Raw genomic sequence first — 144179 nt, 5'->3', positions numbered from 1 at the left:
TTTTCCTGGCCATGGACCCAAAATATCAATGTTTTGTTCCCAGAGCCACTTAGTTATCACTTTTGCCTCACGGCAAGGTGCTCCATCATGCTGGAAAGGGCATTGTTCATCACCAAACTGTTCCTGGATGGTTGGGAGAAGTTGCTCTCGGAGGATGTGTTGGTACCATTCTTTATTCATGGCTGTGTTCTTAGGCAAAATTGTGCGTGAGCCCACTCCCTTGGCGGAGAAGCAACCCCACACATGAATGGTCTCAGGATGCTTTACTGTTGGCTTGACACAGACATGAATGTAGAACTCACCTTGTCTTCTCCGGACAAGCTTTTTTCCAGATGCCTCAAACAATCGGAAAGGGGATTCATCAGAGAAAATGATTACCCCAGTCCTCAGCAGTCCAATCCCTGTACCTTTTGCAGAATATCAGTCTGTCCCTGATGTTTTTCCTGGAGAGAAGTGGCTTCTTTGCTGCCCTTCTTGACACCAGGCCATCCTCCAAAAGTCTTCACCTCACTGTGCGTGCAGATGCACTCACACCTGCCTGCTGCCATTCCTAAGCAAACTCTGTACTGGTGGTGCCCCGATCCCACAGCTGAATCAACATTAGGAGACGGTCCTGACACTTGCTGGACTTTCTTGGGCACCCTGAAGCCTTGACAACAATTGAACCGCTCTCCTTGAAGTTCTTGATGATAAATGGTTGATTTATGTGCAATCTTACTGGCAGCAATATCCTTGCCTGTGAAGCCCCATTTGTGCAAAGCAATGATGCCATCATGTGTTTCCTTAAAGGTTGACAGAGGAAGAACATTGATTCCAAGCACCACTCTCCTTTTGAAGCTTCCAGTCTGTTATTCAAACTCAATCAGCAACACAGAGTGATCTCCAGCCTTATCCTCGTCAACACTCACACCTGTGTTAACGAGAGAATCACTGACATGATGTCAGCTGGTCCTTTTCTGGCAGGGCTGAAATGCAGTAGAAATTATTTTTTGGGATTCAGTTCATTTGCATGGCAAAGAGGGACTTTGCAATGAATTGCAATTCAACTGATCACTCTTCAATAACATTCTGGAGTATTGTCAAATTGCCATCATACAAACTGAGGCAGCAGACTTTGGGAAAATGTATATTTGTGTCATTCTCAAAACTTTTGGCCACGACTGTATTCATTCCGTCAATTCTGTTGAAAGAAAAACTTAAACAGAAGCAAACGGAACGAAACGGGGATAAACATAGCTGAATTAGTCCAATATAAACTGTTGTTTGCAACTGTTGGACTAATGATTACACCCTAGATCAGCTAGATACAGGCAAGAGTGCAAGGAGGTACTGAATGTGTCATTGTCTGTCACCTTGATTACTCAAATTCTTCTCTTGACCTGTAAACTTTCATTCATAGGCTAGGTTGTAGCAACCTCATGATGGGTATAGGGAAATTATCATGTAGTAGCCTAAACCTATCAATGTTACATTGAACTGGGTGAATGGAATATGAATGACAGTCATCCAATATGCTGTAATAGAAATATGGCTATGCTCATAAAATAAAAAATCATCCTCATCATAAACGGCACCGACCGCCTCTGGCCTGGCATGCATTACAATGTCATAGTAATAACGTAACAGATTGATAGTAGCTGACATCAGCTTGTGACAATGGACATAATACAGTCATGACTGAACTGTTGTTTAGCTTAACTAACTGCCTTGCCTGTCATGAATGGCAGTTGCTCAAAATTGGTAACTTAATAAAAAACATTGATGACATTTCTATTGTGGGATAAGTAGATAGGATTGCGTGAGCTAACTTTGACACACAGCATCTCCGATGGGCTATGCAGGACTGTAGCCCTGTCGACCAGCATGGAGAGAAGATCATTGAAGAAGATGGTCTGAAGAGGCTCCGGGTGATCAATACTACTGAGAGCCATGCTGGAATTTACACCTGCCTAGTAGAGTTCTCTCTGCAGGGAAAACCCCCCACCACCGCCCACAGCGCTCAGCTCAAATTTAACAAAGGTAAAGTTGTACCTCCATTTAAATTCAATGAACATATATTCTTTCTCACCACACTTTCTGTGGCTGCAAAGTGTGAAATTGTATAATGTGTATAATTTTTTGACATATTTGGTGATAATTAGGTGATTTGTAAATTTGTACTTTTTGCAGCATTTCCGTTTACCTGATGATATTGGCTTTATCTGACTTTAACGGTGCATTGGCAGAAAAAGTCCTGTTGCAACCACAAGTTAACCGACCCCAGAAAGGAAACCGTTGTGGTTGAACCAAGTGTGAAATTATGACGTCTTGCTTTTTTGTAGATAAGGCTATCACTCATACCTTGAACATTAGTGTTTAATAGAAATCTGGTGTGAAGACTGCTGGGTAATTTAGTCTTTCATCATACATCAGTTTGTAAATAATGTTAAAAAATATATATATCATTGAGTTAATAAAGCCGCATACAAACATGGCCTCTTTTTTGTTTTCTTGATTAAGGCAGTTACAAAATTCAGGTGTTTTAGCCTAGCTCAGTGCTTTCTGTGGTGGTGGGGCAAACCAGCAGAAAATACGAAGCGTTGCGCCGTGATTGGCTCAGTGTTCTGTCACTCATGGGGACACTACGTCACTGCCAAGTCTAAGGGTAGAGCTAGAAAATTCAAGACACTTGGGCGCTGCCATAGAGTTACATTAGAAGTGCCCTTCGAAGAGGCTCAAGATGATTGGCCACAGATAAAATGACGTCAAATCACATTAAATCTACAATAGCTTTGATTGGACTGATCAACATCATACTTTCAAAGTCTAGCTAGCAGTCATCCTCATGAATCAAGTCGATAGTCTACTGGCCAATCCTTTTTAATCCTTATCATATGAAGAGAAATAAGGAAGACAAATGATAGACAAAGTGTATCGGTGCTCATCGGCCATTCAACATAAAGACGCACATTGGATGCAAATTCAATGAGTGGTTTGGAAGGAATCAGTGTGGCTAACTGCAAGCATTGCGAAGCAATCACTAGCCTGCTATTCAGTGGAGTGGCTGTGTGGTCCCAAGTCTAAGATTAAGGCTCTTTTTTCCTAGTTTAAAATTCTAAACAGTCAACATTGGCCATGCTGTCAATGAAGCATGATTTGTGCCGTGCTCAAAACAACTTAACTTGGAACTGCAAAATCTGACTTTAGTGAGTTCAAGACAACTGGGGACTCGGAATTGTACATTCGGAACTCTGGCCTCTTTCTAGATATACGACATGAAGATCACTGATGTGACGTCATCATGATTCCTATTTTTTTTGTTTTGTTCCCAGTAGTCTTGAAAGCACCATGGGTTGTCCAGGGCAGAGACGTTTTCTCTGCAGGTTCTATCTGAGCTGCTGGAGAGACGATACGGATACACACTGTCAGCAGGCCAGGACGACCTCCCTGGAGAAGGTACCCAGACACATACACACACACAAACACATTTCTATTGAAGTTTTGCTAATGCTCTGTCATGTTACTGCTTTGGGCCAGGATACAATCTGATAGCGGGCTGTTGACAATGCAGCTTTTAAAGGCACTTTCTAATTGAGCCAACATATACAGTGTTCAACGTAATTGCGATCTCTGGGATTGCGGGAACATTGCCTTTAAAAGCTGCACTGTTGACAACCCACAATCAGTTTGAATCCCGGCCTTAATCTAGACCAATTAGGCACATCAAATTTGCTTTAGAGAAAACTCAATCGTGGCACTTTGAATCTTAAATCTACTGCATGATCCCCGTTCAACAAATAAGACTAAATTCCCATGTTTATGACGTTTTCGTCTTTTTTTCTAGTCATGAAATCTATGCAGCCTACTCAATCACTTTTTATAGCTACTGTTTACAGGTACTCCTGGGCCATATACAGTGTTCCTCATTGAGTTCCCGGAATTCCTATCGGACCGTGTAGTCATAGCAGATAATATTCAAATTTTTGGTGACTTTAATATTCACATGGAAAAGTCCACAGACCCACTTCAAAAGGCTTTCGGAGCCATCATCGACTCAGTGGGTTTTGTCGAACATGTCTCTGGACCTACTCACTGTCACAGTCATACTCTCGACCTAGTTTTGTCCCATGGAATAAATGTTGTGGATACTAATGTTTTTCCTCATAATCCTGGACTATCGGACCACCATTTTATTACGTTTGAAATTGCAACAAATAATCTGCTCAGACCCCAACCAAGGAGCATCAAAAGTCATGTTATAAATTCATAGACAACACAAAGATTCCTTGATGCCCTTCCAGACTCCCTCTGCTGACCCAAGGATGTCAGAGGACAAAAATCAGTTAACCACATAACTGAGGAACTCAATTTAACCTTGCGCAATACCCTAGATGCAGTTGCACCACTAAAAACTAAAACCATTTCTCATAAGAAACTAGCTCCCTGGTATACAGAAAATACCCGAACTCCTCTTTAAATCTGCGTATTCCTTCAAAGCTCGTTGTCCTGAGTCTGCACAACTCTGCCAGGACCTAGGATCAAGAGAGACACTCAAGTGTTTTAGTACTATATCTCTTGACACAATGATGAAAATAATCATGGCCTCCAAAACTTCAAGCTGCATACTGGACCCTATTCCAACTAAACTACTGAAAGAGCTGCTTTCTGTGCTTGGCCCTCCTATGTTGAACATAATAAACGGGTCTCTATCCACCGGATGTGTACCAAACCCACTAAAAGTGGCAGTAATAAAGCCTCTCTTGAAAAAGCCAAACCTTGACCCAGAAAATATTTAAAAAACTATCGGCCTATATCGAATCTCCCATTCCTCTCAAATATATTAGAACAGGCTGTTGCGCAGCAACTCACTGCCTTCCTGAAGACAAACAATGTATACGAAATGCTTCAGTCTGGTTTTAGAGCCCATCGTAGCACTGAGACTGCAGTTGAGAAGGTGGTAAATGACCTTTTAATGGCATCAGACCAAGGCTCTGCATCTGTCCTCGTGGTCCTAGACCTTAGTGCTGCTTTTGATAAAATCGATCACCACATTCTTTTGGAGAGATTGGAAACCCAATTGGTCTACACGGACAAGTTCTGGCCTGGTTTAGATCTTATCTGTCGGGAAAGTTTGTCTCTGTGAATGGTTTATCCTCTGACAAGTCAACTGTAAATGTAGGGGTTCCTCAAGGTTCCGTTTTAGGACCACTATTGTTTTCACTATATATTTTACCTCTTGGGGATGTCATTCGAAAACATAATGTTAACTGCGGATGACACACAGCTGTACATTTCAATTAAACAATGGTGAATCCCCAAAATTGCCCTCGCTAGAAGCCTGTGTTTCAGACATAAGGAAGTGACAGAGATGCTTGTTCTAGGTCCCAAGAAACAAAGATATCTTCTGTTGAATCTGACAATTAATCTTAATGGTTGTACAGTCGTCTCAAATAAAACTGTGAAGGACCTCGGCATTACTCTGGACCCTGATCTCTCTTTTGACGAACATATCAAGACTGTTTCAAGGACAGCTTTTTTCCATCTACGTAACATTGCAAAAATCAGAAACTTTCTGTCCACAAATGATGCATAAAAATTAATCCATGCTTTTGTTACTTCTAGGTTAGACTACTGCAATGCTCTACTTTCCGGCTACCTGGATAAAGCACTAAATAAACTTCAGTTAGTGCTAAATACGGTTGATAGAATCCTGACAAGAACCACAAAATTTGATCATATTACTCCAGTGCTAGCCTCCCTACACTGGCTTCCTGTCAAGGCAAGGGCTGATTTCAAGGTTGTACTGCTAACCTACAAAGCATTACATGGGCTTGCTCCTACCTATCTCTCTGATTTGGTCCTACCGTACATACCTACACGTACGCTACGGTCACAAGACGCAGGCCTCCTAATTGTCCCTAGAATTTCTAAGCAAACAGCTGGGGGCAGGGCTTTCTCCTATAGAGCTCCATTTTTATGGAATGGTCTGCCTACCCATGTGAGAGACGCAAACTCGGTCTCAACCTTTAAGTCTTTACTGAAGACTCATCTCTTCAGTGGGTCATATGATTGAGTGTAGTCTGGCCCAGGAGTGTGAAGGTGAACGGAAAGGCTCTGGAGCAACGAACTGCCCTTGCTGTCTCTGCCTGGCCGGTTCCCCTCTTTCCACTGGGATTCTCTGCCTCTAACCCTATTACAAGGGCTGAGTCACTGGCTTACTGGTGCTCTTTCATGCCGTCCCTAGGAGGGGTGCGTCACTTGAGTGGGTTGAGTCACTGATGTGATCTTCTGTCTGGATTGGCGCCCCCCTTGGGTTGTGCCGTGGCAGAGATCTTTGTGGGCTATACTCGGCCTTGTTTTTGGATGGTAAGTTGGTGGTTGAAGATATTCCTCTAGTGGTGTGGGGGCTGTGCTTTGGACAAGTGGGTGGGGTTATATCATTCCTGTTTGGCCCTGTCCGGGGATATCATCGGATGTGGCCACAGTGTCTCCTGACCCCTCCTGTCTCAGCCTCCAGTATTTATGCTGCAGTAGTTTATGTGTCGGGGGGCTAGGGTCAGTTTGTTATATCTGGAGTACTTCTCCTGTCTTATCCGGTGTCCTGTGTGAATTTAAGTATGCTCTCTCTAATTCTCCCTTTTTCTCTTTCTTTCTCTCTCTCGGAGGACCTGAGCCATAGGACCATGCCTCAGGACTACCTGGCATGATGACTCCTTGCTGTCCCCAGTCCACCTGGCTGTGCTGCTGCTCCAGTTTCAACTGTTCTGCCTGCGGCTATGGAATCCTGACCTGTTCACCGGATGTGCTACCTGTCCCAGACCTATTATTTGACCATGCTGGTCATTTATGAACATTTGAACATCTTGGCCATGTTCTGTTATAATCTCCACCCGGCACAGCCAGAAGAGGACTGGCCACCCCTCATAGCCTGGTTCCTCTCTAGGTTTTTTCCTAGGTTTTGGCCTTTCTAGGGAGTTTTTCCTAGCCAACGTGCTTCAACACCTGCATTGCTTGCTGTTTGGGTTTTTAGGCTGGGTTCCTGTACAGCACTTTGAGATATCAGCTGATGTACGAAGGGCTATATAAATACATTTGATTTGATACTTTACAGAGAAGCAGATGACTCATAATCCTCCTGTCAGCCCAGAGTGGATCCCCTCTGGACTCCAACATGAATCCTGATTACCAGTTACCACTGCAACAGAAGCTGCAGGACCACCCTGGCTAAGACCAACAGATTGGCCTATACGACGCTTGATTCAACATAGGCTCCGGGTGGTCCTGGTGGAGACAGATGCCAAGGTAGACTACACCTCCCTGCTTGAGTCACTAAGCTACATTAGAAGGAAGCCATGAGGTGGAGGCCCAGCTCTGGAAACAGCAGCTCAACTGCAGCCCCTAATGGCTACTTCTGGAAGTGTATGAGATACCACATGCCCTCTGAGCCAAAAAGGGGGTCTGAATCCTCAGCCAACAACTGCGATGTACCGTAGTATAGAACTTTATCAAACACCTGGGACATACTAGCACAGAACTGTATTAGTTATTTGACAATGTCTATAATGTCTTTATATGGATATTTTGCTCTATGGCTTGGATGGCCAACCTTGGTCCTGGAGCTTATTCCTGGAGACCTTTTGCTGTGTAACTGAACTGTGACCCCAAGTCAAGCCTTGAATTATACTATGACTATCGTCATAATTAGGAGACCAAGGCGCAGCGTGATAAGCGTACATAACTCTTTTAGTGAAAAGAACAAACCGTGACGCTATATGACTAGTGCAAACAGGCAACTAAACATAGAACACAAACCAAAATGGAAAATGGCAACCTAAATAGAATCCCCAATCAGAGACAACGATAAACAACTGCCTCTGATTGGGAACCAATTCAGGCCACCATAGACCTACATTACCTAGACATACGAAAACCCCATAGATATACAAAAAACCTAGACAGGACAAAAACACACATAACCACCCTCGTCACACCCTGACCTAATCAAAATAACACATAAAACATAGATAACTATGGTCAGGGCGTGACAATGACCTGTTTTTTAAACGTTTTTTTTAAATGATTAAGATGGAAAGAAGTGGAGGGCGATCAAGATGAGTCAAGATGCAAACCAAAAAATTTATCATCATTGAAAAGGAAAAGGCACAGCACTCGCTGACCATTAAAAAGAAATGCTTTTATTTAACCAAGTATTTAATCTTTTATAATAAAGAACAACATATGTTTCAATTTATATGATTGAGATACCAGTGTGATCGAGTATCCTCTTAAGAAATGCGTAAATTGTGCAAATTGAGAGGCTTTTTATCAATAACAGAGCTATTAGTGTAATGTGTCAGTGTAGTGGTACTGTATACACTGGTACGACTGGCCTGGTACTATTTACAGTAGTGTCAGTATAAACTGTGGATGGGTTGGAAACTGCATGGTCTCAACCAAGGTCTCCACTGACTTAGTAAGTCTATTTTCAGTCTCTAATGGTACAGGAACCACATCGGCTGTGTATACCTTTTGTACTTATTTATTTTAAAATATGATGAAGTGTGTTGAACTGGACAATGTTCTTCTTATCAATAGCTGTTGAATATAATGGCTGATATGTTAGAGAAGATCATTAGTTATGACAGTGTTTCATTACGGACCCAGATTAAATTCAAACTTGTGTGTGTATTTCTGATAGCTTGTTGTACACTGCATATTTTAATGTATCTATGTTCCAGGAGGAAGGCAGCAGACACCTGCCTCATGTCTGTGACAGAGGTGATAGTGGTCAAAGCCCAACTGTTCAACAACTCAGTCCTGTTCAGCCATATCTCAGAGCTAGCAGACAGCATCGCTATCCCATGTCCTGACCCTTGTGGAACAACTGTGTCAGGATGGGAAAGGAAACTTAACCGGAATACTAACACAAGCGATGTACCATTGGTTCTCAACTCCTGTCCTAAAGCTCCTAAGGGTTGCATGTGTTTTTTTTGTAGCCCAGCACTAACACCCAACTCATCATCAAGCTCTGCTTTAAATGTTGGTCTGCTGTTTTGTCTTTAATTCCAAACGAATGTGAGAGTTATCTGTCAGTTTAGGGCGCTTCCAAAGCAGATGAGGGTATCTACCCATGTGTGTGTGTGTGTGTGTGTGTGTGTGTGTGTGTGTGTGTGTGTGTGTGTGTGTGTGTGTGTGTGTGTGTGTGCCTGTGGGAGCACAGTGGGAAGGTTCTTACCACTTCTGCATCCAGGGGCCTAAAAGTACAAAGTAAGTAGGTTGTGGATTGATGACTGCTCTGTCAGTCTGCTCAGCATTTGATTTAATTGATTAAATCTTTACTGAGATAGAGACCTCGTCCAACATACTGTAGCTGCAGGGTCAGCAATTTTACAAATACAAACTCAAACGGGGAAATACAAGCAACCTGCTTATCTCGAGTGGCACTTGCGGCAGCCACAATCATCAATAACATGTTTGTCATATCACTTTTTAAAAGTATCCAAAAGTATCTTTCTTTTCTGTGTATTAGTCTCCTTCCTCCACCTCCCATCCTCCTCCCTCCAGCTCCCTCCACCTCCCATCCTCCTCCCTCCACCTCCCATCCTCCTCCCTCCAGCTCCCTCCACCTCCCATCCTCCTCCCTCCAGCTCCCTCCACCTCCCATCCTCCTCCCTCCAGCTCCCTCCACCTCCCATCCTCCTCCCTCCAGCTCCCTCCACCTCCCATCCTCCTCCCTCCAGCTCCCTCCACCTCCCATCCTCCTCCCTCCAGCTCCCTCCACCTCCCATCCTCCTCCCTCCAGCTCCCTCCACCTCCCATCCTCCTCCCTCCAGCTCCCTCCACCTCCCATCCTCCTCCCTTCAGCTCCCTCCACCTCCCATCCTCCTCCCTCCAGCTCCCTCCACCTCCCATCCTCCTCCCTCCAGCTCCCTCCACCTCCCATCCTCCTCCCTCCAGCTCCCTCCACCTCCCATCCTCCTCCCTCCAGCTCCCTCCACCTCCCATCCTCCTCCCTCCAGCTCCCTCCACCTCCCATCCTCCTCAGATAACGTGCCTAGAGACCACTGACCTGGGTAGGGAGCACACCTGGCTCAAACACTTTCAAATAATTCTGCTTGATTTGGTTTGCTCGGTATATCTGTCAGTCTTCACAGTATCTCTCGTTCTTTATGGGCACCACTAAGAAGTTGAGTTGTGAAGCGTTTTGTGGACAAAACATCATAGACAATCTTTTAAAAATGAACGGAGAGAAAGTGTGATCGCAGAAGCAAGACTACTCAGTGAACTTGACCATATAGATAGATAGAGGACTCTGTGCCCACAATCTTGTTTTATCAAGGGCAGCACCATTGAGGACTTTCATCATTTTGAAGTAGTCAACTAGGTGGGACTTTCTATGCGTTAAGGAAGGATTCCATAATTCCATATGGGTCATCAGGATGGATCAGCCAATGATTTATACTCCTGAGCAAACGTTCCACACCTGCAGGTGGCAGTAAATCACCAAACCTGGCTTTATACCTGTTGGCAGTATGCACCCTTTCAGTTTGTTTACTAACTCATAGCATAGTAGAAGAAGAAAATTGACTACATGAAAATGGAGATGCCTCAATGGCGCTGCCCATGGGCTCACCAGTAGCAGTAAGTGGGTAAAATCAGCAGGAAAACAAGCCAGGGAAATAAAGCCATATTACAACATATGCGTTGTGATAATTGCTTTGTTTGCCCTATAACCTGTTAGTTATATGCCTTGACACAATGATATGTAGGCCTAAGGCCGAGACAATAAGAAGACACAGTGCCAAAATAAAATCAACCACACCGTTGTTTCATCACAAAACAAGACAGCTACATCTGTCTGAGGAAGTCCACAAAACGTATTGCATGTAATAAACAGTTACATGACCTACAGCATGGTTAAGCAAGTTAAATGTTTTGTGTGTGTGTGTGTAGAAAAAACATGTTGACTCACCCTACTTGTAGAGAAACGCCAATGCCATCCTCCTCTTTCATGTTACCGAAACAGTCATACACACTTTTAATTTTTGTTGTCCTAGGCTACCTGGGTAAAATGCTTGCTCGCTAGCCTAACTTCCTTTCATGGGCAACTATGTGCCAGGCCAGCTAGTTAACATTAGCCTAACGTTTACTACATCTAGCTCCATGTTAAATTTCCATCCTCTCAGGCCAGGAGCACAATGGTCTTTTTCCAGTTTTTTTCAGGAGCACAACATATGAATTTATGGTTGGATCAGAATCACCGTTATAATCATTGGCCAATACGGAGAATTAAGTAAAGCCACAAGTCCAAATCTCATCCATGAATGCATGCCACTGGCACTCACAGACACCATAATGGGACAGATAAAAAGAGTCCTCTATCGTTCTCTATGGTACACACGCATGGATGCACGCATGCATGCAGGCACACACACACCCTTGTTTTTTTTTTAAAGGCAACAGAATGTACACATTTCCTTGAAAACGACACCTCCGATTTGCTATTGATAATTCATTCATGTGTGAATGTTCTGTGTGTATTTGTTACTGTAGAGAGTAGTGAAAATCACCTATACTCACTGAGCTTGTCTGATGCTGTAAGATTACGGTTTGATGAAATAAGACAGCTGCCTCAAGAGGGCACCAGAGATCAAAATAACCAGAAGAAAACCTAACCTGACCCAACTATTCTCCTCCCGCTCCTGCTGGCTTTTGCAAATTCTTCCATTACTCTCCTGAAGTTGCCGGTAATAGGTTACACGAGGAGTCAGCAACCTTTCTCATGTTGAATGCCAATTTATCTTACCGTTTCTAGGGAAACAGTTTAATTTAATTTATAATAACATCTTCATATCTCAAAATCATTGTCATGTGGTTAATCAAAATTCTATCCAAATCTAAATTAAAATGATACAATCCTAAAAAGTAAATTCTATTGCCATTGCCAACTATGTAAAAATAGCCTACATAAAGCCAACAAATAAAAACATTGCAGCCTGCAGGTAGAAATTATCCTGAGAAAAATAAATATCCTATTAATCACATTGGCTACGAACTTGAAATATTGTATAACCTATTAACTTGGGTCCAGCCTGAATCTTGCACTAGCGAACTAAAATATTCCAGGCCCTCAGAGTTTCCTGTGCCAGTGAGCTCGGGAATGTTTAGATTTGTATAATTGTGATTTACTGTAGATAGAATATAGATTAACCAGCAATGATTTTGAGATACAAAGACTTATACAATGAACAAAAATATAAAAGCAACATGTAAAGTGTTGGTACCATGTTTCATGAGCTGAAAAGATCCCAGAAATGTTCCTTAAGCACAAAAATCGTGTTTCTCTCAAATGTTGCACACACATTTGTTTACATCACTGTTAGTGAGATTTTCTTATTTGCCAAGATGATCCACCCACCTGACAGGTCTGGCATATCAAGAATATGATTAAACAGCATGACCATAACATAGGTGCACCTTGTTCTGGGGACAACAAAAGGCCACTCTAAAATGTGCAGTTTTGTCACACAACACAATGCCAAAGATGTCTCAGGTTTTGAGGGAGCGTGCAGGAGCGTGCATTTGGCATGCTGACTGCTGACTGCTGACATGCTGACTGCAGGAATGTCCACCAGAGTTGTTTCCAGATAATTGAATGTTCCTTTCTCTACCATAAGCCACCTCCAACATACTTTTTTTGAATTTGGCAGCAAGTCCAACTGGCCTCACAACCACAGACCACATGTACCCACGTCAGCCCAGGACCTCCACATCCGGCTTCTTCACCTGCGGTATCGTCTGAGGCAGTGTTGAGGAGTATTTCTGTCTGGAATATACGTTGAAAAATGTTTACCAATCAATTGAAGCTATTAATTATGTATCTAGTTCAAAGAATACTCTTGGTGGACCAAGATTTGCTTTAGTCAGGGACAGCCCTAGTAGAAATGCAGGTAATGAGCTTAGATGCCCAAAGAAATTCTGAGGGAGGACCCTCTGCCAGGTTATGCCCCCCCCCCACTTCTAGAACCAAAGTTGAGACCCTGATATATTGTGTCATTTTAATAACATATTTTCTCTACTTATTTTCACCACAACTCCAGTATTTCTCCCTAAAAACTTGTTCTACATCTTCTTTTTAAATAGAGAGCCAATTTATTTTCAGTTTTTTATTTCCATGACTGATCAAAACAGACATATGGTGAGCAATATGTTTGGAACATCGAATCGCAATGAAATCGCTATCAAATCGCAATACGTAAAGAATCAGGATAATCCTGAGAATCGCAATACATATCATATTTGCACCTAAGTATCATGATAATATCGTATCGTGAGGTCATTGGCATTTCCCAGTTCTAGTAGAGGTGTGGAGATATCTTCAAGGCAGAGTATCTTCATGGCTATCCTGACCATAGACACCGTGATTATCAAGGACCTCCAGTCAGAATTCAAGTGTGTGGCTCTCCTCTTCCGTGGAGAGTAATAAACAGTAATAAACAGTTAAAAACATAAACTTCTTCCACTCCTCTGTTGTGTACCCAGACTGGTCGAGGCTGATATATGCAGGAGGCTGATGGTCATTTTCGTGATGTTGTATTGATTAATGTGACGACTGCTGCTCATCGAATGATTAACGGTTCATAATTACGTGATTAAATGAATTAGGTAATTATTAACTCATTAACCTGGGGAACCATGGGAAAGTTTGGTTTTATTGAGTTTCTATTTCCCAAATTAACTCAAAGACTATCAGAATATCGATTTTACAACAGTCGGTAATTAATCAATTTCCTCTACAGTCTCATTCTGAATGTCGCATAATCCGTAGTTCTGCACAAACCCGAGTCCCACCAATGAGTCCGTACCACACCAGTTCAGTTGATTATTTATTTACAAACAAGCTAAAATGATAATATAAGATACACATACACAAACATACAGTCTAGGCTTTTGATTAGAACTTAGTACAACAAAACAGCTCAAAACAGGCCAACACAATATGACACGTGTTACATAACATGGTGATTTAAAAGAGAGAACGAGAGAGAGAGTACACGAGAGAAAAATACACTTGGGTGCATTTGTCAGCTATGCTTATTTTAGCCCTAACCTTGCCCCGAACTGCCACTCTTATGGGTCAGAAAATAATGATGTAATTACATGTTGATGGTCTCCGATGGGGGTCTCTGCATGGACCGTTTCTGCTTCTCTGATGATGCACTTCTCTGGTGTAACTCTCTGGTTGTCCTCACGGTGTCAGTGTCCTTTGTCTTAGTGGTCTGTATTCCTTGCCCTTGATCTGAAAGGGGACTTTTGAGAACAGCCAGCCCTGTAGCTCAGGGCTCACAGCGTAGGGATGAAAGCAGTGTAGGCACACGATTCGATGGAGAGTGGTGACCGGGTGGTCCTGCTTGAATTCACCCTCTACTCATCAGTAAAAATAGATAGATAAAAGGTTCCTTTGTCTTCAACTCACAAGTTTTATACTCTCGGATCAGAAATGGGTATTTTCACCTTTTAGGGCAATTATCTGGGCTTACCAAGCACCAGGCAAGGTCTGGATTTTACTCAGATCCAATTTAGACAACTAGTTTCACATTTCATCTTTACAAAAACATTCTCTTTGATCTGGACATTTTCCACACAACGTACAATATGCAAACATCCAGCATATATTAGGACAACTCTTAAAGTTACAATGTTTTCGCTTTAATGCCATCCTTTAACTTTTAATAACTTAACAAAAACTAAATTAATTTTCATGTTCCATCTATCAATGTGGTTGATGAAACCTATCGTCCCAAAGTCCATTTATAGCATGTTAATGATCTGAGGCTGGTTCTCCATAGTTCTCCCCCCCCCCCCCCCCCCCCCCCATCTCCATACCTCTCGATCTCTTCCCCTCTGCTGGGTGTGAGAGATGTCTCTGTAGGATTGTGGTCCACCGTAACCTGACCCGAGCAGGCCAGTCATGACATCATCCTGACCCCCAGCACAAGCTCAGGTCGGGAGGTTGGGAGGGCAAGGGTCAGCGGAGCCAGTGGGCTACTCATCCTCACTGACCCCTGCAGAAGACTATGACTGTCTGTCAGGTGGGGCTTCACCAGGCTCTGGTCCACAGTGAGATGAGTGTCATCCTCATCCAGCTGGGGTTTATGGGGCAGGGGGATACACACACCTACACCCAGCCTGCATCACCTGTTCCGTAAGAGGGCCTCCTTAAGGTGGCATGAGGGAATGCGGGGTATCATGCTCTAAATCAATGGAAAACTACATTTTTCGGACCTCTGAGAAACCTGCCTGTCTACTTACATAAAAAAGGGTTGACTATTATGAAAATAAAATAAAAGCACAAGATGGTCTACTGTAGGTTGCCTTTGAGTTTGTAAAGAGCTGCCTATCATTTACTCATGACATGCAATAAAGAGAAAAACGATCATGTTTCTGTCCTTTCTGTCAGTATTTATTTAGGTCTGTGTGAATGGTTTGGCTGCACTGATGTTGGTTTGCCAAATGTTGCTGCTACTGCTGTATCTAATCATCTCCCAACCATCTGTTCTCATGACATTTAGACTCTTCCCTGGCACACACCTTCTCATGTTACACAGCTACCCACACACACCTGGGGACAAGGTGAGCACGCAGACACACACACACACCTGGGGACAAGGTGAGCACGCACACACACACACACACACACAGACACACACACACACACACACAAACAGCTTCTAATTAGTTGTTAAACATGTTATTAGGATGTTTCAAGTGTCAAACTCAATCCTGTCCACTGGGAGGCTACAGGCTGCACTTACACTCTGTGACCCCTCAACTACACTAATCGACTGAGTGCAAAGGCAGTTTGTAGTTATATCTACTATAGGCCTACATACAATGTAGATAGTACTGTACCTTTCACTTATGAAAATTATTTATCAACCTTTCAAAAGTCATCATCATTATTCAGTCATTCATAGTCATGCGTTGTTACGGGTGCTTATCTCGAAACAACTATGCTATTTAAATATATGGCTCTGTCTCTCAAACCATGTGAGACATCCATGTTTTTTGTGTTTGTTTATGGATAGCCTGTCTTCGGATAAATAGCATATTATTTTTTTAATTAATATTTTTGGGGGAATGAATGTGACCTATCTGCCCACTGTGAACAGACGTCAGTTAAACGCCTAATTTTGATTTACATTTGGTTAAGTTATCAACTAACGTGAATTCAACGCGAAATCAACAAAACATTTCACCATGTTATTGGATTTTGGTTAAAAGTCTGGTGATAAAAAAGGAGGCAGTAACTTTTTCTAAATCCAATCAGTTTTCCACGTTGATTCAGTGTCATCACATTGATCTTTTTTGTTGAAATAACGAGGAAACAACGTTGATTCAATCAGTTGTTGCCCAGTGTGTAACGGTTTTCGTCGGGTGAAGGAGAAGAGGACCAAGGTGCAGCGTGGTAAGTGTTCATTTTAATAAACTGAACACTGAAATGACAAAAATAATAAAGAGCGAGAACGAAAACGAAACAGTTTTGTAAGGAATACGCACAAAACAGAAAACAATCACCCACAACCAAAATGGGGAAAACGGGCTACCTAAGTATGATTCTCAATCAGAGAACATAGACTACCCACCCCAACTCAAGCCCTGACCAAACTAACACAAAGACATTAAAAAGGAACTAAGGTCAGAACGTGACACAGTGGGTGATGTCCTAAAGATATGAAGGGTTTTCGGGCGGACTACAATATGAAAAGGTGTTTTGCTACCCACTACTGGATGCAGAAAAGAAAAGGGGGGGAATCAAAAAAGGTGAAGGGAAAACTAAAACTTTTAACTCCCTCAACAAAAAAACATCATACAAAACAAAAAAGTAATCCTCAGTCATTCAAATTCACGCAGAGCTCTACACAGATCCGGGAGCCTGAGAGGACTGAACTGCTCCAGCCAGTATTCTGTGCAGCTCCTCTCCTGTGACATCCCCAAGAAGCGTTCAGCTGTAGGTAGGATATCAATCATTTTCATTTTGATTTATTTCACCTTTATTTAAGACACTGATGCCCTTTGCAACCACGTACCTATGTGAGAATGGATTCTCAGCCCTCACTAGCATGAAAACTAAATACAGGCATAGACTGTGTGTGGAAACTTAAGACTGAGACTCTCTCCAATACAACCCAACATTGCAGAGTTATGTGCATCCTTTCAAGCACACCCTTCTCATTAACCTGTGGTGAGTTATTCACAATTTTCAGTGAACAAATAAAGTTGTTTAAGTAAGATGGCTAAATAAAGAGCAAAATGATTGATTGTTATTATTTGTGCCCTGGTCCTATAAGAGCTTGTTGTCACTTCCCACTAGCTGGGTTGTGACAAAAACTCACACTCATTCTTATGTTTAATAAATGTATCGTATAGTGTGTGCGTGGCAGGCTTACAATGATGGCAACATTTTAGAGTGCGCCGACCCTGGTGCTTGGGGGTGAAGGAGCTGGAGGTTGAATGTTTGAAGGGGTACGGCACTATAAAATGTTTGGGAACAACTACTCCTTTCAACCACTCCAGCCAACACTTGACAATGCGCATGGTGATCTTAGGCTTGTGTGCGGCTGCTCGGCCATGAAAACCCCTTTCATGGAGCTCCCGATTAATAGTTATTGTGCTGACTTTTTTTCCAGAGGCAGTTTGGAACTCGGTAATGAGTGTTGCAACCAAGGACAGAGGATTTTTACGAGTTACACATGTCAGCTCTCGGCGATCCCGTTCTGTGAGCTTGTGTGGCCTACCACTTCGCTGTTGCTCCTAGACATTTCCACTTCACAATAATGGCACTTACAGTTGACCGGGGCAGCTCTAGCAGAGCAGAAATTTGACAAACTGACTTGTTGGAAAGGTGGCATCCTATGATGGTGCCACCTTGAATGTCACTGAGCAATTCAATCAGGCCATTCTACTGTCTATGTTTGTCTACGGAGATTGCATGGATGTGTGCTCAATTGTATACGCCTGTCAATAACGGTGTGGTTGAATAAGCCAAATCCACTAATTTGAAGAGGTGTCCACATACTTTTGTGTGTATATAGTGTATATTTAGACCTGTTGTGACACAATATATTGAGTTATTTTATGGCTGGTTATGACCCCTACATTAGAGTGTGAAAACCCACAAAACCTACCACACAAGGTAAACATTATATTACACCATAGCCTAATTGTCAACAGTATGTTTATGTTCTGACTTTTTTTGAAATTGTAATTGCGCACACATTGATGTCAGACATGCACCGACCCCGATGCTCTGTTTCTGATGACTGGTGTCATGACGTTGGCCTGGGGGGTAGGTTTATGACAGTCATAAATACCTCTCCCCCCCCTTTTTTCCTCTCTCTACACTACTGAGGTTACATTTGCAAAACCCTTGGTTAACATAGAGATACTGGGAACATCAGAAGGTGGGGGGAAACTTCTTTGGTTGACCATGGCGAGGCCTGTTCTGAGTGGAACCTGTCCAGTTAAACCGCTGTATGGTCTTGGCCACTGTGCTGCAGCTCAGTTTCAGGGTCTTGGCAATCTTCTTATAGCCCAGGCCATCTTTATGTAGAGCAACAATTATTTTTTTCAGATCCTCAGAGAGTTCTTTGCCATGAGGTGCCATGTTGAACTTCCAGTCAGTATGAGGGAGTGTGAGAGCAATGACACTAAATTTAACACACCTACTCCCCATTCACACCTGAGACCTTGTGACACTAATGAGTCACATGACACCGGGGAGGGGAAATGGCTAACTGGGCCCAATTTGGACATTTTCACTTAGGGGTGTACTCACTTTTGTTGCCAGCAGTTTAGACATTAATGGCTGTGAGTTGAGTTATTTTGAGGGGACAGCAAATTTACACTGTTATACAAGCTGTACAATCACTACTTTACATTGTAGCAAAGTGTCATTTCTTCAGTGTTGTCACATGAAAAGATATACTCAAATATTTACAAAAATGTGAGGGGTGTACTCACTTTTGTGATATACTGTATTTATTGCATTTTCCTTTTCCAAATGGGCGGTAATTTAGAATTCACAAGACACTGTATTTACAATAGCACAGCTTCTTCCCTTTGTTCCTCAGTCTTCCAGCTCTTTTACTCAAACCCAGCCCCTTTTCTTTCGTGTAACAAGCTGTCATATCTGTTCCGCCAGGCTAGGGACGTTTTCCTTTATGACGTCATTTGTAATCAAGTTATGATTTAATTATGTTTATGTGTAATTCTGTGTGATTAGTTAGGTATTTAGTAAATAAATAATTAAACCCAATTTTGTATTGCTGATTCAACTTGTGAGCCAGGGTTCGTGCAGATAACCAAGAATTTACCACTTTCAGATGAGACAGAATTAAGATGACGATTAATATTGACTGCTATTGATGTAAAATATTACTAGGTCTATTCTAGTTTATTAAGAGTTTATTCGGAAGATAACAGCTCTATAAATATTATTTCGTGGTGCCCCGACTCTCTAGTTAATTACATTTACATGATTAGCTCAATCAGGTAATATTAATTACAGAGAAATTATTTTATAGAATAGCATGTCATATCACTTAATCCGGCATAGCCAAAGACACGACACTAGGATGAACACAGAAGATTTCAGGAGCTTGACAAGAAACCCTCTTTTTGTCTAATGACTGACATAAGGGCATGTACGTGATAGGCCTAGCTGGCTTATGTTATTATTGTCACGCCTTGGTCTTAGTATTTTGTGTTTTCTTTAATTATTTGTTCAGGCCAGGGTGTGACATGGGTTATTGTGTTGTCGTATTGGGGTTTTTTGTAGGCATTGGGATTGTGGTTGATTAGGGGTGTGTCGAGTGTAGGCTTGGCTGCCTGAGGCGGTTCTCGATCACGTTCAGGTGCTTCTCGTTGCCTCTGATTGGGAACCGTATTTAGGTAGCCTGAGTTCGCTTTGTCTTTCGTGGGTGATTGTTCCTGTCTCTGTGTAGTTTCACCAGATAGGCTGTAATTAGGTTTCACGTTCCGTTTGTTGTTTTTGTATTTATTAGTTATTTCATGTATCGTCACCATTTCCTCATTAAAGATCATGATTAACCACCACGCTGCATTTCGGTCCGACTCTCTTTCGACAAACGAAGAACGCCGTTACAATTATAATGGTCATAATGCTTCTTGACAGTGTCATAAAATGTATTTTCTTAGTTCACGAAAAGTTACACGGTAGGGTCATATTGCTTTATGACAGTTTCAGAAAGTGTATTTTCTACAAGTTATTTAAAATATGATTTAAAAAAAACATGACTGTAAAGAATGAATTACAACAACAAAGGACTTAAGAAACAAACTTTAAAACGAAAGGAATCTTCCTGGCAGGGAAAAAACACATTTCTAATAAATGTGGGTTTTGACACTAATATGCAGTCATAAAATAATGCAATGGATGTCACAACAGCTGTAAATATATGGGTCATGACAGTGTTATGACCATATTATGACAGGTTATGACAAGTTATGTCAGCCGTTATGACATATTATGACATGGTTATGACCGTGTCATAACTTGTTATTCTGTTGGGTGTCAAGTAAAGTGTTAATGTACACTGTAATTACAAGTAAATACACTTTAATGAACTAAAACCTGTGTAACAACTAGTAATTACATTCGACTTATGAGAATATTGCATGTATTCTATGATGTACTAGTGTGTTTATTCTCCCACTTGGATCACTCTTCCAGAAACTTTAAAATGAGGGCCAGGTTGTCAGGATGGGTAATGTACTGTATAAGTACACATTCATCACATGCAAGTTCCCCTCAAGATGCACTTAATTTTAACTAGCTATATGCTGTGTAACAACTAGTAATTACATTGTACTTAGGCAAACATTACATGTGCTTTGAAATGGTGTGTGATGACACTCGCATTAAATCTGTTTTCGTTAGCTCAACCAAGTTGACCCAGATGGTATGCTTTAGTTTATGGGCAAGTGCTAGCAACAACATTGACTGGAGATATATTTTGAACAATGCACATTAATGTTTAAGTAATTAGTGTCTATTGAGCATAGGGTATAATCTCTCAGACACCCAGTACATCCACAAGGGATCGCAACCTTTGTCAAAGTTGTTCATGAATCAGATGCAGCTCAGATGAAGCAAAACACTAAGTTGGTGAATTAGTATAAACTTGCACATTTGTAATAAGTATGGTACAAGCATTTGTTACAGTTCTGTAATTACAGACCACAATTACAACCAGGTACATGTTTTTATTACATTATAACTATAAGTAGTTACAGTTAACTACAAAAGTTGTTACAGTATAAATGCACATGTAATTAAGCATCCTATACCTAGGACCTAGGATCCTAGACCTAATTATGATGTACTAGTGTGTTTATTCTCCCACATGATTCTTAGTCACACCACACGGGGAACGTCTAAATAGGGCCCACTTATTGTGCAGTGCAGTAGGCCTATAGTCTGCAGTAGGCCTATCTGCTCAAAGTAAAATTATGCTCATTTTGCTCAAATAAAAAAATTGAAGTAATAAATCATTGGCCTTTTAAGATAAAATAACTACATTTCAGTTCAAATAGAATTTAATTTAATCTCTAGAATCCACTCTTCATTTTAAATGTATTTTTTATTGAACCTTTATTTAGCTAGGCAAGCCAGATAAGAACTAATTATTATTTACAATGACGGCCTACATGCAGAGGTTAGACAGAAAACTCTTTTTTATCTGTGTTTTCAGATCGGAAGGTCTAGGATGCTTAAAGTTGTCTACCAGATGGTTGGTGTAGACCAAGGCATGCAGGAGAAACTGTCCTGCAACAGAAGTGAGGCTCAAGACTTTTCATCCACAGCAGAAACAACTTACCTGGAGAAGGTAAATTCTTTTAGACAGTTCCCTTCCCTCTAAGAGGCTAATTTAACAGTAATAAACTGTTAAAAACGTGATGGTCATCCTGACCCCCAGCTCAAGCTCAGGGTCAGGCTCAGGGTCGGGAGGTCAAGGGCCAGGGGGCCAGTGGGCTACTCGGCCTCACTGACCCCTGCAGAAGACTGACTGTCTGTCAGGTGGGGCTCCACCAGGCTCTGGTCCACAGTGAGATGAGTGTCATCCTCATTCAGCTTGGGGATATGGGGGAGGGGGGCTACATGGACCTGCCCCCCAGCCTGCAGCACCTGTTCTGCAAGAGCTCCCCTTTAAGGTGGCATGAGGGAAGGAGGGGTTCAATGTTGCTTAACTCAAATTTTGAGAAGAGGCATTGCGCATGGTGATCTTAGGGTTGTGTGCGGCTGCTCGGCCATGGAAACCCATTTCATGAAGCTCCCAACTAACAGTTATTGTGTTGACATTGCTTCCAAAGGCAGTTTGGAACTCGGTAGTGAGTGTTGCAACCGAGGATAGATGATTTTTACGAATTACGCACGTCAGGATTCGGCGACCCCGTTCTGTGAGCTTGTGTGGTCTACCACTTCGCAGCTGAGCTGTTGTTGCTCCTAGACGTTTCCACTTCACAATAACAACACTTACAGTTGACCGGGCTGCTCTAGCAGTGCAGAAATTGGACAAACTGGCTTGTTGGAAAGGTGGCATCCTATGACGGTGCCACGTTGAAAGTCACTGACATCTTCGGTAAGGCCATTCTACTGCCAATGTTTGTCTATGGAGATTGCATGGCTGTGTGCACCTCTCAGCAACGGGTGTGAATGAAATTGCCAAATCCACTAATTTAAAGGGGTGTCCATTTACTTTTGTATATACTAGTCAAAAGTTTGGACACACCTACTCATTCCATTTTTTTACTATTTTCTACATTGTAGAATAATAGTGAAGACATCCAAACTATGAAATAACACATATGGAATCATGTAGTAACCAAAAAAGTGTTAAACAAGTCAAAATACATTTTATATTTGAGATTCTTCAAAGTAGCCATCCTTTTCCTTGATGATAGCTTTGTACACTCTTGGCATTCTCTCAACCAGCTTCACCTGGAATGCTTTTCCATCAGTCTTGAAGGAGTTCTCACATATGCTGGGCACTTGTTGGCTGCTTTCCTTCACTCTGCGGTCCAACTCATCCCAAACCATCTCAATCGGGTTGAGGTTGGGGGATTGTGGAGGCCAGGTCACCTGATGCAGCACTCCATCACTCTCATTTCTAGCCAAATAGCCCTTACACAGCTTGGAGGTGTGTTGGGTCATTGTTCTGTTGAAAAACAAATGATAGTTCCACTAACTGCAAACTAGATGGGATGGCGAATCGCTGCAGAAATCACTGAGTGTCACCAGCAAATCACCCCCACACCACCTCCTCTTCCATAATTAACGGCGGGAATCACACATGCAGAGATCATTAGTTCACCTACTCTGCGTCTCACAAAGACACGGTGGTTGGAACCAAAAATCTCAAATTTGGACTCATCAGACCAAAGGACAGATCTCCACCGGTCTAATGTCAAACTTGATCTCTTGGATATATTACGAGAGGACATCAATGCATTATTTGACCGTCTAGAATTCAGCCAATGTCAGATTGATGATCTAAGGAAAGAGAACAGAGCTGAAAGGTACTGTTGTCGTGTCTTTGGCATCTTTAAAAGTGAAGACTTATTTTATCCAAATCAATTCTCTGTAATTATTATTACATGAATAAACTAATCATGTAAATGTAGCCATTTTAGCCTTCTAGCCATTTTTCATTGTTCCATTTGTTTTGTCTTGTTCCCCGCACAGCTGGTTTACATTCCCTAATCACACTGCATATATATATTCCTCTGTTCCCCCCATGTCTTTGTGTGAAATTGTTTTGTTTTGTGTTTGTTGTATTGCGCCAGTCTGTTTTTTCACCCTAGGCATCACCTGTACCCTATTTGTGGAATTATTGGTGAACCTTATTGTTATATTATTGACGGTATTTTGTGCTTGTCACTTTTCCCGGTTGGCTTGAGTTGTAGCTGTTTGCGCCCGTCTGTTTCGCCTGATCACCTATTCTCTGCTCTCCTGCATTTGACTCGAATGACCAGCAGCAAAAACCCTGACAGAATCACTATACAGTTGATAATTATATTAATTGAAACGCTAATCCTTTGCACATGAATGCTCACTTATTCGGGAATAATTTCAATCAAAATATATTTACACGACAGTGTGTCGTCATGATTTCTGTTGGAATCAGGTCCATCTGCGGAGAGTCAGTTCATCAGCGTCTCTCTCTCTCTGCTTCCCTGAAGATCAATGGATACTTCAAAGTAACATTCAGAATTGTTCTCATAGAATAGATGTTTCGGCGGATGTCAGTATTCACAATCCCAGGTTTACGTAATTTCTAGCTGCAGACTAGTAATTAGTATCTAAGATTTGGTCTTATTCGGCTCCTCTCGTTGTTCGGACGGCATTCGGCGATCGATGTCACCGGCTTTCTAGCTATCGCTGCTCCATTTTTCATATTTCCATTTGTTTTGTCTTGTTCCATACACACCTCTGTTCCATACAAACCTCTGTTCCCCTCCATGGCTTTGTGTGAAATTGTTTTGTGTTATGTGGTTATCGTTACGCGCCAGACTGAGTTTTCATGTTTCCATGTCTTTTGCACACAGTTTGTTTATTTTGTATTGCAGTGTTGTTGTATTGTACATTTATCGCGCCTTACACTTTTACCTTGTGGGCTGGAGGTTTTCAAGAAGCTGCGTTCTTCTGTTATTTTCTCTACTGCCATAATAAAGTGTGCACTTGTTCAATACTCCCTGCTCTCCTGCACCTGACTTCTCCATTAGCAGTGCACAGCCTTAACAGTCAGGCTCAATGGTCTCAGAGTTTAACCATTTCCCGCCGGGTAGCCAATGCTCCACATGGTATGGTTAGGAATTCAACAACCATTGCAACCTCAGTGTCCACCGAGGTACGCCTGGTCTAAAGAGGATTTCCTCAGAAGTGGGTTTTATTCGTAACAATAGGAAAGGGCTGTTCCATGACACCGGATCATGTCTGTGCTCACCGGGGCGGGCTAAGTACTTAGTTAACCTTTGAAGGGAATATAATTCTCTCACATTAAAGGTTTAACATCACATTACATAATTTCACAAATTGTTTAATCTCTACTCATTAATTTACAAGAATTAGATACAAACCCCATAATTGAAAAATGTAGACATTTAGAGATATAGTTAAGTGTGTTTCCTGTCATCAGTTGAAACACACTCGTCATACCCGTCCCTTAAGTGTCCACAGACCATTCCCACCTACTGACAAGTGGACATTTTTTTTCAAATTCCCATTTTGGGGATTTAGGAGTTTGCCATGTGAAATCCTTTGTTCTCCCTGTGTCTCTCTTTCTGCATGGCCAAGGGGTAAGAGTCTCCACCAGGAATTTACGACCTGAGATAACAGAACCTGGGTGTAGGAGAGAGAGAGAGAGAGAGAGAGAGAGAGAGAGAGAGAGAGAGAGAGAGCGAGAGAGAGAGCGAGAGAGAGAGGGAAGCCACTATCTATACCCAGAAAGGGCCATGTCATGACTGTAGATTCTATTCATGGCAAGGTGGAGGTGGTGCCAAGGATGAACAAACTGTAGATTCTATTCATGGCAAGGTGGAGGTGGTGCCAAGGATGAACAAACTGTAGATTCTATTCATGGCAAGGTGGACGTGGTGCAAAGGGAGAACAAATAACTTAAAGAAACATTGCTTGATGTGCAGTGTCAATCAATGCGGACAAGCTAAGGGAATACCGGAGAATGACAACAGCAGAAGCTGTGAGGACACTGTCCGAGACTTTATGTCAACTCAACTGAAACTGCCCACTGATGTTGTGTGTAATGTCACTTTCTCCAGACTATGTAATTGGTAAGGCCTCTGGGAATAGGCCACGGGCTATTATTGCATGTTTTGACAATTTTAAGCAAAAGGAAATGGAGAAGAGCAGGGGCAGAGAAGTCAGAAACACTGATTTGGGAATAAATGATCACTTCCCCACGGAGATCAATGAAAGGAGAAAAAACTGTATCCCATCATGAATGAAAAGCAATGCCTGAATCAAAACATTTCCATGGTTATGGATAAACTTTACATCAACAGGAAATTGTATCGGGACTCTAGAGTAACTCCCTGGCTGTTTTAATTAAATGTTCAAATCTGAGTTTGTGTGTAGTGTATCATGACAACTTCAACTATAACCAATACATGCTCTATTGATCTCCTCCTGACAAGGAAAGGGCTGCATATAGCTCAGGTTAATGTATGTAGCCTTCTTAACAAAATACATGAGGTTTTTAACTTGGTCAACATAAATAATATTCCTATTTTGGCTTTGACCGAAACGCATTTAGATGCATCTGTAAATGATGGGCAAATGAACATTCGTGGATATAGTCTACTTAGAAGGAGCATGAATAGGAATGGTGGGGGTGTAGCTCTGTACATTCCGAATCATATACCTTTTAATGGGAGGGATGACCTTAATGTATGTCAAATAGAGGCACTATAGGCTCAAGTACATCTGCCTCATCAGGCACCCATATTGGTAGGATGTGTGTATAGACCTCCTAGCTCTAAGGTGTCCTATCTGGATAACTTATGCATTTGGGTTTGACCAGGCCACAGATAGTAACAGAGATGTATTTATCTTGAGTGATTTTAATATACATTGGAATGATCATAATAATTTAAAAATAACTAAATGTATGAGATATCCCAAGAACTGTGGTTTGAAACAAATGGTTAATGGTACTGCTAGATCATCAACTAAGTTGGGTCACCGTCCTGACACATGCATTGATCTGATCTTCTGTAATATACCATTGCAATTCTTAAAAGCCAGATCAATGCCAGTGGGCTGGACAGACCATAACATTGTGACCATAACCATGAACACCAAGGTTCCAAAGAAACCCCCAAGAATTGTGGTCAAGAGAAATTCTAAAACATTTAATCATGAGCTATTACAAAATAATTTGGCTGCTGTACCCTGGGAGCTGATGGGAGCTGATTTATCTAGAGGATGATTTAAATCACGCTACAGAATGTTTTATTGATTTGCTCACTGATGTAATGGACCATCATGCCCCAGTAAGAAAGAGTACATTTGGGGCTCATCCATCTCCATGGATTGATGATGAGTCTTTTTCTCAAAGAAATATGGCAAAGTTATAGCAGCCAAATCTAAAGTAGAAATTGATTCACAGAATTATAGAACACTATGTAATTATGCAGTTAAATGAAGTCATAAGAAAAAAACATTATTTAACAAAAATGCTTTTATTTATTGATTAAAAAAATTATTCTAGAAAGGTTGTCACGGCTGACTAGGTGTGTAGATAGGAATCAGGCGCAGAGAGCAGAGAGTTCCAGGGGAAAGATGCACTTTATTCAGGCAGCAAAAGTAAATGCCCAAACACACAGGACACAAAATACTGACCAACCCAAAACAACAGGTAACACGGTCCTGAGCACAAACAACACCAACGACACAAACGTGAACTCCAAAATAATCCCGCAGAACAAAGGGGCGGGTTCCACACGCTAAATAGGGAAGCAAATCAAGAACACACAAAATAGGAACAGGTGTAACTAATGAGACAAAACTAACCGAAAGGAAAAAGGGATCGGTGGCGGCTAGTAGGCCGGTGACGACGACCGCCGAGCACCACCCGAACAGGCGGGGGAGCCAACTTCGGCGGGAGTCGTGACAAAGGTATGGGATACAGTTAAGGGCTTACTTGGTACATCTGTCTCATCATGCCCATCTAGTGTCGAGGTTGGTGTTGGGAGAACAATAACAAAACCAGCAGATACTGCCAATAATTTTGCAGGTTTTTTTACAAAGAAAATGTATTTACTGAGCGATAATGTAAACACCCATTCTTCCAAACAAGCTATTGTCCAATGGATTGATGATCATATTATGAGGAACAAAACCTGCTCTTTCTGTCTACAAATGGTGTCAGTAGAAGAGGTGTTAAACCTATTGAAGTCATTGCCCGATGGAGAATCTACAGGTTATGCTCTTATGGACAATATTTTACTTTGCTATGCTGCTCCCCAGATTACAGCTCCACTGAAGTACAGTGCCTTGCGAAAGTATTCGGCCCCCTTGAACTTTACGACCTTTTGCCACATTTCAGGCTTCAAACATAAAGATATAAAACTGTATTTTTTTGTGAAGAATCAACAACAAGTGGGACACAATCATGAAGTGGAACGACATTTATTGGATATTTCAAACTTTTTTAACAAATCAAAAAATGAAAAATTGGGCGTGCAAAATTTAAGTTAATACTTTGTAGCGCCACCTTTTGCTGCGATTACAGCTGTAAGTCGCTTGGGGTATGTCTCTATCAGTTTTGCACATCGAGAGACTGATTTTTTTTCCCATTCCTCCTTGCAAAACAGCTCGAGCTCAGTGAGGTTAGATGGAGAGCATTTGTGAACAGCAGTTTTCAGTTCTTTCCACAGATTCTCGATTGGATTCAGGTCTGGACTCTGACTTGGCCATTCTAACACCTGGATATGTTTATTTTTGAACCATTCCATTGTAGATTTTGCTTTATGTTTTGGATCATTGTCTTGTTGGAAGACAAATCTCCGTCCCAGTCTCAGGTCTTTTGCAGACTCCATCAGGTTTTCTTCCAGAATGGTCCTGTATTTGGCTCCATCCATCTTCCCATCAATTTTAACCATCTTCCCTGTCCCTGCTGAAGAAAAGCAGGCCCAAACCGTGATGCTGCCACCACCATGTTTGACAGTGGGGATGGTGTGTTCAGGGTGATGAGCTGTGTTGCTTTTACGCCAAACATAACATTTTGCATTGTTGCCAAAAAGTTCAATTTTGGTTTCATCTGACCAGAGCACCTTCTTCCACATGTTTGGTGTGTCTCCCAGGTGGCTTGTGGCAAACTTTAAACAACACTTTTTATGGATATCTTTAAGAAATGGATTTCTTCTTGCCACTCTTCCATAAAGGCCAGATTTGTGCAATATACGACTGATTGTTGTCCTATGGACAGAGTCTCCCACCTCAGCTGTAGATCTCTGCAGTTCATCCAGAGTGATCATGGGCCTCTTGGCTGCATCTCTGATCAGTCTTCTCCTTGTATGAGCTGAAAGTTTAGAGGGACGGCCAGGTCTTGGTAGATTTGCAGTGGTCTCCTTCCATTTCAATATTATCGCTTGCACAGTGCTCCTTGGGATGTTTAAAGCTTGGGAAATCTTTTTGTATCCAAATCCGGCTTTAAACTTCTTCACAACAGTATCTCGGACCTGCCTGGTGTGTTCCTTGTTCTTCATGATGCTCTCTGCGCTTTTAACGGACCTCTGAGACTATCACAGTGCAGGTGCATTTATACGGAGACTTGATTACACACAGGTGGATTGTATTTATCATCATTAGTCATTTAGGTCAACATTGGATCATTCAGAGATCCTCACTGAACTTCTGGAGAGAGTTTGCTGCACTGAAAGTAAAGGGGCTGAATAATTTTGCACGCCCAATTTTTCAGTTTTAGATTTGTTAAAAAAGTTTGAAATATCCAATAAATGTCGTTCCACTTCATGATTGTGTCCCACTTGTTGTTGATCCTTCACAAAAAAATACGGTTTTATATCTTTATGTTTGAAGCCTGAAATGTGGCAAAAGGTTGCAAAGTTCAAGGGGGCCGAATACATTCGCAAGGCAATGTACATATTTAATTGGTCATTGGAAAAGGGGATGTTTGCAAATGTATGGAAGCACGCTAAACTGTGTCCTATTCCGAAAGACTGCAAAGAACTCATTACTCCTGCCAATAGTTGACCAATTAGTCTACTCCCTTCACTCAGTAAGATATTGGAGGGTATTGTGAGTAGACAAATATGGGAGTACATGAAAAAGAATGTTCTGATTACTGTCAATCAGCATGCTTATTGCAAAAGCCATTCCACTACCACTGCATTGGTTGACATGACTGACCAGTGGCTCAATGCTATGGATAATGGCAGGTTTGTGGGTGTACTAATTTTTGTGCAGTATTTGATTTAGTGGATCACAAAATTACTTGACAAAATTATTTCATTATGGTTTTAAGGAGGGAGCATAAAATTGGGTACAGTCGCATCTAACTGACAGAAAACAGTCCACCTATATCAATGGTTCATTTTCTTCCCCTCATACTTTAACCTGTTGCGACGAGCAATCCCATATCCGGGATCCTATTTATAGCCTCAAGCTCATTACCATAACGCAACGTTAACTATTCATGAAAATCGCAAATGAAATGAAATAAATATATTTGCTCTCAAGCTTAGCCTTTTGTTAACAACACTGTCATCTCAGATTTTCAAAATATGCTTTTAAACCATAGCTAAACAAGCATTTGTGTAAGAGTATTGATAGCCTAGCATAGCATTAAGCCTAGCATTCAGCATGCAACATTTTCACAAAAACAAGAAAAGCATTCAAATAAAATAATTTGCCTTTGAAGAACTTCAGATGTTTTCAATGAGGAGACTCTCAGTTAGATAGCAAATGTTCAGTTTTTCCAAAAAGATTATTTGTGTAGGACAAATCGCTACGGTTTGTTCATCACGTTTGGGTAAGAAAAAACCCGAAAATTAAGTCATTACAACACGAACTTTTTTCCAAATTAACTCCATAATATCGACAGAAACATGGCAAACGTTGTTTAGAATCAAACCTCAAGGTGTTTTTCACATATCTATCGATGATAAATCATTCGTGGCAGTTTGGTTTCTCCTCTGAAGAAATGGAACGCGCATGGACCTGGAGATTACGCAATAATTTCGACGGAGGACACCGGGCGGACACCTGGTAAATGTAGTCTCTTATGGTCAATCTTCCAATGATATGCCTACAAATACGTCACAATGCTGCAGACACCTTGGGGAAACGACAGAAAGTGCATGCTCATTCCTGGCGCATTCACAGCCATATAAGGAGACATTGGAACACAGGGCATTCCAACTCTGGACCATTTCCTGTATGAAATTTCATCTTGGTTTCGCCTGTAGCATTAGTTCTGGGGCACTCACAGATAATATCTTTGCAGTTGTGGAAACGTCAGAGTGTTTTCTTTCCAAAGCTGTCAATTACATGCATAGTCGAGCATCTTTTCGTGACAAAATATCTTGTTTAAAACGGGAACGTTTTTTATCCAAAAATTAAAAGAGCGCCCCCTATCTCGAAGAAGTTAAACTGTGGAATACAGGGCAGTTGCCTTGGGCCACTTCTTTACTTAATATATACCAACGACCTTCCTTTTGCCTTATCGGAAACTCAAGCTATTATATTTGCAGAAGATACTACAATTTATATAGCAAGACAATTGGTTCAACAGGTATAGCAAGCTCTACAAGTGGATTTGGAAAATATCAGGGATTGGTTTTGCAAGAACAAACTTGTTTTAAACACCAAGAAAACCAAAGTTATGTTGGTCTGTTCCACCATAAAAGGGCCAACACAGCATGGGATTACAATTAAGTATGTGGGGAGTACAAATTGAGGAAGTGGCAAAAACCAAACTACTAGGAGTGCACATAGACAACTGCTTATCATGTTCATCTCAAATAACGAATCTATGTATAAAAAAAGTATTAAAACTGCATGCATGATCATAAGGATAGCTACATATTTACCTGGAAATATTCTTAAGCAAATAACCCAAGCATTAATTAGGAGTCAGGTGAACTACTGTTCTGTGGTCTGGGGAAATGCATCAGCAAGTGAAATTAGGAGGCTGCAGATTGCACAGAACAAAGCAGCAAGGATTGTTTTAAGGTGGAGATATGGTTCATCTGTTGTAGTCATGTGCAATGCTCTTGGTTGGTCATCAATCAACAAAATAATTTTAAAAACCATGTTTATTTTATTTAATAATTTACGCCATTTAAAACGGCCAAACTCTATTCACACCAGTTTTCAGTTGGTAAGAGACAGACATTCAGGAAATACTAGGAATAGATTGTCCACTATCTATGTGTTATCCAGAAGAGAAAGAGAAATAGGCTAAATAACATTTTGATTTAGAGCAATAAAGAAATTGAATAATTTATCTGAGCAAACCAGAAACCAGACTTTTGGAAGATTAGTCCAAATGAGGACTAAAAGAGATCATAATAATCAAACGAAATGTCCATTGCCTGTATTTCTTGGCCCAAGCAAGTCTCTTCTTCTTATTGGTGTCCTTTAGTAGTGGTTTCCTCAGTATCCTCTGAACAGTTGATGTTGAGATGTGTCTGTTACATGAACTCTGTGAAGCATTCATTTGGGCTGCAATTTCTGAGGCTGGTAACTCTAATGAACTTATCCTCTGCAGCAGAGGTAACTCTGGGTCTTCCTTTCCTGTGGCGGTCCTCATGAGAGCCAGTTTCATCGTAGCGCTTGATGGTTTTTGCGACTGCACTTGAAGAAACTTTCAAAGTACTTGAAATTTTCCACATTGACTGACCTTCATGATGGGAATGATGGGCTGTCGTTTCTTTTGGCTTATTTGAGCTGTTCTTGCCATAATATGGACTTTGTCTTTTACCAAATAAAGCTATCTTCTGTATACCACCTCTTCCTTGTCACAACACAACTGATTGGCTCAAATGCATTAAGAAGGAATGAAATTCCACAAATTAACTTTTAACAAGGCACACCTGTTAATTGAAATGCATTCCAGATGTATACCTCATGAAGCTGGTTGAGAGAATGCCAAGAGTGAGCAAAGCTGTTATCAAGGCAAAGGGTGGCTACTTGGAAGAATCTCAAATATAAAATGTATTTTGATTTGTTTAACACTTTTTTGGTTACTACATGATTCCGTATGTGTTATTTCATAGTTTTATTTTATTCTACAATGTAGAAAATAGTAAAATAAAGAAAAACCCTGGAATGAGTAGGTATGTCCAAACTTTGACTGGTACTGTATAGTGTAGATGATGTCGCCACTGTCTGGGATCAAATCAAAGTTTATTGGTTGCATATATAGTTTAGCAGGGGTTATAGTGGGTGCAGCGAAATGCTTATCTGATGAGCTCCTAACAATGCAGAGAAAATGTCAAACATTTACACAAATAATCAATTTAAAGCAGCAATATGCAACTTTTTGGGCGACCTTACCACATTCACATAGAAATGTGTGTTATAGATCTATCAATCTCATTGAATGCAAGTCTACAAATCTGTAGGTCTGTTCTATGTGCTCTATGCTTCTCATTCTTAACTGTAATTTTTGCGTCTTTTGCTTTCGGTTTTGTACACCAGCTACAGACATCTGAAAATCCAATATTTATGGAAAAGATGTTTCACAGCAATTTAGATGGTACAATTTAGATGGTACAACTGAAATTAGGTGAACTATTAGAATTTTAGCAACCAGGAAATTGCAGAGTAAATTTCTGCATAGTGCATCTTTAAAAAACTAAAACACAGAAATAACAACATGAGAAATCAAGAAATGTCTGAACACATCCAATTAACCCAAATAGCACAGTAACAGTAATCCAAATGCAATCTACAGTGGGGCAAAAAAGTATTTAGTCAGCCACCAATTGTGAAAGTTCTACCACTTAAAAAGATGAGAGAGGCCTGTAATTTTCATCATAGGTACACTTCAACTATGACAGACAAAATGAGAAAAAAAATCCTGAAAATCACATTGTTAAATTTTTTATGAATTTGTTTGCAAATTATGGTGGAAAATAAGTATTTGGTCACCTACAAACAAGCAAGATTTCTGGCTCTCACAGACCTGTAACAACGTCTTCTTTAAGAGGCTCCTCTGTCCTCCACTTGTTACCTGTATTAATGGCACCTGTTTGAACTTGTTATCAGTATAAAAGACACCTGTCCACAACCTCAAACAGTCACACTCCAAACTCCACTATGGCCAAGACCAAAGAGCTGTCAAAGGACACCAGAAACAAAATTGTAGACCTGCACCAGGCTGGGAAGACTGAATCTGCAATAGGTAAGCAGCTTGGTTTGAAGAAATCAACTGTGGGAGCAATTATTAGGAAATGGAAGACATACAAGACCACTGATAATCTCCCTCGGTCTGGGGCTCCACGCAAGATCTCACCCTGTGGGGTCAAAATGATCACAAGAACGGTGAGCAAAAATCCCAGAACCACACGGGGGGACCTAGTGAATGACCTGCAAAGAGCTGGGACCAAAGTAACAAAGCCTACCATCAGTAACACACTAAGCCGCCAGGGACTCAAATCCTGCAGTGCCAGACGTGTCCCCCTGCTTAAGCCAGTACATGTCCAGGCCCGTCTGAAATTTGCTAGAGAGCATTTGGATGATCCAGTAGAAGATTGGGAGAATGTCATATGGTCAGATGAAACCAAAATATAACTTTTTGGTAAAAACTCAACTCATCGTGTTTGGAGGACAAAGAATGCTGAGTTGCATCCAAAGAACACCATACCTACTGTGAAGCATGGGGGTGGACACATCATGCTTTGGGGCTATTTTTCTGCAAAGGGACCAGGATGACTGATCCATGTAAAGGAAAGAATGAATGGGGCCATGTATCGTGAGATTTTGAGTGAAAACCTCCTTCCACCAGCAAGGGCATTGAAGATGAAACGTGGCTGGGTCTTTCAGCATGACAATGATCCCAAACACACCGCCCGGGCAACGAAGGAGTGGCTTCGTAAGAAGCATTTCAAGGTCCTGGAGTGGCCTAGCCAGTCTCCAGATCTCAACCCCATAGAAAATCTTTGGAGGGAGTTGAAAGTCCGTGTTGCCCAGCAACAGCCCCAAAACATCACTGCTCTAGAGGAGATCTGCATGGAGGAATGGGCCAAAATACCAGCAACAGTGTGTGAAAACCTCGTGAAGACCTCTGTCATTGCCAACAAAGGGTATATAACAAAGTATTGAGATCAACTTTTGTTATTGACCAAATACTTATTTTCCACTATAATTTGCAAATAAATTATTTTAAAAAATCCTACAATGTGATTTTCTGGATTTCTTTTTTCTCATTTTGTCTGTCATAGTTGAAGTGTACCTATGATGAAAATTACAGGCCTCTCTCATCTTTTTAAGTGGGAGAACTTGCACAATTGGTGGCTGACTAAATACTTTTTTGCCCCACTGTATATATATCTACACCGGATGAATTTACACAAGATATACTATTAATTCCTGCCAGATCAGAGGCAGTAGGGATGACCAAGGATGTTCTGTTGATAACTACTTGAATTGGACCATTTTCCTGTCCTGCTAACTATTCAAATGTAACGAGTACTTTTGGGTGTCAAGGAAAATATATGGATTATAAAGTACATTATTTTCTTTAGGAATGTAGTGAAGTAAAAGTAAAAGTAGTCCAAAATATAAATATTAAAGTAAAGTACAGATACTCAAAAAAATGACTTAAGTAGTACTTTAAAGTGTTTTTACTTGGTTGAGAGAATGCAAAGAGTGTGCAAAGGGTGGCTATTTCAAAAATCTCAAATGTAAAATATATTTAGATTTGTTTAACACTTTTTAGGTTACTAGATGATTCCATACGTGTTATTTCATAGTTTTGATATCTTCACTATTATTATTCCACAATGTAGAAAATAGTAAAAATAAAGAAAAACCCTTGAATTAGTAGGTGTTCTACAAGTTTTGACAGGTAGTGTTTTTCTATAGAGGAAGAAAATAGAAGAAGCCAATATGTTAACTAAACGACAGCCCGTGGTCGATCCAGATGCCCAGATATTTGCAAGCAGGGCACGATCTAAGAGGCCACCATCCGAAGTACAAATGCTTAAATAATTTGTGTCCTTTTAACACTCTCACCCACATTCAATACTAGTTTGAGGTCAATAAAGGTTTTCTGTAAAACAATGAAGGCAGACTGTAGATCAGACAGAGTCTTGTCAACAGAAGTGGCAGCAAAATACACAGTAGTATCATCCGCATACAAGTGAAGCTTACTTTTTCTTTCTTTCCTTTTTTTTACAGACAAACAAATATTGTTAAAATAGATAGTAAAAAGTATAGGGCCCAAAATCGACCACTTTTGGACACCTTTTGTAGCATCAAGGAAACCTGATTTAACATCATTAGAAAATACACATTTTGTCCTGTCTCTCAGGTCGTTTTTAAACCAGTTACATGCAGCCTGATCCAGGCCAATTTTGGACAACCTTTGAATTAATAATAAGTGGTCCACAGTGTCAAAAGCCTTTGACAGGTCAATTAAAAGGGCAGCACAATGTTGCCTGCTGTTAACTATATCATTTATAAACAATGATGAAGCAGAGATGGTCCTATGACCTGGCCTGAAGACAGATTGATGAACATTTTGAATACATTTTGCAAACAGGAAAGATCTTAACTGAGAATTGATCAAAGATTCTAATATATTTGCAAGGCAGGAATGTTTAGAAATAGGGCGATAGTTATTTAGGTCACCAGGTTAAACACCTTTGTGGGGAGGAGGTACATGGGCTGCCCTCCAAACCCTGGGGATAGTACCAGTTACAATTGTCAGAGTAAAAATACGTGTTAATGATTCAGCAATCAAGACGTGAAAAGCTGCAATAAAAACGGGTCAAGCATATGTACACCAGTGGATTTATTTTGCATCAATCTTAAAAGCAAGGCAGTTAGCACAAAATAGGTAGTAAGTTGTTGAAATGAAAACAAAGATTCACTAGTAAATGATGACTGCCCTCTGGGACTGTGCCTCTCCTCCAGCAGCACTGGATTAGTCTCATTCTCCATGCCTCTTATTGTGCTTACAACATTACGGTTTACCACTTATGTCAATTGTGTGTGAGACTGCAAAGTGCAAAATATGTTTTTATTCAACTCATTGACTTATAACTGTTTTATAGGTGGTTGTGTTCATCAAGGCCAGTTTTGGATTGTTGAATCACAACCAAAATCTGCTAATGGTTTCTGTCGAAATATGTGATCATCCAAAGGATCTATCTAAGCAGCATATGTCTGGAACAGTTGTTTTAGTTTTGTCATCACTCTCTCATCATCCAACAACTTCTGCTTGAAAGACATCCATTTCTCAGTCATCAAGTGTATTATAGTTGTGACTGCTGTGCATGTGGATGTTTTGTGGATGTATTTACACGTTTCTCTGCATGTTCCCATGTGCTCTTTCCCCTAGTCTCTAGTGGGCCCCAGACATGACCATGGCCCCCTGGGCCGACTGCGTGTGTGTGTGTGTTTGTGTGTATGCATGTGCATGTGTGTATCAGCAGAAGCCAGCACACTCCCATTCAGATGGGAAAGGGTGGGTGTTTGGGGGTAGTGATGGAGATGATGTTTGGCTTAACAGCTGGCACGGGGCCATAGGAGACCTGCTCCCCGGCTTTGTTCCTCTTTGGCCCCAGTGACATGGCACTCGTCCTGCTGTCCCCCCCTGCCTCCCTTCTCCTCCACACCCCTCTCTCTGGACCCCCTGAACCAAACAAACCCCTGTCCGAACCCCACCCTTTCAGGGGCAAGGCCAGTGGGGTCCGATCCATCATGAGTTAATCAGAGAGAGCTAAAAACAGACACCAGATGCACAATGAATGACAACCACATAGATATATAGATATATAGATAACCCAGGCATGAATCTCCATGGACACCGTGAAGTCCATGGAGAACAAGAGCACCTCCTCCCAGCTGCCCACTGCACTGAGGCTAGGTAACACGGTCACCACTGATAAATCCATGATTATCGAAAACTTCAATAAGCATTTCTCAACGGCTGGCCATGCCTTCCGCCTGGCTACTTCAACCTCGGCCAACAGCTCCGCCCCCCCCCGCAGCTCCTCGCCCAAGCCTCTCCAGGTTCTCCTTTAACCAAATCCAGATAGCAGATGTTCTGAAAGAGCTGCAAAACCTGGACCCGTACAAATCAGCTGGGCTTGACAATCTGGACCCTCTATTTCTGAAACTATCTGCCACCATTGTCGCAACCCCTATTACCAGCCTGTTCAACCTCTCTTTCATATCGTCTGAGATCCCCAAGGATTGGAAAGCTGCCGCAGTCATCCCCCTCTTCAAAGGGGGAGACACCCTGGACCCAAACTGTTACAGACCTATATCCATCCTGCCCTGCCTATCTAAGGTCTTCGAAAGCCAAGTCAACAAACAGGTCACTGACCATCTCGAATCCCACCGTACCTTCTCCGCTGTGCAATCTGGTTTCCGAGCCGGTCATGGGTGCACCTCAGCCACACTCAAGGTACTCAACGATATCATAACCGCCATCGATAAGAGACAGTACTGTGCAGCCGTCTTCATCGACCTTGCCAAGGCTTTCGACTCTGTCAATCACCATATTCTTATCGGCAGACTCAGGAGCCTCGGTTTTTCGGATGACTGCCTTGCCTGGTTCACCAATTACTTTGCAGACAGAGTTCAGTGCGTCAAATCGGAGGGCATGCTGTCTGGTCCTCTGGCAGTCTCTATGGGGGTGCCACAGGGTTCAATTCTCGGGCCGACTCTTTTCTCTGTGTATATCAATGATGTTGCTCTTGCTGCGGGCGATTCCCTGATCCACCTCTACGCAGACGACACCATTCTATATACTTTCGGCCCGTCTTTGGACACTGTGCTATCTAACCTCCAAACAAGCTTCAATGCCATACAACACTCCTTCCGTGGCCTCCAACTGCTCTTAAACGCTAGTAAAACCAAATGCATGCTTTTCAACCGGTCGCTGCCTGCACCCGCATGCCCGACTAGCATCACCACCCTGGATGGTTCCGACCTAGAATATGTGGACGTCTATAAGTACCTAGGTGTCTGGCTAGACTGCAAACTCTCCTTCCAGACTCATATCAAACATCTCCAATCGAAAATCAAATCAAGAGTCGGCTTTCTATTCCGCAACAAAGCCTCCTTCACTCACGCCGCCAAGCTTACCCTAGTAAAACTGACTATCCTACCGATCCTCGACTTCGGCGATGTCATCTACAAAATGGCTTCCAACACTCTACTCAGCAAACTGGATGCAGTTTATCACAGTGCCATCCGTTTTGTCACTAAAGCACCTTATACCACCCACCACTGCGACTTGTATGCTCTAGTCGGCTGGCCCTCGCTACATATTCGTCGCCAGACCCACTGGCTCCAGGTCAGCTACAAGTCCATGCTAGGTAAAGCTCCGCCTTATCTCAGCTCACTGGTCACGATGGCAACACCCATCCGTAGCACGCGCTCCAGCAGGTGTATCTCACTGATCATCCCTAAAGCCAACACCTCATTTGGCCGCCTTTCGTTCCAGTACTCTGCTGCCTGTGACTGGAACGAATTGCAAAAATCGCTGAAGTTGGAGACTTTTATCTCCCTCACCAACTTCAAACATCAGCTATCTGAGCAGCTAACCGATCGCTGCAGCTGTACATAGTCTATTGGTAAATAGCCCACCCTTCTTCACCTACCTCATCCCCATACTGTTTTTATTTATTTACTTTTCTGCTCTTTTGCACACCAATATCTCTACCTGTACATGACCATCTGATCATTCATCACTCCAGTGTTAATCAGCAAAATTGTAATTATTTGCCAACCTCCTCATGCCTTTTGCACACATTGTATATAGACTCCCCCTTTGTTTTCTACTGTGTTATTGACTTGTTAATTGTTTACTCCATGTGTAACTCTTTGTTGTCTGCTCACACTGCTATGCTTTATCTTGGCCAGGTCGCAGTTGCAAATGAGAACTTGTTCTCAACTAGCCTACCTGGTTAAATAAAGGTTAAATAAAAAAAATTAAAATACATCTGTGATCGGCAATGTAGTCACTACCACTGCTATGGGTGTTCAAGGGCTGTCCACCAATATAGAAAGCATATTAAAAGTGATTGAAGTGAATGAATGGGAATCGTGTGGTGTCACATTTGACCTTGTCTCTGTGTCATATATCATAGTGGTGATGGCAGCAGCACCATGTAGAAATGACTGGGGAGGTCTGTATAGGGCATGTCCTGCCAGTCTCTGTTAGGGAGTACACTGGGATTCCTAGTGTGCTAGTCTGACTGGCACATTGTTTCTTGGATGATGAGGAAAGTGTTGTTGAGTTAGGCCATAGTATCTCAGTGAAGTCTTTACTCCATTTCTCTGGGTTTGTAGGGGAGAAATCCACTCCATCACTATTAACCAACAGCTCTGAATAAACAGCAGGTGGTGGTGGGGGCGGGGGGGGGGGGTCGTAGAGGTACAATGGACTGGCCTTAGGCCTACTGCCCTCAGGATCACTTAAACCAATGTGCACAAACACACACCACACACACCGAGCATGCACACCTCCCAACACAATACTTACAGCCCTCACACATGCTCCCCCCTATGGAGAAGACGGCAAGACTAAGGAATCTAACAGGGCCCCATGCTGTGTATGTTTGCACAATAGAGAGTGTCCATGTGTGGTGGTGAGTAGAGATATAAGGACAGAGCATCAGCTGGGCTTCTGGACTACCTCTTCCCCTTTAGAGGCCCTTTGCCTGAAAAAAGTGTAGCACTTGGGTTGAAGAGGAGGCGCTACCCTCTGTCCCCTTCCTTCCTCCGTCTTTTTTCAATCACTGTTCATCTTTTAGTATCAGATAATCAGATATGGCACTTTACAACTACACTGAACAAAAATCTAAATGCAGCATGTAAAGTGTTTCGTGAGCTGAAATTAAAGATCCCAGAAATGTTCCATATGCACATAAAGCTTATTTCTCAAACAAAAAAATTGAACTCATTTGTTTTACATCCCTGTTAGTGAGCATTTCTCCTTTGCCAAGATAATCTATCCACTTGAAAGGTGTGGCAAATCAAGAAGCTGAATAAATAGAACGATCATTACACCGGTGCACCTTGTGCTGGGGACCATGAAAGGCCACTCTAAAATGTGCCGTTTTGTCACACAACACAAGGCAACAAGTTTTGAGGGCGTGTGCAATTGGCATGCTGACTGCAGGAATGCCCACCAAAGCTGTTGCCAGATAATTGAATGTACATTTCTCTCCCCTAATGTAATGGCTGTTTGAAGAAGAGGACCAAGGTGCAGAGTGGTACGTGTTCATGATTTTTAATAAAACTGAACACTAGAACAAAAAATAACAAAGCAGAACAAACAAAAGAGTTCTGTCTGAATGCAGACACACAAAACAGAAAATAACTACCCACAAAACACAGGTTGGAAAGGGCTACCTAAGTATGGTTCTCAATCAGAGACAACGATAGACAGCTGCCTCTGATTGAGAACCACACCCGGCCAAACACACAGAAATAGAAAACATAGAATGCCCACCCCAACTCACGCCCTGACCAAACCAAAATAGAGACATAAAAAGGATCTCTAAGGTCAGGGCGTGACACATAATCTGTCTCCAATGTCGATTTACAGAATTTGGTACATCCAACCGGCCTCACAACCGCAGACCACGTGTAACCACGCCAGCCGAGGACCTCCACATCCAGCTTCTTCACCTGCGGGATCGTCTGAGACCAACAACCAGGATAGCTGATGAAGCTGTGGGTTTACACAATCAAAGAATTTCTGCACAAACTGTCAGAAACCGTCTAAGGAAGCTCATATGCGTGCTCGTTGTCCTCAACAGGGTCTTGACCTGACAACAGTTTGTTGTAGTAACCGACTTAATTCGGAAAATGCTCACCTTCGATGGCCACTGACATGCTGGAGAAGTGTGCATTTCACGGATGAATCCCGTATCAACTGAACGAGGCAGATGGCAGAAAGCGTGTATGGCGTCATGTGGTCGAGCGGTTTGCTGATGTCAATGTTGTGAACAGAGTGCCCCATAGTGGCGATTGGCTTATGGTATGGGCAGGCATAAGCTAAGGACAACATTCCACAGGCCACAATCAACAGCCTGATCAACTATGCAAAGGAAATGTGTCGCGCTGTATGAAGCAAACGGTGGTTTCCTGATTCACGCACCTAGCTTTTTTAAGGTATCTGTGACCAATAGATGTATATGTGTATTCCCAGTCATGTGGACTCCATAGATTAGGGGCTAATTTATTTATTTCAACTGACTGATTTCCTTGTTTAATTAAACTGTAATTCAGTAAAATGTTTGAAATTATTGCATGTTGCATTTATATTTTTGTTCAGTGTAAATAAATTCACCTTCTTTTGCATGTGTAACAACGTCTTCAAGAGACCAACACATCTTCTTTAATTAAGGATTTAAATCAAACTAAGTGAGGAGAGCAGGCTGCATTAGTTCCCTACAGGCTGAGATGAGCCAGTTAAGGAGAGGAGAACAGCGCAATGGTGTGTTCTTCTATAAACAGACTAGCGCAGGAAGGTGCAGGGCCGGTCCGGCAGGCAGAGAAGCAGGCAGAGAGGTGGAGGAGGAGAAGGAGGAGGAGGACAGCTGTTTATATCGCAGATGGCCAATTCATGGCTCCCCAGGGGAAATCTGTCAGCTGAGTCACCCACTGCACCGCTCCGCAACGCAAGTCAAACTGCCAAGGATACCTCGCCCGCCTGCGATTACACATACGTATGGACTCACAGCGTTACGCACATACTGTACGTAGGCACACACACTCAAATAGGCAACTGCAAACCCTTATGTCCTGCCTCAAACTCACCTTCCAAAAACACTTTCACATTCATGAAGACCCTCCACACGTCCACTACTGCAGCCCCAAACCTGTTAATACCTACATTCCCCCCAGCATACATATACAGTACCAGTCAAAAGTTTGGACACACCTACTCATTCAAGGGTTTTTCTTTATTTGTTATATTTTCTACATTGTAGAATAATAGTGAAGACATCGAAACTATTAAATAACACATTCGGAATCATGTAGTAGCCAAAAAAGTGTTGAACAAATACATTTTGAGAATTTGAGATTCTTCAAATAGCCACCCTTGATGACAGCTTTGCAAACTCTTGGCATTCTCTCAATCAGCATTATGAGGTAGTCACCTGGAATACATTTCAACAGGGAGAAGGGGGAGAGACCGAAGTGATATCTTTGATATATTTATTTTCCGTCTTAGTAAAGTTGTTTTGTGGACTAAAGCCTCCCTGTCTCTTTGTCAATCTCTGTACGCTCAACCCACCACCCCATGGTTTACTACATATGGTGGAGAATGAGGGAAGCTCAGTAGCTTTGGGTGCCATGGGGTCGAGTGTGCGGAGATTACCATGGAGGAGCTGGTGTCTCAGTTCATCCTCAGCCAGCAGAAGCAATAGGCTCTCCAGGAGCAAGCACTGGAGGAGCAGCACCAACAAAACCGCAGACTGGTAGAGGAGGTAGCCCAGCTGAAGGTTGGGAGGGCTCAGGAGTCTGGCCCGAATCAGTTCCTGGTTCAGTTAAGGGTGGAAGATGACGTGTTAGTCGTATCTGTGCACCTTCGAGAGGACGGCACAACGGGAAGGATGGCCCAAGCCCAAGTGGGCCAGTCTGTTGGCACCCTACCTCTCTGGGAAGGCCTAGAAGGCCTACCTTGATTTGAACACGGACCAGGCCGTGAATTATGAGGGACTCAAACGGGAGATACTAAGCCGCTATGGGTTCAATCTCGAACGCCGCGCACAACTGGTCCACGACTGGTCCTTTGACCCCACCCTGTCCCCCCGTGCTCAGATGAGCGACCTTTTGTGGCTGACCAAGGGCTGGCTACTGACGGAACTACCGTCCCTCCCGATGCTCGACAAGCTCATCCTGGATAAATATCTTCGGCCCTGCCCTACGAGATGAAGAAGACTGTGAGCATGCAGAACGCCCAGAGCCTGGAGGAGTTGCTGACAGAGGTGGAAATTCACCAGAACACCCAGGACCTGCTGAGAGGGGCCCGAGCGGAGAGAGGAGACGCGGCAAGGAGGGTGACCAACACAAAGAGAGGCGAGGAGCTGAAGGTGGCCAAGACGGAACCAGCCCTTGCGGGAAGGTGACCCAAACTGATGATGTCGGCGGCTGCTGGACCCTGATCAGAGACGCTGCTATGCGTGCGGTGATCCAAGGCAACTTGCGTGGAGCTGTCCCTACCGGGAGGAGGCCATGCCCTCTGACTGTCCTCTATTCCAGGCACTGTGGAGGAGGGACCTGGGAAGGCCAGCATGGGAGGTAGGAAGAAAAGTAAAAAAGACGGTGGCCTGTGCAACCCAACCCCCGCCATGAGAGGTGTCCACTGGGCCTGAGTCGGACCTGGAGGAGGGCGACGACCCCGCTCCGGCAAGCAATCCACCGTGCGAGGAAGACCTCAGGCTCCCCTTTATGGAGGTGGAGGCCCTAGACAGACCTCCCGACACGGGAATCCTCATGGGTCAGTTCGGGACAGCCCAATTAGAAGACCCCAATCTCCAGAACGCTAGGGGCCAGGTGATTGCAGTGGATGGCGTACTGTTACCACTTCGCAATCAAGCATAACTTATTTTAACAGGTAGTATCGTACGGGAGCTTTTCCATTTATTTAGTCGGGTGGGTATTCCGCGGGAAATCCTGACAGACCAGGGCACCGCGTTCATGTCTTGTGTGATGAAGGATGTCTGCAATCTGTTATGAATCGAACAGGTGAGGACCAGTGTGTACCATCCACAAACCAACGAGCTGGTGGAATGCTTCAATAAGAACCTGAAACAGATGCTGAAGAAGGTCATCGAGAGAGACGGGAGGAACTGGGACCAGCTGCTGCCCCACCTGATGTTTTCAATGTGCGAGGTACCCAAAGCATCCACGGGGTTCTCCCCCTTTGAGCTCCTGTATGGCCGTCGGTCCCGCTGGCTGCTGGACCTAGTCAAGGAGATCTGGGAAGAACAGCCAACCCCCGTTCGCAGCATAATAGAACATGTGGAGGAGATGACGGTGATTTGGCCAGTGGTGAGAGAGCACATGGCTCAGACGCAATGTGCTCAAGAGCATATATATAACTGGGGGGGCCCCAACCACGAGAGTTCCAACCCGGTGAAAAGGTCTTGGTGTTGATCCCTACCACGGAGAGTAAATTCCTGGCTACATGGCATGGGCACTTCGACATCATTGAGCGGGTAGGTGACATCAACTATAAGGTCCGCCAACCGGGGCCGAGAAAACCCCTCCAGCTTTACCATGTGAATTTACAGAAGAAATGGCACGCATGCGAGGCGCTATGCGTGACGTGGACATGGCCACAGCAGGGCCTGCCCTCAGTCAAAGTGGCAATGGGGTAAGATCTCAGCCCGACCCAACAACAAGAGCTCAGAGAGTTGGTCCAGCGGAATACGGCCGTGTTCTCTGAGGTGCCGGGGCGCACAGGCCTGGTGGAACATCAGATCCGCACCCTTCCGGGAGAAAAAGTGTGTAGACGGCCATACCGGATATCAGAAGCCCGGAGGGTGGCGGTCCAGCTGGAGGAGTCACACAGTGAGTGGTCTAGCCCCATAGTGCTGGTTCCGAAACCGGACAGAACTGTCCGCTTCTGTAATGACTTCCGGGGCCTGAACGAGGTCAGTAAGTTTGATGCCTACCCTGGGTGGATGAACTGATCAACCACTGGGAATGGCAAGATACGTCAGCACCTTGGACCTGACGAAGGGGTACTGGCAGGTGCCCCTGGCAGAGGCCTCCCGGGAGAAGACTTCCTTCTCCACCCCAGGGGGGCTATACCACTACCGGGTTCAGCCAATCAGGCTCAAAGGGGCACCAGCGACCTTTCAGCGACTCATGGACCGAGTTCTGCGGCCGCACAGTGAGTACGCAGCGGCGTATCTGGATGACATAATTGTGCACAGTGACAATTGGGAGTCACAACTGTGTAAGTTACAGGCCGTGATTGATGCGCTAAGGGATGCAGGTCTGACCCCGAACCCCCACACGTGCAAGCTGGGCTATGCCGAAGTGAAGTATCTGGGATTTCAGATCGGGAGGGGAAATGTGAAACCCCAAGAAAAAAAATTGCTGCCATTAGGAGATTGCCAGTCCCCTGAACCAAGAGGCAGGTAAAGTCATTCCTGGGGTTAGCAGACTACTACCGTAGATTCATACCTAACTTTGCAGCAATAGCTTCTCCCCTCACAGATCTAACAAAGGCACAACTACCCCAGACGGTAGCTAGTGCCAGCAGAACAGGGGGAGCCAGTAAGAAACCCCCAAGTTTTTGTCATAGTTTGCGATAACGTTGCTTTTCACCACTCTGCAGCTGTCACAGATTGGTTTGCAGCACATCACAGATGTATGGTTTTGTACCTGCCTGCATATTCACCCTTCCTCAAACCAATAGAGGAGTTTTTCTCTGCCTGGAGGTGGAAAGTGTTTGGTCACCACCCACATGACCAAATGTCTCTTTTGGAAGCCATGCGTGCCGGATGTGAGGACACGAGTCCAGAGGACTGCCAGGGATGGATAAGGCACTCCAGAAGGTTCTTCCCCAGGTGCATGACAAGAGAAAACATTAGATGTGATGTTGAAGAAAACCTGTGGCCTGATGCTAGAGAGAGGCAGGATTAGCCCCTCAATTATTTGTTCGAATTACAGTATGTACTTTTAGTTTCTACCTTTTTTTTCTCATTACTGTAATTCCGTAAATTACTACAGACTATTGAAGCAAACTGCTCATTTTCATTTACCTTAAAGAATTGTTATGTTCTAAAAATGTTAATAAATCATGTGAAAGAATGTCACTCTTTTCTTTGAAGAAAATATTACTTTGTATGAAGTCACTGAAATTGTTCAAACTGTAAAGATGAAAAGTTAGTATTTTCTGTATTGGTGTTTGATGCTAGTGTTTTTACTCTCAGTGTGTTCTGAGTGACAGTGTGTGTTATCTCAGTGAGGGTTGTGCATAGTGTTTGGCTGCACTGAGCGTGTTTTGAGCCATGTGTTAAGAGTTGTGTTGCTTGGAATGAGTTTTGCAGGTGATGTGAACTGTGATAGTAAGTAAGCATTTCACAGTAAGGTCTACACCTGTTGTATTTGGAGAATGTGACAAATACAATTTGATTTGATTTGATTTTAAATTGACTGCCTTCATGGAAAACGTTCAAGTCATATTTGTGACATTCTTGTGTTCAAGGGCTTTTGATGTCGGAACAACTCTTAAACCAATAATATTTCAGTCAATTAACATTGACAATATGGTCAAAATAGCTTTTTTACCAAATGTATATCTTTGTAAACTCAAAGCAAAATAAGAAACGTCCCATTTTCAGCACCCTCTCTGAACAAGGCAGTTAATCCACTGTTCCAAGGCCGTTATTGAAAATAAGAACTTCTTAACTGACTTGCCTAGTTAAATAAAGGTCAAATTAAAAAAATTATGAACATGCACCTGTGGAACGGTTGTTAAGACAATAACAGCTTACAGACGGTAGGCAATTAAGGTCACAGTTATGAAAACTTAGGACACTAAAGAGGCCTTTCTACTGACTCTGAAAAACACCAAAAGAAAGATGCCCAGGGTCCCTGCTCATCTGCGTGAATGTGCCTTAGGCATGCTGCAAGGAGGCATGAGGACTGCAGATGTGGTCGGGGCAATAAATTGCAATGTCCGTACTGTGAGACGCCTAAGACAGTGCTACAGGACGGACAACTGATCGTCCTCACAGTGGCATACCACGTGTAACAACACCTGCACAGGATCGGTACATCCGAACATCACACCTGCGAGACAGGTACAGGACGACAACATAAACTGCCTGAGTTACACCAGGAACGCACAATCCCTCCATCAGTGCTCAGACGGTCCTCAATAGGCTGGACTGGGGGCTTGTAGGCCTGTTATAAGGCAGGTCCTCACCAGACATCACAGGCAACAACGTCGCCTATGGGCACAAACTCACCGTCGCTGGACCAGACAGGACTGGCAAAAAGTGCTCTTTACTGACGAGTCGTGGTTTTGTCTCACCAGGTGTGATGGTCGGATTCGCATTTATCGTCAAAGGAATGAGCGTTACACTGAGGCCTTAACTCTGGAGTGGGATCTATTTGGAGGTGGAGGGTCCATCATGGTCTGCGGCAGGATGTCACAGCATCATCAGACTGAGCTTATCATTGCAGGCAATCTCAACGCTGTGCGTTACAGGGCAGACATCCTCCTCCCTCATGTGGTACCCTTCCTGCAGGCTCATCCTGACATGACCCTCCAGCATGACAATGCCACCAGACATACTGCTTGTTCTGTGCGTGATGTCCTGCAAGACAGGAATGTCAGTGTTTTGCCATGGTCAGCGAAGAGCCCAGATCTCAATCCCATTGAGCATGTCTGGGACCTATTGGATCGGAGGGTGAGGGTTAGGGCCATTCCCCCCAGAAATGCCCGGGAACATGCAGGTACCTTGGTGGAAGAGTGGGGTAACATCACACAGCAAGAACTTAATGTACTTAATGCAGCTGTTGGCCACACCAGATACTGACTGTTACTTTTGATTTGAACCCCCCCTTTGTTCAGGGCCACATTATTCAATTTCTGTTAGTCACATGTCTGTGGAACTTGTTCAGTTTATGTCTCAGTTGTTGAATCTTGTTATGTTCATACAAATACTTACATATGTTAAGTTTGCTGAAAATAAACGCAGGTGACAGTGAAATGTGGGTTTATTGTTTTGCTGAGTTTTGTTGTCAAAAATTGATTTCTTGTCATCTTTTGGTTGAACAGGTGAAAGGTCTGTGATGAAAAGTCACAATTCGGGAAAACTAGTAGTTCAAGTGTGTAGTTCAAGCTAATCTTCTGAAACTCAAGGCACCATTAGGTTTGATGGGACCATTAGGTGTGAAGGCACCATAGGTGTAAGTAAAGGTACCATTAGCAACAGATCTCAACAGGACTAGAGATAGACACGCATCACTGGTTTTAGTGCCATTCACAATGTCAACACTTTTCTTTTTATCGAATTAAAACGTGTTGGAGCACCTCTAAGATGCCTTTTGTGAGACTGTATTTTTTTTTAGATGTAAGGCATGAGTTTGCTTGTTCTGTGTTTTGTTTATGCAGAGGAAGAATCCAACATATACGTCTCTCTATTGTTTGTTAAAGAGGTTTGGCTTTGTGCCTGGGAGATATTGCAATTGGGGTTTCTGTGTTATATGCAAATATGTGTCTGTAGGTGATAATGGGATACATGTTGTCACAGTAACTGGAGAGGAAATGTAATGTGACATCTCCCTGGCTCTCAGGGACAGAGAGTTACCAACCCCAGTTGTTTAACTGTTGCCTCACACTGACTCTTTGTTAACCTCAAAGTCCAAAAGTAATCCCTGTCTGTCGCTATCCAATTCCTTTGAAAAGAGTGCACCATTTTGTTGAAGTGTGTCCAAACAATTAGGACCCCCTTGCCCTCATTCCTCTCTCTCTCTCTCTTTCTCTCTTGCTCTCCCTCTTTCTTTCTCTCTGGACCTCCAATAAAACTGAACGTTTTTGCAGTGTCTCCCTTCACTTGTAATTACAAGTTGGGGTGTAGTGATTCTGAAGGCACCATTAGGTGTGAAGGAAACATTAGGTGTGAAGGCACCATTAGGTGTGAAGGCACCATTAGGTGTGAAGCCACCATTAGGTGTGTAGGCACCATTAGGTGTGAAGGCACCATTAGGTGTGTAGGCACCATTAGGTGTGAAGGCACCATTAGGTGTGAAGCCACCATTAGGTGTGTAGGCACCATTAGGTATGTTTCCTGACAGAGAGATATCAACCCTCTCTCTTTCTCTCTGGACCTCCAATGACACTGAAAGCTTTTGCAGGGTCTCCCTCCACAACCACATCTTAACTTTTCCCCTCTTTTTTCCTTCTTCCCCATCCTCCCCTTACCCATTCCATCTCTTCTAACACCATTTAGGAATATGCACTACTTGTAACATAATTCAGCTCATTGTCTGCCCACCCCCACCCTCTGGGGGACAAGGAGCCAAGGGAGACAGTGGTCCCCAGTGAGCCAGGTGTTCCCGCTCTGTAATAGCTGCAGCCTGGTGCCTCTGCAGCTGCCTGCCGGCCGGGACCCTTTTGTTTGACTGCCATTGTCAGTGCACGCCCCTTGTCCATTCATGGCTCGAGCTGGAAGGGTGGAGGGAAGGGAGAGGTGCTTATTTTATTGCCATATTGGTGTGTGTGGGTTTGTGTGTGTTGATGGGGGGGGGGGGGTCGAGGTAGTGGGTTTAGGGTGGTGTGTGTGTGTGTGTGTGTGTGTGTGCGTGTGTGTGTGTGTGTGTGTGTGTGTGTGTGTGTGTGTGTGTGTGTGTGTGTGTGTGTGTGTGTGTGTGTGTGTGTGTGTGTGTGTGTGTGTGTGTGTGTGTGTGTGTGTGTGTGTGTGTGTGTGTGTGTGTGTGCGTGTGAGTGAGTGAGTGAGTGAGTGAGTGAGTGAGTTTGTGTGTGTATGTTTGCGTGTGTGAATAAATGTGTGCCTGAGTAGACGGCTTGGTGGTGGTCACTGCTGTGCCCTTATTGGTCACTAGGCAGACTGTGTGTAATGGGGAAATTAATGGTAGACACTGCAGCTCCATCTGTTCACACTCACATTGTTCAACCCTCCTGCCTTGGGACCAGACTGCAGCACTACCAAACCTAAAAAGGCATTGAGTTGAGTTGAGTTTGGACCACTGTGCTACAAGGAAGCTTGATTCACTACACCTCTGTTTGGATTTTTTGTCACTTTATTCATTCTCTGCTGGATACATAGAACCTGGATTTGTACGTACAAAAATGAGAAAAAGCTGTGAAAGTCCTTCTGGCATGCTGGAATGACCAAAGCTATTCTGTCCAGAGCATATCTTTAGGAGTTCCTTCTGTATTTGTGTTGCTGTTCTTTTCTTCTTCCTTGAAGCCTGTGGTAAGTCTTTTAATAAACATTTGTATAGGCAGTTATATACATTCATTTTATAGTTACAACAAGTGTAAAAACTACATCTGAAATCAAATTTGTCTCTGTCTGATCCTGACTGTTGCACAGTTTAGTGCACAATTGTTCATTGTCATTGATTATGTGATTTACTTTAAGTGTTTGATTAAGTGTTTTTGTTTTCCGATATCTTGGTTGGATACAATCTTAAATATATCTAAATGATAGATAAGCTTTATCCCAGTTTGATTATTTATTCATTTCATATCTATGATAAATGAATTGATAAATAGACTACAATCAATAATACCGGTATACTATCAGTAAAACAGCAAAGATGTAAGATGCTAATTGTCCTAAACATAGATATGTGGTCCTCAGTTGGTAGCGCAGGGTGCTTGCACCACCAGGGTTATGAGTTTGATTCCAGGGGCCACCCATATGTAAAATGTATGTATGCATGACTTTAAGTTGCTTTGGATAAAAGCGTCTGCTAAATGGCATACATTATTATGTTTATACTCTGAACATAGCAACCAGGGAATCCCTACCCCATTGAAGTTTACATTTACAATGGTTAAGGTTAGTGTTAGGTAAGGGTTATGGGTATGGATGGCCCAAGGATCCCAGATAGCTCTAACCCATAAAACAGTGTTGGAGTAGACAATACAAGATGGAGTGTGTTAGTGTTGAAGCTTTTCATTTCACCTTTGGGCTAAAGATACAGTTTATGTTTGAAAGATCAAATTGTTCAATCCATGTAGTCAGGCGCTTTCAGAGTCACCAGTCTTCATGTTTAATGACAGGGGAAAGACAGGTCAGGGATTGCTGCCAATGAAAATAAAACATACTTTCGCATACAGTATATTATGATACAGTGAATATTTTGTCTGAGAGAGCGAGAGAGACAACCTGTCCACTGTCGCTATGTACAGACACAGTGAGCGTTGTTATTGATAGAGGCCACTTATAGGCAGACCTGGCTCTCAAGAGAAGACAGACTGTCACACCCTGACCTTAGAGAGCCTTTTTATGTCTCTATTTTGGTTTGGTCAGGGTGTGATTTGGGTGGGCATTCTATGTTCTTTATTTCTTTGTTTCTGGCCGAGTGTCGTTCCCAATCAGAGGCAGCTGTCTATCGTTGTCTCTGATTGGGGATCATACTTAGGCAGCCCTTTTCCCTCCTTCTGTGTGGGATCTTGTCTTTGTTTGTGTGCAGGTAGTTTGCACAACGAAGCTGGTCGGTTGTTGTATTCTTTATTGTTTTGTCTTTTCTAAAGTTTCAGTTCGTTAATAAAGTATGTGGAACTCAAAGTACGCTGTGCCTTGGTCTCATCCTTCATCCGACGACACCCGTGACACAGACTATGTGCACACTGCCCACAATATGAGGTGGAAACTGAGCTGCACTTCCTAACCTCCTGCCACAGATCACACAGATACCACAGTGTGCAATCACAGCAGTAAGATTTGTGGCACATTGCCACGAGAAAAGGGCAACCAGTGGAGCACAAACAACATTGTAAATAACACCAATATTTATGTTTATTTATCTTCCTATACTATTCGTACTAGAAGTATTTGCACATTGCTAAACCACTGTACATAGCTGATAATATAAGACATTAAATGTCTTTTTGAGTGCAATATTTACTGTTACATTTTAATATTTAAAAATGTTCACTTTTGTTTATTTCACTTGCTTTGGCAATGTTCCCATGCCAATAAAGCCCCATTTAATTTAATTGAATTGAGAGAGCGAGAGAGAGAAGCAAGAGCAAGAGAGAGAGAGAGATGGGGGTGGCAGAATATAAAATGAGTGAACGACTGAGCAAATGGAAATTTGTGTTCATGTCTGTGCTGAGGGGTGAAAGTGAGGTCCATTACTGGGTCACATGACAGTGGTGATATGTATCAGCCTTTACTGAGCGCCAGTTTCCATGGTCCCCTGTGGTTTCGGTAGGCATCTGTTGCCCCTGCTGCCTATACACTCCCCCTGTCCCTCCTCCACCCTCTCTTTCACTCCTCTTACCTCCCTTTCTTTGTCCCTGGCTCAGTGCAGACTTCAGAGTGTCATGGCTCAGCATTCAGGCATTCAGAGGGGAATAGGTCAGGTCTTCCCCAGCCCCAGGGGAGATAGCAGGGCCTAATGGGGCTAACCCTGGCTCTCTCCCCCAGCCCCAGGTACAACCATCTCGAACACTGAGAAGGAGGCCGCAGCATCTGCTCACTGCAGTAGGACCTTAACGCCCACTTCCATCTCTGTCTCTATCTCCATGTCTAGATCTAGCTTGCCCTTTATTTCCATTTTTCCATATCATTCTTTGTCTTTATTTGTATCTCTTTCCAGCTGGAAGTATAGCTTTACATTTACTTCCACTCATCTTTGCTGGAGACTGAGGCAGCGCAGAGAGAAGAGCAGTTGTGGCGTTTCTAGGACTGCTAGTGTCTGTGGTTATTGTATGCAAAATAAAATGTGCAACCAGGGTCACTTATTTTCTAAATAGCCATTCAAGTTTCTCTTCATCTCTAATACAGAATTGTTCTGGTTTCTGTTGTTGTGTTTAATAAAACAAGATTACACTTAAATCATCATATAATAAGTAAAATAAAGAAGAAATGGACACAGTCCTCTATAAATGAGTCAAAGGACCTTGGGCATTCATTGATCTGATCTCAAAGCCTTGAACTCTCTACATTGTCATTTAAAATTCAGTGTCTATTCAGCCATGGACTACAGTACAATCACTGGACTGAGAACTGCACTGTACTACTTATCTTCATGGGGAGAATGAGTATATCTATGATGTGTAGAAACATGGAAATAATCTGACCTCCTTATCCACTGCTTATGGAGATTTTAATGGTGTCTGTATTGTTTTGGAAGATTGTTTGGGTAAATTTGGAGGTTGTGTGTTTGTGTTTAAGAGAGAGAGAATAAGAGTGTGGTGTAGAATAGTGTTGGTGTGTGTGGTAGTGCTTGTGGGTGTGGGTTCATGTTGGTGTGTGAGTTCGTGTTGGTGTGTTTGTGGTGTTGGTTGTGTGTGTGGGTGCTGGTGTGTGTGTGTGTGTGGTGTGTGTGTGTGGTGTGTGTGTGTGTGTGTGTGTGTACTTGTGTGTGTGTTTGTGGTGTGTGTGTGTGTGTGTGTGTGGGTATATTGCTGGTGTGTGGTGTGTTCATGTTGGTGGTACGTGCGTGGTGGTGTTTGTGTTGGTGTGTGTGTTGGTGTTGGTGTGTGTGTGTGCTGGTGTGTGTTCATGTTGCTGTGTGTGTTCGTGTTCGTTGTTCGTGTTGGTTTGTGTGTCGTTTGTGTTTGTGTGTGTGTAGTGTTGGTGTGTGTGTGTTGGTGAGTGTGTTCGTGTAGGTGTGTGTGTAGTGTGTCTTATCATGTTTAAACACTTGCGGATTCCATCTGATGAGCAGTGACTCAGGCCCGCACAAGTAGTACATCTGTTCTGATTTTAATGGGGTAATTGTGTGTGTGTGTGTGTATGTGGTGTGTGTATGTGGTGTGTGTGTGTGTTTGAATAGCCCCATCCTCTGTCTGTGCACACCGCACGCCGCTGTGGAACAATGCTCTGTCAGAGGAGTCCAGATTGGGATGGCAGCAGCATTGTTTGGGGACGGCAAGCCAGACACACTTTAGCTCCCCCATATCACCCTCCCACACACACACTCTCTCTTTCTTTCTTTGTGCCCCTTTTGTTGTTAGAGGACTAAATTATTTCAGCCATCTTGTGGCATTCATAGCGACCCACAATGGGGCAGCAGCTTGGATACTGAGGGGCAGGTCATTAGGAGGCCTTTTTTCCAGTACTGAGATCCCACCTTTACCCTACTTATACATGCAGACACACACAGACATATACACACTCATACATCACTCCACACTTATACACACACACTTATACACACTCATATATCACTCCACACACACACACACTCATACACACTCATATTTCACTCCACACACTTAAACACACTCATATACCACTCCAGACATTCCCGTAAGTTAGATGTGCAGTGGTCTGGTGTAAATACAGGGCTATAGGACAACTGCTTGTGCACATTGATGAAATATTAGTACAATGCAAAAGTCTAGCAACCCAATGATTCCGTGTTCAAATCTCATCACTGACAACTTTAGCATTTTAGCTAATTGGCAACTGTGCAACTATTTACTACTTTTTAGCTACTTTGCAACAATGTTAGCTAACCCTTCCCCTAACCTTAACTCTTTAACCTAACTACTAACCTTAACCCTAACCTTAAATTGTCGCCAAGATGGCATAGCAGTCAGACGTCTTTTGTCCTCGTCTTGTCGTGTCCCGTATATATATATATTTACATCTTTCTTCGCATACCTATTTATATATTTTTTTGCTTTTCCATAAACTCATCTTCAAAACACTCTCCTGCAACCCGCCTCACCAATTTATATTTAAAAAAAGGAAAGTATTATTTACCTCAAATCTGTAATCCTCCATAGAAGCTAACCAGAAGCTAGCCAGAAACTAGACAGAAGCTAGCCAGAAGCTAACCAGAAGCTAGCCTGAAGCTAACCAGAAGCTAATCAGAAGCTAGCCAGAAGCTAGTTAGCTTCTTTACTGGCTAATCGTTCGTATTCAGCTAACCACGGTTTGTGGTCATCAGCTATCCTTTAGCTCGAAAATCTATCGCCAGTTTTGTACAGCGCGGCTCGGACCGGAATATACTGGACTTATTTTTCTCTCCATGTCCCTGGATTTCAACCGCAAGCTCTGGACATTTATACCTAGATCTCGCAGCTAGCTAGCTGCTATCCGTGTGACTATCGGCTTACGTCGATTCCGGAGCAAACATCAATTATTCCAGAGCTAGCCAGCTGAAGAGTTCCATCAGTCACTCCTGGGCTAAAATCACCTATCCGGACCCGTTTTACTGCCAACGCAGAGCCCCACCGGGCCTTCACAACTGGACTACCAACGTTATCTGCCCGAGGGAGTTATCCAGCTGGCTCCTCCGTCGCGACGTTACCTGAACGCCCATCTGCGGTCCGCTAATCGTTAGCTGTCTTATCGGCTGCTATCTGAATAGACCTATCGGACATTTTTTCTTTCTTTCTTGGGCCTCTATAACTATATCTATTTTTTTTTTGCGAATTGGATTGATCCCCTCTACCACACGGAACCCTACTAATCCTACCGACGGAAACGCACGAGGTGGCTAAACACAGACCTCCATCCTATGCTAGCTTACTACCGATGGCCCGGCTAGCTGTCTGAATCGTCGTGACCCCAACCAACCTCACTACTCACTTGAACCTTTTGATCACTCGACTAAGCATGCCTCTCCTTAATGTCAATATGCCTTGTCCATTGCTGTTCTGGTTAGTGTTTATTGGCTTATTTCACTGTAGAGCCTCTAGTCCTGCTCACTATACCTTATACAACCTATTAGTTCCATCGCCCATACATGCGATGACATCTCCTGGTTTCAATTATGTTTCTAGAGACAATATCTCTTACATCATCACTCAATTCCAAGGTTTACCTCCACTGTATTCACATCCTACCATACCTTTGTCTGTACATTATACCTTGAAGCTATTTTATCACCCCAAGAAACCTCCTTTAACACTCTGTTCCAGACGTTCTAGATGAACATATCTCATTGCATTTAGCTGTACCCTTATCCTACTCCTACTCTTTTCCTCTGGTGATGTAGAGGTGAATCCAGGCCCTGCAGTGCCTAGCTCCACTCCTACTCCCCAGGCGCTCTCTTTTGATGACTTCTGTAACCGTAATAGCCTTGGTTTCATGCATGTTAACATTAGAAGCCTCCTCCCTAAGTTTGTTTTATTCACTGCTTTAGCACACTCTGCCAACCCGGATGTTCTAGCTGTGTCTGAATCCTGGCTTAGGAAGACCACCAAAAATTCTGAAATTTTCATTCCAAACTACAACATTTTCAGACAAGATAGAACGGCCAAAGTGGACGGTGTTGCAATCTACTGCAAAGATAGCCTGCAGAGTTCTGTCCTACTATCCAGGTCTGTACCCAAACAATTTGAACTTCAAATTATAAAAATCCACCTCTAAAAGCAAGTCTCTCACCGTTGCCGCCTGCTATAGACCACCCTCTGTCCCCAGCTGTGCTCTGGACACCATACACCAACGGATTGCCCCCCATCTATCTTCAGAGCTCGTGCTGCTAGGCGACCTAAACTGGAACATGCTTAACACCCCAGCCATCCTACAATCTAAGCTTGATGCCCTCAATCTCACACAAATTATCAATGAACCTACCAGGTACCTCCCCAAAGCCGTAAACACGGGCACCCTCATAGATATCATCCTAACCAACTTGCCCTCTAAATACACCTCTGCTGTCTTCAACCAAGATCTCAGCGATCACTGCCTCATTGCCTGCATCCGTAATGGGTCAGCGGTCAAACTACCTCCACTCATCACTGTCAAACGCTCCCTGAAACACTTCAGCGAGCAGGCCTTTCTAATCGACCTGGCCGCTGTATCCTGGAAGGATTTTGATCTCATCCCGTCAGTAGAGGATGCCTGGTTATTTTGTTTTTAAATGCCTTCCTAACCATCTTAAATAAGCATGCCCCATTCAAGAAATTTAGAACCAGGAACAGATATAGCCCTTGGTTCTCCCCAGACCTGACTGCCCTTAACCAACACAAAAACATCCTGTGGCGTTCTGCATTAGCATCGAACAGCCCCCGTGATATGCAGGCAGTTATACAGTTATACACAGGCAGTTAGAAAAGCCAAGGCTAGCTTTTTCAGGCAGAAATTTGCTTCCTGCAACACTAACACAAAAAAGTTCTGGGACACTGTAAAGTCCATGGAGAATAAGAACACCTCCTCCCAGCTGCCCACTGCACTGAAGATAGGAAACACTATCACCACTGATAAATCCACTATAATTGAGAATTTCAAAAAGCATTTTTCTACGGCTGGCCATGCTTTCCACCTGACTACCCCTACCCCGGTGAACAGCACTGCACCCCCCACAGCAACTCGCCCAAGCCTTCCCCATTTCTCCTTTTCCCAAATCCAGTCAGCTGATGTTCTGAAAGAGCTGCAAAATTTGGACCCCTACAAATCAGCCGGGCTAGACAATCTGGACCCTTTCTTTCTAAAAATGATCTGCCAAAATGGTTGCCTCCCCTATTACTAACCTGTTCAACCTCTCTTTCGTGTCATCTTTGATTCCCAAAGATTGGAAAGCAGCTGCGGTCATCCCCCTCTTCAAAGGGGGGGGACACTCTTGACCCAAACTGCTACAGACCTATATCTATCCTACCCTGCCTTTCTAAGGTCTTCGAAAGCCAAGTCAACAAACAGATTACCGACCATTTCGAATCTCACCATACCCTCTGTGCTATGCAATCTGGTTTCAGAGCTGGTCATGGGTGCACCTCAGCCACGCTCAAGGTCCTAAACGATATCTTAACCGCCATCGATAAGAAACATTACTGTGCAGCCGTATTCATTGATCTGGCCAAGGCTTTCGACTCTGTCAATCACCACATCCTTATCGGCAGACTCGACAGCCTTGGTTTCTCAAATGATTGCCTCGCCTGGTTCACCAACTACTTCTCTGATAGATTTCAGTGTGTCAAATCGGAGGGTCTGCTGTCCGGACCTCTGGCAGTCTCTATGGGGGTGCCACAGGGTTCAATTTTTGGACCGACTCTCTTCTCTGTATACATCAATGATGTTGCTCTTGCTGCTGGTGAGTCTCTGATCCACCTCTATGCAGACGACACCATTCTGTATACTTCTGGCCCATCTTTGGACACTGTGTTAACAACCCTCCAGGCAAGCTTCAATGCCATACAACTCTCCTTCCGTGGCCTCCAATTGCTCTTAAATACAAGTAAAACTAAATGCATGCTCTTCAACCGATTGCTGCCTGCACCTGCCCGCCTGTCCAACATCACTATTTTGGACGGCTCTGACTTAGAATACGTGGACAACTACAAATACCTAGGTGTCTGGTTGGACTGTAAACTCTCCTTCCAGATCCACATCAAACATCTCCGATCCAAAGTTAAATCTAGAATTGGCTTCCTATTTCGCACCAAAGCATCCTTCACTCATGCTGCTAAACATACCCTTGTAAAACTGACCATCCTACCAATCCTCGACTTCGGCAATGTCATTTACAAAATAGCCTCCATTACCCTACTCAACAAATTGGATGCAGTCTATCACAGTGCCATCCGTTTTGTCACCAAAGCCCCATATACTACCCACCATTGCGACCTGTACGCTCTCGTTGGCTGGCCCTCGCTTCATACTCGTCACGAAACCCACTGGCTCCATGTCATCTACAAGACCCTGCTAGGTAAAGTCCCCCCTTATCTCAGCTCACTGGTCACCATAGCATCACCCACCTGTAACATGCGCTCCAGCAGGTATATCTCTCTGGTCACCCCCAAAACCAATTCTTTCTTTGGCCGCCTCTCCTTCCAATGACTGGAACGAACTACAAAAATCTCTGAAACTGGAAACACTTATCTCCCTCACCAGCTTTAAGCACCAGCTATCAGAGCAGCTTATAGATTACTGCACCTGTACATAGCCCACCTATAATTTAGCCCAAACAACTACCTCTTTCCCTACTGTATTTATTTTATTTTATTTTATTTATTTTGCTCCTTTGCACCCCATTATTTGTATTTCTACTTTGCACATTCTTCCACTGCAAATCTACCATTCCAGTGTTTTACTTGCTATATTGTATTTACATTGACACCATGGACTTTCTTTTGCCTTTACCTCCCTTATCTCACCTCATTTGCTCACATCGTATATAGACTTGTTTCTACTGTATTATTGACTGTATGTTTGTTTTACTCCATGTGTAACTCTGTGTCGTTGTATGTGTCGAACTGCTTTGCTTTATCTTGGCCTGGTCGCAATTGTAAATGAGAACTTGTTCTCAACTTGCCTACCTGGTTAAATAAATGTGAAATAAATAAATAAATAACTCCTAACCCTAATTGTTTATTATATTGCGTATACCCCTGAGTCCAGGTTTCCCTGGGTCCCTACATTAGTGTGTCACCGTGTTTAGATGATGCTGTAATACATGTCCCTTTTAAAGGGGTCACTGAGAAATTAGGAGGCTGGCCCATTAGAACAGGTCTTTCTTTTTTTCAGCCAATCACAAACCCCAGCACACAACCACTGATCCTAGCTTGAACATCAGGTGGTGGATGTAAAGAGTCCCCTTTAACTTCTTGACGCTACCCATCCATGTCGCGGGATCATTTTCGTCAGCAACCGCTGAATAGCATAGCGCAACAGTCAAATAATATTACAAAAAAATATTAATATTCATGAAATCACAAGTGCAATATTGCAAAACACAGTTTAGGCTTTTGTTAATCCACCTGTCGTCTCAGATTCTGAAATTATGCTTTACAGTGAAAGCAATCCAAGCGTTTGTGTAAATTTATCGATAGCCTAGCATAGCATTATGTACACTTAGCATCAGGGAAGCTTGGTCACGAAAATCAGAAAAGCAATCAAATTAACCGTTTACCTTTGATGATCTTCGGATGTTTTTACTCACAAGACTCCCAGTTACACAACAAATGTTCCTTTTGTTCCATAAAGATGATTTTTATACCCAAAAGACAGACGTTTGTTTGTCGCGTTATGTTCAGAAATCCACAGGAAAGAGAGGTCACGACAACGCAGACGGAAATTCCAAATAGTCTTCATAATGTCCACAGAAATATGTCAACCGTTTTTTATAATCATTCCTCAGGTAGTTTTTAAAATATATATTCGAATATATCAACCGAGTGTGTAGGTTTTTCAATAACAGCGTGAGAAAAAATGGACGCTTTACTGTGTAGCGCAAAAACACTCTGAGAGCCTCCACCTATCCACTTACGCAATGTGATCTTTCACGCTCATTTTTCAAAATAAAAGCCTGAAACTACGTCTAAAGACTGTTGGCACCTTAGGGAATGGAGGATAGGCATGCATAGGAACAGAAGGGTTTCAAAATAAGAGGCACTTCCTGATTGGATATTCCTTAGGGTTTCGCCTGCAATATCAGTTCTGTTATACTCACAGACATTATTTTGTTTTCTAACCTAATCTGTCAATTATATGCATATTCTAGCATCTGGTCCTGAGAAATAGGCCGTTTACTTTGGGAACGTTATTTTTCCAAACATAAAATTAGTGCCCCCTAGCTTCAAGAGGTTAAATCATGTCAAGACAAAAAAATACCATCCTGCATTCTCCTTTATGGGTGTAGGTGCAATGCAGAGTATGTTATTGAGTGTCAATTCTGCCAGGTTTGTGTGTCTTAGCATGGTGTGTTGTTAACACCGACGTTGACGAGAGCTTCTCTGACTGCTGATCTCATCGCTGATAAAATGCAAATCAGTTGAAGTGAATGATGGAAATGATGGTTTTAAACCTGCCCTTTTGGAAATGCATCTGGTGTGTCATTCAGCCTAACGCTTAATAAGCTCTACTACAGCTCTGGTTACTCAATTAGAGCTCTTCAAGGTTACCTACCGCCTGCAGCATGGGGAGGGCTGGGCCCAGTGATTTAAGGGAGGGCTGGGCCCAGTGATTTACTCTGGCTGTTATAAAGTATCTCAACAAGTTAGGAAATAGAAGTCAAATCACTTGGGGGTTAATTGTAACATTACGAAAGGTTCAGATAGAAAAGTATTGAAAATTCCCCAGATTTACAGGAGGAAACCAGTCTGACCAATGCCCCTCCTTCTCCCCCAGGCTTCTGTCTCAGGATTGGTCAGAGAGCAGCCTATCAGCAGCAGTGACATTGGTGTCGTCCGGGGTCAGAGGTCCGGTGTTAGATACTGGATGTTTGAGACGGCTTAATGGGCCTGAAGGACCATCTGGAGGATGAAACAGGCCACATCCTCAACCTGGAGCTGGATTTGGACTACCTCCACGTGGAAGGCACCGACCGCCAGGCCAGCTTGAGTGCCACAGTTGGCACCCACTCAGGAGCATTGGAGAGGGACGAGACGGAGGTAGGAGGCACCCATAGCAGTGTCAGTAGTAGCAGCATCAGCAGTAGTAGTAGTTGTAGTAACTCCTCTGAAGAGAGTGCTGCGTCGGACAGCGAGGATGAGCGAGGGGTCCAACATGGCTCTGGTTCTGACGCTCAGACCACCCACCCACACCCCTGTCACCCTGCTGGGCAGGGCCCGGCACAGAGCCCCCATTCTAGAGACCCAAAACACTCCACCAACCCCTTCACAGAGTATCGCTCCAAGATGGAGTTTGCCCTGAAGCTGGGCTACTCTGAGGATCTGGTTCTGCTGGTTGTGCGGAAGCTAGGGCCCGACGCCCTCATCAATGACATACTGGGAGAACTGGTCAAACTGGGCACCAAGTCAGAAACGGATCAGGCTGGGGGTTCAGCCACCTCCCACTCGCCCTCCTCCTCCTCCTTATCCTCCTCCTCTCTGGACTCCTGCAGGCTGGACTGCTCCTCCCAGCTGCTGTTGGATGACAAGGAGAACATCAGGCCTGTGGTGGTGGATGGGAGTAATGTAGCCATGAGGTGAGTCAACACAAACTGCTGCTGCATTCAGAAACACTTTACTCAGGTTCCTTTTCACTCTGAAAAACCTTATCCACTAGTTCTTCTAATCTTTATTCTGTAGTATTATAGAAATAAACGAAGACGCCAAGAATTTCATGACCATGGATTTGTGTATGTTTTTCCACAGCCATGGGAATAAGGAAGTGTTCTCCTGTCACGGCATCCAGCTGGCTGTTGATTGGTTCCTTGAGCGCGGTCACCGTGACATCACTGTGTTTGTGCCCGCCTGGAGAAAGGAACAGTCCAGACCGGACACTCTCATCACAGGTTAACCAGCATTTCCACATGCACCCCCAACATTCCATAACTCTCCAAACCCCCACCTTATTTTGATTAAACTCCACCCTCACTCCTGTTTTAAATCACCTCTTTCTCCCAACATTTGTGTCTTCCCTTTATTGTCAAAGGACAGTAACACCAATAACACATTTTAGGTAATTGAGGATGCTCAAATCTCAGGACATTAACCCTTAAAAACCATGATCTATCCTCCTGAGACCCCCCAAAAAATGTTTGGAATAGTTTATTTTTTATTTTTACATAACATAAGTGTTTGGGGTGGAAAAAAACATGTTACCAAAAATGTGTTTAGAAAAAATGATTTAGTTATTTAAAAAAAAAAGTTATTTATATTTCATGGTAAGAGCAAAATGTTCCTCTGTAGTGGTCATTAGGATTTAATTATGAAAACATGTACAGTAAGGGCGAAAAATGTTTTGAGAATAACATAAATATTAATTTTCAGAAAGTCTGCTGCCTCCGTTTGTATGATGGCAATTTGCAAATACTCCAGAATGTTATTAAGAGTGATCAGATGAAATGCAATTAATTGCGAAGTCCCTCTTTGCCATGCAAATAAACTGATTCCCACAAAAACATTTCCACTGCATTTCCGCCCTGTCACAAAAGGACCAGCTGACATCATGTCAGTGATTCTCTCGTTAACACAGGTGTGAGTGTTGACGAGGACAAGGTTGGAGATCACTCTGTCATGCTGATTGAGTTCGAATAACAGACTAGAAGCTTCAAAAGGAGGGTGGTGCTTGGAATCATTGTTCTTCCTCTGTCAACCATGGCTACCTGCAAGGAAACACATGCCGCAATAATTGCTTTGCCCAAAAAGGGCTTCACAGGCAAGGATATTGCTGAAGTAAGATTGCATCTATATCAACCATTTATCGGATCATCAAGAACTTCAAGGAGAGTGGTTCATTTGTTGTGAAGAAGGATTCATGGTGCCCAAGAAAGTCCAGCAAGCGCAAGGACCGTCTCCTAAAGTTGATTCAGCTGCGGGATTTGGGCAGCACCAGTATAGAGCTTGCTCAGGAATGGCAGCAGGCAGGTGTGAGTGCATCTGCCTCACATTTTCTCTGATGAATCCCCTTTTAAATTGTTTGGGGCATTATGAAAAAAGCTTGTCCGGAGAAGACAAGGTGAGCGCTACCATCAGTCCTGTGTCATGCCAACAGTAAAGCATCCTGAGACCATTCATGTGTGGGGTTGCTTCTCAGCCAAGGGAGTGGGCTCACTCACAATTTTGCCTAAGAACACAGCCATGAATAAAGAATGGTACCAACACATCCTCCAAGCTCAACTTCTCCCAACCATCCAGGAACAGTTTGGTGATGAACAATGTCTTTTCCAGCATGATGGAGCACCTTGCCATAAGGCAAAAGTGATAACTACGTGGCTCGGGGATCAAAACATCAATATTTTGGGTCCGTGGCCAGAAAACTCCCCAGACCTTAATCCCATTGAGAACTTGTGGTCAATCCTTAAGAGGCGGGTGGACAAACAAAACCCCACAAATTCTGAAAAACTCTAAGCATTGATTATGCAAGAATGGGCTGCCATCAGTCAGGATGTGGCCCAGAAGTTAATTGACAGCATGCCAGGGCGGATTGCGGAGGTCTTGAAAAAGAAGGGTGAACACTGCAAATATTGACCCTTTGCATCAACTTAATGTAATTGTCAATAAAAGCCTTTGACACTTATGAAATGCTTGTAATTATACTTCAGTATTCCATAGTAACATCTGACAAAAAATATCTAAAGACACTGAAGCAGCAAACTTTGTGGAAATTAATATTTGTGTCATTCTCAAATCTTTTGGCCACAACTGTACATTATAGTCAATGGGCACAGTAGGTGAAAAACATCATTGTGGCATCTGGGTGTCCACTATAGAGGGCATTTCTTAATAAGCTCTTACTTAGCTCTTATTTAATGTGAAACAATTATTACACAGTCCTGCCAACTCATAACCTCTAGTGACTCCCCATCCCGCATGAGGGAGTGGAATCATCGACTGACACTAATTAGCATAACGCAACGGACATAAATATTCCTAGAAAATATTCCTATTCATGAAAATCCCAAGTGAAATATATTGAGACACAGCTTAGCCTTTTGTTAATCACCCTGTCATCTCAGATTTTCAAAATATGCTTTACAGCCAAAGCTAGACAAGCATTTATGTAAGTTTATCGATAGCCTAGCATAGCATTTTGTCCAGCTAGCAGCAGATAACTTGGTCACGGAAATCAGAAAAGCAATCAAATTAAATCGTTTACCTTTGATGAGCTTCGGAAGTTTTCACTCAGGAGACTCCCAGCTAGATAGCCAATATTCCTTTTTTCCAAAAAGATGATTTTTGTAGGCGAAATAGCTCCATTTGTTCTTCACGTTTGGCTGAGAAATCGCCCGGAAATTGCAGTCACGAAAACTCCGAAAAAATATTCAAAATTAGCTCCATAATATCGACAGAAACATGGCAAAAGTTGTTTATCATCGATCCTCAAGGTGTTTTTCAAATATCTATTCGATAATATATCCACCGGGACAATTGGTTTTTCAGTAGGACCGATTGGAATAATGGCTACCTCTGTATTTTACGCGAGAATCACTCTGAGAGCATCAGGTGACCACTTGCGCAATGTAGCCGCTTACGGGTATTCTTCAACATAAATGCGTAAACTACGTCACAATGCTGTAGACACCTTGGGGAATACGGAGAAAAAGTAATCTGGTTGATAGCCCATTCACTGCTCAATAGGGACTCATTGGAACGCAGCGCTTTCAAAACATGAGGCACTTCCGGATTGGAATTTTCTCAGGCTTTTGCCTGCAATATCAGTTCTGTTATACTCACTGACAATATTTTTACAGTTTTGGAAACTTTAGAGTGTTTTCTATCCTAAGCTGTCAATTATATGCATATTCTAGCATCTTGTCCTGACAAAATATCCCGTTTACTACGGGAACGTTATTTTTCCAAAAATGAAAATACTGCCCCCTAGTCACAAAAGGTTTGAACTATTCCTGGGATATTCACTCGCTAGAAGTAATTTGAATATCAAACTGACAAAAATTATAATTATTAATTACACACTTCTTTTCAAATTTCCATAAAATGTGCTGATTCTGACGGCAGCCATTTTCTTCTACCAGGAAGATAAAGTTGTCAAGGTCATACCACCACACGTGATATAATTGAACATCCCAGAATGTCCTCTCAAAGGGACAACATGACTTAATACAGTGGCTTGCATGGCCTTAGAGATACGGACCAAGAACTGATGTTCACTAGAGAGGACAAAAATGGAGGATAAGATTAATGATTTCCCTTAATTTAAATTGAGTAACACCAATGATACTTTGTTTCAAGGCATAAACATACATTTCTGCAGTATAAATGACTTGCATTATGTTTTATCATTGATAAAAGTTCAATATAAACACAAACATATATGATGTGTAAACTATATGTCAATTTTAAAGTTTTTTTCATCGTTGCAAATGCGAGGAATGCACACCAATTCAAAGACAAACCTGAAGCCACATTAGACTGTTATAGACTTGTCTAACATTTTACCGATATCATTGCTTATTTTCATATAGGTGGGAATTGCGTACTTTTACATTCTCTATAGGCACAAGCCGAGCCCTGGTGTTGGGCTACTTGACATTTAAATGCTTCATCAAAAAATTATCACAAACAAACGCTGGGTAGCTTTGTTCATGAATTCAAATCAAATCCAAATAAATGTTATTGGTCACATACACATGGTTAGCAGATGTTATTGCGAGTGTATTGCAAAGTTTCCAAAGGACTAGAAGTGAGGCAGCCTTCTCTGTCGTTGCCATCTTAATTCATTGGTTTTTACATGTCTCACCAGAGTAAAAGTCTGAAGCCATAGTCGATTTCTGCAGCTAAGTTCCTAGTTTATATTATACTGTTCAATCAATCAATCAAATGTATTTATAAAGCCCTTTTTACACCAGCCGCTGTCATAAGTGCTATACAGAAACCAAGCCTAAAACCCCAAACAGCAAGCAATGCAGATGTAGAAGCACTGTAGCTAGGAAAAACTCCCTAGAAAGGCAGGAACCCAGGAAGAAACCTAGAGAGGAACCAGGCTCTGAGGGGTGGCCAATCATCTTCTGGCTGTGCCGGGTGGAGATTATAAGAGTACATGGCCAAGATGTTCAAATGTTCATATATGACCAGCAGGGTCAAATAATAATAATCACAGTGGTCATAGATGGTGCAACAGGTCAGCACCTCAGGGGTAAATGTCAGTTGGCTTTTCATAGCCGATCATTCAGAGTTAGAGACAGCAGCTGCAGTACAGAGAGAGAGTCGAAAACAGCAGGTACGGGACAAGGTAGCACGTCCGGTGAACAGGTCAGGGTTCCATAGCTGCAGGCAGAACAGTTGAAACTGGAGCAGCAGCAGGTGGACTGGGGTGGACTGGGGACAGCAAGGAGTCATCAGGCCAGGTAGTCCTGAGGCATGGTCCTAGGGCTCAGGTCCTCCGAGAGAAGAGAGAAAAGTGAGAAAAGAGAGAAAGAGAAAGAGAGTAAGAGAGTTAGAGGGAGCATACTTAAATTCACAAAGGACACCGAATAAGACAGGAGAAATAATCCAGATATGACAGACTGATCCTAGCCCCCTGACACAAAAACTATTGCAACATAAATACTGGAGGCTGAGACAGGAGGGGTCGGGAGACACTGTGGCCCCATCCGACAATACCCCCGGACAGGGCAAAACAGGCAGGATATAACCCCACCCACTTCGCCAAACCACAGCCTCCACCACCACTAGAGGGATACTTCAAACCACCAACTTACTACCCTGAGACAAGGCAGAGTATAGCCCACGAAGATCTCCCCATGGCACGAACCCGAGGGGGGGCATCAACCCGGACAGGAAGATCACGTCAGTGACTCAACCCACTCAAGTGACGCACCACTCCTAGGGACGGCATGGAAGAGCACCAGTAAAACAGTGACTCAGCCCACGAAAATCCCAGTGGAGAGAGGGGAACTGGCCAGGTAGAGACAGCAAGGGAGGTTTGTTGCTCCAGTGCCTTTCCGTTCACCTTCACACTCCTGGGCCAGACTACACTCAATCATAGGACCTACTGAAGAGATGAGTCTTCAATAAAGACCTAAAGGTTGAGACTGAGTCTGCGTCTCTCACATGGATAGTTAGACCATTCCATAAAAATGGAGCTCTATAGGAGAAAGCCCTGCCTCCAGCTGTTTGCTTAGAAATTCTGGGACAATTAGGAGGCCTGCGTCTTGTGACCATAGCGTACGTGTAGGTATATACGGCAGGACCAAATCAGAGAGATAGGTAGCAGCAAGCCCATGTAATGCTTTGTAGGTTAGCAGTAAAACCTTGAAATCAGCCCTTGCCAGTGTAGAGAGGCTAGCACTGGAGCAATATGATCACATTTTTTAGTTCTGGTCAAGATTCTAGCAGCCGTGTTTTATTTTTTTAAATGTATTTATTTAACCAGGTAGGCCAGTTGAGAACAAGTTCTCATTTACAACTGCGACCTGGCCAAGATAAAGCAAAGCAGTGCGACAATAGTCAACAACACAGAGTTAGACATGGGATAAACAAATGTACAGTCAATAACAATAGAAAAATCTGTATACAGTGTGTGTAAATTAAGTAAGGAGCTAAGGCAATAAATAGTCCGATAGTGGCGAAGTAATTACAATTTAGAAATTTACACTGGAGTGATATGTGCAGATGAGGATGTGCAAGTATAAATACTGGTGTGCAAAAGAGCAGAAAAGCAAAAACAAATATGGGGATGAGGTAGGTGGTTGGTTGGATGGGCTATTTACAGATGGGCTGTGAACAGCTGCAGTGATCGGTAAGCTGCTCTGACAGCTGACGCTTAAAGTTAGTGAGGGAGATATAAGTCTCCAACTTCAGTGATTTTTGCAATTTGTTCCAGTCATTGGCAGCAGAAAACTGGAAAGGAAAGGCGGCCAAAGGAGGTGTTGGCTTTGGGGATGACCAGTGAAATATACCTGCTGGAACGCATGCTACGGGTGGGAGTTGCTATGGTGACCAGTGAGCTGAGAAAGGCGGAGCTTTACCTAGCAAGGACCTATAGATGACCTGGAGCCAGTGGATTTGGCGACGAATATGTAGCGAGGACCAGCCAACGAGAGCATACAGGTTGCAGTGGTGGGTAGTATATGGGGCTTTGGTGACAAAACGGATGGTACTGTGATAGACTGCATCCAATTTGCTGAGTAGAATATTGGAGGTTATTTTGTAAATGACATCGCCGATGTCAAGGATCGGTAGGAGAGTCAGTTTTACGAGGGTACGTTTGGCAGCATGAGTGAAGGAGGCTTTGTTGCGAAATAGAAAGCCGATTCTAGATTTAACTTTGGATTGGAGATGCTTAATGTGAGTCTGGAAGGAGAGTTTACAGTCTAGCCAGACACCTAGGTATTTGTAGTTGTCCACATATTCTAAGTTAGAACCGTCCAGAGTAGTGATGCTGGTCGGAAGGGAGGGTGCGGGCAGAGATCGGTTGAAGAGCATGCATTTTGTTATACGAGCATTTAAGAGAAGTTGGAGGCCACGGAAGGAGTGTTGTTTAGCCCTAACTGAAGTGTTTTAGTGCTTTATCCAGGTAGACGGAGTAGAGCATTGCATTTGTCTAATCTAGAAGTGACAAAAGCATGGATGAATTTTTCTGCATCATTTTTGGACAGAAAGTTTCAGATTGTTGTAATGTTATGTAGATGGAAAAAAGCTGTCCTTGAAACAGTCTTGATATGTTCGTCAAAAGAGAGATCTTGGTCCAGAGTAATGCTGAGGTCCTTTTATTTGAGACAACTGTACAACCATCAAGATTAGTTGTCAGATACAACAGAATATCTTTTTGTTTCTTGGGACCTAGAACTAGCATCTTTGTTTTGTCCAAGTTTAAATGTAAAACATTTGCCACCATCCACTTCCTTATGTCTGAAACACAGTCTTCCACGGAGGGAAATGTTGGGGCTTCGTCATGTTTTAATGAAATGTACAGCTGTGTATCGTCCGCATAGGAGTGAAAGTTAACATTATGTTTCTGAATGACATATATAGTGAAAACAATAGTGGTCCTAAAACGGAACCTTGAGGAACACCGGAATTTACAGTTGAATTGTCAGAGGACAAACCATCCACAGAGAAAAACGGATATCTTTCATGACAGATATGATCTAAACCAGGACATGTCTATGTAGACCAATTTGGGCTTCCAATCCCTCCAAAAGAACGTGGTGATCGATGGTATCAAAAGCAGCACTAAGGTCCAGGAGCACGAGGACAGATGCAGAGCCTTGGTCTGATGCCATTAAAAGGTAATTTACAACCGTCACTAGTGCAGTCTCAGTGCTATGAAGGGGTCTAAAACCAGACTGAAGTGTTTCATATACATGGTTTGCCTTTGGGAAGGCAGTGAATTGCTGTGCAAAAAAATTTTCAAAACATTTTGACAGGAATGGGAGATTCGATATAGGTCGATAGTTTTTTATATTTTCTGGGTCAAGGTTTGGATTTTTCAAGAAAGGTTTATATTACTGCCACTTTTAGTGAGTTTGGTACATATCCAGTGGATATGGAGGCATTTATTGTATTTAACATTGGAGGGCCATGCACAGGAAGCAGCTCTTTCAGTAATTTAGATGGAATAGGGTCCAGTATGCAGCTTGAAGGTTTAGAGGCCATGACTATTTTAGTCAATGTGTCAAGAGATATAGTATTAAAAACTTGAGTGTCTCCCTTGATCCTAGGCCCTGGCAGTGTTGCGCAGACTCAGGACAACTGAGCTTTGGAGAAATAGGCATATTTAAAGAGGAGTCTGTAATTTGCTTTCTAAGGATCATGATCTTTTCCTCAAAGAAGTTCATGAATTTATCACTGCTGAACTGAAAGCTATCCTTGCTTGGGGAATGCTGCTTTTTAGTTAGCTTTGCGACAGTACCAAAAATAAATGTTGAATTGTTCTTATTCTCCTCAATTCATTTGGAAAAATAGGATGATCGAGCTGCAGTGAGGGCTCTTCGATACTGCACGGTACTGTTTTTCCAAGATAATCTGAAGACTTCCAGTTTGGTGTAGTGCCATTTCCATTCCAATTTTCTGGAAGCTTGCTTCAGGGCTCTGATATTTTCTGTATACCAGGGAGCTAGTTTCTTTTGACAAATGTTTTTTGTTTTTTTGTGGTGCGACTGCATCTAGGGTATTACACAAGGTAAAATGTTTGTACTCTGACGTTTTTGGGTAGGTGGAGGGAGTCTGGAAGGGAATTTAGGAATCATTGGGTTGTTCGAGAATTTATATTAGAATTTGGTTGGGGTCTGAGCAGATTATTTGTTGTGATTGCAAAAGTAATAAATGGTGGTCCGATAGTCCAGGATTATGAGGAAAAGATAAGATCCACAATATTTATTCCACGGGACAAAACTAGGTCCAGCGTATGATTGTGGCAGTGAGTAAGTCCGGACACATGTTGGACAAAATCCACTGAGTCGATGATGGCTCCGAAAGCCTTTTGGAGTGTGTCTGTGGACTTTTCCATCTGAATATTAAAGTCACCAAAAAATGTAATATTATCTGCCAAGACTACAAGGTCCAAAAGGAATTCAGGGAAGAATGCTGAATAGGGTCATTTTATGGGGGGGAAGTGAAATTTGCTATCGTAAATGTTAGCAACACATCCGCTTTTGCGGAAAGCGCAGAGGATATGGTCACTAGTGTAACCTGGAGGAGAGGCCTCATTTAACACAGTAAATTCACCAGGCTTATGCCATGTTTCAGTTAGGCCAATCACATCAAGACTATGATCAGTGATGAGTTCATTGACTATAACTGCCTTGGAAGTGAGGGATCAAACATTAAGTAGCCCTATTTTGAGATGTGAGCTACTGTATCACAATCTCTTTCAATAATGACAGGATTGCAGGAGGTCTTTATTCCAGTGAGATTGCTAGAGCAAACACTGCCATGTTTAGTTTTGCCCAACCTAAATTGAGGCACAGACATGGTCTCAATGGGGATAGCTGGGCTGACTACACTGACTGTGCTTGTGGCAGACTCCACTAAGCTAGCAGGCTGGCTAACAGCCTGGTGCCTGGCCTGCACCCTATCTCATTGTGGAGTTAGAGGAGTTAGAGCCCTGCTTATGTTCATACATAAGATGAGAGCACCCCTCCAGCTAGGATGGAGACCATCACTCTTCAGTAGGCCAGGCTTGGTCCTGTTTGTGGGTGAGTCCCGGAAAGAGGGCCAATTATCTACAAATTCTATCTTTTGGGAGGGTCAGAAATCAGTTTTCAACCAGCGATTGAGTTGTGGGACTGCTGTTGAGCTCATCATTCCCCCTAACTGGGAGGGGGCCAGAGACAATTACTCGATGCCGACACGTCTTTCTAGCTGATTTTCACGCTGAAGGTATGTTGCGCTTGGTGAACTCTGACTGTTTCATCCTAACATTGTTCGTGCCAACGTGGATAACAATATCCCTATACTCTCTACACTCGCCAGTTTTAGCTTTAGCCAGCACCATCTTCAGACTAGCCTTAACGTAGGTAGCCCTGCCACCTGGTAAACAGCGTATGATCGCTGATCGATTCTTTACTGCAGGTCTAATACTGAGAGTAATGGAGTCGCCAATGACTGGGGTTTTCAATTTGTCAGAGCTAATTTGTCAGAGCTAACCATGTGACATCTCACCATTAAATGCGCTGCATGGTCAAACTGACATCTTTATTGGCCTTGCATCATTTACGTTGATACGGCCTCTGCAGAAGTCAGGGCATTCACACTTCTTGCGCTTTGTAGAGCAGCGCCGAGCTGTTGTGAAGGAATCAAATCAAATCAAATGTTATTTGTCACATGCGCCGAAATGCTTACTTACAAGCCCTTAACCAACAATGCAGATTTAAAAAAATACAAAAAAAAGTATGAGATAAGAATAGCAAATAATTAAAGAGCAGCAGTAAATAACAATAGTGTGGCTTTATACAAGGAGTACCGGTACAGAATCAATGTGTCAATGTGCGGGGGCACCGGCGTCAAGGTAACTGAGGTAATTATGTACATGTAGGTAGAGTTATTAAAGTGGCTATGCATTGATAATAACAGAGAGTAGCAGCAGCGTGGGTGGGGGGGCAATGCAAATAGTCTGGGTATCCATTTGATTACCTGTTCAGGAGTGTTATGGCTTGAGGGTAGAAGCTGTTTAGAAGCCTCTTGGACCTAGACTTGGCGCTCCGGTACCGCTTGCTGTGCGGTAGCAGAAAGAACAGTCTATGACTAGGGTGACTGGAGTCTTTGATAATTTTTAGGGCCTTCCTCTGACACCGCCTGGTTTAGAGGTCCTGGATGGCAGGAAGCTTGGCCCGAGTGATGTACTGGGCCGTACGCCCTACCTTCTGTAGGGCCTTGCGGTCGGAGGCCGAGCAGTTGCCATACCAGGCAGTGATGCAACCCGTCAGGATGATCTCAATGGTGCAGCTGTAAAACCTTTTGAGGATCTGAGGACCCATGCCAAATCATTTTCAGTCTCCTGAGGGGAATAGGTTTTGTCGTGTCCTCTTCACGACTGTCTTGGTGTGCTTGGACGATGTTAGTTTGTTTGTGATGTGGACACCAAGGAACTTGAAGTTCTTAACCTGTTCCACTCCACTACAGCCCCGTCGATGAGGGGACGTGCTCGGTCCTCCTTTTCCTGTAGTCCATCCACAATCATCTCCTTTGTCTTGATCACGTTGAGGGAGAGGTTGTTGTCCTTGCACAACATGGTCAGGTCTCTGACCTCCTCCCTATAGGCTGTCATCATTGTTGGTGATCAGGCCTATCACTGTTGTGTCATCGGCAAACTTAATGATGGTGTTGGAGTTGTGCCTGGCCATGCAGTCATGAGTGAACAGGGTGTACAGGAGGGGAATGAGCACGCACCCCTGAGGTGCTCCTGTGTTGAGGATCAGCGTGGAGGATGTGTTGTTACTTAACAATACCACCTAGGGGTGGCCCATCAGGAAGTCCAGGATCCAGTTGCAGAGGGAAGTGTTTAGTCCCAGGGTCATTAGCTTAGTAATGAGCTTTGAGGGCACTATGGTGATGAACGCTGAGCTGTAGTCAATAAAACAAATTCTCACATAGGTGTTCCTTTTGTCCAGCTGGGAAAGGTCAGTGTGGAGTGCAATAGAGATTGCATCATCTGTGGATCTGTTGGGGCGGTATACAAATTGGAGTGGATCTAGGGTTTCTGGGATAATGGTGTTGATCTGAGCCATGACCAGCCTTTCAAAGGATTTCATGGCTACAGACGTGAGTGCTACGGGTCCGTAGTCATTTAGGCAGGTTACCTTAGTGTCAAGGAAGTGAGTTTGTATCTATACAGGACCCCCACCTACCGTCAACCAATCATGTGAATGGGGAGCTATATGGAGCTATACAGAGCCCTCCACATTATTACAAAATTTGAAAGGCGCATGGCGATGTGTTACGGAGCTCAATTTGGCCTCTGCAATTGCGTTACATAATGCATACCTCTCTCTCTCTCTCTCTTCTCTCTCTAGACCAGGAGATATTGCGGCACCTGGAGAAAGACAAGATCCTTGTGTTCACTCCCTCTCGTCGGGTCCAGGGCCGCCGGGTGGTCTGCTACGACGACCGCTTCATCGTCAAGCTGGCCTACGAGTCCGACGGCATCATCGTCTCTAACGACAACTACCGGGACCTGGCCAATGAGAAGCCAGAGTGGAAGAAGTTCATTGATGAGCGGTTGCTCATGTATACGTTCGTCAATGACAAGTATGGAAGTCCCACCAACACAGTGGACAAAGAGCCTATCACTATTAGTATCTGGAGTTGTTTTTCCAAGGGGATTGATATGTGGATATCTGATGGTGTGTCTGGTATGGGGTTGTGTCCAGGTTCATGCCTCCTGATGATCCTCTGGGTCGCCATGGTCCCAGTCTGGAGAACTTCCTGAGGAAGAGACCAGTTATCCCAGAACACAGGAAGCAGCAATGTCCCTATGGTAACACCTAGCCATTCTCTCTTATGCATTATTCATTCAGCCTCTTTTGGTTTGTCTCAAAATTGAGAGTTAACCATCCTGTATTCTCTCCTTAGGGAAGAAGTGCACTTACGGCCACAAGTGTAAGTTCTTCCACCCTGAGAGAGGCAGTCAGCCCCAACGAGCTGTGGCCGACGAGCTGCGTGCCAAGAACTCCTCTTCATCCTCTACGTCTTCCTCCAAAATGGTGGGCGAGGCTCTGATGGTGAAGAGTCACAGCATGTCCAGCAGCTCCAGGGTAGACGGGATCCCAGACCCCCACCAAGCTCCCCCAAAGAGACAGTCGGACCCCAGCCTTTGTGCCCCCTCCTACAACGACCTCCTGGAAGAGCGTCTGGGCAGGAGGACTAAAGCAGAGGCCCACAGAGGGAGTAGCAGCAGTAGCAGCAGCAGCAGCCTCCTGGCTTCTGCTCCTGGGGGACCTCCTTCCAGCCACGGCTTCTCTCTTCAGGACTGGGGGAACACCTCCTCCAGAGCTCCAGGGCTGTCGGGGCTTGGTCACTCAAAGTCATACTCCACCTGTGAATCCCCGGAGCTAAGCTACCACTCCCTGATGGGGTCTTACTCCAGCCTAAGCCTGGTAGTGCCGCGGAGCCCCGATCGGCTGTTCCCAGCTGACCTACGGACGGGCTCAATGGTGTCTGACTGCAGCAGCGAGGGCAGCATGAGCTCAGATTCCTTCTCCCCTGATCCCCTGCTGGATGACAGCCTCAAGTGCCACTATCCCCACCCCCATCACCACCACCATCACTGCCCTAGCTGCTACCCACATCACCCCAACCACCCACCCCCTGGTTTGACCCAGCACCCCCATGGAGGCTCCCACCATGGCTACCCTCTAGCTCAGAGCAGCCTGGAGGATCCTCCCTCCTCCCTCCACCACTTCAAGGCCCAGCTCTCCTACCTTCCTCCCCATATTCAGCAACAGTCTGTGGGGAGCCACTCTGGCTATTCTGGGAACTACCCTCCCCAACCTCTATCCCAGACCTCAAGCCCCCACTCCCACTCCCACGCTCACAGCTCTCCTCTGGGGCATAACCTGGGGGGCTCCACCTGGCAGGACAACAACAGCCTCTACAAGCAATCCCCTGTCCACCCAAGGAGGATCTACCCTGGGCCAGGACAGGAGCAGCGACTGGCCAGATGGGACCCCCACTACAAGCATCTCCCCCAGGCCTGCTACGAGCCTTTCACTTTCCAGTCCCTGCCTGAGGGCCGCAAACAACCCTGGCACTCGCCCTGGCCCAGGGGGACACACTCTCCCCATCCTCAATCCCTTTCCTCCTCCCATCTTCCACCTCTTACCCACCACTCTACGGCCCCCCAGCACCAGGAGCCCCCTGCCCTGGGCAGATACCAGGACGTGAGGGAGAATGTGTTTGTCAACCTGTGTAACATCTTCCCCCCAGAGCTGGTGAGGGTGGTGATGGTGAGGAACCCCCATGTGATGGACGCCCAGCAGCTGGCTGCAGCCATCCTGACTGAGAAGTCCCAGGCTGGCTACTGAGTACTGACACTACTGTAGCAGAGGAAATAAGTGGCGTGCTCAACTCTATAGTCTCCCCAAAACATCTACGATGCAGGGGAAGATGCTTTATCTTTTTCCATCAAATATTCTTTTTTCAACCTTATTGGTTTTTTTTCACTGCCCTGCTCGTTCATTACTGTTGTGTGGTATGAGAACACCTTCAGCACTTAAGGTCAGGATTCCGGAGATTCTGAATGGGATGTGTTGCTTTAATTAATTTATTTTGTAATATATTTTAAATTATTTCTATAGCTTTTAATATTTTTTAATGGCACTTTTGATAGATTTATTTATGATTTTTATTTTATTTTTGGAAATCATATCATAGGGTAAGGAGGGCTCAAGTGTTTCAGGGTGGGGAAGTTAGGGAAAGTCCTGAGGTGTCAAAACAGGGTGAATTCTGGGATTCCAAATCTAGGGTATGGTTTGTCATCATAAAATTACACTTCCAAACATTTAAACTTAAAGACAAAGCAAATACATAAGTCCAAGCTACACTGATTTAATTTTATCCCTGTCATTTCTCATCAGATAATTGTTAAAACAGGTGGTGAATTTGATATCATTGTTGAAAGATTTGATGAATTTCCCCTTTAGAGAAGTGAAACGCAGGAACTCCAACTGTTAAAGGCCTGATAAAGTTCATGTGAAAACCCCAGATTATTGTTTACTCTTACATACAGGAGCTAGTTCCTCTCTGGGGAGAGACCAAAAACGTACTTCACAGCATGGAAGATTGCGATATTGATTTTCTTTTCCTTTTTTTACTCATTTTTCTTTGTCCTCCAAAAAACATTCTGGCCATTGAAATCATATCAAGATGGTTCTTGAGGATATTCAAACTAGTGCAGGTGCACTGTTCGTTTAAACAGTTTTTTAAATATATATTTTATTTTACGTATGAATGTGTTCATTTATTTGTCCCTTTTTCATTTTCATTATGAGTAAGAGTATTTTAGTTAAAGAGGGTATCATTACAAGAGAAGACGTCTGGTGTAACCATCCAGACAGACAGACAACTGTAACTTCAGTCTGTGGACAGGGTATTTCTAGACTCTACCTCCTGGCTTAGAATCCATTGCAAGTTGTCACTATCACTGAGTGAATATAATAAATTGTTAGGCAATGACACCTCTGTGCCTTACTCACACACAGCAGTCCAAAACACTGGACTTTTGTTGCCAAGGTAACCTGACCACCACATACTTTAGTGAACAAGAGAATGCCTCTCCTCATTGATACAAATTGTATCCTATTAACTTAAACCAGATCATTGTTTTGTATGAGAATATTTATACAAAAGGTATTTTGAGTATATGTGGCGTAATTGGTCACATTTGTTACTGTTCTAAAATATACTGAACAAAAATATAAACGCAACATGTAAAGTATTGATCCCATGTTTCATAAAAAATCCCAGATATTTTCCATACGCACAAGAAGCATATTTCTCTCAAATGTTTACATCCCTGTTAATGAGCATTTATTTTTTGCCAGGATAATCCAGATGTGGCATATCAAGAAGCTGATTAAACAGCATTATCATTACACAGGAGCAACTTTTGTTCAGTATATATTTTGGGATTTTTGAAAATGGTGTTTTAAGAAGTATTTGTGAAAGAAAAGGGCATCAAATGCAATTTCTTCAAACTACTGTACTGTGATTGATGATCAGCATACAGAGAGGACAGAAAAAGGTATGTGATATCCGGGTTCCTTGGGATGTCTCTACCCCATTGAAGTTGACATTTGAAATGGTTAAGGTTTGGGTTAGGTAATGGTTAGGATGGAGGTGAGGGTTTAAGGTAGGGATGTCCCAAGGATTCCGGATAGCACTGATCGACAGGAAAAGGTGGGTTGTTGTTTTATTATTGTTGAACTGAAATTATGTTGGGTGGTCTCAGTCATGTGAGTGTGACTGTGGGGGTCAGCTTTATGGTGAAGCCATTATTTGTTCACCATCAGCCTCTATTGACAGTCATGATCTTTCTCTTAATATATTTATGTACAGTGGTTCTCAGCTCTCTCTTCAAACTAAGGCTCCCTTCAGAGGATCAGTGGAACACCGCTGACTGGACAAAGACAGCACTTAGTCTCTGGAACCAGTTTCTCAACATGACAACAGCCAAAAGTGCTTTTTTTAGCTGAGCAACGTGTAGCACCTTTCTAGGGCACTATGTGCCAGTGTGCTTCTGTGTGTGGCAGAGTATTAAATGCCTCTACATGGCATTGTGCTTCTTTTAACCACATCTGATGATAGTCTGAACCATGTTCAGTTAAAAAATGTAATATTTTTCCATGTTCAGATTTTTTAAAGAGATGTTTTTGGAATTCTGTGTGAGGTTTTAAATTTTTTTATCAGCATTAAGATATTTGAGGGGAATTGTTTGGGTGGTTTTCCTCAGTGTCACTGGATATGGCCAGTGCTGTACTCTACTGTTAATCTCTGCTATAATGAAACACCCTTTGATGAGGTGACTTGTTCGGTTTGTTCGGTTTGCAGACAGTGTATGTATACTGTTTGTCAGTGGAGGCTGCTGAGGGAAGGACGGCTCCTAATGATGGCTGGATTGAGTAAATGGAATGGCATCAAACATGGAAATCATGTGTTTGATACCATTCCACTTAATCTGATCCAGCCATTACCACGAGGCCGTCCTCCCCAATTTAGGTGCCACCAACCTCCTGTGGTATATGTGCTGGTTTTTGTATACAGTACTTGGTTGAATTTCTTCCACCAATTTTTTTATCATTTTGGAATTTGGTTAATTTTATTTTATTTCATCTGACTGGTTAGTATATTATTCTATTTGACTGTTTGTTTCATTGTGTCAGTCTGTATCCAAGGCCTACAATTCAGGTTTAAAAAACAGTTTGTCAGACACTTCTCCAAATACCATGTATAATTTATTTAAATATTCATCCCTGTTGTGCTTTAAATCCAACATAATTTGTGCTACAATAAAACTGTTAAATCTAATAAATGCCTTATAAAAGTGCAAAAAATAAGGTTGGGATGCAGTATTCCATCAGGGACCAAAGCAATTGGCAAAATGATTGAGGGTTAGCCTATGTTATTTATGTATTATGATGATCCTCTCTTCACAGGTCAACATGGGTCATTTCAAGCCAAAATGTAATGGAGGAAAATGGAGAACTGTGACCTGATGTGATGTTGATGTTCTTGCCTTAGTGACTGTACAGTATGTGAATGGGGGGGGGGGGGGGGGGGGCAACGCATGTTAAAACAATGAGCTTTAAGTACCGTAACCCCAGAGCACGTGACTCTTTATAATACTCTGGCATGTGTAGCAGTCTTACTTGCTGATTCAGGGAACTGAGGCCAAATGGAAAATGTTGACTCCTTATGAGTTATGAATAATACAGCAGTAAAGCCTTACTCAAGGTGGTGACGATGAGTCTTTTTCGGGTGGAAAGGAATGGGTTTGCTGTCAAAATTGTTCTCAGGTTAATTTAGATACAGTAGGATGCTAGTGAGGCATGTGTGTATCATGTGATAATGAAATTTCAACACTCGGGGGGCATATGTCAGACATGTACTGTAGCCTACACTGAATCGGATGACAGGTTAATGACACTTAATAAGAAGCTCGTCATTTCAACATCATGATAATAATGCTAGACTTTCTTCCACTTTTGCATGTCAATTCAAATAGGCCTACCTGAAATATTCTTCACAACTTTTATATCTATTTTTTTAATTGTTGTCATACTGAACGGAATGTCTGAAGGTGATGCGTACATAAATAAACTCCGACATCTGAAATTAAATTTAAAATCAAAACAGTTGTTACGTTTACTGTGGTGATGAAGTTGAATGAATAACCTGGTGTGTTGTCATCCACAACACTACACATGTACTTTGGAAGGGTTACCACCACGTTAGTTATGGGTTTCACTTAAATGATTTCACATCTAGAAGAGCTCGGTACATATAGTACATACTGTACTATGGTTGAGATTTAAGGATAACACAGTTGACATTACTATTTTACCTAGTCTTAGATTTCCCAGACTGGAACATTGGTTACATTGTGGGAGGCAACCCGTCAGTCTAGACTAGAGACTGTTTTACCAGTTGTAGGAGGAGCTAGACAGATCATTTGTTACATAACCTAAGTGTCAAAACCATGATTTAGACCACTAAAATGTCTCAGGTGGTTTTATGGTTATTTTCCCTTCACGCATTCTTAAAATGCCTGGAAGGTGATTCATCTGGAATATTCAAAATAAACAGTTCCTCATACCACTCCGTTCATATAATATTGAACTGCTGCCTCCCTCCCATTCTACCCTCATCCAACCGGGATAAATACTTTAACTGACTGGAAGTAAGAAATATACATGGATTCTTTATTGTGGACCAAAATATATGTTCACAAAACCGTCAATGGACGGTGAATAACACAAACGTATAGGTTAGAAGGGACAAATAAAAGCTGTGTTCAAATTCTGGAGGAATTAAACCACTGGTTCAACATCAGCTGACCCATGACTAGAGCACAGCTAACTCACCACAGTTAAATATGAAACCAAAACTGAAGTAATGTAAATGAAATGAGACGAATAAGGCAGTTTAAGAAAACCATTTAAATACTTGATCACAAACAAAAAAAAGTAAGGTACGATATTTAAAGCTTTACATACATGCTTGTCAACAACATCAAAAAGCTACAAATGGCAATTCTCTCAATAAAAGCAAAATATTCACTAATTTCTCTCTATATTATTTTTAAAAAATCCATTCTTACATCAGACATGCAAGGGTTAAATTATCCTTTGCTCAAGGAGAAGTTCATTTCGGCAGGATATGTTGCTTGTCATTCCAGATTGGATGATTCCAGATGTGGTTGGGTGGAGCTCTAAGCATGGAGCGGTTTGATTGGCCAACCGCTAGTGGGCAGAGCTTTGGCAAGGAGTAGTGGGTGGGACATTGAATCCACACACCTCTGGCCTTTTTGCAAGTACGGATTTGGGGGAACGGGGTGGGAACGAGCAGGGTCGGCTATCCAAGAAAGTGAGATGTTGTCATGGCAACGCGAGGGTGGGAGGGCGCTGACTCTTACATGGACTCAAACTCGTCAATGCGCTGCTTGGTGTTGCCCTGTCGGATCTGGCGCAGGGTTTTGTACTTGTCCCTCCCAGCCTTCACATTCTCCGCATGTAGCATGTCATTCTGGGTCTTCTTGGTGTCGTCCCTCGCCTGAGCCAACTCTGAACTCAGAGCCTGACAAAGAGGGAGAGGGGAAAGCAGAGAACACTTCATTTGGACAGTTGCAGACAGATGGTGTATTGTTCAACATATTATCAGCAAACTGTTGATCTACTGACCCCAACACTAGCCCTAGGCCTAAACATAACCCTACATTTTTTTGCAGTTGATAGCTACAAGCATTTCGCTACACCGACAATAACATCTGCTAAATATGCGTGTGACCAATAAAACAGTATTTGATTTTTATCTTGTTGAGCCTGTATGGGGTCTATCCATCCTAATGACGTGAGGCCACGTCTTCCTGAGCCTACCTGCAGCTGTTTCTTGACGCGTTCGTTCTTCTGGGCCTCTGTGACACGTTCCTCCTCGCTGCGGTGGCTGGTGACCCCGTCACTGTGCAGCTCGGTACTGCCCTCTGCGTTTGTCTCATCTTGCTCATCGTGCTCCGGCGCCGGGGGTGATGACATCACAGACTTCAGCTCCTCTTTAGTCTTTTCCAGGTCTTCCTGGGCTGAGATGGCCTGGCGGGAGGGTTAATGTGGGAATAACTGTTTGTCACTTGGTGTTCAATAAACTACTCATCTATTGTCTCATATATAACAATCAGACAGTACTGACACATTTCAATATTCTATTTGGAACAGGAAACACAAAAACATTATTGCTTACACACACACACACAAACACACAAACCAACACATTTCAAGACAACTTTGTCAAAAGACAGGGACACCTGTATTTAAAGTGCTTGTCGGTGTGGGACCTGAGTAGACCAGAGACTTTCCAAAAACATTAAAACACTCACAGACACACACATACTAAACTAGGGGTTAACATGCAAATAAGGGACACAATAACATCTTAAAAACATCTTGTTCTGGCTCAAGCACACAATTTTAAACTCAGCTCTTACTCATACATATACTGAACAAAAATACAAACGCAACATGCTACAATTTCAAAGATTTTACTGAGTTACAGTTCATATAAGGAACTTATTCAATTGAAATAAATTCATTAGGCCCTAATCTATGGATTTCACATGACTGGGAATACAGATATGCATCTGTTGGTCACAGATACCTTAAAAAAAGGTAGGGGCGTGGATCAGAAAACCAGTCAGTATCTGGTGTGAACCCTATTTGCCTCATGCAGCGTGACTTCTCTCCTTTACATAGAGTTGATCAGGCTGTTGATTGTGGCCTGTGGAATGTTGTCCCAGTCCTCTTCAATGGCTGTGCTAAATTGTTGGATATTGGGGGGGGGGGGGGGGGGAACTAGAGCATACTGAAGTACATGTAGATCCAGAGCATGTTCAATGGTGAGTATGCGGTTCATGGAAGAACTGGGACATGTTTAGCTTCTAGGAATAGTTTACGGATCCTTGCGACATGGGGCCATGCTGAAACATGAGGTGATGGCAGCGTACGACAATGGGCCTCAGGATCTCATCACTGTATCTCTATGCATTCATATTGCTATCAATAAAATGCAATCGTGTTCCTTATCCATAGCTTATGCCTGCCCATACCATAACGCCACCTCTACCATGGAGCACTCTGTTCACCCACACAATGTCATACACGTTGTCTGCGGTTGTGAGGCCGGTTGGACGCATGGCCAAATTCTCTAAAATGATGTTGAAGCCGGCTTATGGTAGAGAAATTAACATAACATTTTCTGGCAACAGTTTTGGTGGACATTCCTGCGGTCAGCATGCCAATTGCGTGCTCCCTCAACATTTGAGACATCTGTGGCATTGTGTTATGTGACAAAACTGCACCTATTAAAGTGGCCTTTTATTGTCCCCAGCACAAGGTGCACCTGGGTAAAGATCATGCTGTTTAATCAGCTTCTTGATATGCCACACCTATCAGGTGGATGGATTATCTTGGCAAAGGCGAAATGCTCACTAACAGGGATATAAATACATTTGTGCACACAATTTGAGAGAAATAAGCTTTTTGTGCGTATGGAACATTTCTGGGATATTTTATTTCAGCTCAAGGATCCAACACTGTACATGTTGCCTTTAAATTTTTGTTCAGTGTACATTAGATCTTATGAATGCTGTTAAATTATTTGGTTTGAGGGCATACAGCCCCACACATTTGGATACAGACACTATTATTTATGTGTCAGTCCCAGGGGGCAGAGCAGTGGAGGCTGCTGGGGACGGCTCATAATAATGGCTGGAACTGAGTGTTCTGACTGGAATGGTATCAAACACATGAAAACCATATGTTTATGTTTGATACCATTCTATTAACTCTATTCCAGACATTATTATGATCCACCCTTCCCTCAGTAGCTGCCACTGGATCAGAGAGAGGTAGCCGTTACTTTGTGTTGCCATTCAGTCGCCTCCTCTTCCTTCTTCCTCTTGGCCTCTTCAAGCAGAGCGATTTTGGCAGTGAATTCTCCTAGCTCAGCGGCCTGCGAGAGACAAGCACAAAGCACTCTTCTGTCAGACATACACACCAACACACTGGCCACCAGACTGCAAGAGCTGACCATGGCGCCCATGAGGTTTAATGGGCCAACCAGTATGAAAATGTAATTGACACATGGTTTCAACATGAGTACTGTTAACCATGTAATACCACCCATTAAATATTGTTTGAAATACCAAAGAGAGAGTTGGGGGTGGTGAGAGCAGAGAACTTCCCCTGGGGCACGCTGTCTGCACATTAACACCTCAATCACAGATATCTGTTAGCACCCAGAGATTATATTTAGTTATCATTGCGAAATAGGCAGGTAGCCTGGTGGGTAGGAGCATTGGGCCAGTAACTGAAAGGTTGCTGGATCAAATCCCCAAGCAAGGCAGTTAGCCCACTGTTCCCCGGGCACTGATGACGTGGATGTTGATTAAGGCAGCCTCCAGCACCTCTCTGATTTTGATGGGTTGGGTAAAATGCGGAAGACACATTACAGTTGAATGCATTCAGTTGTACAACTGACTAGGTATCTCCTTTTCCCTTAAAGGTTACTGCCTCAGGGCCTTCCAACACTGTATAAATGTTATTTTCCTACACCCAATGACAAGGTGTCTAGTGTCTTTGGCTTATTGTCTCCCTCTCTCCGTATCACTCGTAACTCTACCAACTTGGCAGTACTTTTTTGAGATGTTATTTCAGACCTTATTACTGTAGCTCAGAACGCATCCTTTGCATTATTACATAACAGCCGGAAATAACTTTTGGATATTAGAGCGGTGGTAACTCACCAGCATTTTGTTACAAGCATTTTGCTACACCCGCAATAACATCTGCTAAATATGTGTATGTGACCAATCAAATTTGATGTGGAAACAGCTACATGAGCAATAAGCCTACTGTCAGTCATTTGGAGCTGTAAGCCATTAGTAGAGCTATGGGATTCCAGGTTAAATACAATGAGGAATAACCAAATCACCTTTGGAATGCATGTCGTAAAAGCATCCATACATTTTCTGTAAGCAAGGGAGGTGTTTACAAGAGGTCAGTCAGTGTCACTCATTTACATATAACCATAGGTATTGACGTGATAATAACTTAGCAGGTACAGTGCAGATATGTTGTAGGTTAGAGTGTTTACAACGGTTTTAGTGTGTTGGACAATCCAGAAGAGACCGATGGCTTAGAGAATTGCTGTATACCTGTCTACAGAAGGTATATGTACATTGTACATCCTTCCTTCAGGTAATCAATCAATAGGAAGTTGAGTAGGGTGTCTATTATATTGCATTCATCAATCATTTAATATAAAATCAGTGATTTCTTCAAGGAAGGAAGGAAGGAAAGAAGGATGCACTGAAAGTATGTTAACGGGACCCTGATCGAAAGTGGTGAAGTGTTACCAGTTGTTCCTGGTTCTTCATCTGGTCAGCGGACTGTTTAGCCAGCGCTGCCTTGGCCTCCTCCGCTGCCTGTCTCTCTCCCTCCAACCTTTCCGCCTCCTCCTTCGCTCTCTTCCTCTCCTGGTCCAACTCCAGGGCCCTGCGTGTCTGCTCCTCCAGCTCTGTATGAGTGTACACACACACACACACACACACAGATTACAACAATGTACTGTATAACAAATATAATCAGATCTTAGCGAGTCGCACCTGTAGCGTTTGCTTCCAACTCACTCTCAAATACATAGATCCCAAAATTCCAAAACTACTGTCTTATACACACACAAGTGTAAGGGGATAAAGAATATGTACATAAAGATATATGAATGAGTGATGGTACAGAGCGGCATAGGAAAGATACAGTAGATGGTATTGAGTACAGTATATACATATGAGATGAGTATGTAAACAAAGTGGCATAGTTAAAGTGGCTACTGATACATGTATTACATAAAGATGCAGTAGATGATAGAGTACAGTATATACGTATACATATGAGATGATGTAGGGTATGTAAACATTATATTAGGTAGCATTGTTTAAAGTGGCTAGTGATATATTTTACATACTTTCCCATCAATTCCCATTATTAAAGTGGCTGGAGTTGAGTCAGTGTGTTGGCAGCAGCCACTCAATGTTAGTGGTGGCTGTTTAACAGTCTGATGGCCTTGAGATAGAAGCTGTTTTTCAGTCTCTCGGTCCCAGCTTTGATGCACCTGTACGGACCTCGCCTTCTGGATGATAGCGGGGTGAACAGGCAGTGGCTCGGGTGGTTGTTGTCCTTGATGATCTTTATGGCCTTCCTGTGACATCGGGTGGTGTAGGTGTCCTGGAGGGCAGGTAGTTTGCCCCCGGTGATGCGTTGTGCAGACCTCACTACCCTCTGGAGAGCCTTACGGTTGAGGGCGGAGCAGTTGCCGTACCAGGCGGTGATACAGCCTGCCAGGATGCTCTCGATTGTGCATCTGTAGAAGTTTGTGAGTGCTTTTGGTGACAAGCCAAATTTCTTCAGCCTCCTGAGGTTGAAGAGGCGCTGCTGCGCCTTCTTCACGATGCTGTCCGTGTGGGTGGACCAATTCAGTTTGTCTGTGATGTGTATGCCGAGGAACTTAAAACTTGCTACCCTCTCCACTACTGTTCCATCGATGTGGATAGGGGGGTGTTCCCTCTGCTGTTTCCTGAAGTCCACAATCATCTCCTTAGTTTTGTTGACGTTGAGTGTGAGGTTATTTTCCTGACACCACACTCCGAGGGCCCTCACCTCCTCCCTGTAGGCCGTCTCGTCGTTGTTGGTAATCAAGCCTACTGCGTGGCCACGGAGTCGTGGGTGAACAGGGAGTACAGGATCTCCCGGATGACGTTAGTCTTTTCCCTGCTTGTACTTACTGTTGCCCTTTTGGACCCCCTGTATATGACCTTCTGCCTGCCCCTGAACCCAGCTACCTGCCTCCTCCTGTGGTCCTTTACAAATAAACACCTGCTGCACCCTCCTCTTGAAACCAGCTCTCTGTCTCCCATCGTGTTCATTACAGCACCCATCTTTCCTGACACACATTCACCTCATGAAACACAAGAGGACGACTTGAATAATCTCCCAATAATCTGGAACACAAATGTTTATATAGGGAGATACCTCTGAGAAAGGCCCGACCTATATTTGATGAGAGCATTTCTAGAGGCAACATTCTGTAGAAATCAATCATTCTGATTGGAATGGCACTTTCAGGATCAAATCATTTTTTATATCAGCCAAGCAAACTCCTGTCTTTTACCAACAGAATGGCTCTGCAGTGATTCGTTAGATCTGCTGGGGATTTCAGGGCTGTAGCTAACTCTCTCCCTCCAGCCGTTCACTATGTAAATACCCCCCAGGTGTGTTCTGTCCTTTTCGGTTATGACAGCCGTGGTGCTAGGGCCAACACTATAGAGAATGAATGTTCATGTCCCCTTCCCTGTAACATGATAAAACAGCTAGCAGTCCTCCTATGGTCTCTAAATGATAGCCCATTCCTCACTCCTCCTAACAAGAGCTAGTATGCAAATCCCAGTGTTGCGTACTATAGCTGTGAACGTGTCTGAACACCAGCTGTGAACTACAGCGGGTGTAAGTGTTACTCCAGGGTGTTGGTTGCATGATAACCTATGACATGTAAAATAAGTGAGATGATCAGTCCCATTTACATTGTTCCTCCGAAGTTGTATCCGTTGTTGGTGTGTGTGTGTAATGCATGTGCATGTAATTTGTGTGCATTTATGTAATGTAAGTGTGTGTGCGCGTGTGTAATGCATGCATGTAAGTGTGTGTGCGCGCTTGTGTGTAATGCATGCATGTGTGTAATGTTCATGCGCTTGTCGGAAGTTTACATACACTTAGGTTGGAGTCATTAAAACTTCTTAGGGATCAAATCCCATTAACGGGATCGATTTGACAACATCCGGTGAAATGGCAGAGCGCCAAATTCAAATTAATTTATTAGAAATATTTTACTTTCATACAATCACAAGTGCAATACACCAAATTAAAGCTTTACTTCTTGACAATCCAGCCACTGTGTCAGATTTCAAAAAGGCTTTACGGCGAAAGCAAACCATGCCATTATCTGAGGACAGCACCCCATCAAACAAACACAGACAATAATATTTCATCCAGCCAGACGCGACACAAAACTCAGAAATAACGATATAATTCATGCCTTACCTTTGAAGAGCTTCTTCTGTTGGCACTCCAATATGTCCCATAACCATCAAATTTTTTAATTTTGTTAGTTTATATCGATTATATCGTTATATCTCCAAAATGTCCATTTATTTGGCGCGTTTGATACAGAAAAACATCGGTTCCAACTCGCTCAACATGACTTCAAAATATCTAATAGGTTACCTGTAATCTTTATTCAAACAACTTTCCTAATACAACTTTAGGTTGTATTTAACGTAAATATTCGATACAATTTAAGACGGGATAAACTGTGTTCAATAGCGGATAAAAACTATGCACCCCAACCACAACAGTACACTAGACTCGACCCTCGTTCTGAAAAGCCCTACTTCTTCATTAGACAAAGGAAAAACATCAACCAATTTCTAAAGACTGTTGAGATCCAGTGGAAGCGATAGGAACTGCAAGCAAGTGCCTTAGAAATCTAGATCCACATAGAAAAAACATTGAAAACACTGTCACCTCAACAACAACAAAAATTCCTAGATGGTTTGTCCTAGGGGTTTCGCCTGCCAAATAAGTTATGTTATACTCACAGACATCATTCAAACAGTTTTAGAAACGTCAGAGTGTTTTCTATCCAAATCTACTAATAATATGCATATCCTAGCTTCTGGGCCTGAGTAGCAGGCAGTTTACTTTGGGCACGCTTTTCATTTGGACGTGAAAATACCGCCCCCTAGCCTAGAGAGGTTAAAACTAATTTTTCAACCACTCCACAAATTTCTTGTTAACAAACTATAGTTTGCAAGTCGATTAGATTCCAGTGGTTCAAAAGTTTACATACACTAAGTTGACTGTGCCTTTAAACAGCTTGTGAAATTCCAGAAAGGGATGGCATGGCTTTAGAAGTTTCTGATATGCTAATTGACATCATTTGAGTCAATTGGAGGTGTACCTGTGGATGTATTTCAAGGCCTACCTTCAAATTCAGCGCCTCTTTGCTTGACATCATGGGAAAATCAAAAGAAATCAGCCAAGACCTCAGGAAAAACAATTGTAGACCTCCACAAGTCTGGTTCATCCTTGGGAGCAATTTCCAAACACCTGAAGGTATCACGTTCATCTGTACAAACAATAGTACGCAAGTATTAACACCATGGGACCAAACAGCTGTCATACCGCTCAGGAAGGAAACACGTTCAGTCTCCTAGAGATGAACGTACTTGTGCAAATCAAAGTGCAAATCAATCCCAGAACAACAGCAAAGGACCTTGTGAAGATGCTGGAGGAAACAGGCACAAAAGTATCTATATCCACAGTAAAACGAGTCCTATATCGACATAACCTGAAAGGCCACTCAGCAAGGAAGAAGCCACTGCTCCAAAATCAAAACCCAGACTACGGTTTGCAAGTGCACATGAGGACAAAGATCGTACTTTTTGGAGAAATGTCCTATGGTCTGATGAAACAAAAATAGAACCGTTTGGCCATAATGACCATCGTTATGTTTGGAGGAAAACGGGGGAGGATTGCAAGCCAAAGAACACCATCCCATCCGTGAAGCACAGGGTTGGCAGCATCATGTTGTGGGGTTGCTTTGCTGCAGCAGGGACTGGTGCACTTCACAAAATAGATGGCATCATGAGGGAAGAAAATTATGTGGATATATTGAAGCAACATCTCAAGACATCAGTCAGGAAGTTAAAGCTTGGTCACAAATTGGTTTTCCAAATGGACAATGACCCCAAGCATACTTCCAAAGTTGTGGCAAAATGGCTTAAGGACAACAAAGTCAAGGTATTGGAGTGGCTATCACAAAGCCCTGACCTCAATCCTATAGAGAATTTGTGGGCAGAACTGAAAAAGTGTGTGCGAGCAAGGAGGCCTACAAACCGGACTCAGTTACACCAGCTTTGTCAGGTGAAATGGACCAAAATTCACCCAACTTATTGTGGGAAGCTTGTGGAAGGCTACCCGAAACGTTTTACCTAAGTTAAACAATTAAAGGCATTGCTACCAAATACTAATTGAGTGTATGTAAACTTCTGACCCACTGGGAATATGATGAAAGAAATAAAAGCTGAAATAAATAATTCTCTCTACTATTATTCTGACATTTCACATTCTTAAAATAAAGTGGTGATCCTAACTGACCAAATACAGGGAATTTTTACTAGGATTAAATGTCAGGAATTGTGAAAAACTGAGTTTAAATGTATTTGGCTAAGGTGTATGTAAACTTCCAACTTCAACTGTAGATACCTTTCTGGGCCTTTAGCGTCTGTTGCTCAATCTGTCTGAGCCTCTCGACAAGCTCGTCCTTCTCCTTCTCTATCTTCGCCCTCTCCTTCTCTGCATGCTCTCGTTTTCTCTTCTCGTTCTCTAGCTGGGCTCTGTAAAACAAAAGACGCATTGTTCAGTTGATGAAAATGCCTGGGCTAATAATATATTCAAATTAAATGTAATTAATTGTTGAATATCTTACTCATATCATTCAATATTTTGTTGTATAAAATATGATCACAACACTGGTGCAACTGTCTGCAACTTCAAGATGCTTTACAAAAAAGGTAAAACACAAAAATGCACATAAGAGCAATACAGAGACATCCAGTCCATAGCTGTCTCTAAATAGCCTCATTAGACACACGAGAGCAGTGTTAGGATGGTGGATCGGCCTAATATTTCAATTGTATTTCTGTAATTCCCAATATCCGCTCTTCTCACCTCCTTTGAGGAATCAAGGGAATACAGAGATCCACCCGTTATATAGCTCTGGTACAGAGATATTTTATACAATGCTGCCCCCTTCTGTTCAAAATCACAACTACATGTTTGCATGTGTTCTTTCTGTACCTTTCCATCTGTTTGTGGTGTTTCTCCTCCCTGGCCTGGGCCTTCATTTGCTGAACCTCAATGGTGTCAGGCTTCCTCCTCCTCATGTACAGTTCGTGGTTCCCCATGCACAGCGCCAGGATACGCTTGTTGATCCGCAACCGCGGGGCATAAAACACAAAATCCTATAGAGAGAGGAGTGGAGAGGAAAAGGGGAGAGGAGGGAGAGGCAGGGAGGAGAGAGGAGCGGAGATGAGGGAGAGGCAGAGAGGAGGAGGAAGAGGCACGGAGGAGAGGAGGGAGAGGCAGGGAGGAGAGAGGAGGGGAGATGAGGGACAGACAGAGAGGAGGAGGAAGAGGCACAGAGGAGAGGAGGGAGAGGCAGGGAGGAGAGAGGAGGGGAGATGAGGGAGAGGCAGAGAGGAGGAGGAAGAGGCACGGAGGAGAGGAGGGAGAGGCAGGGAGGAGAGAGGAGGGGAGATGAGGGAGAGGCAGAGAGGAGGAGGAAGAGGCACGGAGGAGAGGCAGGGCGGAGAGAGGAGGGGAGATGAGGGAGAGGCAGAGAGGAGGAGGAAGAGGCACGGAGGAGAGGAGGGAGAGGCAGGGAGGAGAGAGGAGGAGAAGAAGGGAGAGGAAAAGAGGAAGGGAGAGGAAAAGAGGAAGGGAGAGGAAAAGAGGAGGGGGGAGAGGCAGAGCAGGGAGGGGAGAAGCGGAGGAAGGGGAGAGGAGGAGTGAGGGGAGGGAGGAGGGAGAGGAAGGGAGGAGAGAGGAAAGGAGTGGAGGGAAGAGGAGGGAGGGGAGAAAAGGAAAAGGTAATTTTACATTTAATGAATTTAGCACTCATTTTACTAATTTACAGATTAGTGCAATGTCTTTATTATATTATCAATGTTTATTGTACATTGTGTTGTATTGTTTCCTCCCGCTTTCCCCAACCTTCCCAGTAGACTGCCCAACCCTAAACCTAACCCTACCTTCCCAGTAGACTGCCCAACCCTAACCCTACCTTCCCAGTAGACTGACCAACCCTAAACCTACCTTCCCAGTAGACTGACCAACCCTAAACCTACCTTCCCAGTAGACTGACCAACCCTAAACCTACCTTCCCAGTAGACTGACCAACCCTAAACCTACCTTCCCAGTAGACTGACCAACCCTAAACCTACCTTCCCAGTAGACTGACCAACCCTAAACCTACCTTCCCAGTAGACTGACCAACCCTAAACCTACCTTCCCAGTAGACTGACCAACCCTAAACCTACCTTCCCAGTAGACTGACCAACCCTAAACCTACCTTCCCAGTAGACTGACCAACCCTAAACCTACCTTCCCAGTAGACTGACCAACCCTAAACCTACCTTCCCAGTAGACTGACCAACCCTAAACCTAACCCTACCTTCCCAGTAGAATGACCAACCCTAAACCTAACCCTACCTTCCCGGTAGACTGACTAACCCTAAACCTAACCCTACCTTCCCGGTAGACTGACCAACCCTAAACCTACCTTCCTGGTAGACTGACTAAGCCTAACCCTATCTTCATGGTAGTCTGACTAAGCCTAAGCCTAAACCTAAACCCTACCTTCCTGGTAGACTGACTTACTGGAGCTTTCTTGTCGATGGGTTTGATGACAAACTTCTTGTCGCTGAAGGAGATGTTCCTGATCTCGCTCCAGGGGAAGCCAATCTTTGGTGTCAACCTGGGGAGAAGGGAAGGAAAAATACAGACTGTCTCAACACTATGCTAGTACAGTACTATGCCATGTGAAGGTAACTACCTACCCATATCAGTGTAGTATTAAATTAAGCTAGAGGCACCATCTGTGCCCAGCAGAGGGCGATAGTGTCATGGAGTATATCTGACAAGGCCATGCTCAGGTATGCTCTCTTACGTTCCACCTTAGTGGATGAATGGCATATTCCACCTTCCACTCTAAAATAACAACAACAAAAAACTGTATATCAGTATTGCGCACTTGTCCTCATGTTCGTAGATATTGAGTCCCAGTGCATCCACACCCAGCCACAACTCTGTTCCCTTCTTGTTCTTGATCTCAAAGTAGTTGACGCCATACATCTCCAGGTCCTGGGCTATCTTCAGATACTCCATCACTGAGTCCTCTCTGTGGACACAAACACACATTACAACTTGTGTAGAGAAGCAAGTTTGACACCAACAGACTCATAAAGAAACACACATATAGACCCTTATACAAAGCCCTACCTGAGCATGCCTGTGTGTTCCTCATGCCAGGTCTGTATTCTGTCCTCCCACTGCTCCTTAGTCAACTTGTGCTGCTCCAAGACTCTGCAGGACACACAAAAACATACAAAGGGTTATTCAAAAAGGGCCACACTATAGGCCTAGCATCAAAAGACAGAACAGATGTATAGTGAGGGAGGGGCAAGCCACTCTACTGAAGAACAACTCCTTCACAAAAGCACACAATCCCTCCCTCCAGCACACACTAACGGGGAGTATGGAAAGAATTCATTAAGTAGCAGGACATTCCAGCCTCCTCAACCATTGTAGGAGCAATTTCAATAGAGATTCTCTGAGTTACTATGACAGCAAGACTCTTCCCCTGGTATTCTTTGAGTGGGACAGAGAGGGGCAGAGGAAGTGAAGGTGGAAATGTGGAGGTCTCTTCTGTACAGAGAGGGTTAGAGAGGGGACAGAGAGAGAGGGGTGCGTGTGGGGTACGGACCTCTGTGGCAGCAGGCGGTCTGAGGTAAGGTAGCCAGGCCTGTGGAGGTCTCTGTTGTAGTCTGCGTACTTGGCCTGGACAGAGTAGGAGGCCAGCAGCACGGCTGCCTCTGGAGGACAGTAGTTCTCATCATTCAGGATGGCCTCCTTTACCTGGCATGGGCAGAGAACACACACACACTTGTTTAAGTACTTTGTTTGGATTTGCAATGTACATTGTGAGTATGAAGGACACCAATAAATACTGAACAGAAATAAACGTAACATGCAACAATTTCAAAGATTTTACAGTGACAGTTCATATAAGGAAATCAGTCAATTGAAATAAATTCATTAGGCCCTAATCTATGGATTTCACATGACTGGGAATACAGATATGCATCTGTTGGTCACAGATACCTTTAAAAAAAGGTAGGAGCATGGATCAGAAAACCAGTCAGTATCTGGTATGACCACCATTTGCCTCATGCAGCGTGGCACATCTCCTTCGCATATCGCATAAAGTTGATCAGGTTGTTGATTGTGGCCCGTGGAATGTTGTCCCAGTCCTCTTTAATGGCTGTGCAAAGTTGCTGGATATTGCCGGGATCTGGAACTCACTGTCGTACAAGTTGATCCAGAGGATCCCAAACATGCTCAATGTCTGGTGATGGAAGAACTGGGGCATTTTCAGCTTCCAGGAATTGTGACATGGGATCGTGCATTATCATGCTGAAACATGAGGTGATGGTGGCAGATGAATGGAATGACAATGGGCCTCAGGATCTCATCCCGGTTTCTCTGTGCATTCAAATTGCAATTAATCAAATGCAATCGTGTTCGTTGTCTGTAGCTAATGCCAGCCCATACTATAACCCCACCGCCACCATGGGGCACTATGTTCACAACGTTGACATCAGCAAACCACTCGCACACACCCGAAGCCATACACGCTGTCTGCCATCTGCCCGGTACAGTGAAACCGGAATTCATCCGTGAAGAGCACACTTCTCCAGCATGCCAGTGGCCATCGAAGTTCAGCATTTGCCCAATGAAGTTGGTTACGACGCCGGACCGTGGTCAGGTAAAGACCCTGGTGAGGACGATGAGCACGCAAATGAGCTTCCCTAAGACGGTTTCTGACAGTTTGTGCAGAAACTTTTCAGTTGAGCAAACCCACAGCTGCCCGGATGGCTGGTCTCAGAGGATCCCGCAGGTGAAGACTCCAGATGTGGAGGTCCTGGGTTGGCGTGGTTACGTGGTCGGTTGGACGTACTGCCAAATTCTCTAAAACAACATTGGAGGCGGCTTATGGTTGATAAATTAACATTAAATTCTCTGGCAACCACTCTGGTGGACAATCCTGCAGTCAGCATTTCAATTGCAAGCTCCCTCAAAACTTGAGACATCTGTGGCATTGTGTTGTGTGACAAAACAGCAAATTTTAGAGTGGCCTTTTATTGTTCTCAGCACAAGCTGCAAATAATCATGCTGTTTAATCAGCTTCTTGATATGCCACACCTGTCAAGTGGATGGGTTCTTGGCAAAGGAGAAAAGCTCACTTACTTACAAAACATGTGACCAACTATTTACATGTTGCGTTTATATTTTTGTTCAGTATAAGTGTGTGTGTGTGTGTGTGTGTGTTACCTGCAGGAAGAAGAGTCTCTGTGTTATCTCCTGGATGAGTTCCTCAGACACGTCCTCCGGGAAGAACTTGGCTCTGAACTTAAACTGCAGAGGGTTCTCCTTCTTCACATCCTGCTGCGTCACCTTCTTGTTGAGTTTGAGCCACGTGCTGTAGCCTTTACTGTCTGTGTACTGCAGGCCAAAGAACCACACCTCCCGGAGGCCCACTGTCTTCACCACCTGAAAACACAAACACAATATGCGTCAATGATTAGCAGGTTAGGCCTCACGTAGCACCGAGAACCCAGATTCACCCTAGCCCAAAGCCTGCTCACCATTGACGCTCAAGTGTGTGAGCCACCTCACTGTTTCACCCATAAGTGGGAGAACATCGCTTTTTTACAACACTCCTCTTTTCTCCATTCACACGACATCTCTTTCTCTCTCTCAGAAAGGCCCCTAATGGTGTGTTCTCTCAGGTGCCGGCTCAACCATCTGGCCTGATGTGATTTACAGTCAATAGAGCACTGCTGACCAGGGACATCATTCACTAACACATCATTAACTCTACTCTCAATCTTACTCGGTCCATTTCTCACTCCCTCTGTGGCCCCATTCTCTCAAACACACACTTGTATTGAACGAAGCCTGTTTGTGTTTTATTATTATTTCATTATCATCGGTCATACACACACACACACACACACACACACACATACACACACACGTTCAAAAGTTTGGGGTCAGTTAGAAATGTCCTTGTTTTTTAAATCAAATTGATCAGAAATAGTGTAGATATTGTTAATGTTGTTATTTACTATTGTAGCTGGAAACGGCTGATTTTGAATGGAATATCTACATAGGCGTACAGAGGCCCATTATCAGCAACCATCACTCCTGTGTTCCAATGGCACGTTGTGTTAGCTAATACAAGTTTATAATTTTAAAAGGCTAATTGATCATTATAAAACCCTTTTGCAATTATGTTAGCACAGCTGAAAATTGGCCTTCTTTAGACAAGTTGAGTATCTGGAGTATCAGCATTTGTGGGTTTGATTACAGGCTCCAAATGGGCAGAAACAAATAACTTTCTTCTGAAACTCAGTCTATTCTTGTTCTGGGGTTGAAGGCTATTCCATGTGAGAAATTGCCAAGAAACTGAAGATCTCGTACAACACTGTGCTACTCCCTTCACAAAACAGCGCAAACTGGCCCTAACCAGAATAGAAAGAGGAGTGAGAGGCCCTGGTGCACAACTGAGCAAGAGGACAAGTATATTAGAGTGTCTAGTTTGAGAAACAGACGCCTCACAAGTCCTCAACTGGCAGCTACATTAAATAGTACCCTCAAAACACCAGTCTCAACGTCAACAAAGAAGAGGCGACTGACTCTGGGATGCTGGCATTCTAGGCAGAGTTGCAAAGAAAAGACATCTCTCAGATTGGCCAATAAAAAGAAAAGATTAAGATGGGCAAAAGAACAGACACTGGACAGAGGAAGATTGGAAAAAGGTGCTATGGACAGACAAATCTAAAGTTTGAGGTGAAAAGTGAAAAGATGCTGGAGGAGTGCTTGACGCCATCTGTCAAGCATGGTGGAGGCATTATGATGGTCTGGGGGTGCTTTGGTGGTGGTAAAGTGGGAGATTTGTACAGGTTAAAGAGATCTTGGAGGAAGGCTATCACTCCCTTTTGCAACGCTTAATTGGAGCCAATTTCCTCCAAACTATGCAAGAACTATTTAGGGAAGAAGCAGTCAGTAATTAATCAATAATACAGTAGAAAAAGTCTATACACAGTGTGTGCAAATGAGGTAAGGTAAGGGAGGTAAGGCAATATATAGGCCAATAGTGGTGAAGTAATTACAATATAGCAATTAAACACTGGAGTGATAGATATGCATAAGATTAATGTGCAAGTAGAGATACTGGGCTGCAAAGGTGCAAAATAAATAAATAAATACAGTATGGGGATGAGGTAGTTGGATGGGCTATTTACAGATGGGCTATGGACAGGTGCAGTGATCTGTGAGCTGCTCTGACAGCTGGTGCTTAAAGCTAGGGAGGGAGTAAGAGTCTCCAGCTTCAGTGATTTTTGCAGTTCATTCCAGTCATTGGCAGCAGAGAACTGGAAGGAAAGGCGGCCAAAGTAAGAATTGGCTTTGGGGTGACCAGTGAAATATACCTGCTGGAGCGTGCGCTACGGGTGGGTGCTGCTATGGTGACCAGTGAGCTGAGATAAGACGGGGCTTTACCTAGCAAAGACTTGTAAATGACCTAGAGCCAGTGTGTTTGTGAAGAATATGAAGCGAGGGATAACCAACGAGAGCGTACAGGTCGCAGTGGTGGGTAGTATATGGGGCTTTGGTGACAAAACGGATGGCACCATGATAGACTGCATCCAATTTGTTGAGTAGAGTGTTGGAGGCTAGTTTGTATATTACATCACCGAAGTCGTTGATCGGTAGGATAGTCAGTTTTACGAGGGTATGTTTGGCAGCATGAGTGAAGGAGGCTTGTTGCGAAATAGGAATCCGATTCTAGATTTAATTTTGGACTGGAGATGCTTAATGTGAGTCTGGAAGGAGAGTTTACAGTCTAACCAGACACCTAGGTATTTGTAGTTGTCCACATATTCTAAGTCAGAACCGTCCAGAGTAGAGATGATGGATGGGCGGGCAGGTGTGAGCAGCAATCTGTTGAAGAGCATGCATTTAGTTTTACTTGCATTTAAGAGCAGATGAAGGCCACGGAGGAAGAGTTGTATGGCGTTGAAACTCGTCTGGAGGTTAGTTAACACAGTGTCCAAAGAAGGGCCAGAAGTATACAGAATGGTGTCGTCTGCGTAGAGGCAAATCAGAGAATCACCAGCAGCAAGAGCGACATCAGATGTATTTAGAGAAGAGAGTCGGCCCGAGAATTGAACCCTGTGGCACCCTCATAGAGACTGTCAGAGGTCAGGACAACAGAATCGCAGGACAACAGGACAACAAATCGCAGGACAACAGGCCCTGTGATTTGACACACTGAACTCTATCAGAGAAGTAGTTGGTGAACCAGGCGAGGCAGTCATTTGAGAAACCAAAGCTGTTGAGTCTGCCAATAAGAATGTGGTAATTGACAGAATCAAAAGCCTTGGCCAGGTCGATGAATACGGCTGCACAGTATTGTCTCTTATCAATGGTGGTTATGATATCATTTAGGATCTTGAGCGTGGCTGAGGTGCACCCACGACCAGCTCTGAAACCAGATTGCATAGCGGAGAAGGTACAGTGGGATTTGAAATGGTCGGTAATCTGTTTGTTAACTTGGTTTTTAAAGACCTTAGAAAGGCATGGTAGGATAGATATGTCTGTAGCAGTTTGGGTCTAGACTGTCTCCCCCTTTGAAGAGGGGGATGACCGCGGCAGCTTTCCAATCTTTGGAAATACGAAAGAGAAGTTGAACAGGCTAGTAATAGGGGTTGCAACAATTTTAGCAGATCATTTTAGAAAGAGGGTCCAGATTGTCTAGCCCGGCTGATTTGTAGGGGTCCAGATTTTGCAGCTCTTTCAGAACATCAGCTATCTGGATTTGGGAGAAGGAGAAATGGGGAGGCGTGGGCGAGTTGCTGTGGGGGTTGCAGGGCTGTTGACCGTGGTAGGGGTAGCCAGGTGGAAAGCATGGCCAGCCATAGAAAAATGTTAATTGAGAATTTCAATTATTGTAGATTTATTGGTGGTGACAGTGTTTCCTGGCCTCAGTGCAGTGGGCAGCTGGGAGGAGATGCTCTTATTCTCCATGGACTTCATAGTGTCCCAGAACCTTTTTGAGTTTGTGCTACAAGGCCTACTCGCTGAAGTGTTTTAGGGAGAGTTTGATATTGATGAGGGGTGGTCGTTTGACCGCAGACCCATTACGGGTGCAGGCAATGAGCCAGTGATCGCTGAAATCTTGGTTGAAGACAGCAGAGGTTTATTTGGAGGGCAAGTTGGTTAGGATGATGTCTAGGAGGGTGCCTGTGTTTACGGATTTGGGGTTGTACCTGGTAGGTTCATTGATAATTTGTGTGAGATTGAGGGCATCAAGCTTTGATTGTAGGATGGCCGGGGTGTTAAGCATGTCCCAGTTTAGGTGACCTAGCAGCACGAGCTCTGAAGATAGATGGGGGGCAATCAATTCACATATGGTGTCCAGGGCACAGCTGGGGGCAGAGGGTGGTCTATAGCAAGCGGCAACGGTGAGAGACATGTTTCTGGAAAGGTGGATTTTTAAAAGTAGGAGCTTGAATTGTTTGTGCACAGACCTGGATAGTGAGACAGAACTCTGCAGGCTCTCTCTGTTATCTCTGCAGCCTCTTTGTGCTATTGGGGAAAAACATATTAGATTGATTAAATATGTTACTGAATTTTATTTGGAATTCAGTTTAATTTCAGTTTTCAGACCTGATTTGCTAGTTTTTATTTAGTTGTCTAAAAATATATCTATTTTGTTGTAATATGATTTAGTTTCAGTTGTAGTGTTCGGTTCAGAAAGCATGCATGGGCCAGGCTAGAAGCCATGTGTGTTGAAAAGTGTTTTTTTGGGATGTCACTAATGGGGGGCAGTAATACAGTCATGACCAAAAGTTTTGAGAATGACACAAATATTACTTTTCATAAAGTCTGCTGCCTCAGTTTGTATGATGGCAATTTGCAAATACTCCAGAATGTTATGAAGAGTGATCAGTTGAATTGCAATTAATTGCAAAGTCCCTCTTTGCCATGCAAATGAACTGAATCACAAAAAAATCTTTTCTACTGCATTTCAGCTCTGCCAGAAAAGGATCAGCTAACATCATGTCAGTGATCACACCTCTCGTTAACACAGGTGTGAGTGTTGACGAGGGCAAGGCTGGAGATCACTCTGTCATGCTGATTGAGTTCGAATAACAGACTGGAAGCTTCAAAAGGAGGGTGGTGCTTGGAATCATTGTTCTTCCTCTGTCAACCATAGTTACCTGCAAGGAAACACGTACCGTCATCTTTGCTTTGCACAAAAAGTGCTTCACAGGCAAGGATATTGCTGCCAGTAAGATTGCACGTAAATCAACCATTTATCAGATCATCAAGAACTTCAAGGAGAGCAGTTCAATTGTTGTATAGAAGGCTTCAGGGTGCCCAAGAAAGTCCAGCAAGCGCCAGGACCGTCTCCTAAAGTTGATTCAGCTGCGGGATCGGGGCACCACCAGTACAGAGCTTGCTCAGGAATGGCAGCAGGCAGGTGTGAGTGCATCTGCGTGCACAGTGAGGACCAGACTTTTAGAGGATGGCCTGGTGTCAAGAAGGGCAGCAAAAAAACTTGTCCGGAGAAGACAAGGTGAGCGCTACCATCAATCCTGTGTCATGCCAACAGTAAAGCATCCTGAGACAATTCATGTGTGGGGCTGCTTCTCCACCAAGGGAGTGGGCTCACTCACAATTTTGCCTAAGAACACAGCCACAAATAAAGAATGGTACCTACACATCCTCCGAGAGCAACTTCTCCCAACCATCCAGGAACAGTTTGGTGACGAACAATGCCTTTTCCAGCATGATGGAGCACCTTGCCATAAGGCAAAAGTGATAACTACGTGGCATTGGGAACAAAACAATAATATTTTAGGTCCATGGCCAGGAAACTCCCCAGACCTTAATCCCATTGAGAACTTGTGGTCAATCCTCAAGAGGCAGGTGGAATATCAAAACCCCACAAATTCTGAAAAACTCCAACCATTGATTATGCAAGAATGGACTGCCATCAGTCAGGATGTGGCCCAGAAGATAATTGACAGCATGCCAGGGCGGATTGCAGAGGTCTTGAAAAAGAAGGGTCAACACTGCAAATAGACTTTTTGCATCAACTTCATGTAATTGTCACTTATGAAATGCTTCAGTATACTTCAGTATTCCATAGTAACATCTGACAAAAATATGTAAAGACACTGAAGCAGCAAACTTTGTGAAAATTAATATTTGTGTCATTCTCAAAACTTTTGGCCACGACTGTACATAATAAGGTGATGGGTCAGGTCATAGGTTAGGCTGAGTTTCATCTCTCGTGGACAGACCAGTTCAACAGAAATGGTACCATAGATCAGCCATGGTACAACAGGATGCATTAGACAAAAAGCAGTATTAGTTCCGGTGCTTTGAACAAATCACGATTTTGGGAAGAGGAGGGAACAATCAGAAGAGGAGGGAACAATCGGCCATCAGACTTGGATCAACAGTTGGCCCAGTGAGAGAGAGAGAGAGTGAGTGAGTGAGTGAGTGAGTGAGTGAGTGAGTGAGTGAGTGAGTGAGTGAGTGAGTGAGTGAGTGAGTGAGTGAGTGAGTGAGTGAGTGAGTGAGTGAGTGAGTGAGTGAGTGAGTGAGTGAGTGAGTGAGCGTTAAGAGAGAAATTATTTTGTAGAAAATGCAACAGAGTATCTTGTAGTGTGTGTGTCTTTGTGTGTGTTGTAGCGATTATCACATGGTGTGCATGCAAGAGTGTAAGTAAAGGTCATTGGAGTCCAGTGACTGAGTGTGTCATTGGAGTCCAGTGTGTCCACTGATATGACTCTGCCTGCGTGACCAGCAGAGTCAGCAGAAGAGGATGCCTGCTGAGTCAGAGCTGGGCTCCAGTCCAGCACTACAGAGAACTAGTTTCTAACAATCTTTGGACTGGAATGGAGTCGCAAATTGAACTGACTGTCAACGTAAACCACATTACGAGTTAAAAGGTTTCAAATATCAGCATTTCCTCAACTCACATACATAGCCATTTCCTGTCTCAATCAGCTTCCATGGGAAACACATGCAAACAATGTCTCTAAATCTCTCTGCCTATCCCTCTCTGCTGCTCCAGCAGTCTCCTGTAGCCCACCCGAGTTCTGCTACTGAAAGCTGCCCTTTCTTCACACAACACACACACTGGCCTCCCAACTCTCTGTCTCGGTCTCCACTGGCCTCCCACCTCTCTGTCTCGGTCTCCACTGGCCTCCCACCTCTCTATCTCAGTCTCCACTGGCCTCTCTCTGTCACTGCTCTGCACAATGACTGCTTTGTTTCTCTGTCTCAGTCTCTTCCTCTCTGTTCCTGACAATACCCATACAGGCTCTAACTAGACCAGCTCCCAGCCTTGTTGACCCTCTATAGTGTGTGTGTGTGTGTGTGTGTGTCTGTTCTAAGTCAACCCCATGCTTACCTGGTCAAAGAGCTGTTTGCCGGTGGTGTTGGGCTGGATGGCAAACTCCAGCTCTGCATCCATGGTGGTGACCCGCACATTGATCTACATAGACAGACAGACAGACAGACAGACAGAATACCCATTAGTAACTCATATGTTCATAAACACAGACAGTACTTTGAGCAAAAGGTGAGGAAACATTTGTGCACAGCAGGGTAATTCTCTTCCAAGGTGCTGGTTTTGACGAGACCAATTTGAGCACAGCAAATTCAGAGGAAACAGATACACATGTTAATGTTCCACAGATGTGTGTCACACAGAACCCACTTGGCAGCATGCTCCCCCTCCCTTCCCCCTCCCTCCCTCAGCCAGTCTCCTTAGCTGCATCCCTCCATCTCACAGCTGGAGAGAAGAGAACACATACTGTTAATGTACAGCAGTAAAACGTGAGAGTCCACTACACTGATACACCACCACTGCTGGGTAACTGAAAAGAGAGGGCCAAGGGCTTTAGCGGCATATACTGTAGCCTAACGCGTGTTAACGTGGATGTTGGAGTTATCGGACTGTGTTGAGTGGGCACCTGTGCAGTCTTCTGCTGAAGACATGTAAGTGTGTGTGCTCCACTTCTTATCATTCTTCTAGAAATATCTAAGCTCTTGTAGGACATCTACTCACACACTCCATATGCACGCCACGAGCACACAAGTCAGACAGGCTCTCATTCTCACTTTAGAATTTATGTCAACTACCCCTTTATGTGATTGCTTAGTTAAATAAAAAGGTTAAATAAAAAATAATTTTAAAAAAAAGTTGCGCAACGATGCATCCAAGAGGGCTGTGCCACAGACATACCCCCTGAAGACGAAACACACACACACACAAAAAACTCCTGTCAATTCACATGATGCAGCTCATAAGACACAGAATAAGCCAGAAAGTGCTCTGGGCCAGAATCTAAGTGAGTCACACTTGCTCTGTTGAAATGATCCCCTCTCTCACTCTCTCTCTGTCCCATTTCTCTCCCCCTCTCCTCTCGTCCCGAGGCACTGAGATTCACAGAAAGAGGGTACAATAGCAGTCATTTGGCACCAGAATAGCAGCAGCAGCCATTTGACTGAGGATTCTCTGATGGCCCTTTAGCGCACTGGTTCTCAATCCTGGTCCTGGGGACCCAAGGGGTGCACATTTGTTTTTGCCCTAGCACTACACAGCTGATTCAAATTATCAACTCATCAAAAGGATTTGAATCAGGTGTGTGGTGCTAGGGCAAAAACAAATGTGCACCCCTTGGGTCCCCAGGACCAGGATTGAAAACACTGCTTTAGCACGTCAATGAGTAAATTCCTCTGGTACAGAAACAGAACTCTGGGTTTGAATTATTCACCGCTTTAAAAAGAAATCCTCAATGCCAGCTGAACTTGAGGAGTGAATAGTGCAGTGTAGTTCTGTTCTAGGAGCTGAGATGTAGGCCAAAGACGGAGACGAAACAGGAAATAAATTAAGTGTTTCAGATTTGCACAAGGGGCAATAATGGAATCAATCCAATGCAATCCAGGATATCAGAACTCTGTCTGCGCCAAAGCTAAAAGTCATAAGACCCTTTAACCGTTAATGAAAACATACGCCATCTTAATCACATCTATAGAACAGAGAGGCCTCAGAACAGGCAGACAGCAGTAGCAATACAGAGATATAACATCTTCAGAAAAGACAGGAATGCCTATAGGAAGGCATTTGGAAATTGCTCCAACGACAGTGCTTTTTTCGTGAATGCGCTTGTTAAAATCACCCGTTTGGCGAAGTAGGCTGCGATTCAATGACAAATTAACAGGCAACGCATTGATTATATGCAATGCAGGACAAGCTAGATAAACTAGTCATATCAACCATGTGTAGTTCATCACTAGTTATGTTAAGATTTCATGCTAGCTAGCACCTTACCTTGGCTCCTTGCTGCACTCGCATAACAGGTAGTCAGTCACGCAGTCACCTCGTGGAGTGCAATGTAATCGGTGTCCAAAAATGCCGATTATCGATTGTTATGAATACTTGAAATCGGCCCTAATTAAATCGCCCATTCCAATTAAATCGGTCAACCTCTACTATGTGTGCAAAGCTTGATAATGTGTGTGAAGTCAACAGAGAGGTCTATTTTCTGGGTGACCTGAACATTGACTGGTTAGAAACTAGAGTTGAAGTTGGACGTTTACATACACGTTAGCCAAGTACATTTGAACTCAGTTCTTCACAATTCCTGACATTTAATCCAAGTAAAAAATTCCCCGTTTTAGGTCAGTTAGGATCACCACTTCATTTTAAGAATGCGAAATGTCCGAATAATAGTAGAGAGAATTATTTATTTCAGCATTTATTTCTTTCATCACATTTCCAGTGGATCAGAAGTTTACATACACTCAATTTGTATTTGGTAGCCTTCCACAAGCTTCCCACAATAAGTTGGGTGAATTTTGGCACATTCCTCCTGACAGAGTTGGTGTAACTGAATCAGGTTTGTAGGCCTCCTTGCTCGCACACGCTTTTTCAGTTCTGTCCACAGATTTTCTATAGGATTGAGGTCAGGGCTTTGTGATGGCCATTCCAATACCTTGACTTTGTTGTCCTTAAGCCGTTTTGCCACAACTTTGGGAGTATGCTTGGGGTCATTGTCCATTTGGTAGACCCATTTGCGACCAAGCTTTAACTTCCTGACTGATGTCTTGAGATGTTGCATCAATATATCCACTTAAATTTCCTTTCTCAATTATGCCATCTATTTTGTGAAGTGCACCAGTCCCTCCTGAAGCAAAGCACCCTCACGACATGATGCCACCCCTGTGCTTCACGGTTGGGATGGTGTACTTCGGCATGCAAGCCTCCCCCTTTTTCCTCCAAACATAACGATGGTCATTATGTCCAAACAGTTCTATTTTTGTTTCATCAGACCAGAGGACATTTCTCAAAAAAGTACGATCTTTGTCCCCATGTGCAGTTGCAAACTGTAGTCTGGCTTTATTATGGCGGTTTTGGAGCAGTGGCTTCTTCCTTGCTGAGCGGCCTTTCAGGTTATGTCAATATAGGACTCGTTTTACTGTGGATATAGATACTTTTGTCCCAGTTTCCTCCAGCATCTTCGCAAAGTCCTTTGCTGTTGTTCTGGGATTGATTTGCACTTTTCGCACCAAAGTACGTTCATCTCTAGGAGACAGAACGCGTCTCCTTCCTGAGCGGTATGACGGCTGCGTGGTCCCATAGTGTTTATACTTGCGTAGTATTGTTTGTACAGATGAACGTGGTACCTTCAGGGATTTGGAAATTGCTCCAAAGGATGAACCAGACTTGTGGAGGTCTACAATCATTTTTCTGAGGTCTTGGCTGATTTATTTTGATTTTTCCCATTATGTCAAGCAAAGTGGCACTGAATTTGAAAGTAGGCCTTGAAATATATACACGGGTACACCTCCAATTGACTCAAATGTCAATTAGCCTATCAGAAGCTTCTAAAGCCATGACATGTTCTGGGCCGAGCGAAGATCTGCAATAAAGACGTGTGACAGAGGGAGTAAATATCCCAGTGCATAGTTAGCCAACTCAGCAGACAGACTGACAGCACTGGCCTTGCTATATACAGTACATCACCGGCCAGCAGCAGCAGAGATGCAGCTGGGGACAATGCACTAGCAGTAAGAGGGGTGTGCATGCCAGAGACAGAAGCTTGAAGGGCATGCACACACTTATAGCGGTGTGCACAAGCAGAGGATGTGCCTTTTGATTGTGCACTAGGAAAGAGGAGCAAGAGAATATGCTAAGGAAGTCAGGCTAAAGGAGTGTGCACAAGGAGAGCGGATCTATCAGGAGCGTGCAAGAAGAGAGCGGATCTATCAGGAGTGCGCATGAGGAGAGGGGACCTATCAAGAGTGTGCATGAGGAGAGAGGTGCAATGCTAGAAGAGCATGCACATAGAAAGCAGTAGGTCAGGTATTATTAGAGGAGGATGTTGACATGTTGGTAGCCAGTGAATTAGCAGGTCAGGACAGGGCTACGGCTGAGTTACGGCTTTGGTGTCTATATATACAGTAAGTACTGTGTCTTTATGTGTTGTGTAAATTAGGGTTACGGAGGGTTAGGATGGGGCTGTATGAAGGGTTTGGTTCGTATATAAAAGTGTCTTCAGAAAGTATTCATACCTCTGGACTTATTCCACATTATGTTGTGTTACAGCCTGAATTCAACATTTATTAAATAGTTATTATTTTCTCACCCATCTACACACACCCCATAATTACAAAGTGAAAACATGATTTAAAAAATAATTCCACTTTGACATTATGGGATGTTGTGGGTAGGCTAGTGACAAAAGAAATCTAAATTAAATCAATTTTAAATGCAGGCCTTAACACAACAAAATGTGGAAAAAGTCAAGGGGTGTGAATACTTTCTGAAGGCACTGATATATATACAGTGCATTGGGAAAGTATTCACACCCCTTAACATTTTCCAAATTTAGTTTCGTAACAACCTTACTCGAAAATGAATTACATTGTTTATTTTTCCTGGTACTGTATATACACACACTACATGACCAAAAGTATATAGATACTAGAGGTCGACCGATTAATTAGGGCCGATTTCAAGTTTTCATAACAATGGAAATTGGTATTTTTGGGTGCCGATTTTGTCGATAAAAAAAAAAAAAGTCAGCTAAGAACACATTCTGATTTTCAATGACGGCCTAGGAACGGTGGGTTAACTGCCTTGTTCAGGGGCAGAACGACCGATTTTCAATTTGTCCGCTCGGGGGATCCAATCTTGCACCTTACCGTTAACTAGTCCAACGCTCTAACCACCTGCCTCTCATTGCAATCCACGAGGAGCACAGCGCTCATTATGACTTCAAGCCTATCAGCCTAATGGCTGGTGTAACCGATGTGAAAGGGCTAGCTAGTTAGCTGGGTGTGCGCTAATAGCGTTTCAAACGTCACTCGCTCTGAGACTTGGAGTAGTTATTCCCCTTGCTCTGCAAAGGCCGCGGCTTTTGTGGAGAGATGGGTAAACACTGCTTCGAGTGTGGCTGTTGTCGATGTGATCCTGTTTCGAGACTAGGTAGGGGCGAGGAGAGGGACGGAAGCTATACTGTTACACTGGCAATAATGTAGTGCCTATAAGAAAATCCAATAGTCAAAGGTATATGAAATACAAATGGTATAGAGAGAAATAGTCCTATAAATACTATATTAACTACAACCTAAAACCTCTTACCTTGGAATATTGAAGTCTCATGTTAAAAGGAACCACCAACTGTCTCATGTGCTGAGCAAGGAACTCAAACGTTAGCTTTTTTACATGGCACATATTTCACTTTTACTTCAACACTTGGTTTTTGCATTATTTAAACCAAATTGAACATGTTTCATTATTTATTTGAGGCTAAATGGATTTTTATTGATGTATTATATTAAGTTAAAATAAGTGTTAATTCAGTATTGTTGCAAGTGTTATTATTACAAATAAAAAAACGTTTTATTTAATTTAATTTGGTTTAATTATTATTTATTTTTTTAAATCGGTATCGGCTTTTTTTTGGTGCTCCAATAATCGGTATTGGCGTTGAAAAATCCTAATCGGTCGACCTCTAGTAGATACAGTGGGGCAAAAAAGTAGTTAGTCAGCCACCAATTGTGCAAGTTCTCCCACTTAAAAAGATGAGGCCTGTCATTTTCATCATAGGTACACTTCAACTATGACAGACAAAATGAGGGGAAAAAATCCAGAAAATGACATTGTAGGATTTTTTATGAATTTATTTGCAAATGATGGTGGAAAATAAGTATTTGGTCACCTACAAACAGGCAAGATTTCTGTCTCTCACAGACCACTTCTTTAAGAGGCTCCTATGTCCTCCACTCTTTACCTGTATTAATGGCACCTGTTTGAACTTGTTATCAGTATAAAAGACACCTGTCCACAACCTCAAACAGTCACACTCCAAACTCCACTATGGCCAAGACCAAAGAGCTGTCAAAGGACACCAGAAACAAAATTGTAGACCTGCACCAGGCTGGGAAGACAGAATCTGCAATAGGTAAGCAGCTTGGTTTGAAGAAATCAACTGTGGGAGCAATTATTTGGAAATGGAAGACATACAAGACCACTGATAATGTCCCTCGATCTGGGGCTCTACGCAAGATCTCAATCCGTGGGGTCAAAATGATCACAAGAACGGTGAGCAAAAATTCCAGAACCACACAGGGGGACCTAGTGAATGACCTGCAGAGAGCTGGGACCAAAGTAACAAAGCCTACCATCAGTAACACACTACGCTGCCAGGGACTCAAATCCTGCAGTGCCAGACCTGTCCCCCTGCTTAAGCCAGTACATGTCCAGGCCCGTCTGAAGTTTGCTAGAGAGCATTTGGATGATCCAGAAGAAGATTGGGAGAATGTCATATGGTCAAATAAAACCAAAATATAACTTTTTGGGAAAAAATCTACTTGTCATGTTTGGAGGACAAAGAATGCTGAGTTGCATCCAAAGAACACCATACCTACTGTGAAGCATGGGGGGGGGGGGGGGGGGGGAACATCATGCTTTGGGTCTGTTTTCTGCAAAGGGACCAGGACGACTGATCCGTGTAAAGGAAAGAATTAATGGGGCCATGTATTGTGAGATTTTGAGTGAAAACCTCCTTCCATCAGCAAGGGCATTGAAGATGAAGTGGCTGGGTCTTTCAGCATGACAATGATCCCAAACGCAGTTGCAAATGAGAACTTGTTCTCAACTAGACTACCTGGTTAAATAAAAAGGTGAAAAAATATATATATATATATTTATTTTTATTTAAATAAACCGCCCGGGCAACGAAGGAGTGGCTTCGTAAGAAGCATTTCAAGGTCCTGGAGTGGCCTAGCCAGTCTCCAGATCTCAACCCCATAGAAAATCTTTGGAGAGAGTTGAAAGTCCATGTTGCCCAGCAACAGCCCCAAAACATCACTGCTCTAGGAGATCTGCATGGAGGAATGGGCCAAAATACCAGCAACAGTGTGTGAAAACCTTGTGACTTACAGAAGACTTACAGAAAACGTTTGACCTCTGTTATATACCCTTTGTTGGCAATGACAAAGTATTGAGATAAACTTTTGTTATTGACCAAATACTTATTTTCCACCATCATTTGCAAATAAATTCATAAAAAAATCCTACAATGTGATTTTCTGGATTTTTTTTGTCTGTCATAGTTGAAGTGTACCTATAATGAAAATTACAGGCCTCTCATCTTTAAGTGGGAGAACTTGCACAATTGGTGGCTGACTAAATACGTTTTTTTGCCCCACTGTACCTGCTCATATTACATCTCATTCCAAAATCATGGGCATTAATATGGAGTTGTTCCCCCCTTCGCTGCTATAACAGCCTCTAATCTTCTAAGAAGGTTTTCCACCCCTATACATTGCTGACGGGACTTGCTTCCATTCAGCCAGAAGAGCATTAGTGAGGTCACGCACTAAAGTTAGGCGATTAAGCCTGGCTCGCAGTCGGCTTTCCAATTAATCCCAAAGGTGTTCAATGGGGTTGAGGGTCAGGGCTCTGTGTAGGTCAGTCAAGTTCTTCCACACAGATCTTGACAAACCATGTGTATGAAGTCACCACAAGAATAATAAACAAGCAACTTTTGCTAGTCCCCACAAGGTCAAATGCTATTCTAGGGGGTTAAGGGTTACAGTTAGGCTTATGGTTAGTTTTAGGTTTAGGAGCTAGGTCTACTGTAGGTTTAGGATAAGGTTAGGGTTTAAGTTAAAGGTTAGGGTAAGGAGCTAGGGTTAGTTTTAGGTTCAGGGCTAGGGAAAATATTATTTTGAATGGGACTTAAGGTTATTTATACAAGACTGTGTGTGTGCGCACACACACACACACACACACACACACACACACGTGTAAGCGCGTCTGCACGTGCGTAACAGGTGGCTGACAACGTGGCAGACACCTTGCGGGCTTGCTTTAATGTAATTGTAAAAAGCTGCCCAACACCACTAAACAGGGATTTAAACACTGACTGGGGCACAGAAAACAATGACTGTAGGATTAACCTCTTAGGCTGGGAGATGGGACCTTAGTAACACTGCATAATTAACGCATGATGGACCACTTTAAATTGGAAAGGTTGCACGATATATATTCCACAAATCTAACAACATAGATTGATTATGTTCGATCTAAACGGTCTTTATGCAAAAGTTTATACAAATATATATAATTATACACTTCAATTGCTACAGGACTAGCTACAGAAGTCTTGCAGGTAGACCACTTTTAACCCTTCAAGAAATTATTATGTGGCCTAGATCCTGGTATTGGAGGTAATTCTGGTGCGTTGTAAAGATAATTTCCTTTGTGTCGTAGCAGTACCCATCCTATAGCCCATCAATAGCTTATTTCTATAAGGAAATAATTTAATATGTTTGTGTATGCGTATGCGTGTTCGAGAGCAAGAGAGAGCGAGAGAAACTGAGCGGGAGAGAAACTTAGCGGGATAGAAACTGAGCAGGAGAGAAACTGAGGGAGAGAGGGAGAGAAACTGAGCGGGAGGGAGAGGGAGAGAAACTGAGCAGGAGAGAGAGGGAGAGAAACTGAGCAGGAGAGAGAGGGAGAGAAACTGAGCAGGAGAGAGAGGGAGAGAAACTGAGCAGGAGAGAGAGGGAGAGAGACTGAGCAGGAGAGAGACTGAGCAGGAGAGAGACTGAGCAGGAGAGAGGGAGAGAAACTGAGCGGGAGAGAAACTGAGCGACAGAGCAAGATGTCTCAGAACTGATAGGAGCTGATCACCAACTGACAAAACACGTAGAGACAGAGCAGTGCACAGTGAATACTAGAACCCTCCATTCTCTGACTGCAACTCGGCTATACATACAGTAGCAACGTCTGCTAGTTAGCGGTCAATTCAGTTTCTTTGCAGCGAATTCCGGAAGTAAAAAAAAAACGATAACACCATCTTTATGCTTGAGTGGCTATTTCTTTTTGTCCAGTGACCCCCAAAGCAAAGGTAGCCCGTTACATATCCCCAACCCAAGCAACACTTGATAAGTATTGGTAAAATTGGTTAAAAGATGGACAGCTGTGACTTGTAGATAGCAAAATAGTTGTGAAGAGATGTGCCATTGAATCGGTACATGGTTTGTGAACTGATACACAAGACAACGCTGGATTCAAAACCTTTCAGTTTAACTGATTATACAAAATTATTGCGATCAATAGAATGTTATATACATGTATATGGGGTATAGAACCATCCCAGCTCTGCAGATTTTGCTGCGAAGAGACAGAATCATTAGATCTTTTTTTTTTTTTTTACTAATGTCCATATGTAGCTTGTTTTTGGTCGCAGGTTCAAGAATGGCTGAATAATTGCAACATTTACCTGGGGCTAACTCTGCAAATGGCACTGCTAGGTGATTTAAAAAAAAAGTCATATTCAATCGATCAATAACAATTATACTCATAACAAAAATGTTTCTTTAATTTACAATATGTAGAATCTATGAGAATAGAAAGGTGAAACTTTTTATGAAAGTTCTGAAAAACAAACAAAAGATAACTATTGTAAACTATACTCTGTCTGTGAACATGTATACAGTACATACGTATAAGACGGAACTAGAAGCATAAGTCTTGTTGTCCATTAGTTGACTCCAATTAGGGGAGGGGTGGTAGGGTTAGGATAAAATATATAAGAAAATTGTGGAATAATAGTGAAGATATCAAAACTATGAAATCATGTAGTAACCCAAAAACACCCTTTGCCTTGATGACTGCCTAGTGTGCAAAGCTTTCTCTCAACCAGATTCACCTGGAATGCTTTTCCAAAAGTCTTGAAGGAGTTCCCACATATGCTGAGCACTTGTTGGCTGCTTTTCCTTCACTCTGCAGTCCAACTTGGGTTGAGGTCGGGTGATTGTGAAGGCGAGATCATCTGATGCAGCACCATCACTCTCCTTCTTGGTCAAATAGCCCTTACACAGCCTGGAGGTGTGTTTTGGGTCATTGTCCTGTTGAAAAACAAATGATAGTGGGACTAAGTGCAAACCAGATGGGATGGTGTATCGCTGCAATATGCTGTGGTAGCCATGCTGGTTAACTGTGCCTTGAATTCTAAATAAATCACAGACAGTGTCACCAGCAAAGCACCCCCACACCTCCTCCATGCTTCACGGTGGGAACCATACATGCAGAGATCTTCCGTTCACCTACTCTACGTCTCACAAAGACACGGGGTTGGAACCAAAAATAACTTATCCTCTGCAGCAGAGGTAACTATGGGTCTTCCTTTCCTGTGGCGGTCCTCATGAGAGCCAGTTTCATCATAGCGCTTGATGGTTTTGCAACTGCACTTGAAGAAGCTTTCACAGTTTTTGAAATTTTCTGCATTGACTGACCTTTATGTCATAAAGTAATGATGGACTGTCGTTTCTCTGCTTATTTGAGCTGTTCTTGACATAATATGGACTTGGTCTTTTACCAAATATGTCTAACCCCTACCTCGTCACAACACAACTGAATTGCTCAAACGCATTAAGGAAAGAAATTCCACAAATTAACAAAGCACACCTGTTAATTGAAATGCATTCCAGGTGACTACCTCATGAAACTGGTTGAGAGAATGACAAGTGTGCACAGCTGTCATCAAGGCAAAGGGTGGCTACTTAGAAGAAACTCAAATATAAAATATACTTTGGTTTCTTTAACACTTTTTTTGGTTACAACATTATTCCATGTGTGTTATTTCATAGTTTTGATATCTTCACTAATATTATACAATGTAGAAAATAGTAAAAAATAAAGAAAAACCCTTGAATGAGTAGATGTGTCCAAAATTCTGACTGGTACTGTATATTTACAAAATATATATATAAGGGGGATTGGAAATTATGTAGATAATTACATTGTGGCTTCCATCAATCTGCAATATTCAATCTGATATACCCCCACCAAAAAAATAAAACCTTGATGAGTGCGGATTTTCCATATGGTAAACTGTGTGTGTGCGTGTGTTTGTGGTACCAGACAGGCCTAATTAAATGCACAGCTGTTTGTTGCTAAGCCGGTTACCAGGGGCTAAGGCACAGAGGACCCGGCTTTACCCCTCTTCACTGCCTCCTCCTCTACCGCACCTCTCTTCACCCATCCTCATCTATCTCACCACTCTTAACCATTGACCTCTACCTCACCCATCCACTTCTTCCTCACCCCTCACCCATCCTCCTCCTCTACCTCATCCCACTTCACCCTCTGCCTAACCCCTCTTCACCCTCACCCATCCCCTTTACCTCACCCTCTCCTCTTGCCCGGGATCTACTAGATTTTTTTTTCTCCCTTGCAAGACATATAATAGGAAAGATACAGAAACGGATGTAGGGACATACGGCCAAGAGAGCAAGGGTTGAGTGTTTCAACATAGTTATTTTGGGTCCAAACTGCTGCAGAAGACTCTTGATTTACCACCACCAGCTGTCCTACTAGGCACCACAACACCAAGTCCATGTTTTTCTCCCTACATGAGAAACTGAGTCGCCCTTATCCAGATATGTTGATAATAGAATGTTGGAATCAATTTTTCTGTTTCTAATTTCCCTTGTTACTGTATAGATGTATGCACATCTGTATGAGAAATGCCATTTTATTAAGGCTTTTGGAATATGGTTCTAGAAAATTGTATAATTTTTTTTTTTAAATACCAAATAGGCTATATTTTATATCTAACATATATTCTTATTATCTCTCATTCACAGGTGTCCATCTCAATGAACCTGGGCGTACCTACAACTACCGCCACTCTTGTTGTCATAGGAGAATGCATTCGGCATCATGGCTGCAAGGATGAGGACTCTTGTTCGGCTAATCGAGTTTACCCCTGAAAAGGCTAAAGACATTCTGAAGGCTTGTCTGGCCTTCCACGACTACCTGTCCTCCACAGATGAAACGCAAGATAAGTGTCTCCCGCTTTTGGGGACACTCCCCTCCCTTCTGGCAACTACCAACCTGGAGAGTGGAAGTGGGTTGTGGCCTGGGGACAACAATCTCCAAGAGCCAGGCAGACTCTCCCGTGCCAGGGCGACACAGCTTGCAAGCGAAACAAGAAACAAGCTCAGGGATCTCTTCTCCCCCCCGCATGTGTGCAAAAAGACATGGTTAGGAGAGGACAACTCAACCCATGACCAGCCAATCATGCAGAATAGGACTTTGTTTGGACTGCTCACACACACACCCCTTGATGGAGGCACGCATTCTTTGTGTGCACTGTGAACCAAAGTATTTCGTACTCAAATTTTGTTTTAATCTTAATGAATTGAAACCAAATTTGTATGATGTCTGTGTGCGTTAATTTACATTGAACTACACCACACAAAATATAGCCTGTAAGGTCTACAGCACACAGCTCTTCTCAACATTGTCAGTACTTGATTATCAAATAGAATGCATTGAAACACCTTGTATCGAGATGAAGAAACAGAGCTTTTTCAGCACACCAAAAAAATAAACCTTATTCTTGCATCTGGGCTCTGAAAGTAAACCACAATACAACAGTGTCTGCTAAGAACAGACATGTAAACACATCATCAATGAAATATCATTAAAGTGTCAGACAAATGGAATTATTTGAAGAATAGTACAAATGTCTCTGTGAAAAACAGACACGCAAACAACAAGTGCATACAACAAGACAAGTGTCTATGGAATAAAATTGTCTAGAATCTGACTCCTGAGATGTCTGAACAACAAGTTGTTAATTTCACTGTGGTCCCAGTCATTCGGTCCATGTCTTCTTGAAGTCATGCACAAATTCATGCAGCTGGTGATAGAATTCCAACCAGAGTTTTGTCAATAGTTCATCCATGAAATCAGCTATAGGTGCCAGGGCCCTGTGGGGAGGATGAGAAAAGGGGGGACATGTTAGGAGTGTCTGTGGCGAGCAGTGTGCATGGTGAGGAGAGGAGGAAAAAAGGACAACAAAAGAAAGGAAAGTATATCAGAATAAAGGAGGAGAGTCTGAAATGATTTACCTCTGGGTGGCTCAATGCATGACGTTCTCCAGATCTTGAGATCGGTCTTCGCAACGCCTTTACGAGTGATGTGTCTGAGTCTGCAGCTCTTTTCTCCCTTCTTCTCACAGTCCTGCTACTACTGCTGCTGCTCTGTGGCATTGGTGAGGAGCAAGCCAGTGGAGTGGGCCCAGGATAGGGTTTCCCAGGTCCTTCATAGAGATGGTTTTCCATTCTGCACTGCAGCTCAGTGCGGGAGATGGGCTGGGGGTTAATGACCAGTCAGTGCTGGGGAGCAGAGAACAAAACCTAGTGCTGTCCCCATTCACTGGTGTTTGTGCCTTGGAAAATAAAAAAAGTAGAGGGCTTTTTAGTTCACATAATCAAACCATCCAAAACAACCAATGAACAACATATCAAATATGATTAACCAAGACTAAATGGACTATAATGTTGCAAATGTTTGAGCAGAGTCGAGTTGGCCTAGCTAGACATTTGCAACATTTTAGCTAGCTGGACCTTGATACCGAACTTTGACTTAGGTGTTACCAATGTGGGAAGCTTATGATTTTCTTTCTATGACAAAATTATGTTTAATCAAAAAGTTGTAAAGATCTTTAGTTTAATTGGTTGGCTTGCTTGCTTTCTCTACATGAGTATGCTGCTAAGCTAGAGCTATCTGGCTGGGTTTAGTTCGCAAACATGGCTACTCTTTTCCTCAACTACAATAGAAAATACAACATACCTCATTCTCTGGTGAAGATGGCATGTTGCTTTCCGTCTTGCTTACTTCTGTCCCTCCTTGGCTAAGAAACGCTTGAAGTTGTCGTTCGCCATGTTGAATCACACTGAGTTTTCGGACTAAATCGAGAAAAAGAAACTCGCACCACCCCTACAGTTGATCAATCGCCAACGAAGGGGTGTAGACTTCAGCTATCGAACTTCGGCTTGCTTCGTCAAAACATTTTGTGTGCACGTACAGATTAACAAAACCCTTAACGAAGACCAAAACTAACCAAAATATCACAAAATGTCTTCATAATATATGCACAAGGAGAAACTAGGAGAGGATGAAAATAGAGAGGGAGGACTAGAAGGACATCAAAAGGTATTGAGAAAATAAAGAGCAGGGGAGAGCGACGGTAGACGTGGAGAGTGGAGGATTAGGTAGAGCCTACATTTTTCTATGTGCTAAGGTAAGGTTGAGGGAAAGGGATGGGTGAGTGAACTTCACACTTGATAATTAGATTTAGTGACTTGGATAATTCCCATTATATTAATGAAAACCGGCTTATGAAATATTTAAAGCCTGCCTGTGTCCCCGGCGGGTGGGCGCAGGCATGCTGGTGTGGAGCAGGGAAAGTAGTGAGGCGAACCAGAGGGGCGACATGTGCAAAACGTTTCAGTAAATCAATAATGCATTAAGTCCCACCACGCCCCACACCATAATCCTACAATGGTGATACATGCTTACAAGCGACACAAATATACAGATGAAGTACACACACAACAAACAAGTACTCACTAACACACATACAACCAACCCCCCCCCCCCCAAAAAAAGCCTGCAGACACTCGGCCCTCCGTGGAATGAGTTTGACACCTCTAGTTTACAGTGATTGACGGACTATAGAGTGGAGGGTTTACAGTGATTATGTAAACCACAGGGAGACTCTCTGGAGCTCTCCATCAGTCTGTCCCCAAGCTCTGAGCCTGTTACAAACAAAATAAGCGTGTGTGTGTGTGTGTGTGTGCTCAAAATAAGAGTAAAAGATGCCTTTGTGTTTTCTCCAAACAGGTCTGAAGTGGGTAATCAGGACTCTGGGGGGGGGGGGTACTGTGAGGTTGTCAGTGGAGGCTGCTGAGGGGAGGACGGAGCAAATGGAATGGCATCAAATAGGCGTGTGACGTATTTGATACCATTCCACTAATTCCCCTCCAGCCATTACCATGAGCCTGTCCTTCCCAATTAAGGTGCCACCAACCTCCTGCGGTGTATGTGAGGTTTGCTACAGTCAGGTTACTGTGTCCTAACATGTGGCTGCTGTTCTTGGATGGTGTGAAAGATACTTTGGGACAAAGCCTGAGGTGTTGTGGTGGAAAATACATTGTGAAATTCACAACACAACCTGAACATTCACACCTCCTGTAAATATTGTTTTCCCCAATGTGTTTATACATCTAAATTTTCATAATTTTTTCCTGAGGTGAGTCTCACCGGTTTGGGCATCTTTGTCCTCTCTCCAGCCTTGCCCTTCTGCTGAGAAAATGCAAAGAAATCGTCCTCCGTCTCGTTGACTCGCCCTGGGCTCCACTGCCTGTAGGAGAGAGCAGATAATAATAACTTAACACTATAAATAACAAAGAAAAGTACAGATCAGTTACCATTAACACAGAGAGAGAAAAAATGTCAGTGATATAATTGACAGTCCAGGATAAAACTCATGTAAAAAAACAAATCCAATTTATTGATATAGCCCTTCTTACATCAGCTGATATCTCAAAGTGCTGTACAGAAACCCAGCATAAAACCCCAAACAGCAAGCAATGCAGGTGAAGAAGCACGGTGGCTAGGAAAAAACTGTAGAAAGGCCAAAATGTAGGAAGAACACTAGAGAGGAACCAGGCTAGGAGGGGTGGCCAGTCCTCTTCGGGCTGTGCCAGGTGGAGATTATAACAGAACATGGCCAACATGTTCAAATGTTCATAAATGACCAGCATGGTCAAATAATAATAATAACAGTAGTTGTCGAGGGTGCAGCAAGTCAGCACCTCAGGAGTAAATGTCAGTTGTCTTTTCATAACCAACCATTAAGAGTATCTCTACCGCTCCTACTGTCTCTAGAGAGTTGAAAACAGCAGGTCTGGGACAGGTAGCACGTCCAGTGAACAGGTCAGGGTTCCATAGCCGCAGGCAGAACAGTTTAAACTGGAGCAGCAGCACAACCAGGTGGACTGGGGACAGCAAGGAGTCATCATGCCAGAAAGTCCTGAGGCATGGTCCTAGGGCTCAGGTCCTCAGAGAAAGAGAGAGCATACTTAAATTCACACAGGACACCGGATAAGACAGGAGAAGTACTCCAGATATAACAGACTGACCCTTGCCCCCCGACACAAACTCTGGATGTTATAGCTGTGTCTGAATCCTGGCTTAGGAAGACCACCAAAAATTCTGAAATGTTCATCCCAAACGACAACATTTTCAGACAAGATAGAACTGCCAAAGGGGGCGGTGTTGCAATCTACTGCAAAGATAGCCTGCAGAGTTCTGTCCTACTATCCAGGTCTGTACCCAAACAATTTGAACTTCTACTTTTAAAAATCCACCTCTAAAAGCAAGTTTCTCACCATTGCCGCCTGCTATAGACCACCCTCTGTCCCCAGCTGTGCTCTGGACACCATACACCAACTGATTGCCCCCCATCTATCTTCAGAGCTCGTGCTGCTAGGCGACCTAAACTGGAACATGCTTAACACGCCAGCCATCCTACAATCTAAGCTTGATGCCCTCAATCTCACACAAATTATCAATGAACCTACCAGGTACCTCCCCAAAGCCGTAAACACAGGTGCACCCTCATAGATATCATCCGAACCAACTTGCCCTCTAAATACACCTCTGCTGTCTTCAACCAAGATCTCAGCGATCACTGCCTCATTGCCTGCATCCGTAATGGGTCAGCGGTCAAACTACCTCCACTCATCACTGTCAAACGCTCCCTGAAACACTTCAGCGAGCAGGCCTTTCTAATCGACCTGGCCGGGGTATCCTGGAAGGATATTGATCTCGTCTTCCTAACCATCTTAAATAAGCATGCCCCATTCAAGAAATTTAGAACCAGGAACAGATATAGCCCTTGGTTCTCCCCAGACCTGACTGCCCTTAACCAACACAAAAACATCCTATGGCGTTCTGCATTAGCATCGAACAGCCCCCGTGATATGCAGCTGTTCAGGGAAGCTAGAAACCATTATACACGGGCAGTTAGAAAAGCCAAGGCTAGCTTTTTCAAGCAGAGATTTGCTTCCTGCAACACTAACTCAAAGTCCTGGGACACTGTAAAGTCCATGGAGAATAAGAACACCTCCTCCCAGCTGCCCACTGCACTGAAGATAGTAAACACTGTCACTTCTGATTAATCCACTATAATTGAGAATTTCAATAAGCATTTTTCTACAGCTGGCCATGCTTTCCACCTGGCTACCCCTACCCCGGTCAACAGCACTGCACCCCCCACAGCAACTCGCCCAAGCCTTCCCATTTCTCCTTCTCCCAAATCCAGTCAGCGGATGTCCTGAAAGAGCTGCAATATCTGGACCCCTACAAATCAGCCAGGCTAGACAATCTGGACCCTTTCTTTCTAAAAAATTATCTGCCAAAATTGTTGCCACCCCTATTACTAAGAGCAATTGGAGGCCACGGAAAGAGTTGGATGGCATTGAAGCTTGCCTGGAGGGTTGTTAACAGTGTCCAAAGAAGGGCAAGAAGTATACAGAATGGTGTCGTCTGCATAGAGGTGGATCAGAGACTCACCAGCAGCAAGAGCGACATCATTGATGTATACAGAGAAGAGTCGGTCCAAGAATTGAACCCTGTGGCACCCCCATAGAGACTGCCAGAGGTCCGGACAGCAGACCCTCCGATTTGACACACTGAACTCTATCAGAGAAGTAGTTGGTGAACCAGGTGAGGCAATTATTTGAGAAACCAAGGCTGTCGAGTCTGCCGATGAGGATGTGGTGATTGACAGAGTCGAAAGCCTTGGCCAGATCAATGAATACGGCTGCACAGTAATGTTTCTTATCGATGGCGGTTAAGATATCGTTTAGGACCTGAAGCGTGGCTGAGGTGCACCCATGACCAGCTCTGAAACCAGATTGCATAGCAGAGAAGGTATGGTGAGATTCGAAATGGTCGGTAATCTGTTTGTTGACTTGGCTTTCGAAGACCTTAGAAAGGCAGGGTAGGATAGATATAGGTCTGTAGCAGTTTGGGTCAAGAGTGTCCCCCCCCCCCCCTTGAAGAGGGGGATGACCGCAGCTACTTTCCAATCTTTGGGAATCTCAAATGACACGGAAGAGAGGTTGAACAGGTTAGCCTCTTGCGACGAGCAATCCCGGATCCGGGATCGTAATCATAGCCTCAAACAAATTAGCATAACGCAGCGGACATAAATACCCCTAGAAACTTTTCCTATTCATGAAAATCGCAAATGAAATGAATTAAATATATTCAAACACAAGCTTAGCCTTTTGTTAACAACACTGTCATCTCAGTTTTTCAAAATATGCATTACAGCCAACGCTAGACAAGCATTTGTGTAAGTTTATCATGGCATAATACTATGCTAGGCTCTGCTGGCAGCAGGCAACATTTCCACGAAAATAAGAAAAGCAACCAAATTAAATAATTTACCTTTGAAGAACTTCAGATGCTTTCACTCAGGAGACTCCCAGTTAGATAGCAAATGTTCCTTTTTTCCAAAAAGATCATTTTTGTAGGCGAAATAGCTCCCGTTTGTTCATCATTCTTGGCTGAGAAATCGGCCGGAAAATGCTACCACTACAACGCTGAACTTTTTTCAAAATTTGCTCCATAATATCGACAGAAACACGGCAAACGTTGTTTAGGATCCATCCTCAAGGTGTTTTTAACATATATATTCGATAATATATCTGTCGAGGCAATTGGTTTCATATAAGAAGTGATTGGAAAAATGGCTACCTCAGTATTTTACGCAAGATTTTCTGCGGGAGACACCATGTGACCACTTGCTATATATGGTCCCTTACGGCTATTCTTCAATGGAAATGCGTAAAAAGACATCACAATGCTGTAGACACCTTGGGGAATATGTGGAAAACATAAGCTCATTCGTAGCTCATTCACAGCCATATAAGGAATCATTGGCATGAGGCGGTTTCAAATGCGGCACTTCCTGGTTGGATATTTATCTGGGTTTCGCCTGTAACATCAGTTCTGTGGCACTCACAGACAATATCTTTGCAGTTTTGGAAATGTCAGTGTTTTCTATCCAAAGCTGTCAATTATATGCATAGTCGAGCATCTTTGTGACAAAATATCTTGTTTAAAACGGGAACGTTTTTCATCCAAAAATGTTAATAGTGCCCCCTAATGCTTAACTGGTTTTAAATACAAGTAAAACTAAATGCATGCTCTTCAACCGATCGCTGCCTGCACCTGCCCGCTTGTCCAACATCACTACTCTGGACGGCTCTGACTTAGAATATGTGGACAACTACAAATACCTAGGTGTCTGGTTAGACTGTAAACTCTCCTTCCAGATCCACATCAAACAACTCCAATCCAAAGTTAAATCTAGAATTGCCTTCCTATTTCGCAACAAAGCATCCTTCACTCATGCTGCCAAACATACCCTTGTAAAACTGACCATCCTACCAATCCTCGACTTCGGCGATGTCATTTACAAAATAGCCTCCAATACCCTACTCAACAAATTGGATGCAGTCTATCACAGTGCCATCCGTTTTGTCACCAAAGCCCCTTATACTACCCACCATTGCGACCTGTACGCTCTCGTTGGCTGGCCCTCGCTTCATACTCGTCGCCAAACCCACTGGCTCCATGTCATCTACAAGACCCTGCTAGGTAAAGTTCCCCCTTATCTCAGCTCGCTGGTCACCATAGCATCACCCACCTGTAGCACGCGCTCCAGCAGGTCTCTCTCTCTGGTCACCCCCAAAACCAATTCTTTCTTTGGCCACCTCTCCTTCCAGTTCTCTGCTGCCAATGACTGGAACAAACTACAAAAATCTCTGAAACTGGAAACACGTATCTCCCTCACTAGCTTTAAGCACCAACTGTCAGAGCAGCTCACAGATTACTACACCTTTACATAGCCCACCTATAATTTAGCCCAAACAACTACCTCTTTCCCTACTGTATTTATTTTATTTATTTATTTAGCTCCTTTGCACCCCATTATTTTTATTTCTACTTTGCACATTCTTCCACTGCAAATCTACCATTCCAGTGTTTTACTTGCTATATTGTATATACTTTGCCACCATGGTCTTTTTTTTCCTTTACCTCCCTTCTCACCTCATTTGCTCACATCGTTCATAGACTTGTTTATACTGTATGTTTGTTTTACTCCATGTGTAACTCTGTGTCGTTGTATGTGTCGAACTGCTTTGCTGTATCTTGGCATGGTCGCAATTGTAAATGAGAACTTGTTCTCAACTTGCCTACCTGGTTAAATAAAGGTGAAATAAATGTAAAATTAAAATTAAAGTTAAGTTTGCAGCCATCCACTTCCTTATGTCTAAAACACAGGCTTCTAGCAAGGGTAATTTTGGGGCTTCACCATGTTTCATTGAAATGTACAGCTGTTTGTCATCTGCATTACAGTGAAAGTTAACATTATGTTTTCGAATGACATCCAATAGGTCAAATATATAGTGAAAACAATAGTGGTCCTAAAACGGAACCTTGAGGAACACTGAAATGTACAGTTGATTTGTCAGAGGACAAACCATTCACAGAGACAAACTGATATCTTTCCTACAGATAAGATCTAAAATCAGGCCAGAACTTGTCAGTGTAGACCAATGTGTTTCCAATCTCTCCAAAAGAACGTGGTGATCGATCGTATCAAAAGCAGCACAAAGGTCTAGGAGCACGAAGACAGATGCAGAGCCTCGGTCTGACGCCAATAAAAGGTCATTTACCACCTTCACAAGTGGAGTTTCAGTGCTATAATGGGGTCTAAAACCAGACTGAAGCATTTCGTATACATTGTTTGTCTTCAGGAAGGCAGTGACTTGCTACGCAACATCTTTTTCTAAATTTTGAGAGGAATGGAAGATTTGATAAATCGGCCAATAGTTTTAAAAATATTTTCTGGGTCAAGGTTTGGCTTTTTCAAGAGGCTTTATTACTGCCACTTTTAGTGAGGTTGGTACACATCCGGTGGATAGAGCGCTGTTTATTATGTTCAACATAGGATGGCCAAGCACAGGAAGCAGCTCTTTCAGTAGTTTAGTTGGAATAGGGTCCAGTATGCAGCTTGAAGGTTTAGAGGCCATGATTATTTTCATAATTGTGTCAAGAGATATAGTACTAAAACACTTGAGTGTCTCTCTTGATCCTAGGTCCTGGCAGAGTTGTGCAGACTCAGGACAACGAGCTTTGAAGGAATACGCAGATTTAAAGAGTCCGTAATTTGCATTCTTATGATCATGATCTTTTCCTCAAAGAAGTTCATGAATTTATTACAGCTGAAGTGAAAGCCATCCTTTCTTGGGGAATGCTGCTTTTTAGTTAGCTTTGCGACAGTATCAAAAATACATTTTGGATTGTTCTTATTTTTCTCAATTAAATTGGAAAAAATAGGATGATCGAGCAGCAGTGAGGGCTCTTCGATACTGTCTTTCTAAACCAGTCGGAAGACTTCCAGTTTGGTGTGGCGCCATTTCCGTTCCAATTTTCTGGAAGCTTGCTTCAGAGCTCGGGTATTTTCTGTATACCAGGTAGCTAGTTTCTTATGACAAATGTTTTTAGGGGTGCAAATGCATCTAGGGTATTGCGCAAGGTTAAATTGAGTTCCTCAGTTAGGTGGTTAATTTTGTCCTCTGACGTCCTTGGGTAGGCAGAGGGAGTCTGGAAGGGCATCAAGGAAAATTTGTGTTGTCTGAGAATTTATAGCACGACTTTTGATGCTCCTTAGTTGGGGTCTGAGCAGATTATCTGTTGCGATTGCAAACGTAATAAAATGGTGGTCCGATAGTCCAGGATTATGAGGAAAAACATTAAGATCCACAACATTTATTCCATGGGACAAAACCAGGTCCAGAGAATGACTGGGACAGTGAGTAGGTCCAGAGACATGTTGGACAAAACCCACTGAGTCGATGATTGCTCCGAAAGCCTTTTGGAGTGGGTCTGTGGACTTTTCCATATGAATATTAAATTCACCAAAACTTTGAATATTATCTGCTATGACTACAAGGTCCGATAGGAATTCAGGGAACTCAGTGAGGAACGCTGTATATGGCCCAGGAGGCCTGTAAACAGTAGCTATAAAAAAGTGATTCAGTAGGCTGCATAGATTTCATGACTAGAAGCTCAAAAGACGAAAAGTTCTTTTTTTTGTAAATTGAAATTTGCTAACGTAAATGTTAGCAACACCTACGCCTTTGCGGGATGCGCGGGGGATATGGTCACTACTGTAACCAGGAGGTGAGTCCTCATTTAACACAGTAAATTCATCAGGCTTAAGCCATGTTTCAGTCAGGCCAATCACATCAAGATTATGATCAGTGACTAGTTCATTGACTATAACTGCCTTTGAAGTTTGGGATCTAACATTAAGTAGCCCTATTTTGAGGTGAGGTATCACGATCTCTTTGAATAATGACAGGAATGCAGGAGGTCATTATTCCTGTGAGATTGCTAGAGCAAACACTGCCATGTTTAGTTTTGCCCAACCTAAATTGAGGCACAGACATGGTCTCAATGGGGATAGCTGAGCTGACTACACCGACTGTGCTAGTGGCAGACTCCACTAAGCTGGCAGGCTGGCTAACAGCCTGCTGCCTGGCCTGCACCCTATTTCATTGTGGAGCTAGAGGAGTTAGAGCCCTGTCTATGTTGGTAGATAAGATGAGAGCACCCCTCCAGCTCGGATGGAGTCCGTCACTCCTCAGCAGGCCAGGCTTGATCCTGTTTGTGGGTGAGTCCCAGAAAGAGAGCCAATTATCTACAAATTCTATCTTTTGGGAGGGGCAGAAATCAGTTTTCAACCAGCGATTGAGTTGTGAGATTCTGCTGTAGAGCTCATCATTCCCCCTAACTGGGAGGGGGCCAGAGACAATTACTCGATGCCGACATCTTTCTAGCTGATTTACACGCTGAAGCTGTTGCGCTTGGTGATCTCTGTTTCATCCTAACATCGTTGGTGCCGACGTGGATAACAATATCCCTATACTCTACACTCGCCAGTTTTAGCCTTAGCCAGCACCATCTTCAGATTAGCCTTAACGTCGGTAGCCCTGCCCCCTGGTAAACAGTGTATGATCGCTAGATGATTCACTTTAAGTCTAATACTATGGTAATGGAGTCGCATATGACTAGGGTTTTCAATTTGTCAGAGCTAATGGTGGGAAGCTTCGGCGTCTCAGACCCTGTAACGGGAGGAGTAGAGACCAGAGAAGGCTCGGCCTCAGACTCCAACTCGCTGCTTAATGGGGAAAACCGGTTGAAAGTTTGTCGGATGAATGAGCGACACCGGTTGAGCATTCCTACAGCAATTCCCTCCAGAAGCCATGAGAACGTTGTCCGGCTGCGGGGACCGTGCGAGGGGATTTATACTAACGTTACTATCTGTACTTACTGGTGGCACAGACGCCGTTTCATCCTTTCCTACACTGAAATGTCCATTGCCTAACGATTGCGTCTGAAGCTGGGCTTGCAGCACAGCTATCCTCGCAGCTATCCTCGTAAGGTGATCGTTCTCCTGTATATTATGAGTACAGCGACTGCAATTAGAAGGCATCATGTTAATGTTACTACTTAGCGTCGGCTGTTGGAGGTCCTGACGAACCACGTCCTGATAAAGCGTCCGGAGTGAAAAAGTTGAATGAAAAAAAAAGTTGAGTGAGGGTAAAACTAAAAATATAAATGGTAATTAAAAAGTAAAAACTGTAAAGTTGTCAGGTAGCAAAGTAAGGTTGGCAACAAAACGCACAGGAACACGTAAACAAGTCTGAAAGTTGTGACTACATCACATTTGAATTTATTTTGTATTGAGGCAGTTGTAGTGGTTACTACACTTCCCAACTGGAAACATATGCTGGCTCCTGAACAACAACTCCAAACAGTGAAAAGAGAAAATGGGGGGGGAGCGTACATGGCGGGAGGGAGGGGGAGGGCTCGAGCGCCAGCGGTAGGTAGGCCTTGAAGTAGTCCCTGTGGTGACAGAGCCCTGAGATGGCAAAGGCCAGAAATAGGCTCTGCTAATGAAGTAATGAAAGTCAGCCCAGAGAGATGTGATAGCAGCCAGCCAGGCAGGCAGGGCTGCAGAACTAAGCAGGAAATGAGGAGCAGGCTTACTGAGGAACGGTAATCTGACTCTACCTTTACCTCTCTCTCTCCCTAGCAGAGACTGGGGGAACAGATATACTGCAGTGTGATAGGGGAGGTAGAGAACCCAAGCTGAGCCTGCCCCACTTACCTGGTACAGAGGAGATAAAAGAGTGGACAGAATCACTAGAGAATGATGGAGGAAGAAGGGGCAGAAGCTCCACATTGCTTCCTAATTTAAACTTTCTCCCTAATTGAGCACAAAGGAAGAAAAATAAAAGGTTAGTCTAACTTCTGAGTAATAATTACCCTTTTGAAGGACACAGGAACTATTTTAGGTAAGGTATTGAGTCCAAATAGACATTTCATGCTATTCCTCTACTTTTTAATCTCCCTTTTATCTCCCTCAAATTATAGGGTGTAGTCAAGTCCCTGGACTCCCTGCATTTAGTAGGGCACAACGTTGTGGTACGCTGAGATAGAAATATATCAGGCCAGACATGCCTCTCTAACATGTAGAGGAAGCAATCATATCTATTACCGTCCTCAATGTGACACAGGTGCTTAGATTTCATCCCTAGAGCAGGACTGGTTTCTATATATTCTAGCTATATTAGTCTCTATAAAAGGACCTCCGGTGAGTCTTTGGGAGAAAGATGACCTATGATTTCCCCACCCACCTCAGGGCAGCCTTAACCTGCGACTTTGTGAGGTCATTAATTAGCATCCGGTGCCAAATACTTTCACTTTTAGGCAGAGAAAAGCTATAATCTGGTCTGCAGTGTGTGTGTGTGTGTGTTACCTGACCCCTCCATTCACCAAATCCTGAGTGCCACTCTCAAAACGGATACAGCTTCCAGGTCACCATTCATGCAGAAAGTAACAGGCTCTGCTCTCCACACACATTACTCTTTCATCTCTCTCCCTTTGCATTTTTCTTTCGCTCTCTCTGACGCAGTAGCTTTTAACAGGACATGGCTTATAGCTCTCATAAAACTAGTTACAGGCATCTAAGTGACAAGCCTTTTCCACACCCTGTCAGTGTACTCCTCACAAATCCTGTTTCCCTCCTCTCCGTTCCCTTGTTCCCCTCTCATTTCATACTTTCACTGCAGTGGTACAAGCGAGTGGAGAAGGCCTGCTGAACACATGGGCCAATAGGTTTGCGGGGTGTGTGTGTGTTTACAGATCTGATGGCCACATCTCCAGTTGTGGTGTGAGTGATACTACAGAGGGTATACAAACAAAGGAGATGTAGAACCCACTACAACAAGAAACTGTACTAGGCTCTCCTTATGGGGGCATTACAATTTCCAGAGAGTTGGGTGAAAGGCTCACAAGAGTGACACTGTGTTCAATCTCTGTCATGACCTTGCCTGATGGTTCCAAAGTAAAGTTCACCCCCCCAAAAGATATTACACATCAAACCTTGTTACTTTTGCCAAGCCCATCAAGAAAGACCCTGATTGGCTAACCACTGCTCCATTCACAGCTATTTTTGTCTGTTGGCAAGGATACTCACATACACACATTGCTTTTAACAGTGTTTTCAACGTATATATTTAACACACATTACATCGTGCATGTTCATTTACACAGTATTCAACATGTCCTCTTGGTTCACATCTTGCTGCTACGCCACCATGTGTATGTCAGTTATCATTTAGTTCATTTGAATATTTTCGTCATTGATGTAAGGGCTTAGTTATCTAATGTTGATGGGGCATATTAACCTGTTTTATAAGGATACTCCTGAATCAAATCAAAGTTTATTTGTCACGCGTGCCGAATACAAAAGGTGTAGACCTTAGTGAAATGCTTACTTACAGGCTCTAACCAATAGTGCAAAAAGGGTATTAGATAAACAATAGGTAAGTAAAGAAATAAAACAGTAGCGAGGCTATAATAGTAGCGAGGCTACATACAGACACTGGTTAGTCAGGCTGATTGAGGTAGTATGTACATGTAGATATGGTTAAAGTAACTAGATATGGTTAAAGTGATCCCTATGATCAATAATAGTTTTTCTTAAGTGTACCTTTAACAGAGCTGACATTCAAGTGCCTTCACCCTATTGCTTACCCCTATCATGTTGTTTCAGATCTACACAATTGCCTAGGGAGGAGGGTTTACGGTTTCTTCTGGACAAGGCATAACTGTACTGGCCCAATTAGCACATGCCCTAGAGATATCCCTTACTGGGACAGTGGTTAAGATGTTTGTCATTGGTGTTAGTGGCCTGGGTTTGCGACCCACTTGGGGAATCCCCCTACGCTCACATTCTTAGCAATATACACTGCTCAAAAAAATAAAGGGAACACTTAAACAGCACAATGTAACTCCAAGTCAATCACACTTCTGTGAATTCAAACTGTCCACTTAGGAAGCAACACTGATTGACAATAAATGTCACATGCTGTTGTGCAAATGGAATAGACAACAGGTGGCAATTATAGGCAATTAGCAAGACACCCCCAATAAAGGAGTGGTTCTGTAGGTGGTGACCACAGACCACTTCTTAGTTCCTATGCTTCTTGGCTGATGTTTTGGTCGCTTTTGAATGCTGGCAGTGCTTTCACTCTAGTGGTAGCATGAGACGGAGTCTACAACCCACACAAGTGTCTCAGGTAGTGCAGCTCATCCAGGATGGCACATCAATGCGTGCTGTGGCAAGAAGGTTTGCTGTGTCTGTCAGCGTAGTGTCCAGAGCATGGAGGCGCTATCAGGAGACAGGCCAGTACATCAGGAGACGTGGAGGAGGCCGTAGGAGGGCAACAACCCAGCAGCAGGATCGCTACCTCCGCCTTTGTGCAAGGAGGAGCACTGCCAGAGCCCTGCAAAATGACCTCCAGCAGGCCACAAATGTGCATGTTTCTGACTATTTGAACAGACACAGACTCCATGGGGGTGGTATGAGGGCCCGACGTCCACAGGTGGGGGTTGTGCTTACAGCCCAACACCGTGCAGGACGTTTGGCATTTGCCAGAGAACACCAAGATTGGCAAATTTGCCACTGGTGCCCTGTGCTCTTCACAGATGAAAGCAGGTTCACTCTGAGCACATGTGACAGACGTGACAGAGTCTGGAGATGCCGTGGAGAACGTTCTGCGGCCTGCAACATCCTCCAGCATGACCGGTTTGGCGGTGGGTCAGTCATGGTGTGGGGTGGCATTTCTTTGGGAGGCCGCACAGCCCTCCATGTGCTCGCCAGAGGTAGCCTGACTGCCATTAGGTACCGAGATGAGATCCTCAGACCCCTTGTGAGACCATATGCTGGTGCGGTTGGCCCTGGGTTCCTCCTAATGCAAGACCTCGTGTGGCTGGAGTGTGTCAGCAAGAGGAAGGCATTGATGCTATGGACTGGCCCGCCCGTTCCCCAGACCTGAATCCAATTGAGCACATCTGGGACATCATGTCTCGCTCCATCCACCAACGTGGCGTTGCACCACAGACTGTCCAGGAGTTGCCGGATGCTTTAGTCCAGTTCTGGGAGGAGATCCCTCAGGAGACCATCCACCACATCATCAGGAGCATGCCCAGGCGTTGTAGGGAGGTCATACAGGCACGTGGAGGCCACACACACTACTGAGACTCATTTTGACTTGTTTTAAGGACATTACAGGCTGATATAACTTTGATGTAGTGTGGTTTTCCACTTTAATTTTGAGTGTGACTCCAAATCCAGACCTCTTCCATAGGTTGATAAATTTGATTTCCATAGATAATTTATTTGTGATTTTGTTGTCAGCACATTCAACCATGTAAAGAAAAAAGTATTTAATAATAATATTTCATTCAGATCTAGGATGTTTTATTTCAGTGTTCCCTTTATTTTTTTGAGCAGTGTATGTTAATGTCATTAGGTTCGAGGTAGTAGTGTTGCTTCTGATAGAAACACGGTCCGAGGTAGTAGTGTTGCTTCTGATAGAAACATACCCAGAACATGGTTGCCATATTCTCAGAAATGTGTATATTTACAGTAGCATGTCTGTACTCTCACATTTGCCATTTAAGCAATGATGCCAGTTATACCAAAACAATAAACACAGAGTTCCATCTCCAACTTTTAATGTGGAAAAATAGACAAATTGCACAGAATCACTTCGGACCAGTATTGGGGGTAATATATTACTTTTATAGTTAGGCCCTGTCCAGAAGGGACCTTAACCCCTCCTCAATAGCAGTGGGGTAAAGTATTTTATTTTTATTTATTTAACTAGGAAAGTCAATTAAGAACAAATTCTTATTTACGATGACAGCCTACAAAAAGGCAAAAAGCCTCCTGCGAGGACTGGGGCCTGGGATTCAAATATTTTTTAAATAAATACAATATAAATATAGGACAAAACACACATCACAACAAGAGACCCAACACTACACAAAGAGAGAGTAAAAAAGTAAAGTAAAAACACATTAAAGTACTACTTAAGTCGTTTTGGGGGTATCTGTACTTTTTTTGACAATGCCTCTTACATTTTGAACGCTTAGCAGGACAGGAAAATGGTCCAATTCACACACTTATCAAGAGAACATCTCTGGTCATCCCTACTGCCTCTGATCTGATGGACTCAAACACAAATGCATCGTTTGTAAATTATGTCTTGAGTTTAGGAGTGTGCCTCTGGCTATCCGTAAAATAAAATGTTTTTACTTTAGTCATTTTCAATTAAGGTACACTATAGTGAAGGGATGTGGACACCCCTTGAAATGAGTGGATTCTGCTATTTCCGCCACACCCATTGCTGACAGGTGTATAAAAAAAAAATTGAGCACACAGCCATACAATTTCCATAGATAAACATTGGCAGTAGAATGAAAGTCACTGAGCTCTTCAGTAAGGCCAATGTGGCACGTCATACTGTAGGATGTCCTTTCCAAGTCAGTTTGTCAAATATCTGCCCTGGTCAACTGTGCTTTTATTGTGAAGTGGAAACAGCTCAGCCGCGAAGTCATGGCCCACACATGCTTACAGAGCAAGACTGCCAAGTGCTGAAGCGCATAGCAGGTAAAAATCGTCTGTCTTCGGTTGCAACACTCACTACCGAGTTCCAAACTGCCTCTGGAAGCAACGTCAGCACAAGAACTGACTGTTATCTGGAGCTTCATGAAATGGGTTTCCATGGCTGAGCAGCCGCACACAAGACTAAGATCACAGTGCGCAATGCCAAGTGTTGTCTGGAGTGGTGTAAAGCTTGCCGCAATTGGACTCCGGAGAAGTGGAAACGCGTTCTCTGGAGTGATGAATCATGCTTCACCATCTGGCGGTCCAACAGACTAAACTGGGTTTGGCAGATGCCAGGAGAACGCAACCTGCCCAAATGCATTGTACCCCATATTGTAGTTTGTAGGATCTGAAGTATTTGGTGCCCTGAGAACAGTGTTGCCATGTTTACTGTTTTCCCGCTAAATTAGGCTCATTTGAAAACGATTTTGCAGGTGAAAATGTAATTGTTGCAGGTTTCTGGGCTACTTCTAAGTTGCACCGTGGCCGTCATATGGCATTCCTCTTAAATATAGATTTCACTATGACCTGCTGCTGAGGCAGTGAGGCAAGCTATTGATGAGTGAGTGGTGGGTCGGGCCGGAGGGGTGTGTGTGTGTGTGTGTGTGTGAGAGCAGCACGCATGCATGTTGTGACAACTTATTACCAGTTGACAGCGGCGGATTTAGACATAGTCGACATGGGAGCGGCATGGGGCGCCCGCATAAAAAAAAACTTAAATATATATATTCCGAAAGGTGACTTTTGCGTGGTCGGTTTTCTATCGCTCCTTTGCGCGGCACATTAATGATATGTCACTGTTTGGGAATGCGGGTCAATGAACCTTGTCGGAGTGGGCTCGCTGGGAAGGTCTGCCACTCAGAAGTACGAGATGGGGAGGGGGCAGGGGTAGGTTGGGGGCAGGGGAGAATCTATCAATTAGCACACCTCTAACTTTGTACATTACTAAAGCAATAAGTTGTGCAATATAGTTTGTGTTTCTTGTTTGAAGTGCAGTAGTTTAATAATCAGGTTCTCTTCTTTATAAGTGTGTTATTCTATTTGTATATTTGTGTGATAAGATTTCTGCAATTTAGTTTTATTTGTGTGGTTTTTGTTAGGAATAGGGTGTCACGCCCTGGTCTAAGTATTTTGTGTTTTTTCTTCATGTATTAGGTCAGGCCAGGGTGTGGCATGGAGTTTTTTGTATTGTGGTGTGTTTTGTCCTGGGGTTTTGGTGTGTAGATATTTGGGATTGTAGCTAGTGGGGTTTTCTAGCAAGGTCTATGGCTGTCTGGAGTGATTCTCAATCAGAGGCAGGTGCTTATCATTGTCTCTGATTGGGAACCATATTTAGGCAGCCATATTCTTTGAGTTTGTCGTGGGCGATTGTCCTATCTGTTCTATGTGTACTCTGTTAGTTTTACACAAGTATAGGCTGTTTCGGTTTTCGTTTCGTTCTTTGTTTTGTAGTGTTTGTGTTTATTTCGTGTTACGTTTTGTAAATAAATATGGATCGCAATCGACACGCTGCAGTTTGGTCCGACTCTCCTTCATCACCACTAGAAAACCGTAACATAGGGTAATAGTGTAATCATTTATATACTACAATTTGTTTATTTGTCTTTGCTACTTCTTTTTGATATTTGAGTCTTATTTTTGTATATATATTTATATAGTTTTAAATGTTATGATTATTTGTGTTGTTCCAAATCAAGTCTGAATAAAAATTAGTTAGTTCAGAATTTGAAGGGGGGGGGGGGGGCACCCAGGGAGCCATACAAGCTAGAACAGCCACTGCCAGTTGTATGTAGGCTATTTAGATTGGTATCTCCATAATGACCATTTCCAACTCTTTAAACATGAAACATTAATATGCTAAAACTGATGCACATCAAGAAATAATGGAGACAAAGCACTGGAAAAATACTTTGGGCACACTAGATGAAGTCGGCCGTAGTTGGTTTAAAGTGCAGTCTAATGTTTAATGCTTAAAGAAAACGGTATCAAGCGAAGTGCTTATGCATGCTTAGCTCTTGGATATTGGGGAAATTTGAAATGGAGGTTATGGAACTTCCTCATGTGGTTCTTTTTATGGAGAAAGTTCTCAATGAAACTGACAGTAGGCAAAATCTGAAGAATGATACATTTGCCTCTGTTGGTCATCAAGTAGCCAATTAATGTATAAGCCATCGTTTGGCTACCATTTGATACAATAAATATGAAATGAAATATCACTGGAGTCATTGCAAATCAATGTGCCACTTGTGTAGCCAATTTAATAAATAGCCTTAAACTTCAGTTTATTGTTGTTGTAGCCTTGTGTTATTATGCAATTATTAATGGACATGTTTGGTTAATTAAATTGGAAATTATCAAAGCTCTATTGCAATTGTTAGAATGCATTAGATTGACGTAATAGCAGTCAGATTGTGCTACAGGTAAAACAAATTCTAAAATATAAACACTGGCTGTTGACAAGCATATTCAGTTCATATATATATTATTAATATGTATTTCAGTCATTGAAACAACCCCATCCTCAGTAGCCTATTCCAGCAGGCTATTGGGAAACAAACACTTCTTACCTCTTAATCGCCTCGTTATTCATGTTGAATAAATTAGTCTGTTAATTTGAACTAAGCAAGCTGTTAAATTGATCAGTTTTCATCATGCCTATGTAGCCGATGTGAAATGGCTAGCTAGTTAGCGGTGGTGCGCGCTAGTTGCGTTTCAATCAGTGACGTCACTTGCTCTGAGACCTTGAAGTAGTGGTTCCCCTTGCTCTGCAAGGGCCGTGGCTTTTGTGGAGCGATGGGTAACGGTGCTTCGAGGGTGACTGTTGACGTGTGCACAGCGTTCCTGGTTCGCGCCCAGGTCGGGGTGAGGGGATGGACGTAAAGTCTATACTGTTACATGTAGATCTTGTCTAGGCTAACTGAAATTAGATGTAGGCCTTGTTTAACCAAGTTTTCCTTGCTCAGAGATTGAGATCCTCTGTCCAACTCTCCTGTCAGATGTATCTACAGTTATGCACATGCGCAAAGGGGATTTATTTACAATTATAAACCTGGTTCGAGCCCTGAATGCTGACTGGTTGAAAGATGTGGTATATCAGACCATATACCATGGGTATGATTAAACATAACTTTTTACTGTTCTAATTATGTTGGTCACCATTTTATAATAGCAATAAGGTACCCCAGGGGTTTGTGATATATGGCCATTATACCACGACTAACAGCTGTATCCAGGCACTCCACGTTGCATCATGCATAAGAACAGCCCTTAGCTGTGCTATATTAGCCATATACCATACCCCCTTGTGCAAATGATCTGGTGAGGTTAATAAGGGCGAATTGTCTCTTCTCTTGCCACATATTCAAATTCCTTTGATGTCATGTCATTGCTTGCAATAATTATCATTTTGAAACCCAAATTTAGCTTTAAATCCAAGTTACTATTATATTCCTTCTTATTTGTCTCGATAACTCTATGGAAAAAGGGTTTATTGTGTAAATATGGCAACACCTCTCTTGATGTGAAGAAATTCATAAATGGTCTAGTTTTCAGACCTTTTGGGACGGTTTTGAATGGTCATTGGGCTAGACATGTTACCTTAACCTGGCAACCCTGCCTGAGGAGACAAGTAAAATTTGAATGAAGTTACTAACACGAAAAGAAATCTAAAGCCCAAGAAAAACACTCCACTGGCAAGCTATTTTGAGGACCCTGGTCGCAAGAGTGCAAAAAGAAACAGCTGTTACAAATGCTGCATATAATCACTTGCAACAAAGTTGCACAACGTTGTTTCCACTATGCCACAAAGGGGAGCATGTCCATGGATCTCAAATTATAAAATTATATATATTTCTAAATAAACACTTAACTCCTTATCTATGCCAGTACAATTAATTAAATATAACGTTAAATTGTATGAAGTTTCCAATTAGCTTAATGTTGATTCACAGTAGCCTAAGGGTGCAACACTAGTCATGAAGCGCTTATCTAATTAGATAACATTTTAAGCGCTAAACATTTCAAAAGTTGTTCTATTGTCGATGGACCACAGTAATGCCCTTGAATGAAACGTGGAACATGATACCAAATATTTACACAATTACAACAACAAAAAATAGGATTAATACCAATATGCATATAGAGCGCACGTAGGCTATACTTAGGTAGGCAACAAGCCTGCGTAACGACGACAAACAGCCACCGTCGAGCACAGGGAAAACCCTCTTCATTCTGAGCTGTTTAGAAAGCCACCAGCGAAGAAATACACCCAGTAAAAACTCACCTCAGTAGATGGACTGCGTTCAGAAAATGGTAAACTGCCTCCCCTGGGTCCACAGGGTAGTCTACTTTATATATCCAACGCGACCAAAATAGATCGATTTGTTTACCGTTAGACACTCCGCTGTTTCTCAGCCTTGGTATGGAGTGTGATGTATGAAGCGACTGAGCCAGTTTCACCGCCGGGCAAGAGAGGAGGTGTAGACAGTAAATATGGCCGTCGAACTTTACCGTGCGACGCGAGGCGTGGTTGAGCCGGGGGCATAACGTGTGCCGCGAAATTCAGACACGTTCCCTTCAAACTGAGTTGAGAGAGGAATACACATACACCACCCGATTAGCCACCAATCACCCCATTAACACACACACACACACACACACACACACACACACACACACACACACATATATAACAAAAGAGTCAACTTCAAAATATCCTACAATAACCTGAAGGTAACCCATAGAAAGATGGACTAGACTACAGCCAATTTAAAATATGCTGAAAAAAGTAATTATTTTATACAGGTTAAGTGTTGAGATCAGTATATCATTTCAAGGTAGTGTTGTTTCTATGAATGTATTTTTTTCAGGGGCTAAAATGTCATTATCTTTTATATTTTTATTTAAGGTCTAATTAAATATAGCCTTCATTTTGTGAGTTACATAATCCACATACTGTAGTTTACAGACTAGACCAGTTCCAGGCATGACATATGACTGACTTCCAAGATCTGCTTGTGATGATGACACTTCAGAAACATAAGACCTACCAATTTATTCACTGACATATTGCTTTCTTCTATGAGTACTGTACTGATTTACCAGCTTGTGTGAGCAGGAAATTTGACTCACTGATTATGAACATCCTAATGACAACATATGACTGCAATTTGTTGTGACACCTGTGGTTCCTAACCTGTCTTCTCTATGGACCTAGGCCAACTCATACTCTTCTAAGAATATAATAAGCCTACATTTCATGCACTTGATCAAACATGTCCCGGTTTACACACACTCTCTTCTCCTACAGTCGTGGTCAAAAGTTGAGAATTTGGAAATTAATATTTGTGTTACAGTTTGCTGCTTCAGTGTCTTTAGAAATTTTTGTCAAATGTTACTATGGAATACTGAAGTATAATTACAAGCATTTCACAAGTGTCAAAGGCTTTTATTGACAATTACATGAAGTTGATGCAAAGAGTCAATATTTGCAGTGTTCACCCTTCTTTTTCAAAACCTCTGCAATCCGCCCTGGCATGCTGTCAATTAACTTCTGGGCCACATCCTGACTGATGGCAGCCCATTCTTGCATAATTACATTTTTTATACTGTTATTTTACCAGGTAGGTTGACTGAGAACACATTCTCATTTACAGCAACGATCTGTGGAATAGTTACAGGGGATGAATGAGCCAATTGTAAGCTGGGGATGATTAGGTGACCGTGATGGCATGAGGGACAGCTTGGGAATTTAGCCAGGACACCAGGGTTAACACCCCTCTTACAATAAGTGCCATGGGATCTTTAATGACCTCAGAGAGTCAGGACACCCATTTAACATCCCATCCAAAAGACAGCACCCTACACAGGGCAATGTCCCCAATTACTGCCCTAGGTTTTTTTTTTTTGACAAGGTAAGAGTGCCTCCTACTGTCCCTCCAACACCACTTCCAGCAACATCTGGTCTCCCATCCAGGGACTGACCAGGACCAACCCTGCTTAGCTTCAGAAGCAAGCCAACAGTGGGATGCATAGTGGTATGCTAATCAATGCTTTGAGATTGTCAGAATTTGTGGGGTTGTTTGTCCATCCTCCTCTTGAGGATTGACCACAAGTTCTCAATGGGATTAAGGTCTGGGGAGTTTCCTGGCCATGAACCCAAAATATCGATGCTTTGTTCCCCGAGACACTTAGTTATCACTTTTGCCTTATGGCAAGGTGCTCCATCATGCTGGAAAAGGCATTGTTCGTCACCAAACTGTTCCTGGATGGTTGGGAGAAGTTGCTCTCCGAGGATGTGTTGGTACCCTACTTTATTCAAGGCTGTGTTCTTAGGCAAAATTGTGAGTGAGCCCACTCCCTTGGCGGAGAAGCAACCCCACACATGAATGGTCTCAGGATGCGTTACTGTTGGCATGACACAGGAATGGAGGTGAGGGCCCTCAGAGTGTGGTGTCAGGAAAATAACCTCACACTCAACGTCAACAAAACTAAGGACTTCAGGAAACAGCAGAGGGAGCACTCCCCTATCCACATCGATGGGACAGTAGTGGAGGGTAGTAAGTTAAGTTCCTCGGCATACACATCACAGACAAACTGAATTGGTCCACCCACACAGACAGCGTTGTGAAGAAGGCACAGCAGTGCATCTACTGCATCTTGCCTATGCCGTTCTGTACCATCACTCATTCATATATCTTTATGTACTTATTCTTTATCCCTTTACACTTGTGTGTATAAGGTAGTAGTTTTGAAATTGTTAGGTTAGATTACTCGTTGGTTATTACTGCATTGTCGGAACTAGAAGCACAAGCATTTCGCTACACTCGCATTAACATCTGCTAACCATGTGTATGTGACAAATACATTTGATTTGACACAGGACAGATGGTAGCGTTCACCTTGTCTTCTCCGGACAAGTTTTTTTCCGGATGCCCCAAACAATCGGAACGGGGATTCAGAGAAAATGACTTTACCTCAGTCCTCAGCAGTCCAATCCATGTACCTTTTGCAGAATATCAGTCTGTCCCTGATGTTTTTCCTGGAGAGAAGTGGCTTCTTTGCTGCCCTTCTTGACACCAGGACATCCTCGAAAAGTCTTCGCCTCACTGTGCACGCAGATGCACTCACACCTGCCTGCTGCCATTCCTGCGCAAGCTGTGTACGGGTGGTGCCCAGATCCCGCAGCTGAATCAATTTCAGGAGATGGTCCTGACGCTTGCTGGACTTTTTTGGGCGCCCTGAAGCCTTCTTCACAACAACCTCTCACCTTGATGTTCTTGATTTTCTGATAAATGGTTGATTTAGGTGCAATCTTACTGGCAGCAATATCCTTGCCTGTGAAGCTCTTTTTGTGCAAAGCAATGATGATGGTACGTGTTTCCTTGCAGGTAACTATGGTTGACAGAGGAAGAACAATGATTCCAAGCATCACCCTCCTTTTGAAGCTTCCAGTCTGTTATTCTAACTCAATCAGCATGACAGAGTGATCTCCAGCCTTGTCCTCGTCAACACTCACACCTGTGTTAACGAGAGAATCACTGACATGGTGTCAGCTGGTCCTTTTGTGACAGGGCTGATTCAGTTCAGGGATTCAGTTCATTTGCATGACAAAGGGGGACTTTGCAATTAATTGCAATTAATCTGATCACTCGTCATAACATTGTGGACTATATGCAAATTGCCATCATATACAAACTGAGGCAGCAGACTTTGTGAAAATTAATATTTGTGTCATTCTGAAAACCTTTGGCCACGACTGTAGTCACACATTCTCACATGTAGGTTACACATTCTCATTATTACTTACTCACTGTTCTCTGACTGTCCCTCACACTACCACCACATCGTAACTGCCCCCCATGCTGTGTTGATGAGTCATACTTAGCCTACTTACTGTGGTTACTACACACTCCATTACCAATGCCTTGTGAGGTGACATTTCTTGATTAAATTGTATACATTTTTATTTTTGCACTGTTTGACTGCATTGCGGTGCTTATTTTGCAAATTGGAAGGTGCTGGGAACAAGTGAACCCTGGATGGGGTACCTGGGGGTGTTGTCTGGGGGCCTCTGAGGTAGTGGAACACATGAAAACAAATCACCTTTATAATAAAGCATTGCATGCATTATCATCGCTTTTGCTACTGGCGTAGAGCAGTAGAGCTGAGGTGCTTGCAGAAGTTGCACACATGGGGAAACATTTTTGTAGCCTAAGGTCTGTGAGAAATGTGGCTTTTATAAACGCATTTCATGCAATTCTATATCATTTTAGATGACTGAAGACTTCAGCAGAAATATTTGAATACCTCACATGATCGAAATGAGAGGCTACTTTGATACTGACAAACTGAGATCAATAAATCCATATTCAATCTATTATAACGGAATTCCTCTTCTTCAGAGGAGGAGTAGCAAGGATCAGACCAATGTGCAGCGTGGTAAGTGTCCATAATGACATATATAATAAATCAACAGAACACTGAACAAAATAACAAAAGTACAAACAACCGAAACAGTCCCGTATGGTGAAAACACTAACACAGGATACAACCACCCACAAAACACAACAGAAAACAGGCTACCTAAATATGGCTCCCAATCAGAGACAACGACTGACACCTGCCTTTGAGAACCATACTAGGCCAAACACATAGAAAAAAAAACATAGAATGCCCACCCCAACTCACGCCCTGACCAACTAAAATAAAGACATAAAAAAGGAACTAAGGTCAGAACGTGACATCTAGAAATAGCCTAGGCATGTGAACAATGTAAAAAAATATATATACATTGCTCAAAAAAATTAAGGAAACACTTAAACAACACAATGTAACTCCAAGTCAATCACACTTCTGTGAAATCAAACTGTCCACTTAGGAAGCAACACTGATTGACAATACATTTCACATGCTGTTGTGCAAATGGAATAGACAACAGGTGGAAATTATAGGCAATTAGCAAGACACCCCCAATAAAGGAGTGGTTCTGCAGGTGGTGACCACAGACCACTTCTCAGTTCCTATGCTTCCTGGCTGATGTTTTGGTCACTTCTGAATGCTGGCGGTGCTTTCACTCTAGTGGTAGCATGAGACGGAGTCTACAACCCACACAAGTGGCTCAGGTAGTGCAGCTCATCCAGGATGGCACATCAATGCGAGCTGTGGCAAGAAGGTTTGCTGTGTCTGTCAGCGTAGTGTCCAGAGCATGGAGGTGCTACCAGGAGACAGGCCAGTACATCAGGAGACGTGGAGGAGGCCGTAGGAGGGCAACAACCCAGCAGCAGGATCGCTACCTCCCCCTTTGTGCAAGGAGGACACTGCCAGAGGCCTGCAAAATGACCTCCAGCAGGCGCATGTGTCTGCTCAAATGGTCAGAAACAGACTCCATGAGGGTGGTATGAGGGCCCGACGTCCACAGGTGGGGGTTGTGCTTACAGCCCAACACCGTGCAGGACGTTTGTCATTTGCCAGAGAACACCAAGATTGGCAAATTCGCCACTGGCGCCCTGTGCTCTTCACAGATGAAAGCACATGTGACAGTCTGGAGACGCCGCGGAGAATGTTCTGCTGCCTGCAACATCCTCCAGCATGACCGGTTTGGCTGTGGGTCAGTCATGATGTGGGGTGGCATTTCTTTGGGGGGCCGCACAGCCCTCCATGTGCTCGCCAGACGTAGCCTGACTGCCATTAGGTACCGAGATGAGATCCTCAGACCCCTTGTGAGACCATATGCTGGTGCGGTTTGCCCTGGGTTCCTCCTAATGCAAGACAATGCTAGACCTCATGTGGCTGGAGTGTGTCAGCAGTCCCTGCAAGAGGAATTGATGCTATGGGCTGGCCCACCCGTTCCCCAGACCTGAATCCAATTGAGCACATCTGGGACATCATGTCTCGCTCCATCCACCAACACCACGTTGTACCACAGACTGTCCAGGAGTTGGCAGATGCTTTAGTCCAGGTCTGGGAGGAGATCCCTCAGGAGACCATCCGCCATCAGGAGCATGCCCAGGCGTGTAGGAAGGTCATACAGGCACGTGGAGGCCACACAGATCAGATCTAGGATGTGTTATTTTTGTGTTCCCTTTATTTTTTTGAGCAGTGTATATCATTGCGTTAATAAAGCTGCATACAAACATGGTCTTTTGTGTTCTTGAGTAAGGCAGCTCCAAAATGCAGGTGTTTCAGCTTTGCTCAGTGCTTCCTGTGGTGGTGGGGCAAGCCAGCAGAAAATACAGAGCATTGAGCCGTGATTGGCTCAGTGTTCTGTCACTCATGGAGACACTACGTTACCGCCAAGGGATGAGATAGAAAAGTTATGACTGCTAGCTAAGATTTTTAAAGTATGATGTTGACATCAGTTCAATCAAAGCTACTGTAGATATGTGATTTGACATAATTTAATCTGTGGCCAATGACCTTAAGCCTTCTTGGATGGGCACTTCTAATGTAACTCTATGGCAGCACTCAAGGGGCTTGAATTTTCTAGCTCTAATATTAGACTTGGTGGTGACGTAGTGTTCCTAAGAGTGACAGAACAGAGCCAATCACGGCGCAACGCTCCATATTCTCTGCTGGCTTGCCCCACCACCACCACCACAGAAAGCACTGCATTTTGGAGCTGCCTTAAGAAAACAAAAAAAAGAGACCCCGTTTGTACAGTATGCGGCTTTATTAACTAAATTATATATATATTTTTTTTACATGGTTTACAAACTGATATGTGACACGTATTAATGCCAAAATAACATCGAAAACAGGAAATCACTCCCCAAAAAAACAAATGTGGGGCTCAAAACAGGTGGGGATCTGCCCCGTCTGTCCTAAATAACAGGTCGCCACTCTGTGTGAAGACAGAGATTGTACAATATGAGGAACTTATAGTCCTAAACAAGCTTTCCAGTTTCACTGACTCACCCAATGATGGGCAGCTCACTCACCGGCGATGGCCTATGCACTCCTGCCAAAAGCTTTTCACTGTTCACTCAATAGGCCTATTTGGGAGTTGATAACTTGTAAGGTACAGACAGATTCGTCTTCTCTTTTTAGCAGGACCCACTTGCTTTCCAACCTGTGTTTTCCCACGATTGTATTTGAAATATTACAAAAGGCCTGTTTTGGCTGCATGCTATTCAAAGACAGATGAGCACATCTGGGACATCATTTATGAACATTTGAACATCTTGGCCATGTTCTGTTATAATCTCCACCCGGCACAGCCAGAAGAGGACTGGCCACCCCACATAGCCTGGTTCCTCTCTAGGTTTCTTCCTAGGTATTGGCCTTTCTAGGGAGTTTTTCCTAGCCACCGTGCTTCTACACCTGCATTGCTTGCTGTTTGGGGTTTTAGGCTGGGTTTCTGTACAGCACTTTGAGATATCAGCTGATGTACGAAGGGCTATATAAATAAATTTGATTTGATTTGATTTGATATGAGTGTTCCCGACTGTAGGCATGGCTTGTGATTGGCCTACAAACAATCCACAGCTAGACCATTTTAAAAAACCGAATGAACCACTGTGGCTAAATTATAGGCCTACTCCTGGTGTAGTATTCAGAATTCTATTTTTTTTTCTGAACAGACAACAGTAATTCTAGAACTTTGGCAAATGTATTTATATTTATCAGGGATGCTGCACCACCTCCAGCACCCTTCCCGCGGCTATGATTCCATAAGGAAATAAATGATGAAGTGCAACGCTGGAGAGATGAGAGTTGCAGGCTCATGTCTATTAGAGCAGAGAGAGATCATAGAAAGTGAATCTTGTTTGAGTTATGTGAGAAATACAGGCATGCTTGTCTCCCTCGCCACAGTATTCGGCTAAAATGTTGCGCAATCCATAAACCCGGACCAGCCTTAACACTTGAATCAATTCCTAGAATCTCACATTGCGTTTTTCAGGGGGCAGCCAGGAGAAATACAGAGAAGTGAATTTGAATTAACTCTCAATTGCTTTTATTCGTTTTTTTACAATGCAAACAATTTGGCATGCTAGGAGAGGTACCGGATCCTAGCAAATGTTTTCGTAACAAAACAATCCAAAACTGCGAGGTGCCTGATCCTGTTCCGGCAAGATCTAGCTCAAATTAAGCACTGTAATGCATTTTTAGGAGATAGTAACATAAGCATTTCGCTGCACCCACTATAACATCTGCTAAACTCTACGCGATCAATAAACTTTGATTTCACTCTTTAAGCCTGTGGTATGTCTGACTCATTTAGTCTGCATTAACACAGGAAATGTGTTTGTCACCCATAGGTCATTTGAACAATCAGACCAGCTCTGGAAAAGATCTGATGTGATTGTTCAAAAGACAAATTAGTAGGCAAAATATCAGAATTGGGCTGCCTGTGTAAATGCAGCCAGACTAGCTCAGTTTATCACTTGGCACTAGTCTACCTTGATGTCGCCGCTGTAACGCTGAATACTGACTGTAAAGCCATTATCACCATCTAGTGGGCAAAAGAGATTAAAGTTCTCTCATATATATATATATATATATATATATATATATATATATATATATATATATATATATATATATATATATCCGGCTGCCCATCTCTTGTTTTGTCAGTCACTCAATTATCCATATCAGTGTACAAGTCCTAAGGGACACTGACCTCCATGGGGGACTTTTGATTTTGTTAGTCACTCTCACTCAGATATCATTAAGTCTTGGAATTGTGTAGAATTGCAGGAAATTTGCTATAAAACTGCAAAAATGCCTCTCTG

At 43.3% G+C, this 144179-nt stretch overlaps 2 protein-coding genes and 2 pseudogenes across 5 annotated transcripts; 3 read left to right on the top strand and 1 right to left on the bottom strand.

Annotated features, from left to right (window-relative positions):
* The window catches only part of LOC109904806 (interleukin-1 receptor-like 2), a 13491-nt pseudogene extending 5666 nt beyond the window's left edge, over positions 1–7825 (top strand).
* A 761-nt stretch (positions 7826–8586) lies between these two features.
* Positions 8587–13462, top strand: LOC109904796 (uncharacterized; annotated as a pseudogene).
* Positions 13463–61513: 48051 nt separating this feature from the next.
* On the top strand, positions 61514–79481 carry LOC109904785 (probable ribonuclease ZC3H12C). The gene is made up of 5 exons (XM_020501929.2): positions 61514–62290; positions 62460–62599; positions 74225–74459; positions 74582–74688; positions 74784–79481. Exons 1-5 carry the CDS (start codon positions 61599–61601, stop codon positions 76232–76234), a joined length of 2625 nt encoding a protein of 874 aa, XP_020357518.1. The 5' UTR covers positions 61514–61598; the 3' UTR covers positions 76235–79481.
* Positions 79482–80847: 1366 nt separating this feature from the next.
* On the bottom strand, positions 80848–136015 carry LOC109869461 (radixin). 4 transcript variants are annotated; one of them, XM_020459641.2, is made up of 14 exons: positions 135728–136015; positions 117597–117696; positions 102366–102449; positions 95204–95422; positions 93576–93727; positions 93092–93175; positions 92844–92990; positions 92471–92567; positions 90890–91053; positions 90296–90426; positions 85333–85493; positions 83835–83927; positions 81803–82012; positions 80848–81503 (listed from the first exon to the last, which is right to left on the bottom strand). In XM_020459641.2, exons 2-14 carry the CDS (start codon positions 117606–117608, stop codon positions 81339–81341), a joined length of 1719 nt encoding a protein of 572 aa, XP_020315230.1. In that variant the 5' UTR covers positions 117609–117696; positions 135728–136015; the 3' UTR covers positions 80848–81338. The 4 variants fall into 4 exon arrangements, with proteins under 4 accessions (XP_020315230.1, XP_031655141.1, XP_020315238.1 ...); XM_031799281.1 differs by lacking the exon at positions 135728–136015 and adding an exon at positions 118188–118381; XM_020459649.2 differs by lacking the exons at positions 117597–117696; positions 135728–136015 and adding an exon at positions 112189–112230.
* Between the last annotated feature and the right edge of the window lie 8164 nt (positions 136016–144179).

The sequence above is a fragment of the Oncorhynchus kisutch genome, linkage group LG2, assembly GCF_002021735.2.
Source record: "Oncorhynchus kisutch isolate 150728-3 linkage group LG2, Okis_V2, whole genome shotgun sequence".
NCBI classification, from domain to species: domain Eukaryota; kingdom Metazoa; phylum Chordata; class Actinopteri; order Salmoniformes; family Salmonidae; genus Oncorhynchus; species Oncorhynchus kisutch.
Note: the sequence above shows the minus strand (reverse complement) of the source record. Positions and strands in the feature narration are given on the sequence as shown.

Excerpts from the sequence above, each read along its gene's own strand:
- LOC109904785 (XM_020501929.2), top strand. The coding sequence starts at position 61,599 with ATGGGCCTGAAGGACCATCTGGAGGATGAAACAGGCCACATCCTCAAC. Across the intron at positions 74,460-74,581 it reads TATACGTTCGTCAATGACAA|GTTCATGCCTCCTGATGATC; the intron begins GTATGGAAGTCC and ends GGTTGTGTCCAG. Across the intron at positions 74,689-74,783 it reads GAAGCAGCAATGTCCCTATG|GGAAGAAGTGCACTTACGGC; the intron begins GTAACACCTAGC and ends TTCTCTCCTTAG.
- LOC109869461 (XM_020459641.2), bottom strand. Across the intron at positions 92,568-92,843 it reads ATCTACGAACATGAGGACAA|GTTGACACCAAAGATTGGCT; the intron begins GTGCGCAATACT and ends CCTTCTCCCCAG. Across the intron at positions 81,504-81,802 it reads GCGTCAAGAAACAGCTGCAG|GCTCTGAGTTCAGAGTTGGC; the intron begins GTAGGCTCAGGA and ends CCTCTTTGTCAG.